The sequence below is a fragment of the Barbus barbus genome (assembly GCF_936440315.1).
Source record: "Barbus barbus genome assembly, chromosome: 18".
Lineage (NCBI taxonomy): Eukaryota > Metazoa > Chordata > Actinopteri > Cypriniformes > Cyprinidae > Barbus > Barbus barbus.
Genome location: NC_136746.1, coordinates 30,204,935 through 30,337,194, shown reverse-complemented (window position 1 = coordinate 30,337,194; position 132,260 = coordinate 30,204,935). Strand labels below are relative to the sequence as shown.

Here is a 132,260-nt window from a genome sequence, read left to right as displayed (position 1 = left end):
TCCACTCAACTGAAAGGTAACTACGGATTGAATTGAAACTATTATGAATTGTTTTGGGAAATATGGATGTGAATAGTAGGTTTTAATCCCCCATACCGGTATAAAAATACTACAGTATTCATGTCCTTGCTTCTGTATCAAATGCAGATATCATCTACATATAAACTACAGTGAACATCAGAACCAATGACTTTTACTATGCTGTTTATTTAATACTAAAAACCTGAGGCTGAACACTTTATATGTACTTTAAATGTGCTTCATGTGAGAGTCATATATGATCTTACCACAGTTTATCCAGTTTACAGTGAGGATCCTGTAGTACATCAGAAAGCAGCTTCACTGAATCTCTTAGTTTATTCCCAGACAGACTCAGTTCTCTCAGGTGTGAGGGGTTTGATCTCAGAGCTGAAGCCAGAGCAGCACAACCTTCATCTGTGACGCCACAAACATTCAACCTGTAGAGAACAATGACAGAATGTGAATTGTAGTTGACGTGTGTGTAGTTTGTTATTGACTCTGGTCTCAGAGCAGGAGAGGAGATATAATGACAAGCATTGCCATATACTGCTGCTGATAGAATGAGATTTATGCATGTTGATGCTCAATGCTGCTGTTTGAAACTGTCATGTGCTTCAGGACTGAACAGACACACAGAGCTGAATGTGAGATATTGTTTCATAGTGATATAAGGACGGATCTGTCTGGAGAAACAGTCACTTGCTCCTCTAATAAACACCTACAGGAGGACATCTGCTTCACAGGAGCCATGTGTTCCCCATTACATCTCATTTATTAACTCTTGTGATCAAACACTTGATCATTGTGTCATGTTTGGTCTCATCTGGCAGCTTAAAACTGAATAGAAATGTGTTGAACTCAATAGAGATTGCCTACATATGTACTGAGATCATGTTAATGAGTTTTTCTTCTGGCTCATCACCTGTTTACCTCCAGCCTTATTGTCTTTGGTGTTTATATTTCACTTTGATGAACTTTCTTTTCTTAAATAATATTTTTCTCAGTATATGAGACAGGGATGGGCAAGAGATGGGATCAGTCCTGGAGGATCACTGTCCTGCAGAGTTTAGCTCCAGCCTGATTAAACTCACCTGCCTGTAACTTTCTAGTGATCCTGGAGACACTGATTACTGTGTTCAGAAAGGCTGGATTAACACACAGGTGTACAGGACACTAGAGCAGAGGGGGACCCAGCCGAAACACTGCTCTCTCTGGGACACGATTTCAACCGAGGAGGGTCTTTAAATCGATCCGCGTCATAATCCAGCTCTGTGCTTCAGCTGTGTTTAATTGAGGTTGGAGCTAAACTCTGCAGGACTGTGGCCCTCCAGGACTGAGGTTATCCATCCCTGATATTAGAGGAACATGAAACTGCTGATAGAGCAGCAAATAAAACAAATAAATAAAAATAAATGCTGCTTGTGGTTTTACAGGTGTTGAGGGTCTTTCCTTTTATCAATGATAATGCTAAACGCTGAAGTGATTATAACTTTCATTCACTCATTGATCACTGTAGTACTGAGTTAAAACTAAACACATTCAGACTCTTGTCTGTTCAAATCTAAACCTCTGAGATATTCATCCTGCAGTAAGTCACAGAGACTCTGGATTACTATTTTACACGTTATCTGAAAGTTCATTATTTATCAAACTAGCATAAGCAAAGCATGTGATGTAATGGAAATGAATGAAATTAACGTTGTGCTGAAATTTAGCGTTTACTGAACATTGCTGATTTTATTCTTAATATTGACATTAAAGGATCAGGGATGCAAACACATCATGGGTGAAAAAGGTGACAAAGACACTCAATAAATAAATAAAATACTTATACATTATTTAAAGCTTTTATTATTTTTTAACTCTACAATTGTGCTGTAAAATTCACTTTAAAGATTCATTTTTCATTCATAGAGATGATATAAAAAAATGTGCCAAAAATCCTTGAGGAAAACAAAGACTTAAGATGACAATTACATAAATTGACCATTATATCCAGTAGATATAGGCAAAAATAAAGGGCTACTACTACTAGATGGCAGCAGAGGATCACTCATTAGCTCAGTTGCCATTTCCACTCCCTAGTTTTGATTTCTTGCTTTTGGATTTATTATAAAATGATTATTATAACAAATTTTTGTACTTTGCTTAAGTAGTATAGCAAGTACAATTAAATAATAATGCATTCAATATTTTGAAATATTTTTTTAATTTAAAATTTTAATTATTATTTAAACATTGCTTTGAAAAGGACACATAAAAAAAGAGTGTTTTAAGTGATCTTTAACTGCCCTTAATATATTCAGCAACACAGACTTGTTACTGCTGTAGTTATGTTACTCAGCATCAGGTTCTGTCCGTTGCTACAGTTATCACTGTCAATCATAGCAATGACTGGCGCAACAATTTAGTGGATTCACGCGTTTGTCACTCCTGAAACTGTATATGTGGATGTTCAGTCCTATATGTTCAGAAACTGAGCAAAGGGCTCCTCTTATAGCGCAACTGACTGAGCTTTATCACGCCAAAACTCAATGATATAATCAATGACTAACTACACAATCAATCTCTTATTTACACTGTGTGTATGCTTTTCTCTCTCTCTCTCGTTCTAATAAGTAGATCTGTGAGCGTGTAGAACTCTACTTGCAAAAACAAAAATGAGCTCAGAGCGGATTCTGACTAACCTACAGAAAACACCTCTGACTGGCCATTGCTTTCAACAGAGACGCCTGTGATTGGCTACAATACTCAACACTGCAAAAGCACGATGTAAATAAACATGTGGTTCTGTAATTCCAAACCAAAGCACGCACACAAAAACACACAGGAGCGGTTGAAATCGGTTGACTATAAGCGGGTATAGAATTTAGTCAAAACACTTTCTCAACCTATCTGCACAAATATCATAAGTGACCTATTTTGATCTGAAAAGGTGATTTTTTTACTGAAAGGTGAGCAGTTTGCATCTATGAAGGATGTTTTACTGAGGCAGGGCTATAGACTGCTGGTTGCATTTGCCACAATTTTTTGAGAATGTGAGTCAAAATTTGACGTGGTTGCATTTGTGCGAGTGTATGGTCTGCGCTGCTCCAAAGCGTCTGCTCCGTGCCTCAGAGCTGCAGCACATTGTAGCAGGACTCACGTGAAGAGAGGTGCTTTCAGTGCGAGCGCTTCAGGTGTAGAGACGGGTTTATACTCGCCGCGTCAGTACGAGCGCGAATGTGACAGTAATATTGAGGAAATTACGGCAGACGGAGGATTTGGTTTCCACACTAAAATAAAGTAAAAGACTAGGGGTATGACCAGACACTTATCCCATGAGACGAGACACGAGACAGGGTTCATGAGACTGAGACAAGACGAGATTTTTAGATTATTTATTTTTTTAAATCCTCAATAAAGAAATATTATAAATAGTCTTTTATTCAACTGAAAAACACAAAATGCAGATGTAGGTGCATTTTGAAATCAACTTGTACTTTATGAAATTAAACTTCTATTTTAATGAATCATGTGCAGTAATAAACAACATGTAAACTGGATATATTGAGAATCACATTTTTTTTTAAAATAAACTGCAGATCACGATTCTGAAAAAAATATTAGAAAACTTAACAAAATAACGTAATTTCCTAGTGGTTCTGACAAAATGTTCATTGCTTAAGTCTTTTAAAAAAATATACATTAATTTGAACAAAATAATATAAAAAAAAAAATCAATGAAGGAGTCAGTGTCTCAGTTCATAAAGACTTGTTTCACTATTGGAATCTCCTGAATGAATGATTCAATGTCAAATATATTTTTTAAACGTGTTCTCACCACCTCCTGGAGGAAGATAAGTGTACTTAAAAATACTTTCGTTTTGATCTTTACTGTAGACAATAAGTGTTTATATCCAAACTATAAACTTTTATCACAGTAGGCCTACTTCTGTTATTTAAATGTCTGTAACACAGAAATACTGATGTGTGGTTGAAAAGACTGTTTGTGTTGCTCTTTCTGGATCAGCAGCAGCATAACTGCAGATGTCTTTAAGACGCTTACGATGTGAAACAGGTGTTAGTGGAGTTGTTAGTGTGAGCAGCGTGTTTTGTCGCCACCCATACAGTGGGGCAAAAAAGTATTTAGTCAGCCACCAATTGTGCAAGTTCTCCCACTTAAAAAGATGAGAGAGGCCTGTAATTTTCATCATAGGTACACTTCAACTATGAGAGACAGAATGGGGGGAAAGAATCCAGGAAATCACATTGTAGGATTTTTAAAGAATTAATTGGTAAATTCCTCTGTAAAATAAGTATTTGGTCACCTAAAAACAAGCAAGATTTCTGGCTCTCACAGACCTGTAACAACTTCTTTAAGAGGCTCCTCTCTCCTCCACTCGTTACCTGTATTAATGGCACCTGTTTGAACTCGTTATCAGTATAAAAGACACCTGTTCACAACCTCAAACGGTCACACTGCAAACTCCACTATGGCCAAGACCAAAGAGCTGTCGAAGGACACCAGAAACAAAATTGTAGACCTGCGCCAGGCTGGGAAGACTGAATCTGCAATAGGCAAGCAGCTTGGTGTGAAGAAGTGATGTTTTATTAACAAATTTCGGGAGGAGCACGCGCAGATAATTAACACGGCCAATTCATCATCAGCAATTACACCACCTATCCAATCAGCACGAGAGAGAATCCCTATAAATAACCAAGCAGTCTTACCGTCATTATCTCTCGTCTTCCAACATTGGCACACCCAATCGCAGAACCATGTCAGAGACAGAACTTTTCGCATACAAAATTCCTTGGAAACCACGGATCCTCCTGCATCACCAGCAGCTGTCCACATCACATTCGAGCCCACGGCTGCAACACGGGGCCACCGGCTTTCCCGCGCAGCACCCGCGCATACACCCAGGCCTCGAGGCACGCCATCTTCTCCAGCATCCTCCTTCACGTCAGCCATTTCTTACGCCCCAGCCGCGGAAAATCGGACCGTGGCAGGACTTCGCCAGGTACTCACCAGCGCCAGCATCATCATTCCAAGTCGTTCTACAAAGCTGGATCTCCTCGCCCTCTACGCTTCTCTTCAGTCCGGGGAACCTTCAAACTCTTCACCTCCATCCAAAGCAGTGACTAAAACAAGCCAGGGCCGCGGCGTTCCCTATTCACGACCAGAACAATTCACCTCGGGGACGGGCCTCCGGCCACTAGGCCGCACCAGAAGGCCTTCAGCAAGTTTAGGCCGCACCTCGGATGCCGCTGCCACCAGCCCCCACCCTCCACCTCGAGCCACCGAGCTAGTAACCCATCCTGGCGAAGAGCTGGCCTTCGCCTCCACAAGCCGCCGCGTCAGAGCGAGCACACCTCCGCTAGCGGCGAGGAACCACCCAAAGCCCCAGCCCCACCCCACTCCCAATCCCGCAGACTAACTTCTTGGAAGGGAGAGCTGGTTATGTATTCTTAAAGGGCTGCGTTTCAGTCACTATTTCATATTTATCCCGTTGACTGACAACATAAACCGTAAAATGTATAAAGAAAACAGTTTTATTGAGAATTTGGCTGCATTAAAATACAGTACGAGCACAGAGAGACAAATGTAAAAGGCAATATGACGCGATGTCGTCATGAATATGCTAATTAGCACATGACGTCATCTGGCGACATTTAGCGACTTTTCAAACTGGCTTCAGCTACTTTCCATTGAAAGAAGTTGTCAACACTGAGCAGCCCCACCACACACGTATAGCGCGAGCATGCCTCCGCAATCGGCGCAAACCCCGGCGCCCGCCATTCCCCCTCTCTTCCCATCCCTTTCCTCTGCTCACTGAGATTACCCAAGCGCGAGCATGCCTTCGCTAACCACGGTGCAAGCCCCGGCGCCCGCCATTCCCCCTCTCTTCCCCTCCCTTTCCTCTGCTCACCGAGCTTACCCAAGCGCGAGCACGCAGCCGCTAACAGCGCAAGCCCCAGCGCCCACCATTCCCCCTCTCTTCCCCTCCCTTTCCTCTGCCCACCGAGCTTACCCAAGCGCGAGCATGCCTCCGCTAACCACGGTGCAAGCCCCGGCGCCCGCCATTCCCCCTCTCTTCCCCTCCCCTTCCTCTGCTCACCGAGCTTACCCAAGCGCGAGCACGCAGCCGCTAACAGCGCAAGCCCCAGCGCCCACCTTTCCCCCTCTCTTCCCCTCCCTTTCCTCCGATCCTCGAAGTTTCCCAAGCACAAGCATGCCTCCGCTAGCTGCCTTGGAGGCTAACTTTCCCCTTCCCTTCTCCCGAGGTCCATTCTCACTTTCTTCAGCCACACCCCTACCCATCCCGCCAATGTGCTCGCACTGGAACCAGCCCCGTAGCCAACTCCATCAGGACACAGATCTTGTCAGGTGCGGATATAGACTTTTTCCCTTCTTGTCACCAATTTCACCTCCGTCCGCTGATCGCCGAATTAACGAATCTTCCGTCACTTTAAAGAACACAGCTAACAACCCGTCACGTATCTTATCATTCACCAAATTCACGATCACTTTCAACTGCTACACAGAAGTTATTTGCAACGAATTTCCCCACAGAAGTCGCAAACTTGGCGACTATCTCGCGATAGTTGCCGAACTCGCATTATCATACGGAGGCTCCCACTTCTATGCGTACCATAAACTATTTGCAGCTAAATGCGCCATTCGAGTGGCCCAGTGGAATCAAGCCCCTTACTGGGGAGCCCTGGACACCGAACTCCATAACAGAATATTTTTAGGCTGCCGTAACATTACATGCGCGGTCTGCCGATCCATTTCCCACTCCACCACCTTATGCCCCATCATCAACCCATCCATTCCCCCCTGCCCAGAATCATCTCCGCCCACGCTCACGCCCGCTTGATTTGTCCAGTTAAAAAAAAAAAAAAAAAAATTTCACCCCACCATTTCTGATCTAGCGGTGCTGGATGATGAAACTATCTCTTACTTCATTAAGCAAGTAAAACAGACCAGTCAAAGAAGGCCACTTTATTTACATCTTCAACCTCCTTTCGCCCATATTACCATACCGAGCCCTCCTAGCTTTCCTCCACCTCAGGAAATCACAGGCCAAACTCCCATCCGACCCCCTGTTTACAGACGACTCCAACCGCCCCGTCACTCGCTTCTGGTTCCAAAAGCACCTTGAGTCAGTCCTGCTCCTATCTGGTACCCCAGCCGAAAACTTTTCCAGCCATTCGTTCCAAATAGGCGCAGCAACCACAGCGGCCCATAAAGGCCTTTCCCAGCAGCAGATTCAAGCGCTTGGTCACTGGTCAACAGAAGCTTTCAAAAGATATATTCGATCAGACCGCTCCCACATCAAGTAAGCTCACCAAACACTAATCGGCCAACCCCTTTAATGATATACATCCCTGGGAACCCGGACTTCAGACCCTCCATAGCCAACCCCTCTTAACATCACCTATATCCACCTTCAACGGCCCATCTCCACTTCATTCATTCCAACAGCATTCCAACTCCTCCACTGCCGCAGCAGTGACTGCTCCCGCAGGAGCCCAGCTGTATTTCTCCACTGCCGCTGCAGTGTCTGCTCCCGCAGGAGCCTTTTCTATATTCCTCCACTGCCACTGCAGTGACTGCTCCCGCAGGAGCCTTTTCTATATTCCTCCACTGCCACTGCAGTGACTGCTCCCGCAGGAGCCTTTTCTATATTTCTCCACTGCCGCAGCAGTGACCGCTCCCGCAGGAGCCTTTTCTATATTTCTCCACTGCCACAGCAGTAACTGCTCCCGCAGGAGCCCTATCTGTATTTTCACCACTGCCGCTGCAGTGACTGCTCCCGCAGGAGCCTTTTCTATATTTCTCCACTGCCGCAGCAGTGACTGCTCCCGCTGGAGCCCTGTCTGTATTTCCCTACTGCCGCTGCAGTGACTGCTCCCGCAGGAGCCTTTTCTATATTTCTCCACTGCCGCAGCAGTGACTGCTCCCGCAGGAGTCCTATCTGTATCTCCCCACTGCCGCTGCAGTGACTGTTTCCGCAGGAGCCTTTTCTATATTTCTCCACTGCCGCAGCAGTGACTGCTCCTGCAGGAGCCCTAACTCTATTTCCCCACTGCCGCAGCAGTGACTGCTCCCGCAGGAGCCCTATCTGTATTTCCCCACTGATGCTGCAGTGACCGCTCCCGCAGGAGCCCTATCTGTATTTCCCCACTGCCGCAGCAGTGACTGCTCCCGCAGGAGCCCTATCTGTATTTACCCACTGCCGCTGCAGTGACCGCTCCCGCAGGAGCCTTTTCTATATTTCTCCACTGCCGCAGCAGTGACAGCTCCCGCAGGAGCCTTTTCTATATTTCTCCACTGCCGCAGCACTGACTGCTCCCGCAGGAGCCCTATCTGTATTTCCCCACTGCCGCTGCAGTGACCACTCCCGCAGGAGCCTTTTCTATATTTCTCCACTGCCGCAGCAGTGAATGCTCCCGCAGGAGCCTTTTCTATATTCCTCCACTGCCGCAGCAGTGACTGCTCTCTACCTCCCTCTCATCTCTACTTCCAGATTCCATAGAAGTACCACTACCACAGCAGTATCCAGCATCCCTTCAGCCTAAGCCATGCAAGTTTTTTGGGGGGTTATCAAACCCCTCTTCGGCTGCTGTCCTGCAATAATAGCATTTTGGGGGAGCACTTTGGGTCTGGGCTAAATGCTGAGCTCGTACCCTCTCCCCGGTCGAGGGGAGTACCCCGGGCTCGGGAATGATTACCGAGCTCGGAGCCCTCCCCGCGGACAGCACGCCAAATACGCAAACTTTCTCCGTTATTATTATATGTAAGTGTGAACTCGTGAAATATCATTCTGAAGGTCTAAGCCTCAAGCATCAACGACAGATCGCTGTTTTTCGATGGAAAGCTTATAAGGAATGTATTTGCTACATTTATGTAAGCAGTACACATCAAAACATGCAGAATAAAAAAGCAGTATGTACCATTATCATTGTAAAAAAAACTGTAACTTGAATGCAATGTAAGTCGCTTTGGATAAAAGCGTCTGCTAAATGCATAAATATAAATGTAAATGTAATAACGAGCCACAAATGCATCCACTGCTGAAATCCCAGTTTAGTTAGAGAGGTAAGAGTCCACAGAACAACATCCCATAGAGCACTTTTAGTCCAGCGAAACAATAACGTTGTAATAAGGATGACTATTCCTTTGTTTACATTTAATTTCTTCGGGTGAGTTATTGTGCGCGTCTGTTATGGAATAAATTACGCTCAAAAACAGCGTCTTGGTGGTAAAAAAAACAACACGGTGTTGTAGCATACAGTTTTACAAACAGAATGAGACCGTCCACGGAAAAAAAGTCTCAGAAAAGCAGAATATAGTTTATTTGAATTTGGCGCTCTCTCCTGAGTGACGCACGCTGTGACGCAGCTGTCATTTGAGCGGGGCGTAACTTAGCGAAAAAAAATCTTTTTTTTTTCTTCAACATTTTTTATATGTGTGTGTGTATTGTGTGGGGAATGTGGCCGTATCTGCATGATTATCATCTGTATGGACGCATATCAGCGGGTTCATTACCGACTTTATGACGGCTATCATTGTGATTCAATGATCAGCTATTATTGATTATATGGCCCATCTGTTTGATTATCATCTGTATGGACGCACATCAGCGTGTGATTACTGACTATATGACCATGTCTGCCAATATCACTTCATGTCTGGCAATCAGAATATATAGTTCAGAATACATACTATATACAAAGCATTTTTTTTTCTATTTTGTTTCCTTTTTTATTACTCAAATAATTATTTTTGTATTTTTTAGTGCTCAAATAAATCACTTATATGATGTCTAAAATTCTGTCTATTATTTTATAATTGAAAAAACTATGCAGGAATATGTATAATGACTAAAATAGTTTGTATAATTCTGCAATACATTTGGTGGTTATTTTTCCTCAAACAGGGGGGGGGGGGAACACTATAAATAGTTTCAGAAAAATTATTGCAGGAATCAAATTTTTTTATGGTATTTTCTTCAAATTTGAAATATAAACTCCTGAGACATGTGGCTTTCAATCCATTACTTTTCTGGATTGCTCCAGGACTTATTTCATGTATTTGTATAATTGGGGAAGTCGTGGCCTAATGGTTAGAGAGTCGGACTCGTAATCCAAAGGTTGCGGGTTCGAGTCTCGGGCCGGCAGGGATTGTAGGTGGGGGGAGTGAATGTCCAGCGCTCTCTCCACTCTCAATACCACGACTGAGGTGCCCTTGAGCAAGGCACCGAACCCCCAACTGCTCCCCGGGCGCCGCAGCATAAATGGCTGCCCACTGCTCTGGGTGTGTGTTCACGGTGTGTGTGCACGTTGGATGGGTTAAATGCAGAGCACGAATTCCGAGTATGGGTCACCATACTTGGCAGTATGTCACTTCACTATATGAAATAAAAAAAAACATTCAGTGTCGAAAAATATTTTAAGGCACGTCAGTGTCTATAACTTTTTATCTTTTTGAGCGTTATCAACTCTGGATGATGGATAGTAAAGCCTAAGTGTCTTCTTTCCAAAGATACCTAATTTGTTTGTCTAGCACACTTTGTCAGGAACTGTTACCGTTTTAATTTAGGTAGGTTATTTTCACCTGTGAGGCCAAAAAGGGGGGGGGAGGCGAAGGTTAACAGGTTAAAAGCGCTATATAAATAAAGGTGACTTGACTTGACTCCGCACTGGGTTGAAGAATTCTCGTTCAACGAAGCCTCCATCTCCAAGAAGCGGCGTCCACATGCAGCACAGGAAGCAAGGTCTCCCAGCTCACTAGAGAAGCACACTTTTTGACTTATTGTCGCAGCTTCCACTAAGACGCTAGTATTAATAGGTAATGGGAGCGAGCAAATAATTGACGCGTAAAAAGTCCATGCAAAACCCAAGTAAAATGCAAAGTGTCGTTTTTTGTGCTCCAATGAATAAACATTTCTTCCAATTAGCTTCCTGTTGTGTCATTTTCTCTAGTTCACAGAGTACGAAAGTCCATACCTTGTAGACACAGCATTTGTTCAACTCAGTCCAAACACCTAATCCAATAATTTGGCATGATGAAGCACGATCCAAAACTGTGTGCTTCCCTTCTACCAAAACACACACCTGTTGTCTCATTAACCAAATACCCTGATATACTATTTCCAGTGCGCCACCCAATGCACAAACACATAATTGCATTAAAATGGCTCCTACACCGATTCTGTTTGTTATTGCATCAGGTTTAGGGAATATTTCAGGGGTTCAGATATCAAGAGATAAAGAGAATATAGTCAGAGCTACAGTATTACACATTATTTCTACTTAAACGCTTTCCTCTGTTGCCAGGTTAATCATTCTTCTTTAACCTTGTAAAATCTAAAGAGTTAGAAAAATCTATATTTTTTTAAATGAAAGAGTTAATTGAACCTTTAGGCAAAGTATTTTTTAAAAAAACTTAAGTTTGCATGTATGCTTTTGTTGCATGTCATATTTGATGCATCAGGCTTTTAAGGCTTATATAGTCTGAATATGGAGGAAAAAAAACAGCTCAATTTTATTCAGAGACTCAAACGGAGCAAAAATATGCCATTTCATGCAGCTGTTGATATTTGTATAATGAAATTCTGATGTTTGTAATGTAAATCAATTAGATCTTTCTAACAGTAGAGCAGATACTGACATAAAATGATCTAAACATCAGCGGTCGCTCTATATCTCCAGAAATATGTCTTAGTTTAATGAGATTGAAATGATCCAAACATATAATGCAATGCAATCCAATGCTGATTGAGAGATGAAGAAATAAACTCTCCTCAAAAGATCCTAATAATTAATTGTGTAATGAGAAAATCTGGGTTACATGCATCTGTAATCATGTCTGTTTCTGAAGTGGACAGTCACTGTTGGGAAATTAAATACACTATAATCTGCCAGTGTTTGTGTGAGGTTTGTATGGATATAATGACTCTTTAAAATCTCTATAATATTTGCCAACCCTTTTGAATCAGTTTGGCGATAAAAGGCTGTGATCTCATATCACACATCTTCAGTCTGAGATCTAGATTAGATCAGACGAGTCTTTCTGTCAACCTAAACCTTTTTCTGCTATCTGTATAAAACAATGAATTTGTCTTTTGGGAGTACAGCGAATTCATGACAATGTTTTACATTAAGCTACCCATAAACGTTACAGTGAAAAGTTTCTTAAAAATCATTTAGTAAAGGAATGCAATAAAGTAATTTTTAAAGTGTTTTAAAACATTTGCTGCATGGATAAAGAAATAAATAAAAACATCTGCTATAAACAGACAAAATTGCGATGAGAGAAAAAAAAATATCATCAACAAATCCTTTAACTTTTACGGAATTCAGAACAGAGCAAAATATAAATCAGAAAATATAAGCAGCTTTAAAATTATTAGTTATAAACAACAAACATCTAGAAAAACAAATGTATTTAAAGAAAAACATACATCTCTCATTCTGCATGAATACAAATGTTTGGGTTTCATAAACTTATCCATTCCAATTGAATTAAATCTAATTTAACATTTTAATTTTGTCAGTTAACAGTCAATGATTTGTCAACAAGTGTTGGGAGTCGCTCAGGGAAATGAACCCAAATGAACATCCCTAAAGTTTTTGTGTCCCATCACACAGTCTCTGTTGATTGTGTGACTGTGACGTCTCTGTAGTGGCTCCTTATTCACCATCAGCTGATCCTGAGGAAACTGCACTGACTGATACATACTGAGAGTCCTACAATAAAACACACAGACAGTCAGATATCAGTCTGAGACATTACTGCTGTCACATCACATCAGCAGATCCAGCTCAGAAAACACAGTATATTAATTTTACAGCCAGAGACATGAATGAACAACTGATCATAAATTCACGAGTTCACACTTATCTATATTTAGCTCAAGTTACGTAATGCGTATTTGGCTTGCTGTCCTGGGGAAGGGCTCTGAGCTCGGGCATGGCCCGAACCCAGAGTATCCCCCAAAAAGCAATGGGTGTAGGAGAGCCGCCAGACTGAGATCCCCCCCAAAATACGCACTAGAGATCTGGCAGGAGCTAGTTACGAGGAGTGGCCTGTATTGCAGGGTCAGGGGGGCCTACGAGCTCTGAGGGAGCGTTTTGGCATGCATGGTTAGGCCCCACCAGTCGCTGGTGTGAACTGCGTGGTTTAGGGCGACCGGTCGGGGAGGGCTCGAACCGAAGCTCAACGGTGTGCTCATCACGTTGGGATGGGTGAGCCATGCCCGCCGATGGAGGAGCAGCGTGGTTAAGGCCCTGACCAGGAGGACCCGAGTTGCCTGCAGTGGGATGGTTCTACAGGCTCTACTGGCCGTCAGCCCCTGCTAATCAGAGGACAGAGGGCGGTGTCTGGCCGGGAGGGCCCATGAAGCCTCCAACTAGAGCGCAATACTCCTTCGTCGGACGAGTGAGTCCTATCGGCTTGGCAGATAAAAAGAGTTTGGGACGCCTGGCAAGGACGCTCTCGCGACATCTGACGGGAGATCAAGACCCACGACATCGAATGGATGAGCCTCACTTGCAGCCTCACTTGCAAGCATAGGAGCTCACTGGGAGACCAGCGTCAGCGTCTGACATGAGATCAAGACTACGATGTCAGATGGATAGCCTCGCCGGCGAGTAGGGAGAAGAGAAAACCCGGAACTGGGAGGGCTCTCGCAGCATCCGATGGGAGATTGAGACTCACAGAGCATCGAACGGGTAAGCCTCGCCAGGCGGGGGAAAAGGTGTGAGGCTAGATGAGATAGTTGGATGGTGTTCGGCGGGCAGACGAGACCCTTAGCAGCTGAAGGCTAGGCCTCGCCGCCCGTCGGATGGAAAATTAGGGTGGCAAAGACTGATGCCGACGCTCTACGAGAGGCCAATACTCACTGAGTCGAACGGGTCAGTCTCGCCGACCGTAGGATGAAGCGGTAAGTTGTCTGGCTGTGAGGCTCTCGCCGATGCCCGACGGGAGCACTATACCCACTGTGTCGGACGGGTAAGCATCTCCAGCTTGCGACTTGAAAAGGTGAGGTTGTCTGGCCGGGAGGCTCTCGCCGGCGTCCGACGGGAGATCAAGACTCACGGTGTCGGACAGGTAAAGACGGAAAGGTAAAGTTTGGTCGGGACGCTTAGGTGTCATCCAACTGGTGGGCGTGCTCACCTGTTTGATGGGCCAGCAGCACTAACGTAGGAGGAAAAGGTGAGGTTGTCCGGCAGGGAGGCTCTCGCGACATCCGACGGGAGATCAAAAACTTGCGAGTCGGATGATTAAGCCTCGTCGGTGGTGGACTGAAAGCTAATTGTTTGACCGACCGGGTATGTGGCGTTCGAACGAGGGTTTGATATTGTGGCGTGAGTGGACGGAAAAGGAAAGTCTGTCTGGGTGGGAGGCTCTCGCCGACGCCCGACTGGAGTATAATACTCACTGTGTCAGACGGGCAAGCCTCGCTGAACATGGAACTTGAAAAGGTAAGGCTGTCTGGCCGGGATAGCTCTCACCGGCGTCCATCAGGAGATCTGGCTCACTGAGACGGACTAGTGAAGACAGAAAGGTAGAGTTTGTGTGGTCGGGAGACTTTGCCGACATCCGTCTGGAAACTGGCACTCGCAGCATGGATGGGTAAGTCTCGCCAGCCGTAGGATGGAAAAGGTAAGTTTGTCTGTTTGGGGGGCTGTCGGCGACATCAATTTTTTTTTGTGGGCTGATTTAATGTGGAACTGGTTCGTTCTGATATAGCTTTGGAAAGCTTCTGAAGACCATCTTTCTAGGGTTTGGATCTGCTGTTTGGTGAGGCCTTTTTGGGCTGCTGATGTTGCTGCCCCGATGCGAAAGGAGTGGCTTGAGAATTTTTTTGCCGAGATGCCTGACGAAAGCAGGACGGATCTGAGGTGTTTTTAGAACCATGAGCGACTGGCGGGTTTTTTGGCATCGTCTAAGAATAAAGATTCGAAGGGGGATTTAACCTGGGAAATTCTGAGTCGGAGGTACTCGAGGACAGCTTGGTAAGGTTGGATAGGAGAACAGAGATTGAAAATGTAAATGAAGTGACCTTTCTTAACTTGATCTGTTTTACTTTATTTAATAAAAAAAGAGATGGTTTCGCTATCGAGGATGGCTAGATCTGAGATGGTGGGGTTGATGGCCGGATCAAATTTAGAGGAGATGGTTAGCTCTGAGCATCTCAGAAACCCGAAATAGGCTAAGATGAACATGGCGGCGAGTGTGAGGGCGGTACTGGGGGGCTGGTAGTTTGTGCGGAGGGAATGGATACATTTGGTAAGTATGTCTAACGTGATGGGTAGTCTGGAATCGGGGCGTGTAGGCCAGGATCTTTGGATTCCTCTGATCAACATGGCGGTTTGGGAATTCCTGATTGCGGGCGAGGGAGCGCTGTGCTTAAGTTTATGGACAAATTGGATGCCGCTTAACTAACTTTTGATGGAACTTGAAGGCCTTTGATGCTATTGAGGAAAGAGATAAATGAGGTTACTGAAAGTAGAGAAAAATCAGGAAATGGCATGTTGTAAGAGAGATGAAACTACTTGAAACATCTGTTCAGAATATTAGTTCTGAATATGGAGGTACTTGGGTTGGGAATTGGTCCGCCTCTGGAGCCAGCATCCTGAATTTCTGCTAGTATCTGCCCTCGGATATTATGAGCCACTTGTGGGGGTTCAGAGACGATGGCGTTTGAAGGGACGGACATTGGTGTGGCTGTGAAGAGTGAGTATTGTGATTTCGCTTGGAGGAGAGTATTGTAGGGGGCTGGAGGCAGAGCTGAGTTTGGCAGCTCATGCAGCCAAGCGTTTGCCTGGGCTGCAAAACCTGAGCTGGAAGGAGTAGGCTGTGGGACTGAGTGAGGAGGCCACGGCGCCCCCGCACTTGCTTGGGCTGTGAGGCATGGGCCGGAATGGAGGGGCTGCGGAGCAGAGTGTGGCTGCCCGCGCGGCCATGCAAACATTTGTCCTGCGGGCCCTGAGCAGAAAGAGGCGGGTGACGGGGCTGTGTAAGCCGGCCATTGCAGCCAAGCGCTTGCTTGGGCTGAGGGCTCTGAGCAAAGAGGGGCATGCAGCGGGGCCGTGACTGGCGGCGGAGCCACTTGTGTTTAATTAGGCATCTGACGTGCAATTAAGTATCTGACGTGCTCCTCCCGAACTTTGTTAATAAAACATAATTTAATAACAGTACATGATCAACAACTATCACTTAGAGACTCTGTAAGAGATTAAAATATTCATATATTCGTAAATGAGTCGCATCACAGAATTAAACAGTTTACAGTAGAGACTAAATTGGAGTTGAATTATTATCTTATATTCTCCAATCACATACACAGGAGGTCTGTTACTCAATTTAGAAACTTGAAATAAACACTCACAATAGTGTAATGTCTCCAGTTTATAATGTGGATCATTCTTCAGATCAGAGAGTAACTTCCTACTAGAATCTCCTAGTTTATTACTCCACAGACTCAGTTCTCTCAGGTGTGAGGGGTTTGATCTCAGAGCTGAAGCCAGAGCAGCACAACCTTCATCTGTGATGCCACATTTCCTCAACCTGTAGAGAACAATGACAGAATGTGAATTGTAGTTGAAGTGTGTGTAGTTTGTTATTGTCTCTGGTCTCAGAGCAGGAGAGGAGATATAATGACAAGCATTGCCACATACTGCTGCTGATAGAATGAGATTTATGCATGTTGATGCTCAATGCTGCAGTTTGAAACTGTCATGTGCTTCAGGACTGAACAGACACACAGAGCTGAATGTGAGACATTGTTTCATAGTGATATAAGGACGGATCTGTCTGGAGAAACAGTCACTTGCTCCTCTAATAAACACCTACAGGAGGACATCTGCTTCACAGGAGCCACGTGTTCCCCATTACACCTCATTTATTAACTCTTGTGATCAAACACTTGATCATTGTGTCATGTTTGGTCTCATCTGGCAGCTTAAAACTGAAAAAAATGTGTTGAACTCAATAGAGATTCTCAAGGTCTTACAAAGTAGACCTCTTGCCTACATATGTACTGAGATCATGTTAATGAGTTTTTCTTCTGGCTCATCACCTGTTTACCTCCAGCTTTATTGTCTTTGGTGTTTATATTCCACTTTGATGAATTTTTGTTTCTTAAATAATATTTTTCACAGTATATAAGACAGGGATGGGCAAGAGATGGGATCAGTCCTGGAGGATCACTGTCCTGCAGAGTTTAGCTCCAGCCTGATTAAACTCACCTGCCTGTAACTTTCTAGTGATCCTGGAGACACTGATTACTGTGTTCAGAAAGGCTGGATTAACACACAGGTGTACAGGACACTAGAGCAGAGGGGGACCCAGCCGAAACACTGCTCTCTCTGGGACACGATTTCAACCGAGGAGGGTCTTTAAATCGATCCGCGTCATAATCCAGCTCTGTGCTTCAGCTGTGTTTAATTGAGGTTGGAGCTAAACTCTGCAGGACTGTGGCCCTCCAGGACTGAGGTTATCCATCCCTGATATTAGAGGAACATGAAACTGCTGATAGAGCAGCAAATAAAACAAATAAATAAAAATAAATGCTGCTTGTGGTTTTACAGGTGTTGAGGGTCTTTCCTTTTATCAATGATAATGCTAAACGCTGAAGTGATTATAACTTTCATTCACTCATTGATCACTGTAGTACTGAGTTATAACTAAACACATTCAGACTCTTGTCTGTTCAAATCTAAACCTCTGAGATATTCATCCTGCAGTAAGTCACAGAGACTCTGGATTACTATTTTACATGTTATCTGAAAGTTCATTATTTATCAAACTATCATAAGCAAAGCATGTGGAAATGAATGAAATTAACTTTCTGCTGAAATTTAGTGTTTACTGAACATTGCTGATTTTATTCTTAAAATTGACATCAAAGGATCAGGGATGCAAACACATCATGGGTGAAAAAGGTGACAAAGACACGCAACCCCCTAAAAAAAATTTCTTTTTAAATACTTTATTATTTTTTAACTCTACAATTGTGCTGTAAAATTCACTTTAAAGATTCATTTTTCATTCATGGAGATGACATGAAAAAATGTGCCAAAAATCCTGGAGGAAAACAAAGACTTAAGATGACAATTACATAAATTTACCATTATATCCAGGATCACTCATCAGCTCAGTTGCCATTTCCACTCCCTAGTTTTGATCTCTTGCTTTTGGATTTATTATAAAATGACTATTATAACAAATTTTAGTACTGTGCTTAAGTAGTATAGCAAGTACAATTAAATAATAATGCCTTCAATATTTTGAAATATTTTTTTAATTTAAAATTTTAATTATTATTTAAACATTGCCTTGAAAAGGACACATAAAAAAAGAGTGTTTTAAGTGATCTTTAACTGTCCTTAATATATTCAGCAACACAGACTTGTTACTGCTGTAGTTATGTTACTCAGCATCAGGTTCTGTCCGTTGCTACAGTTATCACTGTCAATCATAGCAATGACTGGCGCAACAATTTAGTGGATTCACGCGTTTGTCACTCCTGAAACTGTATATGTGGATGTTCAGTTCTATATGTTCAGAAACTGAGCAAAGGGATCCTCTTATAGCGCAACTGACTGAGCTTTATCATGCGAACTAACTACACAATCAATCTCTTATTTACACTGTGTGTATGCTTTTCTCTCTCTCTCGTTCTAATAAGTAGATCTGCGAGCGTGTAGAACTCTAATTGCCAAAACAAAAATGAGCCCATGCACGCACACAAAAACACACAGGAGCATTTGAAATCGGTTGACTATAAGCGGGTATAGAATTGAATTGGTACTGTAAAAATAAGACCCCCCCCCCATCAAAACAATTTCTGATCTGATCTGCACAAATCTCATAAGTGACCTATTTTGACCTCAAAAAGGTGATTTTTCACTGAAAGGTGAGCAGTTTGCATCTATGAAGGATGTTTTACTGAGGCAGGGCTGTAGACTGCTGGTCGCATTTGTGCGAGTGTATTTGTCTGCGCTGCTCCAAAGCGTCTGCTCCGTGCTGCAGAGCTGCAGCACATTGTAGCAGGACTCACGTGAAGAGAGGCGCTTTCAGTGCGAGCGCTTCAGGTGTAGAGACGGGTTTATACTCGCCGCGTCAGTACGAGCGCGAATGTGACAGTAATATTGAGGAAATGATGGCAGATGAAATACTTGATTTCCACACTAAAATAAATTAAAAGACCACTTCTTAAATCACAGAAGGTGAACATGTTGGTATTCTTGTGGAAAACAAACAAAACATGCAAGTCCTGTCAGCGACAGCCAGTTTAGTTTTACTTTTCTTTTTGCTTTTGTTTTAAAAAGCTTATCTTTGCTGTTTATCTCACGTTACGCTATGGAGGCTTTCTTTAATTTTTTTCAGCATGCATGTTGTAGCAAAAAAATTAAATAAAATTATGTGCTCCAAATTATGTACTCCTGCAGCAAACCGGGAAAGTTAGTCTCAAAAGAGCAACCAGTGGGAAAGAATGAGTCTAGAGCCCTGTGAGGACAAAGACATGTGTGACTATCAGAGAGATCTTACCACAGTTTCTCCAGTTTACAGTGAGGATCCTGTAGTACATCAGAAAGTAGCGTCACTGAATCTCCTAGTTTATTCCCAGACAGATACAGTTCTCTCAGGTGTGAGGGGTTTGATCTCAGAGCTGAAGCCAGAGCAGCACAACCTTCATCTGTGACGCCACAATCCCTCAACCTGTAGAGAACAATGACACAGGTCTAAAATGTCACAGAATACAATCATGATCATAAAACATCCAAAGTCTCTTTCAAACAGGATAAGTTATATTTCTTATATGCACTATTGATAGTTTTCACGTGACGTCACACCATCATAGGAACGCCCAGCTGCCGGGAAAAACAAAGCTTAGCTGCACTGACCATCAGCTATTTTTACGCAGATTACATCAAGTAATAATGTAGTAAAACGCAGATATTAAAAGGTGAGATTCAGTGGACACCTTATTGATGATGTATATTTTGTGCAGGCAAGAAGATGAAGCCAGAATATAAACGCAGTGTGCAAAGTTTCACATTAAATGTCTTCCCACAGAAAACCATTAGAAGGAAAACACTGAACCGTTAAGAGGATTGCCTTCATGTTCCCGGCCTCATCTGCTTGCCTGTGTTAACTGTGCATCATTAATGTGCTGATTACTGAATTTGATCTTTTAATATTACTGTTTTAAATATATTAAGGCACTTTTAAGTGTTTTTACAACATTTTGTCACACTGTTTATGATTGAAATATTGCCGCGGGTGCTTAATATGGATTGCAAATGGCCAAAACTTGCATTTTGTTCAGAAATACCTTTGTTTATTCTTTTGAGAGGTGATCGAAATATTTGCGGCTGGGAAACAGATGAAAAATTGACACACTTGTGCAGCAGTTATATTTTTCCCTCCAAGTCTTCGAGCCGGTCACGTGAATGAAAACGTCTCAGGTTACGTATGTAACCATGGTTCCCTGAAGGGAACGAGACGCTGCGTCGAAACGCATATGGGAACGCCTTCAGCGTGACCAGGCTCTGAATATGATGTGTAATCAGTCAAACGGGCGAGGCGTCACGGGCGGGGTGACGTCACGACCAGGAAGCATATAAGCACGTGCGGCGGAGCCGGCTTCAGCTTCAAGTCATGAAGCAAGCGCTGGCAGGGATGCCGGAAGTGTGGCAACGCGACGCAGCGTCTCGTTCCCTTCAGGGAACCATGGTTACATAAGTAACCTGAGACGTTCCCTTCCAGGAACTTCGAGCTGCGTCGAAACGCATATGGGAACGAGATACCAACGCCGCCAGACTGACAAGTCCCTGCCTGGTGTCAGGACGAAAGGACAGAGGAGCCGGGAGTGGCTCGGATGTCGAGGTCATAGAACCTAACGAAAGTCAGGGGCGTGGACCACCCAGCTGCGTTGCAGATGTCCTGCATGGAATACCTGCCCAGAAGGCCTTGGAGGCCGCCACACCTCGGGTTGAGTGCGCTCTGACTCCCACTGGCGGGGGGAGCTCAGAGGCCTCGTATGCCAAAGCCATGGCACCCACAATCCACCTACTAAGAGGAGGGCTTCGTAGCAGGAAGACCCCTCTTAGGCGGACCATAGCACACGGGCAGCTGGTCCGACTTTCTCCACAGGGAGGACCTGTGGATGTATGCGTCTAGTGCTCGCACTGGACACGTACGGTTGTGCTTCTCCTGGTCTGGCTCCCCGAAGGGAGGAGGACAGAAGGCCTGCAGTACGACCAGCTGTGGAATGACCGATGGGACCTTCGGAACATACCCCACGCGGGGGTAGAGGAATACTTTTGCCGAACCGGGCGCAAAGTGAATAGAGGCCGTAGTCAGGGCCTGAAGGTCACTCACCCTCCTCAGAGAGGTGATAGCCAATAAGAAAACGGTCTTGATAGTGAGGAGTCTCTCAGTTATCTCCTGAATGGGCTCGAAAGGTGCATTGCACAGAGCCTCCAGAACCACAGCCAGATCCCACGTAGGGACGAGATCGTACCGGAGGCCTCAGCCTCAGCGCACCGCGGAGGAAACGTGTAACCAGGGGGTGTCTACCCACTGACTGGCCACCGGTAAGGGCGTGGTATGACGAAATAGCTGCCACGTAGACCTTAACAGTGTAATGGGTTACCCCTGCGGAGAAACGGGCCTGCAGGAACTCCAATACTGCACCAACGGGGCAGTTGACTGGGTCGAGCTTTCGGTCCCCGCACCAAGAAGTGAAGAGCCTCCACTTCAAGGCGTACAGTTTCCTCGTAGAGGGAGCTCTGGATTGGAGGATGGTCTCGACAACCTCGGTTGACAGACCGGAAGCTATGAGCTGTGCCCCCTCAGGGGTCACACCAACAGCTTCCATCACTCCGGGCGAGGGTGCACCTCGGTGCCCCCGGCCTGTGAGAGGAGGTCCCTCCTGACAGGCACTTCCCACGGAGTGCCGTCGAGGAGAGATATCAGGTCCGAGAACCATACTCGGCCCGGCCAGAACGGTGCTACTAACAGTAGACTGACCTCGTCCCGGTGCACTCTCGCCAGAACTCCAGGGAGCAGAGCGATCGAGGGGAAGGCGTACAGACGGAGCCTCTGCCACGTCTGTACCATAGCGTCCAGTCCCGGAGGAGCTGGAGGAACCAGAGGGGACATTGCGCTGACTCTCGAGTGGCGAAGAGGTCCACCTGTGCCTGGCCAAAACCTTCCACATCTGCTTCACCCCTCAGGGTGAAGCATCCATACCCCGGGCCTCGGCCCCTGTCTCGACAGGACGCCTGCTCCCACATAAAGATCTGAACATAAAGAACCACAGACCTCCTTGGTGGTTGCTGTAAGAGACCACTGCCGTGCTGTCGGTGCGCACCAGCACGTGGTGATCTCTTAGGTCTGGGAGGAAGTGCTTGAGCGCACGGAACACAGCTAGGATCTCTAGCTGGTTGATATGCCACGTCAGGTGGCGACCACTCCACAGACCGCGGGCAGGGTGGCCACTCATGACCGCATCCCAACCGGTGAGGGAAGCGTCCGTCGCTAGCGAGATGCGGCGACAAGGAGCTCCCAGCACCGGGCCCCCAGGACAAGAACCAAGGATTCCTTCACATGTCTAAGGCACAGACAGCGGCGTGACACTTTGACAGCGCGGAGCGAGTCTCCCCTCAGGGAGACCCCCTTGGTCTTGAGCCACCACTGTAGGGGCCTCATGTACAGCAGGCCAGAAGGAATCATGCTGGACGCAGCTGCCATGAGCCCAAGCAGTCTCTGAAACTGCTTGACAGTGAATGGCTGGCCTTCTCACACTCTCTCGACTGCCGTGCATCGTGGTCGAATCCCACACTACACCTGGATAAGTGGTTCTCTGAGCTGGAGAAAGCACACTTTCCTTGGCGTTTAGTCTTAACCCCCCAAATCTTTCATGTGGGCGAGAACCGAATCCGAATCGATGCCGAATCGCCACCCACTCTAATTGAGCGAGGATCGACCAATCGTCGATATAATTGAGTATGCGGATGCCCTGCAGTCGCAACGGGACCAGTGCCGCATCCACACACTTGGTGAAAGTGCGGGGTGAGAGTGCTAGGCCGAGGGGAAGAACCCGATACTGATACGCTTTGCCCCCGAAAGCGAACCTCAGGAACTCCCTGTGAGAGGGAAGGATGGGTACATGGAAATAGACATCTTTGAGGTCTGTCGTGACAAATCAGTCCTCGGACCTGATTTGAGACACGATCTGCCTGACAGTGAGCATCTTGAACTTCAGCTTTCTGGCTGAGCGGTTCAGAAGACTCAAATCCAGTATGGGCCTCAGCCCCCCATCCTTCTCTGGAACAATGAAGTACAGGCTGTAGCAGCCGGCGTGGGCTTCGTGAGGAGGAACCAACTCGATGGCTTCCATCCTCAGCAAAGTATCGACTTCCTGTTCCAAGACCAGAGCCTGCTCCGGGCGGACCGTAGTCACACAGACCCCGTTGAACAGCGGAGGTGGCCCATCGAACTGGATGGAATAGCCAGCCTCTACCGTCCGCAGGACCCAAAGAGACACATTCGGCAGTCGCTGCCAGGCTGCCAAACGATCTACTAAGGGAATCAGTCCCTCGAGACTGACCTCTGGTGTTAGAGAAGCGGCCAGACCGCTGCCTCGCTGCGGCGCACCGGCAGGAGACGCGTAATCTGGCGGCCGAGGCGAGTTTCTCAGGCCCGCTGAAATCACAGGCGGAAAAACCTGAGAGTAATACTCGCTGAGACCTGCTGTGCCCTGGAACTGCAGGGTTGACAGACAAATCCCCGGAGGGCACCGAGGGGAGACGGTCACCGTGTGCCGCGGTGTAAGCCGCTCCACCCCAGTAGGGGTCGTCCTCTGTAGTCCTGGGGCTCACCCGTCAGGACCTCTGAACGAACCAGACCCTGCAAGGCAGGACCCAAAGAGACACATTCGGCAGCTCGCTGCCCAATGATCTTCTAAGGGAATCAGTCTCTCGAGACTGACCTCTGGGTTCAGAGAAGCGGCCAGACTCGATGCGGCGCACCGGAATGAGACGCGTAATCTGGCGGCTGAGGCGAGTTTCTCGGCTCCGCGCTGCCGGGCGGACAAACCTGAGAAATATACTCGCTGGGACCGGCTGTGCCCTGGAACAGCGGCAGGGTCAGCAGACAAGTCCCTGGAGGGCACCGAGGTGAAGTGGTCACCGAGTGCCGCGGTGCAAGCCACTCCACCCCAGTAGGGGTCGCCCTCCGCGGTCCTGGGGCTCACCCGTCAGGACCTTTTGCGCGAGGAGCTGGTATGCGGAGGAGGCTGCGCCCGCCCAGCAGCCACCTGAGTTTAGAGAGCGCGCATACCCTCTGCCCACCAAAGATGTTGTAAGCAGAGCAGGAGCCTTCAAAGGCGATGCCGTAGAGGGAGACAGATAGCTCGCAAGCGTCTGTTCAACCCGCGGCATCGCCGCATACCCGCGCTCATTCAGTTCCCGCGGGAACGAATGGCCGGGACGAAAAGATTTCACCCACGATCTCGACACCTCGGTGAGGAGATCGGGGAAAACGGAAGGCTCCTGTGTAGAAGTAGCTCTCTGGGGCGAGAGAGGCGGCGAAACCTCGTCAACGCTTGTCACATCAACCTCCTCGGAGGAAGAGAGACGAAGCGTTGAGCCCTCGTCTCGGGGGGAAGAGACCGCTTCCAAACCGAGAGATAGGGACATGCCCGTCTGACTCTCGCCAGCCAGATCAGCCTTTTTCTCTTTTTTTTTCTCTCCGCAAGCCCCGCGAGTGCAGCCGCCGCTCTGCCTTTTTTTTCTCTGATTTAAAGGCAGAAGCCGGACCGGCTTTATTCATTTTATGCTTGTGCAAACACTGCAGCTTACAAAGCTCATAGTTATATCATATTGGGGTGACAGAGGCGGCGAAACCTCGTGAACGCTTGTCACATCAACCTCCTCGGAGGAAGAGAGACGAAGCATTGAGCCCTCGTCTCGGGGGAAGAGACAGCTTCCACACCGAGAGACGGGGCGCCAGATCTGGCGGATACGGGAGGAGATAAGGACATGCCCGTCTCACACTCGCCAGCCAGATCAGCCTGCGAGCCCCACGAGTGCAGCCGCCGCTCTGTCTCGGCAGCAGCGGGACCGGCACCGCGTGGGGAGCTCGCGAAGGCTCCCTTCTCGAAGAGAGCCCTCCGGGTGCGGAGACCGATTCTGCGTGCTCCGCACCCAGGCAGACCACGCAAAAATCGTGTGTGTCCTCGCTCGTGATATAGCGAGGGCAAGGATGCACACACGACTCAAAACGTGGTCTGAAAGCTTCACCCCTGAGCTTGCCCTTGGCTTTGGCATGATACTGAATGCTTTCCACTTAAAACTAGGACAAACAACAGTAAATAAGACTGACACACACAGAGCGCTTCGCTGAATGACAAAAAGCTGAAGCCGGCTCCGCCGCACGTGCTTATATGCTTCCTGGTCGTGACGTCACCCCGCCCGTGACGCCTCGCCCTTGTTTGACTGATTACACATCATATTCAGAACCTGGTCACGCTGAAGGCGTTCCCATATGCGTTTCGACGCAGCTCGAAGTTCCTGGAAGGGAACTATCAATATCTGTATTTTATGCAAAATGTCTGTCTTATGCAGATCTGTCTTAATTGATGACATTATTTACTACATAGCATCTGTGAATCATATATGATCTTACCACAGTGTTTCCAGTTTACAGTGAGGATCCTGTAGTACATCAGAAAGCAGCTTCACTGAATCTCCTAGTTTATTCCTCGACAGATCCAGATCTCTCAGGTGTGAGGGGTTTGATCTCAGAGCTGGAGCCAGAGCAGCACAACCTTCATCTGTGACGACACAATTATACAACCTGTAGAGAACAATGACACACTCTTCACTCTCTCAGATCAGACCAGTTTAGTGTAGCAGAGGCCAGCGGGTAAGTGCTGTGCAGGTTAAACTCTCAAGTGGCGCTCTAACTGACTTTAGCCTCCTCGTTAGAGCGCCCGCCTCCCACGCTGGAGACTGTGGTTCAAATCCTGCTCGGAGCGGGTGGAGTAGGACCGCGACATTAGCTGTGAATCCATTATTAAAGAGAAAGTACAAACTTAAAGCACAAATCAGTATTTGATGGATCATTGGACTGAGGTCTAAAATGTCACAGAACACAATCATGATCATAAAACATTTAAGGAGTATTTTCTCCTTAAAACTGCAGTGTACCAAAGACAGTCTCAAAAATACGGTTTGAAAATGTTGCTGTTTCCGTGCAGTGTTAATTTCGTTGACTAAGACGACGACGAAAAATATTCGTCAACGAACCTTTTTTCTGTGACTAAGACGAGACGTTGACGAGCTAAAACTAATATCTGATGATAAAAACTATGACGAAATTTATGCGCGTCTTCGTTAACAAGACGAGGCGGGACTAGAATGTTATTTGAGGACTACCGGACATTCAAAATACATCCTATAGGCTAAGTTAACTGACTTGTCTTTCAGAATGTGCGTCTCTGTCATTGGATAAGGTGCGTTTGCATATCCAGTCTCAGTATGGCAGCCGCAGTGGACGGATAGGCTACCAAAACGCGAACTAGCGATCTGAAACAATGGCCTCAGCAACCGAAGGGTTAGGGAGTGGGTGACCAGACGTCCCGTTTTTCCCGGGAGTCACAATTCATTGTCGATTAACTTAAAGTCAGTGAAGGTGCGATAGGCGGAAACGCGCTGATAGAAGTGCTCTCTCTCGCGCCCGCTCCACTTCTTCAGTTCTCATACAGCGCGCGATCAGTTCTCAGTGCTCAAATACACACACAGCAGTCCAAATGTCTCTCATGTAGAGTATCTCACGGTAATACAGTCCGTTATGGTTTAAGTGCGCTTAAACAGGTGGGTGAAAACTGAATGTATGTCAGTAGGCCATTACATGCATACCTTCCATCTTAAATGGACAGCATTCCTAATTATCTGTCATAAATGTTAACCAACAAAAGATGTTAAATAAATGTATACTTAAGTAAACCTACTGTATCTGAAAAATTAGTTTAATTTATATTTCTACCAAAAAATTAAAATTTATTCCAGTTTTTCCAAATTCAATCCTTGATTCAAATTTCTCATAACTAAGCTTAATTGATTTGGTCTAAAGAGAGAAGAATTGATGACTGTTTTTGTTTAAATACTACATATAAAATAGCTACCAAAATAAATGTTGGCAACTGCAGTTTGACTAAAAATGCAATGACTTTTCGTCGACTAAAACTAGGCTAAAACTATGATAGACTCAAATGACTAAAATGTGACTAAGACTATTAAGTATTTTCGTCTCAAGATAAAGACTAAGACTTGCCAAAATTAACACTGTTTCCGTGAAACAAATCTTTGGTTTTAAATATTAGAAGATAAAAGATTTTAGATTTTAGATATTAATTAGTTGTGTACTCGGCTTTAAAAGTGTGCAAAATGTGTTATTTCAATAACTTAAAACTATTTAAATGACTTTGATTCAAGAATATGGAATAAATGGATGGGATTTGTAATGGCAAAATTGCCTGTTCATAATTCTAGAAACTCTCTCATAATGCAAACATATTCAAGTCCGTAAATATGTCTAGAATAACTTTTGCTGCTGAATTATCCACTAGGTTATAATATATTTGACATAGATTATAAACATACATATTTTATCATATTTATTTTTTATTTTATTTCTTTATAATGACTTAGTTCATTGTTCCCTCTGATTTTTTTTCTTGCTGAGCAAAACTTTTCTCTATTGGGCGGACATTTCTGGCACCTGAGCAAAAACATTCTTTATACCAGACCTGTACAGCGATCACGAAAAAGTGTGTAACTCTTAACTTTAATGTTATTTATATCTGATTTGACCCTTGATGTAACTAAATGATGTATATTTTAGGTTCCATGAGAAAACATTATTACAGTACAATACACTGCCATTCAAAAGTTTGGGATCAGTACATTTTTCTAAAGAAGTTTCTTAGGCTCATCAAGGCTGTATTTTTTTATAAAAATTTAATTTAAAATAAAAGTTATTTATTTTAATATACTTTGAAATACAATGTTACGGAATATGTGGTTGTAGATAAACTAAAGCGAACACGGAAGACGACGAGGCATCAACTCACTTTTTCCATTTATTAACGAGTAGACAGGACGATGAAACAAACCAAACAGAGTGCTTATAAAGGAACAGGACAAAGGAGTAAACGAGATAATTAATACAACACAGGTGATGAGAATGATTGATTAACTGATGACTGGAAACTAGAACAGGAAAAACCAAATAAGGGCAAAACAGAACTGAAAGGAAAACCAGAAAAACCCTAAACTCCTAACATATAATTTATTCCTATGAAGAAAAGCTGAATTTTCAGTGTCACATGATCCTTCAGAAATAATTCTAATATGCTGATTTATAATCAATATTGGAAAAAGTTGAAAAGTTAGAAAAAGTGCTGCTTAATATTTTTTTGGGACCTGTGATATTTTTCAGGATTCTTTGAGAAATAAAAAGTTAAAAAGAACAGTGTTTATTCAAAACAGAAATTTTGTGTTGCAATATACACTACTGGTCAAAAGGTTGGGGTCAGTAAATGTTTTCTTTCTTATTATTTTTTTACATTAAAACTTTTATTCAGCAAGGATGTGTTAAATGGATAAAAATTGATTGCAAAGACTTATATTATTATTGATATATTGATATATTGTTAGAAAATATTTATATTTTTAATTAATGCTGTTCTTTTTAACTTTTTATTAGCCTAATCAAAGAATCAAAGAAAAAAGGTTCTAAAAATATTAAGCAGCACAACAGTTTCAACACTGATAATAAATCAGAATATTAGAATGATTTCTGAAGGATAATGTGACACTGAAGACTGGAGTAATGAAGCTGAAAATTCAGCTTTGCTTTACAGGAACACACTATATTTTAAAATATATTAAAATAGAAAACCAATATTAGAAATTGCAATAACCTAAGAGTTCATAATATTACTGTTTTTGTTTTTCTTCTGTATTTTGATGCCTTGATGAGCATAAGTGACTCCATTAAAAACAAGGTCAATTATTTATAAGGTTTGTAATATAGAGCTAATATAATATAATGTAATATAATATAATATCAACACAATGAAGCATTTAAACAGATAGAAGATAATAGAAAACAAACTGAAGCATTTAAACTGAGATCTGTAAGTTAAATATAATAAAAGTGAATTCTTCAATAGCTATCTAAACATGGCTATGAAGTACAGTTTGCACAATACACCTGTGTGTGACTGTAAATGTCTCAAGAGTTTTGTTCCCGTTCTGTGCCCATCCTCCGCTATTTCCAGCACTTAATCAAGCCACTCTTCTTTAATACATGAGGAGCTTTTATTTCACATGTCACTGCGTTTGCTCTCGTGGTAATCTAACTCATTTCATCCGCAACCATTGAAGTATTGGGTTTGGCGCACATCATTCTCTTTCTATGAAACCTGTAAACCGCATTCACCGGTTCTAACTCTGTAGCAGCAGCAGCTCTATAGCGCTTTACCCGAGCATTGCAATTCTTTCCTTTTTACTACAATACAATCAAATGGCTTTCCCAACTAATTTTTTTGCGTGTGTGCAGCACGCTAGTTCATAGTGCAAGGAATGAAGTTGACAGAAATGCATACTAGGGATGGGCATTTTTGGCAATTTCTTATTTCAATCATCGATAGGTTTCAAAAATTATTAATGAGTACTCAGGGGCGGGGCATGGCCGTAATGGAGATAATGAAAATATCTGAAGACTATTATGAAAAGGAATGTTAAAAATAAAACTATGACATGAAAACATGTCTATCAAAACATGAACACATGATTAGAACACTGTTAGATTATGATTATGATGCAGTAATGTTATTAAAAAAAGAAGCATCGTGCTGTTGCATATATCTTTTGTGTTTTTGACCCGCCACCTACTGGACATTTAAGGTACTACTCGTGACATGTTTACTTTCACTTTCGTTTTCTCTCAGTGAAGATCATCTAAAACGCAATGTACTTTGAGTGGGTGATTTCTTCGTTTGAGCCTTGGATATATATGTCCACAAGTGCCATATTTCTGTTAAAACATACTGATGTCCATAAGGAGTTGTTTAATTGTTGAAATTGATACTGCATTTATTGTGGGAAAACAAATTGCTTTAATAATTAATGCTACATGCTAACGGTTTAAGGGAACGTTAGGTTTCTCTGTTTAACACAACATGCATATATTTATAGTATATACAAAGCTAAAGTAATGTTGTGAAGAAACTATGTACATTGTATTGTTTAACTGTATATGTCATAGATATAAATGTAATGCTTAAACATAATTTTCTTCTTTGTTTGTAGTTTTACAGTTGAAAATAACCAGTAAAGTCACCAAGGTCACAATACTGCTTTCTGGATTTTTCTTTGTTCGCTATCTGTTAACCCTTTGCTTAAGTGACGCATTGGTGAGAACAGAATAAGCATCTAAAAACGAATAGCTGCCTGAGGTGAAGCTGACTTTATGCCAATAAACTGAAACCCGTTCTATGACACTTCCTATGGTATTAATCAGATAACCTAGATACATAACATAAACGTAACATTACAACTTGTATCTACACAAAAGGATGCATATGTTTGAACTTTGCATATGTTATGCGCTATAGCGAGAGAGAGAGAGAGAGAGAGAGAGAGAGAGAGAGAGAGCGCTTTCAACAGCGCTGAAACACGAGTAAGGACAGGATTTACTATAGATTTCACATTTTATATAAAGTTCTCATTATAATGCTTATGTCATTCATGTTTTTGGCAGATGTGCGCTACATTTTCATCTACATTATCAAGTGATTCTTAAAATCGTCTGCGTGTTTTTGAAGCCATTACGAAAACAATTTTAATTTAAGTAAAATTGTTGAACAAATATGACGAAATAAAAATCACTGCTACATTATTATAGGATCAGTATATAAAAAGAAACATCTAAAATTTATATGACCGTCTCAAATAACTCAGTCAATTTCGGGCATTGCATTTGAGTATGAAAACACTGGTAATATGCAGCGCATTCAGCATGTAAATAAATGTCAATATCCCAACGCATCCTATATTAGATTAATCAGATATGTATGTAGCTAACCCAGACATCACTACGTGACTTCAAAGCCAAGCTTCTCTCTCTTCTCACATCTATACTTTGAACCGCATGCTGTTGCAAGATAAACAATCAGAGCTCAGGGTGCTGCCCAAAGTGATGCTAGAACCAATCAGAATTGTTTTTTTTCCTCCACGATCATCGTTTTCATGATCGATCATCGCTGTCACGGCCGAGTACTCGATCGCTGTTGCACATCCCTAATGCATACAGACAGTTTCTGTTTGTGAGAACTTGAAACCGTTCTGTTTTGACCAAGATTGTATTTTGTTTATCTTCAGTTGCATTTTTCCCTTGATGGTATTCATGTCCTTGCTTCTGTATCAAATGCAGATATCATCTACATATAAACTACAGTGAACATCAGAACTAATTCCACTTTTACTATGCTGTTTATTTAATACTAAAAACCTGAGGCTGAACACTTCATATTTACTTTAAATGTGCTTCATGTGAGAGTCATATATGATCTTACCTCAGTGTCTCCAGTTTACAGTGAGGATCCTGTAGTACATCAGAAAGCAGCTTCACTGAATCTCCTAGTTTATTCCCAGACAGACTCAGTCGTCTCAGGTGTGAGGGGTTTGATCTCAGAGCTGAAGCCAGAGCAGCACAACCTTCATCTGTGACGCCACAATCTCTCAACCTGTAGAGAACAATGACACACTCTTCACTCTCTCAGATCAGATCAGTTTAGCTGTGAATCCATTAGTAAAGAGAAAGTATAAACTTAAAGCTGCAGTAATTTTTTTTGGTTAAATATGATCCGAAATCAGTATTTGAGAAAATACAGTACATTACCAGCCAGTGTTCAAAACTATCTCCTTACTTTAGCCTGATTCACAACGGTTATCTTATAATAATGTTTTATAGGTGTAGGATATCAGAGACTGAATCAGACAATTTTAAGATGCATCAGGACACTGAAACCTGAGGAGCTGGAATGCAGAGAGGCCTTAAGGAACAGGACGTCATAAATCCAGTTTGAAGCAAGCAATCCCAACTAGCAAGCCTCTTTCACCAAACAACTTGCAACACTGAGACAAACGAACACTTATTGATAATCCCAATTCAAGAAGGAGACTGTCAAATTTGTTGCAAGTAATCAAGACTGATGTTCACATGTAAACCTGTGATAGGAAATCACTAGCTACAGACTCTCTTGGGCATGTCTCCACACATAGAAGACAGTCCAAACCAACATTCCTTTGTCTAAAGAACATGCCTTCGTTCTCCTTAGAACTGCACAAAGACTTTCTTCTCCATATGCACATAAAATCATCCTAAAAGGACATTTTTATGTTGTACCCACATATCATGTTTTAATCAAATAATATGTATGTCTTTTTAATCATTATTGAATAGCTGAGGGATTCCAATTCATGTTTAGTATCTATGAGTTTGAAAATTAATGCTTTAAATGTTTCTTCCAATCAATTCTTTGTCAAATGCATCATAGTCTTGTTATAAAAATCAATGTTGAAAAGGTATACTTTGCACGAGCCTGTAAAGTTCAGACCTCTGAATGAACAGATTTATTAGAGGGGTGGAGAAACAAAGCAATACCCCAAGCAAGGACAGTATCTAATTGGTCAAGACATCCAGATGGGATGTGTCCAGAAGCGAGTTTAAAACTGTTGTCCCTCCTTCTTTCTTTCTCTTTTGTTCTCTCTTAGCTCTCGTACTCTCGTCCCTCTCACCGCGTGCTGCTCTTTGAGCGTGCTCTGGCCCACGTGCCATAATGAGAAGGAAAGCAACATAGTCTCGTTACATCCTTTTATTTTTATTCTTTTACTTTAGTTTATTTTCTTTCCGTGGAGTTTCGTGTTCTAATGTAAGTTTGCTACAAAGTCCAGCTCCGACCCGCTTCAAACTTCAACCAGAAAGAACTCTGCATCCTCAGCCAACGCCCAAAAGACGTCACTTCAAAGACTACTGAACTTCCAGCCAATCAGACACTTCGGGAAACCCCCGTCAGCAACGACGACACAAAGGAAACCCCCTAACAAGGCAAAGCAGGCAAGCTACACCTCCAAATTCTAACTGAATCAGGTGCAGTTAATATAAATCTTAGCCTCATTGAGAAACTCAAAACGAGGGTTAAATAAGTGATTGATGGTTGTTCAGGTCTATGCAATTGAACATATTGCTGTAAACTTGGGATTTCACATTTCCATTCTCTTAAACTCATCCTTTCCTCACTCTCTGTCACGGAAGTAATCTGGAGGAAGCAAGGATGCAAGCAAACATGGATTTAATAAGGTCAGATGACAACACACAGAACCAAAGTCTCTCGGGTGGGCAGGCGACGCAGGGACAAGATGGACAGCGTGCTGATGATGAGTGGTGATGGTGAACCCAGTGCCGGTGAACCTCCAGAAGACGAAAACCACGAAGACTCCAGACAGACGAGGACCAGGAACACTGAAGCAGACGACACACGAAGCACGATACGGAGGACATCAAACAACGATCTGACAAAGACAGGAGAGTGCGGTGAGACTTTATAGGTGAGTGGATTGGCAGCAGCTGGTGCGGGTAATGAGATCAGCTGGCGCGCTGATGAGCACTGAGCGGCGACGCCCACTCACACAAGCACACACACACACACACACACACACACACAGAGAACAACAATGCACGAGACATGAAGAAACCAGTGAATTCATGAACCGTGACAGTACCCTCCCTCCTAGGAACGCCTCCTGGCGTTCCCAGACTCCCTTACCTGTCGATTGTAATCATCAATAAGGGAGTGATCCAGAATGTCTCTAGCAGGTACCCAACTTCTCTCCTCCGGACCGTAACCTTCCCAGTCCACCAAGTACTGGAATCCGCGTCCCCTCCGCCTAGAGTCCAGAATACGATTGACCGAATAAGCGGGTTCCCCTTCTACGAGTCGCGGCGGTGGGGGAACCGGGGCTGGCGGATTTATGCGTGCATAAAACACAGGTTTAATTTTGGACACATGGAAAACGGGATGAATCCTCCTGTACACTGGAGGGAGTTTGAGGCGGACTGTCACCGGACTAATGATCTTGGTGACAGCGAACGGGCCAATGAATTTAGGAGCAAGTTTATTAGACACGGAGCGGAGCGGAATGTTCTTAGTAGAAAGCCACACTTTGGAACCGACGACGTATACGGGAGGTCTAGACCGGTGGCGATCGGCCTTGGCCTTGGTGCGCGCTCCCACCTGGAGTAGAGTCTCGCGGGCTCTAGTCCAAGTGCGATGACACCTCTGGACAAAGGCGTGGGCGGAGGGAACCGCGACTTCGGATTCCAGACTAGGAAAAATTGGTGGCTGGTAACCTATACTACATTCAAACGGAGACAGGCCCGTAGATGACACTGGTAACGAATTGTGGGCGTACTCCACCATTGACAGTTGTTGGCTCCATGAGGAAGGATTCTTGGAGACCAGACATCGCAACGTTCTCTCCAAATCCTGGTTGGCTCTCTCAGTTTGACCATTGCTCTGGGGATGAAACCCTGAGGACAGACTAACAGTAGCACCCAGCAACTTACAAAACTCTCGCCAAAATTTGGACACAAATTGGGGACCTCTGTCGGAAACCACGTCCGTCGGGAGGCCATGTAACCGAAAGACGTGGTCAACGACTGTTACCGCTGTCTCCTTGGCTGAGGGTAATTTGGGCAAGGGAATAAAGTGGGCCGCCTTCGAGAATCGGTCCACCACGGTTAAAACTACCGTGTTACCCTGAGAGGGTGGGAGGGCGGTGACAAAATCTAGAGCGATATGGGACCAGGGTCTCGAAGGGACCGGCAGTGGTTGAAGGAGCCCATCTGGGGGTCTATTGGAAGTCTTACCAGTGGCACAAACTGAGCAAGCCAAAACAAAACTGTGAACATCACGAGCCATAAGTGGCCACCAAAATCGTTGCTTGACTAAAGATGTAGTGCGACTGACTCCTGGATGACAAGCCACATTGGAACAATGACCCCACTGAATAACGTTGGACCGTAATCCCTCTGGCACAAATAACCGGTTCGGTGGGCAGCCGACCGGAGGCGTTACCCCTTGTAAGGCTGTTTTGACCTTCGATTCGACCTCCCATGTGAGTGTGGAGACAATTAGTGTCTCTGGAAAAATGCACTCGGGAGTAGACGGGCGATCGGAACGGTCAAAAATACGTGATAAGGAATCGGGTTTGATGTTCTTGGAACCCGGGCGGTACGAGAGAGTGAAATCAAAACGTCCGAAAAAAAGTGCCCACCGAGCCTGCCTGGAGTTCAATCTTTTGGCAGTTCTAATGTATTCCAAGTTCTTATGATCGGTCCATACGATAAAAGGTACCCCCGGCCCTTCTAACCAGTGACGCCATTCCTCCAATGCTAACTTGACTGCCAACAACTCTCGGTTACCAATGTCATAATTACTCTCGGCAGGGGACAAACGATGGGACAAAAACGCGCATGGATGCATTCTGTCATCCGCCGGAGAGCGCTGGGATAGCACTGCACCTACCCCCACCTCTGACGCATCGACCTCCACCACGAACTGACGTGATGGATCAGGGGTGACTAAGATGGGGGCTGAAACAAAGCGGCCCTTCAGTTTGGCAAACGCAGCCTCAGCTGCGTCTGACCACCTGAACGTAGTCCTGGGGGAGGTCAAGGCGGTCAGAGGCGCGGCTAGTTGGCTGAAATTGCGAATAAAACGCCGGTAGAAGTTGGCGAAGCCCAGAAACCTCTGTAGGGCCTTACGGGAATCTGGACTTGGCCACTCCACCACAGCCTTAACCTTGTCAGGATCCATGCGCACTCCCTCGGACGACACAATGTACCCTAGAAAAGGAACAGACTGTGCATGAAAAGCGCATTTCTCCGCCTTGACAAAAAGCCCATTCTCTAGCAGCCTCTGAAGCACTCGCCGGACGTGCTGCACATGTTCCTGGAGAGATGAAGAAAAAATCAATATGTCATCCAGGTAAACATATATGAACTGATCTACCATATCTCGCAGCACGTCATTGACGAGTGCCTGGAAGACCGCTGGGGAGTTGGACAGCCCGAAGGGCATGACCAAGTATTCAAAGTGCCCCCTAGGGGTGTTAAAAGCAGTCTTCCACTCATCCCCCTTCCTAATGCGGACCAAATGATAAGCATTACGTAAATCCAATTTTGTGAAAATAGACGCTCCCTGCAATCTCTCGAAGGCTGAAGACATTAACGGCAAAGGATAAGTATTCTTTACCGTGATGTTGTTCAGTCTCCGGTAATCAATACAAGGTCGCAGGGACCCGTCCTTCTTCCCCACAAAAAAGAACCCCGCCCCCGCTGGAGAAGAGGAGGGACGGATGAACCCCGCTGCTAGAGAATCAGAAATATATTTCTCCATAGCCTCTCTCTCTGGAACAGAAAGTGAATATAACTTGCCCTTAGGCGGAGACGTACCTGGCAGTAACTCTATAGCACAGTCATAGGGACGATGCGGAGGGAGAGAAGCAGCCCGAGACTTACTGAACACCTCCTTCAGGTCGTGATACTCCGTGGGCACGTTTGACCAATCCACTGCCTCCTCCTGAAACGTAGAAACATAAACAGACGGACAAGCAGACATAAGACAAGACTCATAACATTTACTGCTCCACTCCGATACTGATCTCTGCTGCCAATCGATCCTGGGGTTGTGTTTGGTGAACCAAGGGTGACCTAAAACAATGGGTGCCAGGGGGGAGTCCAGAATGTAGAATGAGATGGTTTCGGAGTGGTTGCCAGATACAATGAGTGTGACGGGTCCAGTGGTGAAGGAAATGATGGGAAGGGCTTGGCCATTGAGAGCGTGAACAGCGATGGTCTGAGTGAGGGGTAGAAGGGGAGCTTGAATCTTGAGTGCAAACGTGTGGTCCATAAAATTACCCTCGGCCCCAGAGTCCAGTAGTGCTTGACAGTCGTGAGTGTGGACTGACCATCGTAGTCTTACCGGGAGGAGTGTAGATGTTGATGAGGTCTTCTCCGCAGAGATCCCACCCGACAGTAGCCTCAACCTTACTGCCGGGCTTGCCCCTTTAGCCGGGCAGTTGTAAGCAAAATGTCCTGCCGCGCTACAGTAAAGGCATAGGCCCTGGGACCTCCGCCTCTCCCTCTCCTCCCGGGAAAGCCGAGCTCGCCCGACCTGCATGGGTTCGTGATCGTGGACGGGACTGACCACGTCCCTGCCGCTGGCCCATAACTCCTGAGTGGTAGCATGAACTCGAGTGGATTCCGGACGGCCTCCCACTCTGGAGAGACGGGCATCCACCCGAATGGCCAGCTCGATCAGGCCATTGAGGGTGGGCGGCAGATCCAGTGTGTAAATCTCCCGCTGGACGCGGTCAGCCAGCCCATGCAGGAACATATCCCACTGCGCCTCCTCGTTCCACTGACACTCTGCCGCCAAAGTCCGGAACTCGATGGAGTAGTCGGCCACCGACCTCTCCTCCTGTCTGAGGTCCGCCAGGACCCGGGCCGCCTCTCTTCCCGCGACCGCACGGTCGAAGACTCTCCTCATCTCGGCGGAGAGTGTCTGGAACGAGGCACAGCATGGATCCTGGTTCTCCCACACCGCCGTTCCCCATAGCGCCGCTCTCCCCGTCAGTAAGGTGAGCACGAATGCCACCTTGCTCCGTTCGCTGCCAAAGGTTCTGGGTTGCAGGGAAAAATGCATCGAACAACGAGTCAAAAATGCTCTGCAAAAACTTGGCTCACCCTTGTATAGTTCGGGAGTGGGTAGGCGGGGCTCTGACAGGGAGACGTTCTCAGGTGGTACGAGGGGAGTAGGCGGTGTGAGTGACGCAGTGGGAACTCGCAGATGTTGTAATTGCTGGGTGAGCTCGGACACCTGCGTCACCAGAGCTTGAATAGCCCGACCCGATTCGGTCATGTTCCTCTCCTGTGTGTCCATCCGCGACACGCTGCAACGGATGAACTCCTCCAGAAGGGAAGAGGACCCGCTTGCTGCTTCCATCTGTGGTCAGATCGTTCTGTCACGGAAGTAATCTGGAGGAAGCAAGGATGCAAGCAAACATGGATTTAATAAGGTCAGATGACAACACACAGAACCAAAGTCTCTCGGGTGGGCAGGCGACGCAGGGACAAGATGGACAGCGTGCTGATGATGAGTGGTGATGGTGAACCCAGTGCCGGTGAACCTCCAGAAGACGAAAACCACGAAGACTCCAGACAGACGAGGACCAGGAACACTGAAGCAGACGACACACGAAGCACGATACGGAGGACATCAAACAACGATCTGACAAAGACAGGAGAGTGCGGTGAGACTTTATAGGTGAGTGGATTGGCAGCAGCTGGTGCGGGTAATGAGATCAGCTGGCGCGCTGATGAGCACTGAGCGGCGACGCCCACTCACACAAGCACACACACACACACAGAGAACAACAATGCACGAGACATGAAGAAACCAGTGAATTCATGAACCGTGACACTCTCTCTCTTTCTGCAACGTGTGAATGTGTGAATGCTTGTGTTCATATGTTAGATTAGTTTATGTCTTAGGTTTATATAAATAAAATCTGATTTATATTGAAAAGAGAAGTATCTTGTGTTTTCTGCTCACAAGTTAATGTCTTAATCTGCCGATCTTGTTACAATGCTGTTTAATAGTGTTTTCACTATATTTGGATTTTAATATCCAGTACAGAGTTTGTTATACGGTTCGTTCAGTGAATCGCCGTAACACTGATTCTGTTCAAATCCCTATAAAATCATAAATGATTCCCTTTGAGCTAAATTAAACTATTGCTTTAAATTACATATTAATATTATAAAATGTATAATTCCTACATAGGTGTAAGAGATAGGTTGTTTTTTTTGCGGTACGCTCAACGGATGAACATATAGAGACTGAAATGCTAGGGGAAAGGCTGCGGACCTTCTCACCATTATGAACAGCACTGTGACTGCAGTGGAGTCATTCATTTCCTGATGCACCACCATCTCTCAGGACCTGAAGTGGGATATTCACATAGACTCCATTGTCAGGCTCAGCAGAGGTTGTACTTTCTTCGCCAGCTGAGGAAGTTCAACCTGACACAGGAGCTGCTGAAACAGTTCTACTCTGCCATAATTGAATCCATCCTCTGCACCTCAATAACTATCTGGTTCAGCTCAGCTACCAAATCTGACCTCAGAAGACTACGGAGGGTAGTCCGGATAGCTGAGCGAATCATTGGTACAACCCTCCCCACTCTCCAAGAACTGTACTTATCCAGAGTGAGCAAAAGGGCTGGTAAAATCACTCTGGACCTCTCACACCCAGCACACTCCCTCTTTGAACTGTTACCGTCTGGTCGACGTTACAGAGCTCTGAGCACCAGAACGACCAGACACAGAAACAGTTTCGTCCCTCAGGCAATCCATCTCATGAACACTCAACAATAAATGTGGAACACATAACTATAATACATCCATATATTACTATATTACTATAATAATATCCATTCACCACATTCACTAATTTTATTTTCTAATTTCTAATTTGCACATACTTGACCTGTACATACATAGTTGTCTATATTATATATTGTGTTTTTGCTGCTTTGTACATTGCCTATTTGGATATTTGTATATTATTATTTTATTATCTGTGTCCTGTCCTGTTGCTGTCTTTCTGTTGCACTGTGGAGCTTCTGTCCCTACAAAAAATTCCTTGTGTGTGTAAACATACTTGGCCAATAAAGCTCATTCTGATTCTGATAACCATTAGGCAGTTTATTCCCACTATTAAATACCTGTCAGACACTTTATTTACATATTTTGAATGTTGAATTTTTGTTTAAAATAAACATCTCTGAGCTTGTACTCGGGTTGGAGTCAAAAGCTTCGTTCACTGTCTTTACTCTCCACTTACAGTATGAGACTGATTTCTTTTGTCATTTTGTCTGATGGTCTATATGCTCTACGTGTAAACAAGTAATCAATTTAATGTTTTTACTATTGGAAAAAAAGGGCTAAAATGAACACAGAGGTCCACACATGCACAAGAAACAAAGTTGGTCACACAATTTTTTTTTTACTTTCTGTACATCTTGACTGACAGATGCCTCGTCCAATCAGTGATAAGTATTCAATTTGCAAACAATACCTACTTTTTCTGTTTTGTCTGGCTTGTCATTGTGTTTTCTGACTTGCTTTGTGTTTAGATTTGCTATTGTTTTTAACATTTGTTGTTTTGTTTTTGGATTTGTAATTTTGTTTTCAAAATTGTAATTTATTCTGCACTTCACATACAATATACTTTACAGTGTGTCATATATGATCTTACCACAGTGTCTCCAGTTTACAGTGAGGATCCTGTATTACATCAGAAAGCAGCTTCACTGAATCTCCTAGTTTATTCTCAGTCAGATCCAGTAATCTCAGGTGTGAGGGGTTTGATCTCAGAGATGAAGCCAGAGCAGCACAACCTTCATCTGTGACGTCACAATAACTCAACCTGTAGAGAACAATGACATGCTCTTCACTCTCTCAGAACAGATCAGTTTAGCTGTGAAAAAATACAAACTTAAAGCACAAATCAGTGTTTGATGGATCATTGCACTGAGGTCTAAAATGTCACAGAACACAAAACATGATCATAAAACATTCAAAGTCTCCTTCAAGAAAGATAAGTGTTTCTTTGCTGCACTATGTCTTTATGCTAAATCTGTTTTATTAATGACAATATTCAGTATATACACTCACCTAAAGGATTATTAGGAACACCTGTTCAATTTCTCATTAATGCAATTATCTAATCAACCAATCACATGGCAGTTGCTTCAATGCATTTAGGGGTGTGGTCCTGGTCAAGACAATCTCCTGAACTCCAAACTGAATGTCAGAATGGGAAAGAAAGGTGATTTAAGCAATTTTGAGCGTGGCATGGTTGTTGTGTCAGACGGGCCGGTCTGAGTATTTCACAATCTGCTCAGTTACTGGGATTTTCACGCACAACCATTTCTAGGGTTTACAAAGAATGGTGTGAAAAGGGAAAAACATCCAGTATGCGGCAGTCCTGTGGGCGAAAATGCCTTGTTGATGCGAGAGGTCAGAGGAGAATGGGCCGACTGAGTCAAGCTGATAGAAGAGCAACTTTGACTGAAATAACCACTCGTTACAACCGAGGTATGCAGCAAAGAATTTGTGAAGCCACAACACGCACAACCTTGAGGCGGATGGGCTACAACAGCAGAAGACCCCACCGGGTACCACTCATCTCCACTACAAATAGGAAAACGAGGCTACAATTTGCACGAGCTCACCAAAATTGGACGGTTGAAGACTGGAAAAATGTTGCCTGGTCTGATGAGTCTCGATTTCTGTTGAGACATTCAGATGGTAGAGTCAGAATTTGGCGTAAACAGAATGAGAACATGGATCCATCATGCCTTGTTACCACTGTGCAGGCTGGTGGTGGTGGTGTAATGGTGTGGGGGATGTTTTCTTGGCACACTTTAGGCCCCTTAGTGCCAATTGGGCATCGTTGAAATGCCACGGCCTACCTGAGCATTGTTTCTGACCATGTCCATCCCTTTATGACCACCATGTACCCATGCTCTGATGGCTACTTCCAGCAGGATAATGCACCATGTCACAAAGCTCGAATCATTTCAAATTGGTTTCTTGAACATGACAATGAGTTCACTGTACTAAAATGGCCCCCACAGTCACCAGATCTCAACCCAATAGAGCATCTTTGGGATGTGGTGGAACGGGAGCTTCGTGCCCTGGACGTGCATCCCACAAATCTCCATCAACTGCAAGATGCTATCCTATCAATATGGGCCAACATTTCTAAAGAATGCTTTCAGCACCTTGTTGAATCAATGCCATGTAGAATTAAGGCAGTTCTGAAGGCGAAAGGGGGTCAAACACAGTATTAGTATGGTGTTCCTAATAATCCTTTAGGTGAGTGTATATCTGTACTAATATGTATGGGGGAATGATTGAGTGTGTGTTTGTGTGTGTGTGTGTTTACAGGTTTCTCATCCATCACTAAGGATAGTAAAATCTGAGATCACCTGCGCTGTGAGATATTATTTGTATATTGCAGTCCATTACCAAATATTATGTAATAGCATTCATTTTATTATCCATTTTTCAATCTGTTCATCCTCTGCAGGTTTGTGGGGGCTGCAGTCTATCCCAGCGTCTCGGGTCACAAACACACACACAAACCTTCATATCTGCGGTTAAGTTATAGTGTTATACCTACCTTTTCCATTTTGTCTGGCTTGTCATCAGGGGCGTCATGCACTTATTATTTTTGAGGGGGCACAGGTGGGATGGGGGTTGACACAGCAGTAGGCTTATGCTTTACTTAATTTCTCCTTTTTTAGGCTATTCGAAATATTCCCAGTAATTAAACTGCAAGTAAATGCATTTTGCATCTTTATATATCATGTTAGTTCATCTATAACGGCCAAATTAGCCTAATGTTCTATTAGGGTCATTCTATGGAAATATCCATTTTTCTGTCCCTAGCCTTTACAGAAATATTACACTTGAAAAACACTTTAGGGTTATGATTTAAAATGAAACAATATGTTATTTGAACAATTACACCTTCTTGAGCCATCAATATGGCAATGTTTGTTTTTTAATTAATTATATAGAATTGCAAGCATCACAAAACTGCTCGTCCCCACAGCCATGTACAGAGAAAAAGTGCTTTATTTTGAGGTCAAAAACAGGTTTTTCTACCATTTAAAATACAATAATGTATTCATAACTATCAAATATATGATGTAAATGACATAAAAAAACTAAACGGTGAATAAATATTATAAAATAATGAAAGTAGTGGTCCCCTGGAGTTGTGTCACTGGTGTTACCGTTGAACAAAAATAGTTTATTTTTAAATAAAAATCACACTGATGACATCACTTGACTTCCTTCTTCCTATTTCCTGAAGATCTATGAAGAAAGGCCCATGATAAGCCCACGGTCTCTTTTCAGTTATCAGAAATGTTCTTATTTATCTCTTGATTTCATATAAAGCTTTTGGTTGAACTTTGCTTTTAGGTGAAAGTTGCTTTATTGCTAGGGAATTGTAAAAAAAGTAGAATACAAATGGATTAAACTATTTAATTTAGTGAGTATACAATGATTGACAACATGCGGTTTGATACCTTGCAAAAGCCATTTTGTAAAATGCATTTTTGATGAAAATTGTGTGTTACTGTTTTGTTTTATTGAAAGGATCCCCATTAGCTACAGCCGTGCTGCAGCTATTCTTCCTGGGGTCCTAAAAAAAAATATATATACATAAACAAAAAACAAAAACAAAAAAAAATATAGAAAAAAAATAAAATATAGAAAAAAAAATAAAATAAAAAAAAAATAAATGAAAAAGTTAAAAATACAATAAGTAAAGCAAAATAAAAGTATTTTACAATACATACACACATATGCATACACCTACGTACACACATGTATATACACATATCAACGTACATATGTACCCTCATACGGGCATGAAAATACACACATACGAAAACGTATTCATACACACGCATATAAATATACCCACACATGTGCATGTACACACATGTTCACACACATATATATAAATATAAACAGTCAGATGTATTATTTTGCTAAATGCTGTTTTACATATAATTTAAATTTATTGACATTATTTGTAAGTATGATATGCTTTGGCAGTTTATTCCATTCCTTCATACCTCTAAACATAACAGTGTTCTTTACGGCATTTGTTCTTGCTATGGGTAAGGTAAAGTTGCCATTAGTTGCATGTCTGGTACTGTACTGATGATTGTCTACACTGAAAAAAAGATGCTTGAACAAAACAAAAGGCAATTTTGAAATGGAAATGTTTCTTATGAAAATTAATAGTGAATACAACAGTCTATCTTTGACCAGCAACCAGTTAAGATCTTTGTGCATTAGTATAATATTTCTCCTATAGCTGCACCTAAGTGCTACACGAGCAGCTCTATTCTGTATAAGTTGTAATTTATTCATATATTCACCAGTGGCGTTTGACCAAACTGCTGGGCAATAGTCTAGGTATGTCAATATTAGTACTTTCATCGCATAATTCATAATATTTGAAGTTAAAAAATGTGCATGTCTTCTCATAATAGATATACCTCTTCCCATTTTTGCAATAATATTATCAATATATTTTTTCCATGATAATCTAGAGTCTACTATTACACCCAGCAGTTTGGTCTCGTGCACTTGTTTAATGGTTGCGTTATTAATTTTAATATTAATTACAGGATTTTGATTAATGTTATAATTAGAACCTAAAATCATACAGTTAGTTTTTACTGCGTTTAGTGCCAATTTATTTAATTTGATCCAATCTACTACATCTTGTAATTCTATATTTAAAACAGTTTCTAGTTCCATTTGTGTACTTGCTGATATATATATAGTTGAATCGTCAGCATACATGACAATATTAGCCTTATGTAAAATGTACGGTAAATCATTAGTAAAAATATTAAATAATAATGGACCCAGACAACTGCCTTGGGGTACTCCACATGTGACATTTCTGATACCTGAAAAACTGCCATTAAAAAACACTGTCTGTGTTCTATTTGACAGATAACTATACATCCATGTGATTGCTGACTGCTCAAAACCATAACAAGATAATTTTGTTAATAACAGTTCGTGATCTATGATGTCAAAGGCAGCAGTAAAATTTAAAAATACAGCACCTACAATATTTCTATTTTCAATCCCTCTAAGCCAATCATCAGACATGTGAGTCAGTGCAGTGGCAGTGGAGTGACTTTTTCTGTATGCATGCTGAAAATCTGTTAATAAATCATTTGTATAAAAATAATTGTTAATTTGATCATATACTATAGATTCCATTATTTTAGATAATACAGGTAATATACTTATCGGGCGACTGTTGGGACCAGAGAAAGGCAGTTTTTTATCTTTGGGTAGAAGAACTATTTTAGCCTGCTTCCATGCATATGGGCAGGTACAGCAGATAAAACTGAGGTTGATAATGTGGGTTAGAACAGGGGCAATAGAGTCAGCAGCTAGTTTAAGAAGCCTGCTGTCAAGACCGTCAACACCCGGTGGCTTGTTTTTACAGGATTTTAAAAGATTCTTTACTTGATCTATATTTACACTTTCTAATTTAAACCTTGAATTTTTATTTTTCATCAGTTCATTTCTTATTAATAGATGAGATATATCATTACTTAGATTAGACATATTTTCTCTTAGTTTATCTAATTTACTTATAAAATAATCATTAAAATAATTTGCAATATCTATTGACTTAGTTATAAATTTATCCCCTGTTTCCAGAAAAGATGGAATTATTTTATTTTTCTTACCAGTCAGTTGATTTAAAACATTCCATAACTTCCTACTATCATTACCTATGTTTTTAACATGATTGTCAAAATAGATTTTCTTCTTCTTTTTGTTAAATTTAGTAACAGAGTTTCTCATTTTACGATATAGGTCCCAATCACATTTATTTCCTGTAGTAACTGCTATTCTTTTCATTTGATCTCTTATTTTCATAGAAGTTTTCAGTTCATCATCCAACCAAGGTGTGATGTTGTTCCTGACAGTAAACTTCTTTAAAGGCGCATGTTTCTCAATCAATGGCAAGAATAAATTGTTAAATTTAAAGAGAGCAATTTCTGGATTACTAGCTGCCAACACATCAGACCAACATATAGCTTGAACATCTTCAATAAACTTATCATTTTTAAACAATTTATAAGATCTTTTAAATAAGACTACGGTTCCAGATCCACTCAGCTTGGTTATTAACACAGAAATGATCAGATTATGATCACTGCTACCAGTAGGAATAGACAGTACCTTTTTACACAGTTCAGGGCGGTTTGTGAAAATATGATCTATACAGGTAGATGTTCTGGAGCCGTCGCTCTTAAAACATGTTCTTGTAGGCTTATTTATAAGTTGAGTAAGTCCACATGCATTTGCAGTAGTTAACAATTTCTTTTTCAAGTGGCAGTCTTTAGAGAACCAGTCAATGTTTAAGTCACCCATAAAATATATGTCCTGACTTACATTAGTATTTATATCCAGCATTTTACAGATAGTGTCAAGATATTCACAGTTGGCACTTGGTGACCGGTAACAGCAGCACAAAAGTATCGACTTTCGATGAGGTAGATGCACTTGCAACCATAATATTTCGATGTTAAAACTCATTAAATCAGTTCTTATTTTTACTGGCAAGTGATTTTGAATATAAAAAGCTACTCCACCACCAAAACCATTTCTGTCATTTCTATATATGTTGTAACCTTCAATAAATAGTTCTGTGTCATCAAAGGAAGAGTCCAGGTGAGTCTCAGAGATAGCAAGAATGTGTATTTTATACTCATTTAGCAGTTCAGCAACTTCATTGATTTTATTCCTGAGACTGTTTATATTAATATGTGCTAGTCGTAAGCCTTTTCTTGGTAATGAGTACATGAGTTTTATGTGCTGTCATACCTTCAAAGTTGCGCAGAGATTACTTAGGAGTGCTAGTGCGGGAATGGATGATGAGTTTGTCGTATCTGAGATAGGCAATGTCTCCTTTGTCACGTGCTTCTTTCAGCTTTGGCATCAATTCCTTTCTTTTTAACCGCACAGCATCAGTGTAATCATCATTAATAAAAATTTTTGTGCTCTTGAGATTCTTTGTTCTTTGCATAACCGCAACTTTGTCCTTGAAGTTCAGAAATTTGACAACAATAGATCTTGGTCTATTTCTAGCAGCTTCAGGTTTTCCTATTCGGTGTGCACGCTCTATCTCCATGTCTCTCTGTAGTTGTAGTTTTTGCCTGAAAATGTCCTTCACTTTTTCTTCAGAGTCTGCCCAGGATTCACCAGTGGATTCAGGAACTCCATCAATCACAATATTATTTCTCCTTGATTGACCTTCGAGATATTCTTGTTTGTCAATCATAACTTGCAGACTCTCACACAGTTTCACTATATCAGTTTCTATAATTTTTCCATGCTCAGACTGTTTAGCTTGAGTGACTTTAAGTTCATCTACGTCCTTCTGTGTATATTGTAAACTTACTTTTAGCTCTTGTAATTCTTTGGAAACATTATCCATTCTGGCATTCACTGAGTCCATAATAATTTTAACAAAGTCCTTGAACATTTCCTGTTGTTGCTGTAGCAGAGCCATGAACATATCTTTCTGCTGTTGTAGCAGTTCATTTACCTGAATGATGGTTGCATATTCCTCCTCTGTGTTCCTCAACTTTGGAGGAGCCATGTTCTGCTAGCCCTGGAAGCTGGAAAGCCTGGAGCTGGCCTGATGGTGGTGGCTGAAAGCCTAGAGCCGGCCTGGTAGTGTAGGCTAGAAGCCTGGAGCCGGCCTGATGGTGGTGGCTGGAAGCCTGGAGCCGGCCTGGTAGTGTAGGCTGGAAGCCTGGAGCCGGCCTGGTGGTGGTGGCTAGAAAACTGGAGCTGGCCTGGTGGTGGTGGCTGGAAGCCTGAAACCGGCCTGGTGGTGTAGGCTAGAAGCCTGGAGCCAGCCTGTTAGCGGTGGCTGGAAGCCTGGAGCCGGCCTGGTAGTGTAGGCTGGAAGCTTGGAGCCGGCCTGGTGGTGGTGGCTGGAAGCCTGGAGCCGGCCTGATGGTGGTGGCTGGAAGCCTGGAGCCGGCCTGGTAGTGTAGGCTGGAAGCCTGGAGCCGGCCTGGTGGTGGTGGCTAGAAAACTGGAGCTGGCCTGGTGGTGGTGGCTGGAAGCCTGAAACCGGCCTGGTGGTGTAGGCTAGAAGCCTGGAGCCAGCCTGTTAGCGGTGGCTGGAAGCCTGGAGCCGGCCTGGTGATAATGGCTGGAAGGCTGGAGCTGGTAGAGGAAGATGGCTCCACTACCACAAGCAGGCCCAACTCAATCCACCAAATATCACCCTTCAGTTTCTCAATCCACTGCCACAAACCATCCAAATGACTACACATCAATCACAAAATGAATGATAAAGGAGGATTTAGAACTAAATCAAATCCAAAAAAGTGGTAAAAAGTAGTTGAACTCCTTCTCCTTGAGTTAGCATTTAGAGAGAGAGCTGTCACTGGTGTCACCTTCCTTATGGGTAAATAAACGCGCAAAAGATAAAAACAAAAAACTGTCATTTGTGTATTCATGAAGTCAAAAGGTAATCTAATAATGTGGTCTAAGTTTAAATGTTAGAAAAATAAATATATTTTAAGACATCTTGCCATACCAAAAGTGGACATTTCTGTAGAATGAATATTCTGTATGACTCATAAAATCTGACTTTTTACTTCAGTACCACATAAAATATTTTATGACTGACTTTGTATTTAACATGAATTTAATAAAACGTTGTAAGTTACTAATTATATCACTTTCATTGTACCGAACACAGCAAAGGAAACACTAAAAACATCAAAAACTCCCATTATAATCACTGAAGCTGTATCTGTGAATCACTGCACTGTGAAATGAATGTCTTACTTAAATCGTACGCACTTCTGCACTTTGTTGTTTCTGATAAGAGAATTGGCGAAACACGGCGTGTCAGCGATGACTAATCTGAACGCCTCTGATTGGTCATTGCATTCATAAGCTCAACAGAATCATGTGTGATTGGTTATAATGCAGCGCTGTAAAAACGCGTCTGTCTCTGGCTCAGCGCCAGCCAGTGAATGCAGATTCATTGCAGCTGGTGATTTGACGCACTGAACGATCTAATCACGCCAGTGTGACTGTATCAAATACAAAAATATGATTCGGCTATTTTTTCGTCTTTTGGAAGCTGCATTCAAAATCCACTTGGCTCAAAAATCTGAGGGGGCACGTGCCCCCCTTAATTTGAATGGGCATGACGCCTCTGCTTCTCATTGTGTTTTCTGACTTGTTTTGGGTTTAGATTTGGCATTGTGTTTAATTTTTGGATTTTTTATTTTGTTTTCAAAATTTAAATGTATTTTGCACTTCACATACAGTATACTTTACAGTGTGTCATATATGATCTTACCACAGTTTCTCCAGTTTACAGTGAGGATCCTGTAGTACATCAGAAAGCAGCTTCACTGAATCTCCTAGTTTATTCCTCGACAGATCCAGTTCTCTCAGGTGTGAGGGGTTTGATCTCAGAGCTGAAGCCAGAGCAGCACAACCTTCATCTGTGACGCTCCAATAACTCAACCTGTAGAGAACAATGACACACTCTTCACTCTCTCAGATCAGATCAGTTTAGCTGTGAATCCATTATTAAAGAGAAAGTACAAACTTAAAGCACAAATCAGTGTTTGATGGATCATTGGACTGAGGTCTAAAATGTCACAGAACACAATCATGATGATAAAACATTTAACATACAGTATATTAAGACCCTTGGTGAAAATCTTTTAACATTTGTAATATTGTGTACAGGTCTATCTGGTGTTTTAAATATGCTTAAGAACAAACCATGAGACAAATTCATCAATCAACACCATTGCTGAGTATTTTCTCCTTAAAACTGCAGAGTACCAAAGACAGCCTCAAAAATACGATTTGAAACTGTTGCTGTTTCCATGAAACCAATCTTTGGTTTTAGATTTATTAATTAGTTATGTCCTCGGCTTTAAAAGTGTGCAAAATGTGTTTTTTCGATAACTTTTAAAACTATTTAAATGACTTTGATTCAAGAATAAGGAATAAATGGATGGGATTTGTAATGGCAAAATTGCCTGTTCATAATTCTAGAAACTCTCTCATAATGCAAACATATTCAAGTCCGTAAATATGTCTAGAATAACTTTTGCTGCTGAATTATCCACTAGGTTATAATATATTTGTCATAGATTATAAACCTACATATTTTATCATATTTATGTTTTATTTTATTTCTTTATAATGACTTCGTCTGTATCAATATTCCCTCTCATTTTTTTCTTGCTGAGCAAAACTTTTCTCTATTGGGCGGACATTTCAGCCACCTGAGCAAAAACATTCTTTATACCAGACCTGTACAGCGCTCACAAAAAAGTGTGTAACTCTTAGCTTTAATGTGCTATTTATATCTGATTTGACTCTTGATGCAACTAAATGATGTATATTTTAGGTTCCATGAGAAAACATTATTACAGTACAATACACTGCTATTCAAAAGTTTGGGATCAGTACATTTTTAAAAGAAGTTTCTTAGGCTCATCAAGGCTGTGTTTTTTGATAAAAATTTAATTTAAAATAAACGTTTTTTTATTTTAATATACTTTAAAATGTAATTTATTCCTGTGAAGAAAAGCTGAATTTTCAGTGTCACACGATCCTTCAGAAATCAATTTAATATAATGATTTATAATCAATGTTGGAAAAAGTTGTGCTGCTTAATATTTTTTTGGGACCTGTGATAATTTTCAGGATTCTTTGAGAAATAAAAAGTAAAAAAGAACAGTGTTTATTCAAAATAGAAATGTTATGTGGCAATATACACTACTGGGGTCAGTAAATGTTTTCTTATTTTTTTTTTTTACATTAAGACTTTTATTCAGCAAGGATGTGTTAAATGGATAAAAAGTGATACTAAAGACTTATATTGTTAGAAAATATTTATATTTTTAATTAATGCTGTTCTTTTTTACTTTTTATTAGCCTAATCAAAGAATCAAAGAAAAAAGGTTCCAAAATATTAAGCAGCACAACAGTTTCAACACTGATAATAAATCAGAATATTAGAATGATTTCTGAAGGATAATGTGACACTGAAGACTGGAGTAATGAAGCTGAAAATTCAGCTTTGGTTTACAGGAATACACTATATTTTAAAATATATTAAAATAGAAAACCAATATTAGAAATTGCAATAGCCTAAGAGTTCACAATATTACTGTTTTTTCCTGTATTTTGATCCCTTGATGAGCATAAGTGACTCCATTAAAAACAAGGTCAATTATTTATTAGGTTTATAATATAGAGCTAATGTAATATAATATATCAACACAATAAAGCATTTAAACAGATAGAAGAGAACAGAAAACAAACTGAAGCATTTAAACTGAGATCTGTAAGTTAAATATAATAAAAACAAATGTGAATTCTTCTATAGCTATCTAAACATGGCTATGAAGTACAGTTTGCACAATACACCTGTGTGTGACTGTAAATGTCTCAAGAGTTTTGTTCCCGTTCTGTGCCCAATCCTCCACTATTTCCAGCACTTAATCAAGCCACTCTTCTTTAATACATGAGGAGCTGTTATTTCACATGTCACTGCGTTTGCTCTCGTGTTGAGCTAACTCATTTCATCCGCAACCATTGAAGTATTGGGTTTGGCGCACATCATTCTCTTTCTATGAAACCTGTAAACCACATTCACCGGTTCTTCAAGTTCAAGTCAAGTTCAAGTTCAAGTCAGCTTTATTGTCAATTCTTCCACATGTACAGTACATACATACAGAGAATTGAAATTGCATTACTCTCAGACCCTTGGTGCATACAGTTAACATTAAACACGTTCAGATACAGATAATACAGTTTAAACATATGTACAACTATACAAATATACAAATGAGGATATTGTAGAAAAAAATAAAATAAATAAGAATTAGATCGATAAGTGGCATAAGGCGCATGGCAGATAGAGTGCAAAACCAGTTAAATAGAAACAACACTGTGTAGATATATTTGTAGTGCAAAAGAGCTTATCAGTCTGAGGACATTGTAGAAAATAATAAAAAAAAGAGAGATCGATAGATAAAGTGCATAAGGCACATGGCAGAATAGATGGAGTGCAAACCAGTTGAATGTACAACAAAACTGTGCAGATTTGTTTTGTTTTGTTATGAGTGTAGTGCAAGAAGAGCTTATCAGTCTGTTAAAGTGACTAGTTCGGATAGCTTTTTGTCAGACTATCCAAAGAGGTAATTTGCAGTCAATGTTGGATGGGTAGTGATCAGCCAATGCTGCACAAGTGACAGGTGCCGATCACAGTTTGTTGGTCGGTGGGGGGGGGGGGGGGGGGGGGGGGGGTGTCACAGAGTCAGAGTTCCTAGTGTGTTGCTGTGTTAAATGGGGGTGAAAGAGGGGAGGGGGGGCAAGGACGGGAGGGAGTTCAGCTTCCTGACAGCCTGATGTATGAAGCTGTCCTTCAGTCTGCTGGTCCTCGCCTGGAGACTCCGCAGTCTCCTCCCTGATGGCAGCAGACTGAAGAAGCTGTGTGTCGGGTGGGTGGGATCGCCTGCAATGCGGAGGGCTTTGCGGGTGAGACGGGTGCTGTAGATGTCCTGGAGGGAGGGGAGAGAGACACCAATGATCTTCTCAGCTGCTCTCACTATTCATTGAAGTGACTTGCGGCAGGATGCGTTGCAAGCGCCATACCACACAGTGATGCAGCTGGTTAGGATGCTCTCGATGGTGCCTCTGTAGAAGGTGCACATGATGGGGGTCGGTGCTCTGGCTCTTTTGAGTTTGCGGAGGAAGTAGAGACGCTGCTGTGCTTTCTTGGCCAGTGCTACAGTGTTGTTAGTCCAGGAGAGGTCCTCTGTGATGTGCACACCCAGGAACTTGGTGCTGCTCACTCTCTCCACAGTCGCACCGTTGATGGTCAGAGGGGCATGCTGAGTGTGTACTCTCCTGAAGTCAACAACAATCTCCTTCGTCTTCTTCACATTCAGAGAAAGATTGTTGTCACTGCACCACCCGGCCAGGCGGCTCACCTCGCTCCTGTAGTTTGTCTCATCTCTGTTGCTGATGAGACCCACCACAGTCGTGTCATCCGCAAACTTAATGAAGATGTTGGAGTTGTGTGATGGTGTGCAGTCGTGGGTCAGCAGAGTGAAGAGGAGGGGGCTCAGCACACATCCTTGGGGGGCCCCAGTGTTCAGTGTGATGGTGCTGGATGTGTTAATGCCGACCCGTACTGCTTGAGGTCTCCCGGTCAGGAAGTCCAACAGCCAGTTGCACAGAGAGGTGTTGAGCCCCAGCTGGGCCAGTTTGTGAGTGAGCTGTTGAGGGATGATTGTGTTGAATGCTGAACTGAAGTCTATGAACAGCATCCTGACATATGAGTCTTTTTTCTCCAGATGTGTGAGGGCTGGGTGGAGGGCAGTGGTGATGGCATCATCGGTCGAGCGGTTGGACCTATATGCAAACTGGAAGGGGTCCAGGGAGGGGGGGAGGACAGACTTGATGTGGTGCAAGACTAGCCGTTCAAAGCACTTCATGAGGATGGGAGTGAGTGCTATTGGACGGTAGTCATTGAAGCAGGATGGAGATGACTTCTTAGGGACTGGAATGATGGTGGTAGCTTTGAAGCATGTGGGGACAACAGCCTGGTTTAGTGAGATGTTGAAGATGTCTGTGAAGACCTCAGTGAGTTCCACTGCACAGTCTCTCAGTACACGCCCAGGAATGTTGTCAGGACCCGGAGCTTTGCGTGCATTGATCCTGCTGAGGGATCTCCTCACACTGTCCGGGGACAGCGTCATCACCTGGTCGCCGGGAGGAGGTGGAGTCTTCTGTGCAGTGGTGCTGTTTTGTGCCTCAAAGCGAGCAAAGAAGGCATTCAGCTCGTTCAGCAGGGGGATGGTGTTGTCACAGGTCTGTGGTGGGGGCTTGTAATCCGTAATGGTCTGTATCCCCTGCCACAGGCTCCGCGTGTCTCTGCTGTCGCTGAAACGATGGGCTATCCTCCTGGAGTACTGTCTCTTGGCCTCTTTGATGCCGCGGGATAGGTTGGCCCTAGCTGTCTTCAGGCCCTCCTCATCTCCAGCTCTAAACGCAGCGTTCCGAGCCTTCAGAAGTCTGTAGACCTCCCCTGTCATCCACGGCTTCTGGTTAGCCCGGACAGTGATGGACTTTGTGACCGTTACATCATCAATGCACTTGGAGATGTAGGCAGTAACAGTCTCTGAGTACTCTTGGAGGTCAGTAGTATTGTTGTATGTGGCAGCCTGTTTAAACATATTCCAGTCAGTGGTGTCAAAGCAGTCTTGAAGTGCCTCTGACGACCCTTCCGGCCACACTTGAATCTGTTTGTGAACTGGTTTGGTGACTTTAACGAGCGGTCTGTATGCAGGCATTAGCATGACAGTGATGTGGTCTGAGGCTCCGAGGTGGGGGAGGGGGAGGGCCTTGTAGGCTCCTCTCTGGGTGGTGTAAACAAAGTCCAGAGTGTTTTTTCCCCTTGTTGGAAAGTCTATGTGTTGGTGAATTTTAGGGAACACACTCTTTAAGTCCGCGTGATTGAAATCCCCAGCCAAGATAAGAAAGGCATCTGGGTGGGCTGTCTGCTGCTCACTGGTGTGCTGGTACAGTTCATTTAGCGCCTCACTCCTTATGTTGTTGTTGGAGCTGGGAGGGATGTATACAGCAACGAGCAGTATGGCTGTATATTCCCTCGGTAGATAGAACGGCCGGCACTAATAATCATAAACTCCACCAGGGGTGAGCAGTGTTTGCAGACCACAACAGCGTCGCGACACCACGCATCGTTGATGTAAACACAAAGCCCGCCGCCGCGGATCTTACCTCCCTCGACGAGAGCTCTGTCAGCTCGATAGCATGTTAGCTGGTCGAGCTGTATGGCGCAGTCCGGTACGCTGTTGTTAAGCCATGTTTCCGTAAACACAAAAACACAACAGTCTCTTACAGTCCTCTGAGTGGAACGGAGTAGTCGGATGTAGTCCAGTTTATTGTCCAAAGAGCGTACGTTCGCCAGTACGATGGTGGGGATAGCTGGCTTGTGTGGGTTGGCCGCTAGCCTAGCTCGGATACCTCCGCGCTTACCCCTCTTCTGCTTCCTCTCACGCCGCTTGTAGCGCCTCCGCTGTGGGCGAGATGCAGTAGTGGGGGTCGGTGATGAGAAGGCCTTCGGAGCAGACCGAGGTCCCGCAGCTCTTCAGCGTGCGCGGAGTTTAACTCTAAAAATGTGGTTCTGCCGACATCGAGCAGAAACTCACGACTGTATGCGCGCTTAAAGACAGGTAGACGAGACGAAGATGTGCAAAAACATTGCGACTTACAAGACAAAAAACACGAAAACACCGGTTTGTCGGGACAGAGAGAAGCTGCTGCGACTGCGCGCGCCGCCATCTTAGGTCATATATGTTCTAACTCTGTAGCAGCAGCAGCTCTATAGCGCTTTACCCGAGCATTGCAATTCTTTCCTTTTTACTACAATACAATCAAATGGCTTTCCCAACTCATTTTTGCGTGTGCGTGGCACATTATTCCTCTGCGGCCGCGCGCAGCTTAGAGGGAACATTGGTCTGTATTTATTTGATTGTGAAAGAGTGATTATCAGTTCCACACAGATATCTAAAAATTATACACTGAATTTAAAAAAAAAACTGCACTGGTATGGGATCGGGATCTGTATCGGTCAATACTGAACCCCAGGTGTCAGAATCAGTATTGGAGGCAAAAAAAGACCGATTGGAGCGTCACTAGTTCATAGTGCAAGGAATGAAGTTGACAGAAATGCATACTAGGGATGGGCATTTTTGGCAATTTCTTATTTCAATCATCGATAGGTTTCAAAAACGATTAATCGAGTACTCGGGGGGCGGGGCATGGCCGTAATGGAGATAATGAAAATATCTGAAGACTATTATGAAAAGGAATGTTAAAAATAAAAATGACATGAAAACATGTCTATCAAAACATGAACACATGATTAGAACACTGTTAGATTATGATTATGATGCAGCAATGTTATTAAAAAAGAAGCATCTAAAAACGAATAGCTGCCTGAGGTGAAGCTGACTTTATGCCAATAAACTGAAACCCGTTCTATGACACTTCCTATGGTATTAATCAGATAACCTACATACTGTACATTACAATCAGTTGGATTTTTCACTTGATGGTATTCGTGTACTTGCTTCTGTATCAAATGCAGATATCATCTACATATAAACTACAGTCAACATCAGAACCAATGACTTTTACTATGCTGTTTATTTAATACTAAAAACCTGAGGCTGAACACTTCATATTTACTTTTAATGTGCTACATGTGAGAGTCATATATGATTATTACCTCAGTGTCTCCAGTTTACAGTGAGGATCCTGTAGTACATCAGAAAGCAGCTTCACTGAATCTCCTAGATTATTCCCAGACAGATCCAGATCTCTCAGGTGTGAGGGGTTTGATCTCAGAGCTGAAGCCAGAGCAGCACAACCTTCATCTGTGACGCCACAATCACTCAACCTGTAGAGAACAATGACACACTCTTCACTCTCTCAGATCAGATCAGTTTAGCTGTGAATCCATTATTAAAGAGAAAGTACAAACTTAAAGCACAAATCAGTGTTTGATGGATCATTGGACTGAGGTCTAAAATATCACAGAACACAATCATAATCATAAAACATCCAAAGTCTCATTCAAGAAAGAAGTTTTTATGCTAAATCTGTTTTATTAATGACACTATTCACTATATATATCTGTACTAATATGTATGGAGGAATGATTGTGTGTGTGTGTGTGTGTGTGTGTTTACAAGTTTCTCATCCGTAGTTTCTGCAGTCCGTAACTTTTTTTGGTAAAAAATAATCCAAAATCAAAATTTGAGAAAATACATAACCAGCCAGTGTTCAAAACTATCTGATGATAGGATCCATTGACGGGATTGGTTATTTAATTTTGTGACGTAGCAAAAAAAGGGCTGTATCAAGAGTGGAGTAAGTCCCACAGACTTACACTATTTGTGGCTGCATATATGCAAATTAATTATCTGCCAGCAGGAGGTGCTATTGGAGCGGGAGAGAGCGAGGTTTCCCGGTAACTCGGTACACAAAACAGAGCTCTTCTCACAAACACTGCTTTATGGAAGCCCGTTTCCACCAATGAATAAACAATAAAACAAGGTAATTGCGACTTTTTATCTCGCAATTCTGAGATATAAACTCGCAATTCTGACTTTATAACTCGCAATTCTGAGAAATAAACTCGCAATTCTGACTTTATAACTCGCAATTCTGAGAAATAAACTCGCAATTCTGAGATATAAACTCGCAATTCTGAGAAATAAACTCGCAATTCTGAGAAATAAACTTGCAATTTTTACTTTTTAACTCGCAATTCTGAGATATAAACTCGCAATTCTGACTTTATAACTCGCAATTCTGAGAAATAAACTCGCAATTCTGACTTTATAACTCGCAATTCTGAGAAATAAACTCGCAATTCTGAGAAATAAACTTGCAATTTTTACTTTTTAACTCGCAATTCTGAGATATAAACTCGCAATTCTGACTTTATAACTCGCAATTCTGAGAAATAAACTCGCAATTCTGAGAAATAAACTTGCAATTCTGAGAAATAAACTTGCAATTCTGAGATATAAACTCGCAATTCTGACTTTATAACTCGCAATTCTGAGAAATAAACTCGCAATTCTGAGAAATAAACTCGCAATTCTAACTTTTTAACTCGCAATTCTGAGAAATAAACTCGTAATTCTGACTTTTTAACTCGCAATTCTGAGAAATAAACTTGCAATTCTGAGATATAAATTCGCAATTCTGAGAAATAAACTTGCAATTCTGAGAAATAAACTTGCAATTCTGAGATATAAACTCGCAATTCTGAGAAATAAACTCGCAATTCTGTAGATCGTTTTATGCCCAAACATACACACTACACACTGACTACAATTCAAAAAGTATAAAAGCATAATAGGACCCTTTAACCCTCTGAGCCCGACAAACGCGAATACACGTTTTGGGGCAGATTTTCCTGATAAGGCAGAAATTAGCTTGAATTACTCTGCCATTTTTGATCGTTCAGATAAGAGCAATACACCATTCAAATCTGTAAGGGGTCTACTTTTATTTGTATACACTCATAATAACAACTAAACTTTGTGCTTTTGAAGAATAAAGAAAACAAACAGGGTGCGCTCTCTGTCTTCTCCGTCTCCGCGATCTGTTTTCAGAAATGCGTCACTAAAATGAACTGTAACTCAGCGAACACTCAACACAGAAACATGAGAGTTATCTCTATTGTTACGTCTCTGGACGTAAAGTTATTCTTTGTATGTATTTTATTTTGTATTTATTCGGTGTGATGTATTTCTGTGGTGTTGCATGCTATATTGTGTGCCGTTTCGCTCTCCCTTTCTCTTTCTGGCAGGGCTTGATTGGGACCAGCTACAAGAGATTATGTTGTGAGCGGGAGCGTTTAAATGCTGGGAAGCGGAGCATTGTTGGAGAGCCTCTGTAGTGCGCGCGTCGTGAAGCTCTGCCGCTGGTGTATCGCCGTTTCGTCTTCTGTCTCCTGCCCCAGACAACGTTGGGTTGTGTAATGTGTTAAACAACGGTGTTGTTGACTTGACATTCAAATCTAGTGAGTAGTTTACGGAGTTGTGCCGGGGAAACTGCGTTTCCTGCACGGCAAGGAACTAGCTATAGATATTCGTTCTCTGTATTATTTATTCGTTTTCTGCGAACAATTATGTTATTTCTGAAGCCGTAGGTTGGGGATTGCCTTTTATTTTTGAACAAACTTCGTTTTCTCCTGTTTTGTCTAGCTAGGGAGTTAGGGAAGACTTCTGTATTTATTTTAGTAATTTTCTTTGTTAGGTAATTTATGTCTAAACTCCTAGTTAGTAGCTACTTTGGTTTGTTATTTTGGCCTGGATCCCCTTCCGAAGAGATGCGCTTCCTGATTTAAGAGAATAAACTTGTCAAACTTGTAATAAAACCTGTGTGGTCATTGTGAGCTGGGACAGGAGAGGAGAAGTGTCGTTGTTTTACCTATTATTTTTTATTATTATTACTCTTGTCACCGGCCTTACCAACCCTAGACTGGTAAGCCCGTGACAATTGGGGGCTCGTCCGCACGTTATATTCATTCCTTAACCATTTTTTGCTTGGCTGTTTTTGAATTTTCGGTAGGGGAGGAAAATCATATGGTAATATGGAATTCGATTTAATTAAGTTTACTCTCTCGCCCACATTGGAAGAATTCGATAGGTGTAGAAAAAAAGATTTAATTTTAATAGCGGAATTTTACAACTTTACGGTCCCGAAAGAGCAAAAGAAGCAAGTTATTAAGGACCAGTTGTATGGTAATTTAGTGGAGGCAGGCGTTTTACCTGGAGGTGTTGAAACGAGAGGTCCCGAGTCAGAGACTGACGGAGAGGCCGCGTCTGACGATGCAGATTCAGTAAGCGAAAAAAAGGTTCTTGGGGTAGCAGACCCGATGGTAACCGTTCGTTTAAAGGAATTAGATCTCGCCTTAAAGAAACAGGAGCACGAAACCCAGCTACTCCGATTGAGAGAGATGGAGATAAAGGCCGATCGGGATATAAGACTGCGGAAACTAGACCTGGAATCTCAAATGCTGAGTAGTAAACCAGTTCCACTTCCGCGCACCAGACCTCCTTCTAGTAGTTCTGAGGTTGGGCCACCTGACTTCGAGGTAGGTAAGTATATTAAACTTGTACCTCCCTTCCGTGAAACCGAAGTAGACTCGTACTTTGTGGCTTTTGAACGAGTCGCGGCGAAATTAAAATGGCCCAGAGATATGTGGGCATTGCTATTGCAGTTGATCCTGGCCACTTGATTTCAAATTGTAAAGCTTGGCAGCAGAAAGCAGGTGGTAAGCCTAAAGGGGTAGCAGTTACCTCACTTACCTCTGTTCCTGAACAGTCGAGTTCGCGATCAAATTCCTCGACCTTCAAGTCATTTCTGCAAACGTGTACAGTATCGCTCCCAGATGGTTTTTCTGATTCTAAACCTATTATAATGCTAAGGGATACAGGGTCCGCTCAGTCAATCATACTGGAAAGCACTCTGCCGTTCTCATCAAAATCGTACACTGGTAATAATGTGCTCATTCGTGGTATCGAAATGGGCTGTACTTCAGTGCCACTGCACACTATATATCTAAAATCTGACCTTATTTCTGGTCCTGTGAGTATCGGTGTGCATTCACAGTTACCTGTGGAGGGCGTAGATATGATCCTAGGTAATGATTTGGCTGGAACCAAAGTCTTCCCTTATCCGATCGTATCTGCGGAGCCTGATGTTAGCGGCCAAGACGATGCGCTGTCACAGTTTTCTTCTCTTTTTCCGTCGTGTGCTGTGACACGCGCACAGAAAACATTTGCTGATGTACTTGATCTTTCTAGCTCGTTCTTAGGTTCATCGCAGGAGAGCTCTGAATGTAAATTGCTTATACAGCCGCAACTGTCCCAAGGTGATGAGTATTTGAAAGAAAATGATGTTCCCTTAAAAGTGAGTAGAGAACAGTTAATTGCTGCACAAAAATCTGATGTATCTTTGAGCAAATGTGTCAGTGCTGCTGCAGACAGAACGAAAATTTCAGATGCGCCGGTAGGTTATTGTTGGGACGATGGTGTGTTAATGCGATGGTGGAAGCCGTCCGATTCGGAACGTGAGCGAGCTTATCAGATCGTTCTCCCTGACGGTTATCGAGCTCAAATAATGAAACTGGCCCACGAGCATATTTGCTCCGGACATCTTGGTGTTACAAAAACTTATGACCGTATCGCTAGGCGTTTCTTTTGGCCGAGTATGAAATCTTCGGTGTCTGCATTTATTCGATCTTGCCGCATCTGCCAACTTGCGGGTAAGCCCAATCAGGTGATCCCTCAAGCCCGTGACACTATAGAAAGCTTGAAGTGTCTTCTTTCAAATGACGTAAGTCATATCGAAAACAAATATTTTGTGAGGAAGTAATCCGTATGAAACCAACACGATGTTCAGTCTGTCCCGTCTAACTCATTATTTTTAATGGGATCCCGCCCCCTCGCGTTCACATGTAAATAACCACGTGACCAGCGCGCGCTTGGAGCATAAACAGAGTCAGGAGTGAAGAGATCATCACGGCTATACTGTTCATTTCTGGAAGAAGACCAATGAGTAAAGGCTGGATTTCCCTCAAAATAAGAGCAAGAGTTCATCAAGTAGAGAAGATCGATCTGATGAGTAGGTAATGCTTCTTTTCTGCATTAGTTAACGTGTTATTGTGACATACACTTGAACACATTACTAGTTGGGTTATTCCCAAACTAAAACACGATGAATGCTACGCATCTAAGAATGTTTAGACCATGTTTATTATTAATACTCTGTTCACAAATATATTTTAATAACGTGCTAAATGATAACAATTAGTTCTCAGATATAAAAATATATTTTTTATAGTGCAAAGTTCATCTTTTTATAGTACAAAGCATGCGTGAGTCAATGACTGCAGAATCATATCTTCTATACTATAAAATCATACATGATGTTCAGGATGGCTATATGACTACAAAATCATAGTTGGGTTTTCCCCAAACTATAATTCCTGACTAAAATGTTTGAAATCTAGTAAAACATTTTGAATATGATGGGCAATTCATTGTATTTAAATTTCTTACGGCGTGAGTATGTTTTCATGCTCTATATAAAACAATAAAAGTAATATGAGAGTACATTGTAACATGATGAATGCTATCATGAGTCTATGTTTAGAACATGTTTATGATTAATAGCCTACTCTGTTCAAAAATATATTTTAATAGCGTGCTAAACAATAATAATTAGTTTCTCAAATGTTTTTTTTTTTTTACGATAATAAAGTATGAATGAGTCTATGACTACAAAACATATATATATATATAGAAATATATATATATATATTGTGACATGTGTCCCGGGCACCTATCAGCGTCGCCCTGGCAACGAAGGAGATGCACCTGCTCCCAATCACGGCGGGCTGATCGAACCCAGCTGAAGAGGATCAGGAGAGGGCTACAAAAGCCGCAACACAACAGATGCGGGGGAGCTACGACTCCAGGAAGAAGCCGACTAATGTTGTGTCTTTCATTCCCACAGAAAGCAGCTGATCGACCAGCCCGCCACACCAGCACAGGACATGGAGCACCCTGCACTCAGCCGGCCGGCAACCTTGATCACCGAACACTGGGGACGGACATCAAACACGTTGGCACTTCCACCCACTACTTTTGTCACAATAAATACACCATCCGGGGTCTTTATTGCACTGCAAACTGTCGTGTGATTCTTCAGCCCATTACTATATGATTATATATATACACACACAGGATATATATATATACAGCAGGATTCATCTGTGGTGCAGGTGTCTGATTCAAGAAAATACAAACAACCAAAAAAAAGAAAAAACATTGGTGAGCATGTTTATATCAGGAGCATATATATATATATATATATATATATATATATATATATATATGCTCCTGATATAAACAATCAGACACCTGCACCACAGATGAATCCTGCTGAGTTTCAGTCTCTTCAAACTGTTTTCCTCTGAGAGCGCTGAACCAACAGAAGTTTCTACACGCATATACTATACTCATAGTCATGCAATGCTGATGTTGTTGACATTAATAATTTGAGAACAAATTATAACAATGATAATACTTTGCACAGTTAGATGTGATATGAGCTAACTGATCTTTAGATTTAATCACCATTGGTAGCGCGATTTATTGTAATGCTTTTTTCCTCAGTTGGTCAGAACAAACGGGGCTGACTTGTTACTTGTTCAGATGGCAATATACAGTGAAAATTCTGATTTGGGTCATATATTCCAAGACATAGGCTAGAATCTGAGATAAAAGTTATGGACTGCAGCTTTAAAGCACAAATAAATATGTTTGATGGATCACTGGACTCCCTGAACGGATGGCCAGTCCATCACAGGACTCACAAACACACACAAACATTCACACCTGCAGTTCATTTATAGTGTTCAATTCACCTGCTGCATGTTTATAGATTGTGGGGGAAACTGGAGCACTCAGAGGAAACCCACACAGACACGAGGAGAACATGAGAGAAAGGCCTCAAAGCGGGGACCTTTTTGCTGTAAAAACAGCGCTAGACACTCCATGCAATAATATATTCACTGTATACGATTATAATAATTAAATTAAATACCTGTCAGACACTTTATTTACATATTTTGAATGTTTAATTTTTGTTTAATAAACATCTCTGAGCTTGTACTTGGGTTGGAGTCAAAAGCTTCGTTCACTGTCTTTACTCTCCACTTACAGAATGAGACTGGTTTCTTTCGTCATTTTGTCTGATGGTCTATATGCACTACGTGTAAACAAGTAATCAATTTAAAAGGTTTTTACTATTGCAAAAAAGGGTTAAAATGAACACAGAAGTCCACAAATGTACACGAAACAAAGTTGGTCACACATTTTTTTTACTTTCTGTACGTCTTCATTGACAGATGTCTCGTTCAATCAGTGATAATTGGATATTCAATTTGCAAACAATACCTACTTTTTCCGTTTTGTCTGACTTGCTTTGTGTTTAGATTTGCTATTGTTTAAAAAAATTTCATTTTTTGGAATTGTAATTTTGTTTTCAAATTGTAATTTATTTTGCACTTCACATACAGTGTGTCATATATGATCTTACCACAGTTTCTCCAGTTTACAGTGAGGATCCTGTAGTACATCAGAAAGCAGCGTCACTGAATCTCCTAGTTTATTCACAGACAGATCCAGTTCTCTCAGGTGTGAGGGGTTTGATCTCAGAGCTGAAGCCAGAGCAGCACAACCTTCATCTGTAATGCCACAATCACTCAACCTGTAGAGAGATGAAAATCATACATGTGAAACACTATCAAACAACTTGTTGCAATGAACGACAACTTGCAATAGACTATATTTAAGTGTTTATGCGCGTGTATATATTTGTCAAATTATCCAAGTTTTATGGGCAAATTTACACACAGAAACAGAAACACAAGCACACATACATGTTAAGACTGGATTAAATCAACATTGATCTATTAATTGTGTAAAATCGTAACTGAATGTAACTATTGTAATAGAGCAAAAATAATTATTATTATAATAAATATTAATTACTGTAAATAAGCTTCTATCTTGTTTAACATTAAAATTATAAAAAATAATATCCTGTCATACCATATGCCATTCTTTAAAATGCAATAACAAACAATTATAATAATTAACTACCTTATATGTTTCAATTGTTGTCTTCAAAAGTGTGTGTTCAAGTATGCTGCTGTTTTGCTCCATTAACTGATTCATCAGATTTTAGGAGTTTTGAGCTGCTTCTCCACTTGTTTTGTATTTTATGCCAGATGAGAAATGTTTAAATTTTAACATTTTTTACTGGAAAACCTGAATTAAACCTGAATTATTTACAGTATATGCAACTTCTCTGACTTTGTTTGCCTGAAGAAATCTTTTACAGTGTCTCTGTATTGAAAACACATCAAAATGCAGACCACTAAAATAATAGCTACAGCACTGAAGATTTATGAGCTTTTGACTCTGATTTTCTTAATGTTTTAACAGTGAAGTGATTGTTTTCATTGATACTTACTGAACTGATCTGGATTCTTTAATCACAGGCAGCAGCTTTTGAAGAACTTTCATATTTTCAGGATTATTCTTTCCTTTAACAAATTTATCAAGACGAAACTCATTCAGTTCCTCTTCTGATGTCAACAACACAAAAACTACAGCTGACCACTGAGATGAAGAGAGTCCGGCTTCACTTAAATTTCCAGATTTCAGATACTGTTGTATTTCCTCCACTAGTGAACGATCACCCAGTTCATTCAGACAGTGGAACAGATTGATGGATTTCTCTGGAGAGCCAATGGTCCTAATCTTCATCTTGATGTACTCAACTGTTTTCTTATCGCTATCAGAGCTGCTTCTTTTCAGCTTCATTATTCGTTGTAGGAGAATCTGATGAGACTCCACTGACAAACCCAGAAGAAACCGCAGGAAAAGATCCAGATGTCCATTTTTACTCTGTAGAGCCTCATCCACAGCTCTCTGATGCAGGACAGATAAAGAAACATGTTCTGATGAACTGAGTTGAAACCAGTCCTTCACTTTAGACTGTAATCTCTGTTTGTTGATTGGCTCAAACACATTTCTGTTGTGGTTTGTCCAGGAGAGGTGCACATATAGAGCTGCTAGATGTTCCTGAATGCTCAGATGAACAAAGCAGAAGACTTTCCCCTGATACAAGCCAAACTCCTCTCTGAAGATCTGAGTGCACAATCCTGAGTACACTGATGCTTCTTTCACATCAATGCCACACTCTCTCAGGTCTTCCTCGTTGAAGATCAGGTTTCCTTTCACAAGCTGCTGGAAAGCCACTTTACCCAGTTTGAGGATCATGTCTTCATCTGTCAGCTTCATCTCATAGTCCTTCTCACGTTTGATGTTGGTCTGAAGGATCAGGAAGTGTGTGTACATTTGAGTGAGAGTCTTGGGAATCTCTCCACTCTCTGCTCGACTCAACATCTTCTCCAGAACAGCGGCTGAGATCCAGCAGAACACTGGGATGTGGCACATGATGTAGAGGCTCCTTGATGACTTCAGGTGTGAGATGATTGTATTGGCCAGACTCTGATCACTGATTCTCTTCCTGAAGTATTCCTGCTTCTGTGGCTCATTGAAGCCTCGTACCTCTGTCACTCGATGGACACACTCAGAGGGGACGAGATCAGCTGCTGCTGGTCTGGAGGTGATCCAGATGAGAGCAGAGGGAAGCAGATTCCCCTCAATCAGGTTCATCAGCAGCACATCCACTGAGGCTGATTCAGATATATTACACAGTTTCACTTTACTCTTAAAGTCCAGAGACAGACGACACTCATCCAGACCATCAAAGATGAACAACACTTTATATTCATCACTGGATAGTTCCATTTCTTTAGTTTCAGGGAAAAACACATGAAGAAGATCTGAAAGACTGAGTGTTTTGTCCTTCATCAGATTGATTTCTCTGAAAGGAAGTGGAAATATGAGCTGGACGTCCTGATTCTCTTTCCCTTCAGCCCAGTCCAGGATGAACTTCTGCACAGAGACTGTTTTTCCAATGCCAGCGACTCCCTTTGTCAGCACAGTTCTGATGGCTTTGTCTTGTCCAGGTAAAGGTGTAAAGATGTGATTGCATTTGATGGCTGTGTCCTCTGTTGCTGCTCTCCTGGATTGTGTCTCAATCTGTCTCACCTCATGTTCATTACTGATCTCTCCACTCTCACTCTCTGTGATGTAGAGCTCTGTGTAGATCTCATTCAGGAGTGTTGGGTTTCCCTGCGTCGCTGTTCCCTCATACAGACGCTCAAACTTCTTCAGCAGATTTGATCTGAACCTGTTGAGGACTTCATGGCTGGAAAATTAATATACCACATTATTACATGAGCTACAGAGGTAAATGTACAGAGCAAATTTTATTTTTTGTTTTCTGTGTTATGAGACACTGAACATATCATAGGGTTTATGAAATGTGTCAGTTATTAATGATGTATTTGAGTAATGTGTGATGATGCACTGCATTAATAAATCCCACAGTTTACCTTACACCAGGATACGTGTCTTGTGGTTGATTCATAGGCTGGTCATATTTCTTACAGACAGGTTTTGTTACTGATCTGTGTTGCAGGATTGACCTTGAATCAAGAATCAAACACTCATTGGTAACATTTTTACAATTACCTTAATAACAGTTATTAAAAATGCTCCTGCTCAAGGTCACAACTATAAGAATTAAATACCATTTAAATAAATGGAAATAAAGAATAATAATCTATTCTCTGCTCTGTGATTGTTGTTATTACATTTACTGCATTTCCTAGCCAGACTTCTGCTCATATTTATTTATTAGTGCTGTATAATTATAACAGTTTAATTTAGTATATCTTACTATAATCATATATTTTACAAAACGATGTAATACTTGAGGTTATACCTTGTGTCATCACTCTTAAAATGAACTGGACGATCCATAGAAGCATCACTCCTCATAGACACACAGCTGGGCTCTGCTTCTGATCTCTTCTGATCAACTGAACTATAACAGAGAGTGTGAGAGCAAATGATAAAATATCAGATTAAATAATGAAATAATCACATGATAAAACACCATAACAAATATTTCAATTCTGTCTGTTAATGAAATATTGTACCTGAAATGTTGTGGATGATCTATAGACTCGTCACTCCTCATAGACACACAGCTGGGCTCTGCTTCTGATCTCTTCTGATCAACTGAACTATAACAAACAATCCTTTCAATTACTGCATTCATATTAACTTGATTAAAAAAAAATGATATTTTCAACTTTACTCTGTTGATACAGAAACTACTAAAGTTCTTTCACAGACTCTCTGCCATAACTAATATGAATACCATATTAACATGAATATAAAACCAAAACACACACAGCTCTGGCTCTGATCTCTTCTGCTGAACAGATTTAATGATGATATTCATTTTAATAAAGGACCTTTAAAAATAAAACATTAAAATCACTTTATAAGGAGGCTGTATCGTCTTATTGTTTTAAGTAATTAAGCATGTTGTTAAGCATTAGCTTATGTTTATGTTGAAAGGTTATGAATTTAATTTGTATATTTTTCATAATCTCTCTGTAAATGTTTGTATCTCAGGGAATAATATTAAAGGCGCCTTTAGCCCCGTTGTATCCTATCGTTTAATAAATAATATCCATATTAAAACTTGTTACAGAGGAAGCTACACGACTGCTTTAGACTTTGTAGCCCGTTTCAGAAAATCAGTTCAATACTTCAAACTCTTAAATTATCATTTGTATTATTTGTGTTCTTATAAATGAATTTTCTGATGTCTGTATGTTTTTTGGGGTTAATATAGTAAGTGTGTAAAGTACCTGCATCCTGGAGAAAGCTCTTGATCTCGGGGTGTTTGTGTGTGATTCATGATGAAGAGAGAGATCTCCAACAAATGATGAAATCAACCACAGACAACACGAAACAACAACTAATCCACTTCATCTGCTGAAAAACAAACATATCAAAGAACACAAGTCCTTCAGGAGAAAATGAAAGCGGAAGTACTCTGCCAGTGACGTCACATGCATTCTTTTTCTTCGACGTTTAATGCAAACCATCTTTTTTTTGCTAAATCCGCCACCTACTGGGAGAGAGAGAGAGAAACAACTACCTTTCTATATCCTCTAATATAACTTTGTTGCTTTCAAAAAAATTAAAAGAGCTTCATAACTTTTGAACAGAAATGAAGTCAATCTTTAACTCAATTCTTTCCCTTTCAAACGCCATACAATTCTGGGACTCCACAAAAAAGTGTGTTTGTAACGTTTGTTTTTGGTTAGCCAGTAAAAGTTTTCTTTATGGAAATATAAGTTTTTAGGTTTGCAGAACATTCCCAGATCACTAAAGCTGCAAATTCATCTCCTTGTTGGGTCATTCCACGAAATATGTGCCTTCTGCGTCCCTAAGAAATAATCAAACATAAAATTAATATAACAACAAATACATTTGTGAATTAAAAACATAATACTATGTATTCTTTCATCAATATTACATTGAATTAATATTACATCAAATTACATTCTTTCATCAATATTACATCAATCATCACATTTAATTAAATATTATTTTAAATAATTTAAACAGCATTTATGCTGATAAGCATAAGGCTTTTGGCCTGTCCTTCACTATGCTTTTTCTTTTTCAGCAGGACTTTTAATTTGCAAAATGAAGGTAAAATTACAACAACAAAAAATCACATTTGCATATTGTTCTAAGTACAGACTCAATGTTAAGCAATGTTTTTGGCATAAGTATAATTTTTTTCTGTAAAATATAAACAGTTTTATCGGTGTCCCCTGATTTACCCTCATCAAAAAAAAAACCTTGTAAAATAACGGTCCATTCAAGTGCCATCACTTCTAGGAGGTTACACCAGAGCGACTGCAGGAGACACAGCTGTTCCACGATTGGCCAAATTCACCACATGATAACGATCACGTGCGTTTCTAACATCTTCAATTCCAATACTGCTCACGAATCTGTGTTTTTAGAACAGTAAAAGCTTTTTTACTGTAGTCGCAATGTTATATTGAGTCACATTTAATAAAAAAACATTGAAAAAAGCAAATATACCCCCACTTTATTGGTATTTAAATAGTATATGTTTATGTTGAACTTTATTCTTGAACAGATGGCGCTGTATTAAGCAGTATATAAAAAGTGTTTCTGTTGCTCATGAAAACGTTTCTGAAACATCTGTGCATTTGACAAATATTGCATGTTATTCTGTGATAGAGTATGCAAACACCGCGAGAGCATCACTACCGGGAGCAGAAAGAGGCTGACTGCAAGCGGCTTACTCTCGCCGATAGGTCTGCATGAAGTCAAACACACCTATCACCTCTCAACCAGGATTCCAACACTTAAAACACAAGCATGTTTCTCTCTCTCTTCTCTCTTCTATTTTTGATGATTTATGAGGTTTGACTGAGGGGGGGACATCATGCATGTCAATACTGTTACTATTATTAAAGTGCCCCTATTATGGGTTATGAAAGGTTCTTAATTTGGTTTTGGGAGTCCCCAACAAAAGGTTGACATGCATGCAAGGTCAAAAAACACTTTCATTGTCTTATAATATGCATTTGTTTTTTCCTTTTTTGCTCAACGACTCCCAAACGATTCGCTCAACGATTCATTTTTCCAAACCCCTCCTTTGCGTGGCGCTAATCTGCGGTGATTGGTCCGATGACCCAGTCTGTTGTGATTGGTCGACTCCTTGCAGCGCATGTCAATAACAGAACAACATCACCATTACTGAGCCCACCGCTCGGTGGTAAACACACAAGCAGCCATGGTATATATGCATTATCCCAATACAGAAACATATTGATAAAGCACTGCAGTTTGTACACCAATGTATTGCTCTACTCTTTATCAGAACTCCAAGTAATAACAACAACAAACATTCACTATAATACTATAAAACACTATAATAATGTTACATCGTGTCTACACTGGACGCGATCGGCGCAGTGCGACAAAATACTGTAGAACTCATAATCAGTGAAGCTGTCTACACTGGATGCTGCGCGGCACCACAAATCCCCGACAGAAAACTGCTGCTGCGCTATATTTATGATGTGTTGACACAAATTTCAAATGATTTTCAAGGGTTGCTTTATCGCGTCCGGTGTAGACAGACTTTAGTTGTTGCGGCGCGGTGTAGACACGGTGTTACTCACCTATCGAGAAGAAACAAAGCAACCTCGGCGTCTGATCGCAGGTCTTCCCGCTCCTTGAATTCTCTCCAGCGCTGGAAAGCTGATCCGATATTTACACGGGTTCTTGCCTTATCATAAGCCTTCTTTTGTTCCGCAAATCTTTCTGTCATCGCTCGGCTCGACTAATGTCCGTCATGTGCACTGAGCGCTCTCTCCTCCGCATCATGAGTAGACACACCCCTTACTGCTGATTGGCTACAAGTTTGTTTTGGTACTCGACCCGACTCAGTTTTCTAAAGCATTTTTGAAAAAATACATACCCCACCTTTAAGTTTTTTGAGGAAAACATTCCAGTATTTTTCTCCATATAGTGGACTTCAGTGGTCCTCAATGGATCGAAGGTGAAAAATATAGTTTCAATGCAGCTTCAAAGGGTTCTAAACGATCCCAGCCGAGGATTTTTTATTTTTGTAGGATGACTAAAGTTGGAGGAGAAATGAGTTGGGAGTTTTTCGACAAACCCTAAGTGTACTCTAACAGATTTCCCCTCACAGTACAGAGCACAGCGTCTTCTCCACAGGAATCTGCTACGGTGTTTGAGGGAGGGGAGGTTCAAGTTTCCCCAGGTCTGCAAACACAACAAGTGGGTGGGCATAAATATGCTAATGTTTCATGTTGAAATCAACTTGAACATCAACTTGAAACAGCTTAAGGTTCGTTTTAAAAATGACTTGTTTTCATGACTCAGATTCGAATAACTTTATCCCAGGGGTGTAGCCATCATTTCAGAAATGAGGGGGACATATATACAGGGCTTGACATGAACGTTTTTGCTCACCGGCCACTGTGGCTAGTGACTTTCCAAATTTATTAATCACTCAGCATTTTTACTGACCATAATTGTCTTGTTGGGAAATCACGGTTTATATGTCTTAATACTGCATGCATGCATCATCTTTCATATCAAATTCTTACATTTTATTAATAATTTCACTTAATATAATAAGATAATATAGGGCTGTTACCAATCATATGAAATCAGTAGGCTATCTACAAAATTGAAAACTTCCTTCGTTCCTTCTTCTCCTGTTTCTTGACCTTCTTATCCTGGAGACGTTGAAGTCCCTGTGCTAAAAAATCATTAAAATCAATTTCTATCTTATCTGACTGTTTTTTACTGCTCCCTGCTGGGGATTGATCAGGAGATTGCGTATCGGTTATGGCAGAAAATGCTTCAAATCACATCATATAACCCCTTTAATAAAATTCAGACTGCATGTTATTGCATTGACAGCAGATATCAAAAAGGCTTTCTTGCAGATTTCTCTTGCTGAGAAGGACCGAGATTCAGTGTGTTTCCTCTGGCTCTCTGCACCTCCTCATGAAGACACAGGAGAGAAGCTGCGTGTGTTACGGATGACGAGGGAGGTGTTTGGAGTCTCTCCAGCCCATTTCTGCTCACAGCTACTGAGAGAAAACATCTGAAGGAATATGAAGCCCAACTTCCTGAGGTAATAAAGATAAAGGAATCACTTTATGTGGATGACTTCATCTGAATAACTGCTTCTCCATAACTGCTAATGCCAAACAGATTACGTCCACAGATGTCATGGACCTTTGCAAATGGACGACAAACTGTCCAGAGTTGAAGAAGAAATGGAAGATAACGATGAATGACCTTGCACCAGAGACAGAGAAACCAGGATCAGAGACAGTTTGTGTCAAACAGAGTGGATGAAATACAGTTCTTAACCAAACCTGTAATGTGGTCCCACTGTAAAGGCAAAGCCAATCCAGCACATCTCCTCACAAGAGCTCAGACTGTAGCTAACCTGAAAGAGAGCAAACTGTGGTGGAAAGGACCTTCATTTTTGACTACACTGAATCTGTCGGAGAAGTGATGAAGATTAAAGTGATGAAGATATGAGTAATATCTTCATCACTTTAAAACAAGTAAAACAGAGTAAAACAGGTTCAGCAGATCACTGTGCAACTCAGCAGCAGCAGCGACCAAAGTGAGATGGAACCTGTGCTAGATTTACTGAAGTATAGTATACTGAAGAAGGTATTGTGGGTCACTGCTTGGATTAAGAGGTTTGTACACAATGCAAGTTCAAGCTCCAAGAGACGAGGTGAGTTTACTGCTGAAGATTTGTTTGAGGATGAGAAGTACTGGACCAAAGTGACACAAGGTTACAGCTTTAGCCATGAGATTAGTTTGCTAAAGGATGGTAAAACTCTTAACTCGGATAAAAAAATCAGAGATTTGAAAAACTTTTTCTTGAAGCTGATGAATTCCTGTGTGTTGGAGGCAGACTGCAACAGTTGGACTTCAGTTACAGAGAAAACATCCATGGATTCTACCTAGCAAAGGCAGATATTGTGAGCTGCTGGTTCAGTACAACCATGAAGTTTACCATGCATTCTGGTCTGAGACACTCTTGTACAAATCAGAAGTAGACCTTGGATTTTGCGAGGCAGACAACTTCTAAATAATATTCTGTTGAAATATACTGTGTGTAGAAGGTTTGAAGCAAAGCCCACACAGCAGGACATGGCTTCATTTCCATGAGACAGAATATCAGAGACCCCTCCATTGAACTGACTGGCATAGACTTTGCAGTTCCACTCTAAGTGAAGAATGATTGTGTGCTATGCGAGGCTTATGTTGCTCTGTTCACATGTGCAGTCACTAGAGCAGTGCATTGGGAGCTGGTTTGAAATCAGTCAACAAATTGTTTCCAGAAGAGGGCTGTGCAAGGTCATTTATTCAGACAAACGAGGAAAACAAGACCTCAGCGAGCCACAACCTGCAAATCTCCTGCAAATCTCCGTCACTGCCAACAAAACCATTCCCAGCAGACTCTAATCACATCACTGAGTAAAGAGGAGATGACAAGGAGGTGGAGATACAGAAACGAGCTCATGACCAATCTGTGAAATCACTGGAGAAAAGACCATCTGCTAGACCTGAAAGCTGCTCAAACCCACTGAGATGAAAACAGGTGACATTGTTCTCACAGGAGATTTCAACATGCCAAGACAAACCGGAAAATTAGGAAAAATTAAACAGCCGTTTCCAGGCAGAGATGGCAAAGTTAGATCCTGTACTGTTCGCACATCCACAGGGACTGTGTTAAGACGACCTGTTCAGTTGCTATATGCATTAGAGCAGGGGGTTTCAAATCTGTCCTGGAGATGTCTCCCTCATCTAACACACCTGATTCTACTCATCAGCTCATTAGTAGAGACTGCAAGAACTGGTAACACTTTACAATAAGATTCATTAGTTCACATTAGTTAACTACATTAGTTAACATGAACTAAGAATGAACAATACTGCTACAGCATTTATTAATCTTAGTTAATTTCAGCATTTTGCGTTATTAAAATCATGAGTTGTGCTTGTTAACATTAGTTAATGCACTGTGAACTAACATGAGCAAACAATGAACAACCATTTTTATTAACTAACATTAACAAAGATTAATAAATAGTGTAATAAATGTATTGTTCATATTAGTTAATACATTAACTAATGTTAACAAATGACACCTTATTGTAAAGTGTTACCCAAGAACTACATTGGGTGTGTCTGATTAGGGAGACATACAAAATGTGCTGGACAGGGGGTCCTCCAGGACAGGTTTGAAACCACTGCATTATAAATTTAAGATGATGAACAGCTGTTCTTTGGGGAGGATGTTATGACTTCGAGTGATATTAGTCATAAATGTTCAATATAGGGTTTAATTCATTGTTTGTCAATAATAACCACATAAAGTTTATATAGTCATGTATTGGGCTGTTCAGCTTTGTAAGAGATGGGTTGTTTTTTGTGTTACGCTCAACGGATGAACATTTAGAGACTGAAATGCTAGGGGCAAGGCTGCAACTGGTGCAAAACAACATATACAATCTCCTGGGAAAGCACGAGAGAGAGGTTACATTGACCTTCAAGATAAGGTTGGAAACTGTTGTCGTTTGATCATCCAGGTGCAGAATTCTGGCACAATACACACTTATTGCGAAACCTCAGAAATATTGCTGAGTAATGGTTCCTCTTTTTGTAATTGAAACACGGGGCACCCAACTGGGAGAGGGATCGAGTCTGGCCAACTTGCTTTCTCTCTCACTTGGAGGGTTGTTCTTAACCCGCACCTAATTTTGAAGTATAAAACATGGGGTTTCTTTCAGAAACAGTGGAAGCTCAGCCGTGGGATAAGTGCACGTCGCCCGGCATTTCTCGGACAGGTGTTGGTCTTCCATTGTGACTGAAACGGTCTCCCCAGTCTTTTGAAGAGTGAAGATGATGGCACAGTTCTGAGGTTGTATATTGGTTATAATATTTTGCTTGGGGTTTTAGGTTTAGTGTATGCTCAAGTTAGTGTATTATTCATTCACGAATATTATCTTTTATCCATTTACTCATGATCATTCATATATTATGCACTGGCTTATGATTATCCTTGTGTTTATTTTTGATTATCACTATTCGTTTATGCATTTACCTATGATCATTATCATTATTATTGATATCAGCTGTGTGTATCAACAATAAACAGTTGTAATTGCTTTATTAGTATGGTGTACGGACCTTTTATTGGCACCTTCTCTCGCCGAATTAACACCTCACTGGTCTCACATTAGTTTTGAAAACCAAAACAGAAACCATACTAAAACAAGCTTTAAGAATATGTTGCCTATAAGGCTTTGCAGACTTTTGCAGACGTGCTGGAAGGATGGGTATGTGTGTGTGGAGAAGTGAACTCATCCCTGGATAATCCTGAAAACTTCAGTAAAGCAGTTCTTTTGTTTTTAATTCAGGTTGTCACTGGTCATTATTGTTTGCAAAGCAAAGATATGACAGCGAGTCAGCATTGTCAACGTCATCTTTGCAACATTGACTCAGAAAACACTAGTTTATTAATAAATAATTAAAATATCTCCTTACTAGAAGCCTTAAACAGACTAGATGCCCGGCACATGTCTTAGCTATGATGTGAAAATTGTCCTGAAGCCTGGCTCTAGGGTCTGAAATAAGTCGAGACCCGTCGGGCTGAAATGCAGGGCTCTAGATTTAATTCTTTACATTTGTACATTTGACTTGTACTTCTGTTGTTAATTATTCTTTAACTTTAGTCCTGAAAATTCAAGTTCAGTTACAGAATACAGTTGTCACTCCCGTAACTAACTGTACGGTGTGTGAACGTAATCATATTAAGGACTCGAATACAGTACTGACAACCATATTCTGCTACAGTGAAAAAGTTGGTAAAAACATCTAGTGAAGAATTGCAATACAGTAATTTTTTAAGTTTTTTCACCTCAAGCTATTTTTAAATCATCTGCTGCATCGATTAAAAAATACATAAAAAAATTCTACAAACATATCAATCTCAATTGCATTGAAAGAGAAAAAAAAATCCTTTAAATTGTAAGGTATTTAGAACAGAGCAAAATAAACATCAGAAAATATAAGCAGCTATAAAATTATTAGTTAGAAACGACATATAAACATCTAGAAAAAAAAAATGTATATAAAGAGAAACATACCTACATCTCTCATTCTGTATTTCTACATTCTACATCACTCCCCACATTTTTGGTCATACAGATAAGAATAAGACATTAATACAAACTGTAAAGGGTTCACTTTTAATGGGTCACATAAATTTATCCATTCCAATTTAATTTAAATCTAATTTAATATTTTAATTTTGTCGGTTAACGGTCAATGATTGGTTAACGAGTGTTGGGAGTCGGTCAGGAACATGAACCGAAATGAACATCTCTAAAGTTTTTGTCCCCATCACGCAGTCTCTGTTGATTGTGTGACTGTGACGTCTCTGTAGCGGCTCCTTATTCACCATCAGCTGATCCTGAGGAAACTGCACTGACCGATAAATACTGAGAGTCCTACAATAAAACACACAGACAGTCAGATATGAGTCTGAGACATTAATGCTGTCACATCACATCAGCAGATCCAGCTCAGAAAACACACAGTATATTCATATTACAGCCAGAGATATGAATGAACAACTGATCAGAGATTAATAACAGTACATGATCAACAACTACTATCACTTAGAGACTCTGTAAGAGATTAAAATATTCATATATTCATAAATCAGTCACATCACAGAATTAAACACACTTTAAAGAGACTAAAGTGGAGCTGAATTTTTATCTTATATTCTCCAGTGACACACACAGGAGGTCTGTTACTCCATTTAGAAACTTTAAACAAACACTCACAACAGTATAATGTCTCCAGTTTATAATGTGGATCCTTCTTCAGATCAGAGAGTAACTTCATACTAGAATCTCCTAGTTTATTCCCAGACAGATCCAGTTCTCTCAGGTGTGAGGGGTTTGATCTCAGAGCTGAAGCCAGAGCAGCACAACCTTCATCTGTGACGCCACAATCCCACAACCTGTAGAGAACAATGACAGAATGTGAATTGTAGTTGAAGTGTGTGTAGTTTGTTATTGACTCTGGTCTCAGAGCAGGAGAGGAGATACAATGACAAGCATTGCCACATACTGCTGCTGATAGAATGAGATTTATGCATGTTGATGCTCAATGCTGCTGTTTGAAACTGTCATGTGCTTCAGGACTGAACAGACACACAGACCTGAATGTGAGATATTGTTTCATAGTGATATAAGGACGGATCTGTCTGGAGAAACAGTCACTTGCTGCTCTAATAAACACCTACAGGAGGACATCTGCTTCACAGGAGCCATGTGTTCCCCATTACATCTCATTTATTAACTCTTGTGATCAAACACTTGATCATTCGGTCATGTTTGGTCTCATCTGGCAGCTTAAAACTGAATAGAAATGTGTAGAACTCAACAGAGATTCTCAAGGTCTTACAAAGTAGACCTCTTGCCTACACATGCACTGATATCATGTTAATGAGCTTTTCTTCTGGCTCATCACCTGTTTACCTCCAGCTTTATTGTCTTTATGATTTTTGGTGTTTATATTCCACTTTGATGAACTTTCTTTTCTTAAATAATATTTTTCTCAGTATATGAGACAGGGATGGGCAAGAGATGGGATCAGTCCTGGAGGATCACTGTCCTGCAGAGTTTAGCTCCAGCCCTGATTAAACTCACCTGCCTGTAACTTTCTAGTGATCCTGGAGACACTGATTACTGTGTTCAGAAAGGCTGGATTAACACACAGGTGTACAGGACACTAGAGCAGAGGGGGACCCAGCCGAAACACCACTCTCCCTGGGACACGATTTCAACCGAGGAGGGTCTTTAAATCGATCTGCGTCATAATCCGGCTCTGTGCTTTAGCTGTGTTTAATTGAGGTTGGAGCTAAACTCTGCAGGACTGTGGCCCTCCAGGACTGAGGTTATCCATCCCTGATATTAGAGGAACATGAAACTGCCGATAGAGCAGCAAATAAAACAAATAAATTAATAAAAAATGCTGCTTGTGGTTTTACAGGCATTGATGGTCTTTCCTTTTATTAATGATAATGCTAAACGCTGAAGTTCTTATAACTTTCATTCACTCATTGATCACTGTAGTACTGAGTTAAAACTAAACACATTCAGACTCTTGTCTGTTCAAATCTAAACCTCTGAGATATTCATCCTGCAGTAAGTCACAGAGACTCTGGGTTACTATTTTACATGTTATCTGAAAGTTCTGATCTGCACAAATCTCATAAGTGACCTATTTTGATCTCAAAAAGGTGAGTATTTCTATAAGCAGGTATATAATAGAATTGGTACTGTAAAAAACATTTAGTCGGTAGGCTATATAATATAGCATGTGGTGTATGCCATGCCTCATCTTATTCATTTTTGTTAATAAACGTTATGTAAGCTATAGTTTGTCATTATAGCCTACTGTTTTATTGTTGTTGTGCTTTTTAATTAAGAATAACAATGAATCAATCTTTTGTTTTAGTCTTAAAAAGTGAAAGGTATATAGATATAAGCAAAACAGACAATTATCTTTTCTTGTAAAACGTGACAAGATCACGAATTTGAAATCATCCAAATCCAACTTATAGCACAGCAAAAGAGTAATTCCCGTTAACAACATTTAAATCACAAATAATAGACTATTGATGAAAAAGAACGGGTTGAATGTTGAACACTCATTACCATATAACAACTATGATAACTATGACAACTATGATTCTGTTACGGTACGCCCCACGAAGGGAAGCAAAACAGGACGAGGCAGGTATATCAAAACAAATAGCTTTACTCAAGGCGATAGCAATAGTGTAACACATACAATAGCAGACAATCAGACTGGGGAGAACACAAGCTTTAAATGCAGGTCATCATTAAGGGAGAACAGAAACAGGTGAGGAGCTAATTAACTAATCGGGGAAACTGGGTCAATGGAAAACATGGCAAAAACAGAACAGACTCGTGACAGTTCGCCCCCTCCCGGAACGGTGCGTCCTAGCACCGAAAAATGCAGATCAACAGAGGAGGGAGGGTGGGCTTTCAGGAGGCGGGCATGGAGTAGGAGGGATCCGGGCAATAGGGAGCAGGAAAAAACAAAAACAGTCCAAAAAATTAGTCCAAGGGGGAGTGGAGGGTGGGAGGAGCCAAAGAGGAGCCCGGAGCAGGGGAAGCCAGATGGCAGTCCAGAGGCCAGCCAGGATGGCGGCCCACGGCGGAGTCGATGGCGGGAGGAGCCATGGTGGGGATGGGACCACCGACACCATGGGACCGACTGCCAGAGATGACGCCGGTGGAGAAGGAGCCCAGGATGAAGTAGAGCAGCCGCAGAGCCAGGGTGACACAGATGGGCCGGAGGGCCATGGCGGAGCCGGCGGCTCAGGCGAGAGAGGCGGAGGCGGGGATCCCGAGTGACGCGGTGGAGCCGGAGTGACAGAGGACAACGGTGGAGCCAGAGGGAGGGAGGAACCAGACGGAGCCAGAGGAATGGAGGGACGAAGCGGAGCTGGAGGAGTGGAATTCCATGGAGTAGGCAGGGGGACGACTGACCAAGGCGGAGCCGGAGGGACGAGGGAGCCCGGCGGAGCTGGTGGAGTGAGGGGCCACGGTGGAGATGAGGGAGCCACGAGCCAAGGTGGAGCCGATGGATCGGAGGGCCGAGGTGGAGTCCGGGTCTCGCAGGCTGGAGGCGGGGACTGAGGATCCTCCAGCCCCGAGGTGGCAGATTGCAGGGAGACCCGAAGCTCAACCGATCCACCGGGCATGGCGTGCTGAGGGTGAGCAGAGGGGTCTTCCTGATGTGGCTGAGGAGGGACTGATGGGCTGGCTGACTGGTACAGAGGAGGCGGGAGAGGGAGGCTGGGAGGGAACACGGGAGGATTCGAGCTGGACGGAACCAGCGGAGACACAGGAGATTCCAGGCTGGACGGAACCAGCGGAGGCACAGGAGATTCAGGGCTGGACGGAACCAGCGGAGACACATGAGATACAGGGCTAGGTAATGCCTCCCCAAACCAGTCAATCAGATCTTCTTCGAATAGGCCCAACAGTTCCTCAAAATAGCTTCCAGAAGCCAGCGGTTGCTCACCCTCAGTGGTGGATGTGTGGGCTGGGGATTTATCCATTCCCTCGATCTCCACTAAGACTCCCACGACGCACGATGTTGCCGGCTCACACACCTGGTCAGTCGCGTCGAGTTCGGTCTCTGGGACGATGAGTGGCTCTGTCACTCTCCGTGGTGACGGCTCTATCCGCGCGGCCGGCTCGGGCTCTGCGACTGCGGTGGGCTCTGGCGAAACCTCCGTGCAGCGAGATGGTGAGGGCTGGCTGGGCTCTGGATCGGGAGTGGGACTGGAGCTGTCCTCAGCAGGGTCACCGAAGATAAACAGATCATTATTCTCCAGCACCCACTCCACGCAAGTGGCGAAATTCTCCTTGGGACCGTTCGCTGGCAGGCGTGCCTTACACTGCTCGCTCAGGTTGGCAATGTAGAAAACACAGAGCGAGCGGTCTTCGAAGTGGGTAAGGCACGCCAGGTTGATGAAGTCCTTGGTGTGTTCCACCAGCGAACGGTTCTTCTGCTCCAGGCACAGGAGTAGCATGGCAGGATCCATTCCGGGAGAGAGGGAGAGAAAAAAAAAGTGCAAAAGAATAACGCCGCAAAAAAACTGTTTCGGTCTGCTATTCTGTTACGGTACGCCCCACGAAGGGAAGCAAAACAGGACGAGGCAGGTATATCAAAACAAATAGCTTTACTCAAGGTGATAGCAATAGTGTAACACATACAATAGCAGACAATCAGACTGGGGAGAACACAAGCTTTAAATGCAGGTCATCATTAAGGGAGAACAGAAACAGGTGAGGAGCTAATTAACTAATCGGGGAAACTGGGTCAATGGAAACCATGGCAAAAACAGAACAGACTCGTGACAGATTCATCAGCATGCATGTTGTAGCAAAAAATAAATAAAATTATGTACTCCAAATAATGTGCTCGAGAAAGTTAGTCGCAAAAGAGCGACCTGTGGGAAGAATGAGTCTAGAGGCCTGTGAGGACAAAGACATGTGTGACTATTAGAGAGATCTTACCACAGTTTCTCCAGTTTACAGTGAGGATCCTGTAGTACATCAGAAAGCAGCTTCACTGAATCTCCTAGTTTATTCCCAGTCAGATCCAGTTCTCTCAGGTGTGAGGGGTTTGATCTCAGAGCTGAAGCCAGAGCAGCACAACCTTCATCTGTGACGCCACAATATCTCAACCTGTAGAGAACAATGACACACTCTTCACTCTCTCAGATCAGATCAGTTTAGCTGTGAATCAATTATTAAAGATAAAGTAAATGGATGGGATTTGTAATGGCAAAATTGCCTGTTCATAATTCTAGAAACTCTCTCATAATGCAAACATATTCAAGTCCGTAAATATGCCTAGAATAACTTCTGCTGCTGAATTATCCACTAGGTTATAATATATTTGACATAGATTATAAATATATATATTGTATAATATTTATTTTATTTCTTTATAATGACTTCTGTATCAATCAGTCTGTATCAATGTTCCCTCTATTTTTTTTCTTGCTGAGCAAAACTTTTCTCTATTGGGCGGACATTTCAGCCACCTGAGCAAAAACATTCTTTATACCAGACCTGTTCAGCGATCACAAAAAAGTGTGTAACTCTTAAATTTAATGTGCTATTTATATTTGATTTGACCCTTGATGTAACTAAATGATGTATATTTTAGGTTACATGAGAAAACATTATTACAGTACAATACACTGCCATTCAAAAGTTTGGGATCAGTACATTTTTTAAAGAAGTTTCTTAGGCTCATCATGGCTGTATTTTTTTTTTATAAATATTTAATAAAAAAAAAAAAAAAAAAAAAAAAAATATATATATATATATATATATATATATATATATATATATATATATATATATATATATATATATATATATATATATATATATATATATATATATATATATTTTAATATACTTTGAAATATAATTTATTCCTGTCAAGAAAAGATGAATTTTCAGTGTCACATGATCCTTCAGAAATCATTCTAATATGATGATTTATAATCAATGTTGGAAAAAGTTCTGCTGCTTAACATTTTTTTGGGACCTGTGATATTTTTCAGGATTCTTTGTGAACGGGACTAATAGATCGGTAGGGGTACTGATGCTAATCCACCACGGGACTCGTGTAAGAAGTGCAACAGGAGACAGGGCACTGTTCAACTCTTTATCTGAAATATTTAACTGTTTACAGCAGATGTCACAACATTGACGCAATTGGATTGGATGTTGCACAATTTATGGTCACAAAGTGTTAAATGTGGTCTTTCTGAAATATACAGAATAATGTAAACATCAGTTTGCATCTGCTAAATGTAAATTACAGACATTTAAATAACAACCTGCTACTGATACGTTATACATGAATCAACATGACGAGGAGAGGATTAACAGTAGCGAGCATACCATTTGAATCACTGTATCTTAAATATAACAACATTAGAAACAATGTAAGGTTCGATTACACAAGATGAATATTTAAACACAACAATGAAATAAACATCAGTGGCTTATAATCAGGAATGATAAAATAAACTTACATTCATTCACGCACAATAAAACCTGAAGAAATTACTGGTGAAAGTGAAAGTAAGCGGAATAGCGGAAACTAACGTCAACTAGCGGCACACATTCATAATAAAAGTCCTTCCCTATAATGATACATAGGGAATTTAGAACAGCCGCCCCCAGATTAGCATAGCTAATATGTCTAAAAGTAATTTCCCTAGTTGTTGGGGTCAGTGTCCCCTCCATCCGGAAGTGCAGGAAGTCTGACAAGTTTGGCCACAGGTCGTAGGTATAGGCGATCACTGACCTGTACTTGACCTGACCTGATGTGTCCGTCAGCGCTGGGGATCAGTTTGACAACCCGACCAACTGGCCATTGGGCTCTGGGAAGCTGCGGGTCGATTATCATGACCACCGTGTTTTCATCTAGATCTTGAGTTACCCGCTGCCACTTCTGGCGAGTCTGAAGATCTGGGAGGTAATGTCGTGTGAAGTAAGACCAGAAGTGATCGACGATAGTCTGGGAATGACGCCAGCGACGCTTGGACAAGGGCTCAGGGGTGTATATCACTTGGGGAAGTGAGGCGTCTCGCCGTCCCATGAGAAGCGTATTGGGGGTAACCGGATCTAAGTCTGCCACGTCAGATGAAACATATCCTAAGGGCTTGCTGTTCAGGATACCCTCTATTTCGATCAGTACAGTCTGCAGGACGTCCTCAGGCACAGACTGGCGCCCGATGACTACTCGCAGTGCAGACTTTACTGATCGGATCTCCCTTTCCCATGCGCTTCCGAAGTGGATTGTGGCGGGATGATTCCTCTTAAAGCTGATCTGGTAGTTAGCAAGCTGCTCCTGCAGGCTGGGCTCCATCTCCGTGAAAGCTTCTCTCAGTTCGATCTTGGCTCCCTGAAAGTTATTCCCCTGATCTGAGAGGATCTTGGACGGGGTTCCTCTACGTGCTATGAAGTGCCTTAATGCCAGTAAGAATGCATCGGTGTCGATGCTGTTGAGCAAGTCGAGGTGAATGCATCTGGTCGTCAGGCACTTGAAGATGACACCCCATCGCTTCTCCTGGCGATGGCCAATCTTAACCACGAAAGGCCTGAAGCAATTGACTCTGGTGGAGAAGAAGAGGGGTTGATATAATCGCAAATGAGCTGAGGGTAAGTCAGCCATAATATGTAGAGTCGGCTTAGCTCTTCACTTCTGGTACGCTACACACTCTCTCTGATGTCGTTTGATGGCTTGTCCCTTAGAAACCAGAAATGGCGACGTAGCTCTGCGAAGACCCTATCAGGTCCTGGATGGAGTAGACGTTCGTCAAAGTGCTTTATGATGAGTCTAGGCACCTGATGGTGGGAATCTAGAACCACTGGATGCATCTTAGCTTCGCTGAAGCTATCCAATCGCCGTAGCCTACCTCCCACACGAATTAGATTAACCTCGGGGTCGAACTCAGGTGCAAGCGTGTTCAGACGGCTGGCTGCGGGCACCTGATTCCCTGACTTTAAATCCTTGAACTCCTCTGGGAAGGAATCATTCTGACATTGGCTCAAGATGAGCGCTTCTGCATGCTTGTAATCTAAGGATTCTTTATTCGTATATGGAGAGACCGGTAGGTCTCGTCGACCAAGACACTCCAAGAAGCGTACTGAGATGCATCAAGCATGTCTGGATTTCGATGATCTGTAACTAATCCACAGAAGACAGCTTTCCTTGTCTCTGAGGTATCCTCTCGGGCCTCTACAATGGGCTTGGCTGGCCATCGGTCTGGTGGTTCGCGGAGGAATCCTGGGCCTTGAATCCACATGTCAGAGTTCACCAGCTCCATGAGCGTCCTCCCTCTGGTAATGTCGTCCGCCGGGTTATTCAAGGAATCAACATACCGCCAAGAGTGGAGCTCGGTCAACTCTTGTATTTCCGCCACCCTCGTCCCGATGAACACAGACTGGATCTAGGTGAGCACTGTAGTTGAGTCAGCCCATAACGTCACTGTCTCTATGGCAATGGTCAGTTCCTGTCTGGGGAACTGTGCAAGCTGGGCGCTGGTCAGTGTTGCACACAGATCGAGGCGTGGCATCGACAGCTGCCGCTTGGGGGTCACCCAAGAGCGAGCCATAACGAAGGCAGTGTGGATCTTACTGTGCTGTTCGGCGTGGAGATAAGCCACTGATCCATAAGGCTCGGGAGGTGAAGGGAATGGAGAATCCTAAGGGGTCATATTGCGTTGCTAAGGCCTTATAGATATACCTCATGGTCGGGTGATGCTCTGCTAGTGCACGATGCCTGTAGCCTAGGCTGTCTTCTAGGCAGTGCCACATTAAGCCAAGAGCCAGCTCCAGCGGGTCTGAATGGTTTTGCTTTAACCACAGTTCAATATTCTCTGAACGAGCCTTAGGTGGTAGGTGCTGGACAACAGAGGGGACATTCGTGGCCCAGTGCCTGATCTCGAAGCCCCCAGAAGCTAAGAGAGGCCTTATCATGTCGATTAGTTGCTTGGCTTCCTCAACAGTGGGAAGGCTCTGTAGGCAGTTGTCCACGTAGACGCTTCGCTCTATAGATTGCAACACATCCTCATTCCGGACCTGCTGGCAGTGAACGTGCATCTGCAGCACAAAGGTAGCGCAGCAGGGGCTGAAGGTCATACCGAAAGGCAAGATTTGCCATTCGTAGGCATCCGGTGGGTCCTTGTGTTCCATATTGCTCCAAATGAACCTCAGAAGTGGTCTGTCCACGGGTAGGAGTCTCACTTGGTGGAGCATGCCACGTATATCCCCACTAATGGCGACTGCGTACTGCTGGAACTGGAGGAGGACTCCAAGAAGTGAAGCACCGAGGTTAGGACCTGGAAGCAACTGCTGGTTAAAAGAGACACCTTGGTATACAAAGGAACAATTGAAAACCAGCCTGTATTTGCCGTTATGCTGTACGAGGTGGTGTGGTATGAACCACGACTCCTTGTCTACCTGCTGGCCTTCTGGTGGTACCCTGACAACATACCCTGAGTCAAGGAGCTTCTGTATTTCAGCTTCGCACACCTTAGCCCTCTAGGGGTCGCTACTCAGGCATTTCTCAGTATTCCTGAGGCAGGACAGAACGGATTCCATAGTCCCCTTCAGCGGTGGAGCGTCTGGAGCACAAAGGAGTGGAGTAGCATAGAGCCAGACTCTGTCAAATTCTACTCATCGCGTCCTGGTCTCCAACATGTCTGTAGCCATCTGATCCTGTTTAGACAGAGTTATCATTTTCTCGCTGCGAGATGGAAGGACATCGAGCTGCCAGAATTGCTCGACGTGTTGATAAATGGGGTCTCGTAGTGGTGTAAGAGAAGTGAACAAACACTGTGAGGAAGATACCTGATGTGGGAGCAATCCATCTGGTCCCTGGAGGACCCAACAGAGCTGCGTGCGTACAGTGACTGGTCCGCCCGCTGGTCCCAATCTGATGGGCTCCTTAGGGGGTAATCAGAGTCAGAGAATCGGACCCGATTAAAATTAGGGGTTGGACCCTATCGAAAGATGGAATGGGGTTCCCTCTGAGATGGTGATAACATCGCTGAAGCCTCTTTACAGGGTATGTTTGCTCGGTTAATGTGAGGAGAGGAGTGGTGAAAACACCCGTATGGCTATGCTTCTCCTCTGGCCTCGACTGCGGGGAAAGCAGCAGGTCAATTGTCTGCCCCTTCAACTCTGTGATGTCATGTCGGATGGTGCGAAGGGCCATAATCTCCTCCCTTCCCTGAATTCTTAGCTGCTGGACTGCTGCAGGAAGGATGATACTCCGCTGAGCTCCATCGTCCAGGATAGTGTAGGTTGAAACAGACCTCTTGCCTCTCCACAGCAGCACTGGAACTACTTTCAGGTACACACGACCTGTTAAACTAGGAGATGTAAGATATGCTCACTCGTGAGATGTTGTCAGCAGCACACTGTTAGGACCATCATGGGAAATGTGGCAGGACTCCGAGATGTATGTTACCACAGTCCTTGCAGGGCTTCCTCAACGTACATTCCTCCCATTTATGAGTTGTGTGCCCACATTTCCAGCATCTTTGCCATCCTTTATCCACTTTAGAGTCTGATCAGGTGAGCACTCAGTAATTTTGTTACACTGTGACAGATAATGCTCCTGACTCTTACAGAACAGACACAAACGTTTCAGTCTCCTAGCTGATGACTGAGCATGAGCAGCATCGGTACGGACAGACTGCCCTGTGCTAGCTTCTGTGGGCTGATCACTGCCATGATAGACTGCAGTGGATCGAGTCTGGGGCTTAGGAACAGTTTGGCGATCCTTACGTGAGACCTGTACTCGCTCGGTCTGGTAGCGCTGCACCATCTTGGTCCATAAAAGCTGTGCTTCCGTCTTGACCTATAACCAGTCAGCAAGGTCATGCAGGATATATGGGTTGAGGCTGTCAGTGTGCAATCGGCCTCGCAACTGTAAGTGCTCTATAAAGTGGTCTCGGTATTGTTTGGGCAATTTACTGAGTAGTCCGTCGACATGCCCCGTACAGGAGAGCTCTCGCCCCTGTGGACCCTCGAGTGACATCAGCATACCAACTAGCAAGTCAACATTGAGTGCAAAACTCTGAAAGGCCATCGCATCCCCAACTCTGATATCAGGTGAGTTCAGCAGGGCTGCGATCTCGCTTTGTGCCAGTTGATGAGGCTGGCCATACTGTCGTTGCAACGCTATCATCGCTGTCGTATAGGGCGCAGGATGATGCCGACGTGCTTGGGCAATCAACCTAGCTTCCTCCAGAACCAACTGCTCCATCAGTACTCTGTACTTATATTGCTCGGTGAGCTCTGTGTGAGGATTGAGAAGATTATCCAAGGCCATCTTCAGGTCTGTGAACTCCCTCTCGCCGTCATTCACGAGTAGGGCTGGGTATCGTTCAAAAATGTTCGATACCGGTACCGATACCTTGAGTTCGATACCGGTTCCTGAACGATACTTTTTTCGATACCAGTTTTATGAAATCAGTTTTAATAAGATTACATTATCTCAAAAAACTATTTTTTAATGTTGATATTTATACAGACTCAAAACCTCATCTCCTGAGCCACTGCACAAAGAACAAAATATATCCAACACAATAAATAAATAATTTTAATAAAGTTCAAATTGTTTTCAGTTTACACATCTGTTAGGTTAGGTTTACATTAGTGCGTGTTCATTTTAAAACACATCATCATTTCTAGGTTTAAAGACTTCAAGAAATGTAAAATCTTCATCCACTTTCATAAGTGGGTGTTTTATTTTCTTTCACCATATGTTTTATTGTTATTATATTCTGGTGTAGTATGTCTAATTATTTGAATGCATAAAAACAACTTAGTTTATTTAAATTTATTCTTAAAATAGCCTAATGAAAGGTTTTATTTTTCCTCAGAAATTCTGTGTTCTGTATCTGGTTTTCAAATGAAGACATAAAACATTCATTTAATTTCTTTAAATTATTGAAAATTAAAGTGTATTTATTTTGGCAAACAAAGGGGGTTTACTATTAAAATAAAAAAAATGGAATAATTGTTGTGTGATAACTTCTAAAAAAAAAAAATAATAAAGTTTTAATAATTTTAATAGTGGCCTAGTAGTAGCAGTATGTACTGTCCGCTGAACAATATTAATATATTTCTGCCGCAGTGTCTTCCAGGTGAAAACGAACTTTTATTTTGACGTTATTTATTTACAGTTCTGTGTGTATATGATATGACGCAAGTTTTACTCGAATCAAACGGTAAAATGCTCATTAATTGACTCTCACAGCAGTTCTGGAGATGTTGTTCATGTGTTTATGTCATCATTTAGTGAGACGGCAGACGCTGAAATCACCGCGAGCGTCACGCGAGCTTCAGTCTGTGTAGTAAACAAACGGCGCGATATAGAGAGCAGACTGCTCCGTGCGCTTTCGAATCGCTCTCGCGGAGGTCAAACACTGATCTATCAGCGCCGCGCCGTTTCTAGTCAAACACACCTAGTGCAGAAGGATTATTGGCTCACTGACGGTGATGAGATTAACCCCTTAGGTATCGAAATTTGGTACCGAACGACAAGACGTTTTTCGATACTCGGTGGTATCGAGGCAATTCGGTCGGTGCCTAAAAAGTATCGAACTCGATACCCAGCCCTATTCACGAGCTTAGGCAAGGCTGGAATAGGAACTGGTTGTAGCGGGGGTGTAACAGGCATAGGCTGGTAAACCGGAAGAGGAGGTGGTGGCTGGTGAACCACTAAAGGGCGATACCAGGGCTGCACAGGAGTGTGAACGGGAGGCTGAGTAGGATGACACAGAGCTGCCTGCTGTGGTGTTACATGTGGAACAGATAAGGGGGAAATACCAAGGTATGGCAAAGTAGTACAATGTGCGGTGGGGGGGGGGGGGGTAGCTCGTGTCATGTGCCATAAAGCTGACTGCTGAGAAACATCAATGTGGGTCGTCTGAGCTAGAAATGACTGGCCTAAATGCGGAAGCATGACAGATGAGACTGCAGTAGCCTTCAGTCTGACCACAGGTGGTGAAATAGCTCTAGCTTGTACATCCACCTGGAACGTGGGCGATGCAGCAACACTGCTGAATGAATCACACTCGGATGGGAGGACCTACTGAATGTCTAGGAAGACTGGCAGATCTCTCAAATTCCAACTGATGACTCATAGCGGAACATTCTCCATACTGCACCAGTGATAGATCACCCATGGGAAGTTGCTCCACAGTTGAGACTGGCTTGGCCTGTCCACTGAGGTTCATCTGAGCTGCTGGAGAATTCATCCTTGGTAGGTGGTACGAACTGTCGTGAGGCACGGGGTCTGGTATGAGAGACTTCGGCAAGGCTACATTATAAGCTTGCAGGCCTGTGGAAAGCTGGTGTGCTCTCATCTGTATGCAAACAGCGTACATCGTTAGGGGAATGAAGCTGGCTCTGTTGCTCCATATCACCGCAGTGAATTTAGCATCCGGCTCGAAGGACCAAGTGTTCTCGCTCTGTGTGTGTGTGTGGGCGTGTCGGTGCTTGCGGCTGACGGGCTGATCAGCGTCAGCTGTTGCCAATCAGCGCTGCTACTTAAGACCTGCTCATTCTGCCCTAGGTTGTCAGATCGTTTGGTGTTCCTGCTTTGGTGTTCCTGCTGAGATCCTGGCGGCGTTCTAGTTCCCTGTTTTCAGTTCTTCGTCTTCTGATCTCTGTGGCGTTCACGTGAAATCCTGCACGTTCCGGGAGACTCTCAGCGGCTGCCCATTTGTGTCCCTGCGCTACCAAGAGTGACTGCCTACCTGCACTGGCTCCTCGTGACTCTTGTGTTTTTGTGCTGCTTGGACCTTCCATAATAAATTGTTATTTTTTCACATTCGCTACTGAATCCTCCTTTTGTTATCATGACAGAACGATCTGACCATCAGATGGATTCAGCGAATGAACCGGAGCTGCGGGACTTTTTGGCTAGTAACAACGCACGCCTGGACCGTCAAGAGGAACAGATGTTAGCCACTGGTCGAGCTGTGCAAGCCTTGGTAGCGCAGGTGTCCGAGCTCACTACCCAGTTCCATCATCTAAGATCGCCCACTGCACCACCTCCACCGCCAGTTCCCTCCACTTCAACGGGCAGCAACCAACACCACGAGCCACGTCTACCTACACCCGAAGCCTATGGTGGTGAGCCTAATCTGTGTAGAGCATTTTTAACTAAGTGCTCACTCTTTTTTTCTCTGCAGCCCTTGACTTTTTCCACTGAAGAGGCTAAAGTAGCCTTAGTGTTGACACTATTGTTGGGACGTGCTGCTCTGTGGGGAACAGCGGTGTGGGAGAACAAACACCCTTGCTGCACTTTGTTCCACACACTATCGGAGGAGATGAGAAGTGTCTTTGATCGCGCGGTGGTGGGCCGCGAGGCTGCGCGCATGCTAGCTGATCTACGACAAGGAGACAGATTCAGACTATTTTTGTTTCAGACTATTCCATTGACTTCCAGACTTTGGCTGCTGAGTGTAAGTGGAACGAGGAGGCGCAGTGGGACATGTTCCTGCATGGGTTGGCTGACCGGATTCAGAAGGAGATTTTTACCGTGGAATTACCCACTAAACTTGATGGACTCATCGAACTAGCCCTTCGGGTTGATGCACATCTTCAACGACGTGATCAGCGAGGACGTCACCAGTGGACATCCGAGATTCCTGAGTATTCCACACCCAACTCCTGTAATACGGTCGGTCTCCCATTCGATGGGGAACCCATGCAGGTGGGGAGAGCTCGGCTTTCCCGGGAGGAGAGGGACCATCGGAGGGTAAAGGGACTTTGCCTGTATTGCTGTGCTGCGGGTCATTTCTTGGCTAACTGTCCGGTAAAAGGCCAAGCCCGATAGTAGAGCCGAGGTTACTGTCGGGTGGATTGTCCCTGGAGAAACCCTCGTCCATGACTCTCCTTCCGGTAAGACTGCAGTGGGCAGCCTCCTCATCGTCCCTATGACTGTGCTATAGATTTAGTTACAAGTAAGTCTCCGCCTAAGGGCAGGTTATACTCGCTTTCTGCTCCAGAAAGGGAGGCCATGGAGAAATATATTTCTGATTCTCTAGCAGTCGGGATCATTTGTCCTTCCTCTTCTCCCGCTGGGGCAGGATTTTTTTTTGTGGGGAAGAAGGATGGCTCTCTGCGACCCTGCATTGATTACTGAGGGCTGAACAACATCACGGTAAAGAATACTTATCCTTTGCCGTTGATGTCTTCAGCCTTCGAGCGGTTGCAGGGAGCAACGACGTTCAGGTGGTCTGGGGCAGATGAAGCTGCATTTACCAACCTCAAGAGCCGCTTTGTTTCAGCTCCCATTCTCATAGCCCCTGATCCTACACGTCAGTTTGTGGTGGAGGTCGACACGTCAGAGGTGGGGGTAGGTGCGGTTCTTTCCCAGTGTTCCTCCTCGGACGATAGGATGCACCCTTGCTCCTTTTTTTTCTCATCGTTTGTCATCCTCTGAACGCAATTATGACATTGGTAACAGAGAGCTGCTGGCAGTCAAGTTAGCCTTGGAGGAGTGGCGTCATTGGTTAGAGGGTTCAGGGGTACCCTTTATTGTTTGGACTGATCACAAGAACCTTGAGTATATCAGATCCGCCAAACGTCTTAACTCCAGGCAGGCTTGGTGGGCACTGTTTTTCGGACGTTTTGATTTTTCCCTTTCCTATCGCCCGGGTTCCAAGAACATCAAACCCGATGCGTTATCTCGTATTTTTGATTCTTCCGAGCACCCGTTCACTCCCAAGTTTATTATACCTGAGAGACTCATGGTCTCTACACTCACATGGGAGGTCGAATCGAAGGTTCGCACAACCTTAGAAGGGGTAACGCCTCCGCCCGGGTGCCCACCGGGTCGGTTATTTGTGCCGGAGAGATTACGGTCCGACATTATTCGATGGGGTCACTGTTCTAATGTGGCTTGTCATCCAGGAGTTATTCGTACCAGTTTTCTTGTCAAACAGCGATTCTGGTGGCGTTCCATGGCTCGTGACATCCGAGATTTTGTGTTGGCCTGCTCAGTTTGTGCTCGTGGTAAGACTTCCAATCGACCCCCGGAAGGGTTACTTCAACCGCTGTCTGTCCCTTTGAGACCCTGGTCCCACATCGCGCTCGATTTTGTCACTGCCCTCCCGCCCTCCCAAGGCAATACGGTTGTTTTGACCGTAGTGGACCGGTTCTCGAAGGCAGCTCATTTCATTCCCTTGCCCAAATTACCCTCTGCCAAGGAGACAGCGGTTACTGTCGTTGATCATGTCTTTCGCATTCATGGCCTCCCGATGGACGCGGTCTCCGACAGGGGACCCCAATTTGTTTCCAAATTTTGGAAGGAGTTTTGTCGTTTACTGGGGGCGAGTGTCAGTCTGTCCTCTGGTTTTCACCCTCAGAGCAATGGCCAAACGGAACGGTCCAACCAGGACCTTGAGAGAGTGTTACGATGTTTGGTCACTCAGAATCCCGCCTCCTGGAGCCAGCACCTCTCATGGGTTGAGTACGCTCATAACTCGTTACCAGTGTCATCCACGGGCCTCTCGCCTTTTGAGTGTAGCTTAGGTTACCAGCCACCCATTTTTCCTAGTCTGGAATCCGAAGTTGCGGTCCCCTCTGCCCACGCCTTCATCCAGAAGTGCCGTCTCACTTGGAGAAGAGCCCGTGAGACTCTCCTCCGAGTGGGAGCCCGCACTAAGGCTCAGGCCGATCGCCACCGGTCGAAGCTCCCATCTACGTCGTTGGTCAAAAGGTGTGGCTTTCTTCCAAGAATATTCCTCTCCGCTCCGTCTGTAATAAACTAGCCCCCAAATTCATTGGCCCATTTACTGTCACTAAGATTCTTAGCCCAGTGGCAGTCCGCCTCAAACTTCCTCCGGCGTACAGGAGAATTCATTCCGTTTTTCATGTGTCTAAATTGAAACCCGTTTTTCATTCTCACATTAATCCGCCTGCTCCGGTCCTAGCTGTGGTAATATCAAAACACTATGCATCGCTGGTGGAGTTTATGTTTGTGAAGTGTCGACCGTTCTATCTGCCGCGGGAGTACACGGCCATTGTAATTGTCGCGGTTTACATTTCCCCGTGTACAAACGCTAAGGACGCGCTTCGTGAACTGTATAGCGCCATCAGTGAACAACAAACAAATAACCCTGACGGCTTTTTCATCATAGCCAGTGACTTCAACCACGCAAACTTAAAGACAGTTTTGCCAAAGTTCTACCAACATGTGAACTTTGCAACAAGGGGAAACAACACACTGGACTTTGTTTACACAAGAGTAAAGAACGCTTACAAGGCTGTACCCCACCCCCACCTCGGGTACTTGGACCACATCTCTGTTATGCTAATCCCATCATACAGACAACTTCTCAAACTTGCCAAACAGGTTCAAAAACTCATCACAATTTGGCCAGGTGATGCTACCTCAACACTACAGGACTGCTTTCAGTGCACAGACTGGAACATGTTTAAAGAGCCTGCCACCTACAACAACCACACAGACCTGCAGGAGTAAACTGAAACTGTGACTGCTTACATCAAAAAGTGCACTGATGATGTGACAGTCACCAAGACCATCACCAAACGCGCAAACCAGAAGCCATGGATGACAGCAGAGGTTCGTGGGCTGCTAAAGACCAGAGATGAAGCATTCAGATCAGGAGATAAAGCAGCCCTCAAAACAGCAAGGGCCAATCTGTCCTGTGGCATCAAAAATGCAAAACGGTCATATGCTCAAAAAATCAGCAATCACTTAACAGACAGCAGAGACACACGGAGCCTGTGGCAAGCCATTCAGACCATCACTGAATACAAGCCCGCGCCACAGGCCTGTGATGAGGACACATCCCTCCCCGATGCACTCAACCACTTTTATTCACGGTTTGAAATGCAGAATGACACAACTGCACAAAAGCTACCCACACCTCCCAACGACCAGGCGCTCTGTCTGTCTCCAGCCGATGTAAGGAAGACCCTATCTAGGATTAACCCACGCAAGGCTGCGGGTCCTGACAACATACCTGGCCGTGTTCTGAGAGACTGTGCTGCACAGCTGACAGATGTCCTGTATATCTTCAGAAGCCAGGCAGTCGTCCCCACATGTCTCAAATCCACAACAATCATACCGGTACCAAAGAAATCACCTGTGTCCTGTCTAAATGACTACAGCACTGACTCCAATCACAATCCCACAACAGCTCATAAATAAACTAAACCTGCTGGGCCTTAACAATTCCCTTTGTAATTGGATCCTGGACTTTCTAACCGGAAGACCTCAGTCAGTCCGTGTCGGCCACAACACCTCGAGCACTACCACACTGAGCACAGGTGCCCCACAAGGCTTTGTGCTCAGCCCTCTGCTCTTCACAGTGCTGACCCCCGACTGCACTGCCAAGTTCAGCTTCAACCACATCATCAAGTTTGCTGATGACACAACAGTGGTAGGTCTCATCAGAAACAACGATGAAACGCACTACAGAGAGGAAGTGGCACAGCTGGCTGAATGGTGTGGCACTAACAATCTGTCCCTCAATGTGGAGAAGACAAAGGAGGTTGTGATGGACTTCAGGAGAAACTCCGTTGACCACCCCCCACTGACCATCGACAGCTCGACTGTGGAGAGAGTCAGCAGCACTAAATTCCTGGGGGTACACATCACAGAGGATCTCTACTGGATATCCAACACCATGTCACTCTCCAAAAAGGCACAACAGCGCTTACACTTTCTCCGCCGGCTGAAAAGAGCAAGTCTCCCTCCACCCATCCTCACCACATTCTACAGGGGCACCATTGAGAGTGTGCTGACCAGCTGCATCACTGTCTGGTATGGGAACTGCAGTGCTGCTGACCGCAAGACCCTCCAGCGGACAGTGATCACAGCTGCAAAGATCATCTGTGCCCCTCTCCCCTCCATCTTGGACATTTTCCTTACACGATGCTCCAGCAAAACCAACAACATCGTGAAGGACTCCATCCATCCCTCCCACAGTCTCTTCCAGCTCCTACCATCAGGAAGACGGTACCGGAGCATCAGAGCCTGCTCCACCAGACTGCTCAACAGCTTTTTCCCCCAGGCTGTGAGAGCCCTGAACTCAAATCACCCCGCCCCCCTCTGAAACCCCATGCAAACCCCTACCTCCTGAAACAAGACTCTAAACCCACTTGCTGATTTCACTGATGCCCTTTCTGGTGAAGAATATGTGAGTGTGTCGTACCTGAAACCTGTACTGCATCTTTTCAGTGAGGAGCTCTTGAAACCTGTAGCTGATGACTCAGAGCTCACCAAGACTATCAAGGCTTCTGTCATCAGCTATCTGAATGAGAAATATGACAATGCTGCCACTGATGACCTTCTGAGCATAGCATGCCTTGTTGATCCTCGTTTTAAGACACGCTACATCAAAGATGACAAGGTTGAGGCTGTAAAATCCAGAGCCGTGGCTCAGATGCTGGATGAATGTCAAAGCACATCACAAGCTACTCCTGCATTCCCATCCACTGCACTGGGAGGAGGCAAAGGTGATGGTGCTGATGCTACACCAGCCACATTGCAGAAGACGACACTGGGCAGCTTTTTCAAGAAGTCCTACACTAAGTCTGCTGCAACATCTGATCTCACAGAACAGCAGGCTATTGAAGCTGAACTAAACAGCTACCTGCAAGCTCCTGATGCAGACAGCGAGACCAACCCCCTGGCATGGTGGAAGATCAATTCAGCAACATATCCCAGAGTGAGCATCCTGGCAAAACGTTACCTGTGTATTCCTGCCACTAGCTCACCCTCAGAGCGTGCTTTTAGCACAGGTGGTAATATTGTGTCCTGCAACAGGGCAGCTTTAAAGCCAGACACAGTGGACAGACTAGTCTTTTTGGCAAAAAAACCTGTAAAAGTTTTACAAATTGTGTGTACTTGCTAGAAGTTGAATATTTTTGTTTACGTTTTGCAAATTTAATCTACCTCTTAGGGCCAGACACTGTTGACTGTTTATTCTTCCTGGCAAAAAAAAAAAAAACCTTGAAAGTTTTACAAATTGTGTGCACTACTTGCTAGAAGTTGTATATTTTTGCTTACATTTTGCACATTTAATGTACCTCTTAATGCCAGACACTGTTGACAGACCAATCTTCCTGGCAAAAAAAATAAAATAATGTGAAAGTTTTACAAATTGTGTGCACTAGCTAGAAGTTGTATATTTTTATGTTTACGTTTTGCACATTTAATCTACCTCTTAAAGCCGCACTGTGGACAGATTAATCTTTCTGGAAAAAACAAACAAACTGTAATTGTGTTACAAACGATGTTTACAATAGTTTTATGTTTACATTTTGGACAGTTACTCTCATTTACCAAAAGATTTTGTGCCAAAAGATTACAAAATGGTGGCGCGCACAGTGCGCCACCATTGCAATGGCTTCTCTCTCTCCCGACAGAACGGTGTTTTCGTGTTTTTTGTCTTGTAATTCGCAATGTTTTTGTACATCTTCGTCTTGTCCACCTGTCTTTAAGCGCGCATACAGTCGTGAGTTTCTGCTCGATGTCGGCAGAATCACATTTTAAGAGTTAAACTCAGCACACGCCGAAGAGCTGCGGGACCTCGGACTGCTCCGAAAGCCTACTCCATCACCGACCCCCACTACTGCACCTCGCCCACAGCGGAGGCGCTACAAGCGGCGTGAGAGGAAGCAGAAGAGGGGTAAGCGCAGAGGTATCCGAGCTAGGCTAGCGGCCAACCCACACAAGCCAGCTATCCCCACCATCGTACTGGCGAACGTACGCTCTTTGGACAATAAACTGGACTACATCCGACTGCTTCGCTCTACTCAGAGGACCGTAAGAGACTGTTGTGTTTTTGTGTTTACGGAAACATGGCTTAACAACAGCGTACCGGACTGCGCCATACAGCTCGACCAGCTAACATGCTATCGAGCTGACAGAGCTCTCGTCGAGGGAGGTAAGATCCGCGGCGGCGGGCTTTGTGTTTACATCAATGATGCATGGTGCCACGACGCTGTTGTGGTCTGCAAACACTGCTCACCCTTGGTGGAGTTTATGATTATTAAGTGCCGGCCGTTCTATCTACCGAGGGAATATACAGCCATACTGCTCTTTGCTGTATACATCCCTCCCAGCTCCAACAACAACAACAGGAGTGAGGCACTAAATGATCTGTACCAGCACACCAGTGAGCAGCAGACAGCCCATCCAGATGCTTTTCTCATCTTGGCTGGGGATTTCAACCACGCAGACTTAAAGAGTGTGTTCCCAAAAATACATCAACACATAGACTTTCCAACAAGGGGAAAAAATACTTTGGACTTTATTTACACCACCCAGAGAGGAGCCTACAAGGCCCTCCCCCTCCCCCACCTCGGAGCCTCAGACCACATCACTGTCATGCTAATGCCTGCATACAGACCGCTCGTTAAAGTCATCAAACCAATACACAAACAGATTTAAGTGTGGCCAGAAGGGTCGTCAGAGGCACTTCAAGACTGTTTTGACACCACTGACTGGAATATGTTTAAACAGGCTGCAACACACAACAACACTACAGACCTCCAAGAGTACTCGGAGACTGTCACTGCCTACATCACCAAGTGCATTGATGATGTAACGGTCACAAAATCCATCATTGTCCGGGCCAACCAGAAGCCGTGGATGACAGGGGAGGTCTACAGACTTCTGAAGACTCGGAACGCTGCCTTTAGAGCTGGAGATGAGGAGGGCCAGAAGACAGCTAGGGCCAACCTTTCCCGCGGCATCAGAGAGGCCAAGAGACAGTACTCCAGGAGGATAGCCCATCGCTTCAGCGACAGCAGAGACACTCGGAGCCTGTGGCAGGGGATACAGACCATCACGGACTACAAGCCCCCACCACAGACCTGTGACAGCACCATCCACCTGCTGAACGAGCTGAATACCTTCTTTGCTCGCTTTGAGGCACAAAACAGCACCACTGCACAGAAGACTCCACCTCCTCCCGGCGACCAGGTGATGACGCTGTCCCTGGACAGTGTGAGGAGATCCCTCAGCAGGATCAACGCACGCAAAGCTCCGGGTCCTGACAACATTCCTGGGCGTGTACTGAGAGACTGTGCAGTGGAACTCACTGATGTCTTCACAGACATCTTCAACATCTCGCTAAATCAGGCCGTTGTCCCCACATGCTTCAAAGCTACCACCATCATTCCAGTCCCGAAGAAGTCATCTCCATCCTGTTTCAATGACTACCGTCCAATAGCACTCACTCCTATTCTCATGAAGTGCTTCGAACGGCTAGTCATGCACCACATCAAGTCTGTCCTCCCTGGACCCCTTCCAGTTTGCATATAGGTCCAACCGCTCGACCGATGATGCCATCGCCACTGCCCTCCACCCAGCCCTCACACATCTGGACAAAAAAGACTCATATGTCAGGATGCTGTTCATAGACTTCAGTTCAGCATTCAACACAATCATCCCTCAACAGCTCACTCACAAACTGGTCCAGCTGGGGCTCAACACCTCTCTGTGCAACTGGCTGTTGGACTTCCTGACCGGGAGACCTCAAGCAGTACGGGTTGGCAGTCACACATCCAGCACCATCACACTGAACACTGGGGCCCCCCAAGGATGTGTGCTGAGCCCCCTCCTCTTCACTCTGCTGACCCACGACTGCACACCGTCACACAACTCTAACCTGTTCATTAAGTTTGTGGATGACACAACTGTGGTGGGTCTCATTAGCAACAGAGATGAGACAAACTACAGGAGCGAGGTGAGCCGCCTGGCCAGGTGGTGCAGTGACAACAATCTCTCTCTGAATATGGAGATGACGAAGGAGATTGTTGTTGACTTCAGGAGAGTACACACTCAGCATGCCCCTCTGACCATCAACGGTGCAACTGTGGAGAGAGTGAGCAGCACCAAGTTCCTGGTTGTGCACATCACAGAGGACCTCTCCTGGACTAAAAACACTGTAGCACTGGCCAAGAAAGCACAGCAGCGTCTCTACTTCCTCCGCAAACTGAGAAGAGCCAGAGCCCCTGCCCCCATCATGTGTACCTTCTACAGAGGCACCATCGAGAGCATCCTAACCAGCTGCATCACTGTGTGGTATGGTGCTTTCAACGCATCCTGCCGCAAGTCACTTCAGCGCATAGTGAGAGCAGCTGAGAAGATCGTTGGTGTCTCTCTCCCCTCCCTCCAGGACATTTACAGCACCCGTCTCACCCGCAAAGCCCTCCGCATTGCAGGTGATCCCTCCCACCCGACACAGCTTCTTCAGGCTGCCATCAGGGAGGAGACTGCGGAGTATCCAGGCGAGGACCAGCAGACTGAAGGACAGCTTCATACATCAGGCTGTCAGGAAGCTGAACTCCCTCCCGTCCTTGCCCCCCCTCCCCTCTTTTACCCCATGCAACACTGAACCCTGACACTATGAGCCCCCCCCCCCCCCCCCCCCACCAACTTAAAAACTGTGACCAGCACCTGTCACTTGTGCAACTGATCACTACCTCATCCAGCATTGACTGCAAACTACCTTTTCTTCTTGCACTACACATATATCTGCACAGTTTTGTTTTATTTAGCTGATTTGCACTCTATCTATTCTGCCATGTGCCTTATGCCACTTTATCTCTAACTAAAACGACTTCCTGAGAGCGTCATCAAGTCAGCACGAAGCCAACCAACCACTGAAGAGTACCCTCGTGACACGAACTCCAAAGCCGCCAATCCGCGCACGGTCCATCTCGAACTGGGAAGGAACTGAATTCAACTGAAGGCAAACGTAAGGCAAAATCTCCTAAATCTGCTGAAACTGGTTGTATTTATCTTTTAAGAGTAAAGATACAAGAGTTCCCTCTGCGTGTGATTTCCCTCAGGTTGAAAACGAGCATTAGAACCTAAGACTCTCTTCAGATCAGAACAATCCATTGCAACGAATGTGTGTTTACGTCTTTTGTTTTGTGTTGCTTAGCTTAGTATTGTGTTAGAGTAGTGAAATAAACTTTGATTCTATTAAGAAATCTCATGTCTGTTGCTGTGTTTTGTCAAATCTTAATTACTTGCCAAAAGATCGCGTTACCTACGCTCATGAGCTTGATAACTAAAGTTAACTATTTGGTTTGTTTTATCGTTGGCCGCGAATGAGATAAACACAATGGTTAAAAGATAAACGTGCTGATTTTAATACTTGCTGGATAAGTCGTTAATAGGGTATCATTAACCAGGTATAAGTTGGACATACTGATTAATCTCAATTAAATCATATAAATATTGAATCTTAAGAGTGATTCCCTAAAAGCTAAAATTAGAATAATGATTCTGATTAATTACTACATAGTATTCTCCATTGCAAATCACCCGAACGCTTATTCAATGGTGGTTTATAAAGCACCCTCCAAATTGGCTTTATTTCCTCTCCCAACCCAAGCTTATCCCTCGACACTGTATCAACCTTCTCATTCAAAGCAGCTTTATTTAAAATTTTAATAAAACATTGTTTTTCCACTAACAGTCTCCAAATCCAAATTATGCAGTTCACCAATGTTCAACAGAGTACCAGAAACATCCTTCAAGTCTGGAGTAATCCCACGTATTGGAAAAGGATCTCTTTCGTCAGGGACTAGAAGGCCTGTCCTGTATTCTGATAACAAATCAAGTTCCTCTTGAGCAAGCTTTTGCTTCCACAAGTCCACACTTGTCTTAGTATGGCAAACTGATCTCAGCACCAGCAAGGCCGCCACTGCTGTTATATTGTTCAGTTCAGGTCCAGCTACGTTGACCAGGTTCCTCAGTTTAAAAGTTTTATTAATGGACAACATTTGTGTAAGGCCTGGTACATCATCTGTTATATCCATGTTATATCCAACCTTCCTCAACCTATTGGCCCTTTTAAGAGCGGTTCCTCCAGTAGCCAAAAAAGAGAGTTTGTTATTGCAGGTCTATCAAGATGAAAGTATCCCCAGATTTTAAAAAGTCCCCTGTAAAAAGAAGGCTAACCATTCAAGCGCAGTTTCTTAGGGTCCACAAGAAAAAGAGCTCTGCCCAGTCCAAGTCTATCCACCTTTTGTAGAATCATTTTGGCCATGTTTCACCAAACTAAATCTGTAGAGCTCGTTAAAAATCTTTGTACAAACTGTATTCGAAAAGTTGCCATCCTACTTGCAAGATGCACCAAGCCTTGACCTCCTTCCTCTTTAGGCAGGAAGAGCACACTCAGAGGAACCCAATGCAGTCTGTCCCAAAAAAAATTCACAAGATTTACTTGTAACCGGGGGCAGCAACCCAACAGGTGGGTCCACACATGCCAACTTATGCCAAAGTGCAGATGCAACCAGATTGTTGGCTATGAGCACTCTTCCTCTGAAAGATAGTTGTGAGTGAATCCACTTCCATTTAGCAAGTCTACCCTCCATTTTTTCCACTAGACCATCCCAGTTTTTCTTTTGTGAAGTCTCATCAAGTAAACTCCCAAGTATTTAATTCCACCCCTTTTCCAAGGCATCCCACCAGGTAGACTTGGAAGACCTTGTTCCCATTTCCCAACAGCCACTGCATCACTTTTTTCCCAGTTTACCTTAGCAGCTGATATCACTCCAAATTCTTTAACAACAGATTCTACGATACTAATCTAATCAGTTCAATGGCCAACGAATATAACATTCCAGACAAGGCACAGCTTTGTCTAATCCCCCTACACACATTGAAAGGGGTGCTTAAAGCACCATTTATCTTTAATAGACTCTCAATGTCCCGGTATAACACTTTAATCATAGAGACAAATTTTGTGCCAAAAACAAAGGCCTCAAAAGCCTTCAAAAGATAGTTATGCTCCACTCTGTCAAAAGCTTTTTCTTGGTTAACAGAAACAAGACCTAAATCCAAACCTAAAAAATCAGAACCTCAAAGACATCTCGTATCAAACAGATATTATCCATTATTGACCTGCCAGGCACACAATAAGTCTGGTCAACATGAATGATCTGCTCCATCACCTTCCTCAACCTATTGGCCAGAGTCTTAGAAAAAAAATTGAGATCTGAGCATAACAAACTTACAGGCCGCCAATTCTTAATTTCCTGTAAATCACCTTTTGGCAAAATTCATTGGCAATAGAGTGATCACAGCTCTTCTACAGCTCAAAGGCAAAACATCTTCATCCAAGCTCTCATTTAGAACAGCTAGCAGGTCTTCACCAAGGGCCTGAGCTTGTGTGGGTTATTATCCACCATTATCCATTATCCACAGTTGACCTATCAGTTGCTTTAACTCTTACATTATCAGGTTCAGAGTCAGAAACGTCAACCCGCTCAGGGCATGAGCGTCTAATGTGGCCTTCCTGCCCGCACTCAAAACACTTCAAAGGTTCAGAGGTAGCAAAGACCACATAATCAAAGCCATCAATTCTGAACCTGAAAGTCACATTCAGGTCCTCAGCATCATTTCTCAAAATCATGTAAACTTGCCGACTAAAACAGATAACATGATTAAGTAAGGGGGATTTACAGTTCAGTGAAATCTTGTTCATTTGTGACACTATTTTACCATGTCTTGACAATTCTGTAGTGAGCAGCTCATCCTTAATAAAAGGGGAAACATTTGACAGTAAGATTTTTCTTGCCGGCTGAACTAGGGGCATTACTGGCGTGAATGTATCCTGTATAACGATTCCGCTTTGCACGACATTATTTACTTTCTCTACGCTATTTAAGAATATAACAAACACGCTGTTCATACGAGACGCCAACAAGATACTGTCGTATCCAGCCACTTTTCAAACCACTAAACTGCATTCCTCCACTGAGCATCTCATAACAGGCGAGATTTTAATACTGTGCCTACGAGAAAGCTGCTCAAAACTCAGCCTCTCTGGAACCACCATTGACGACCAGCGAGCACTGGTGGACGGCGTTCCTAAACTTAGCGTTTACTTTAGGTGAGTCTATTGCTCAGGGCTTAAAACAACTAGTATGAAAAACTAAATACAAAGCCAAACTCACCGCAAATAGAGACACTAGAGAAGGGAAAACTCACTCACTCAGCAGCGCTGTCGCACGCCAACTCACACGCCAACTCCGCCCACTCACTCCCAGCATACACACAGACAGAGAGAGAGAGAGAGAGAGAGAGAGAGCGTTTTCAACAGCGCGCTGAAACACGGGCAAGGACGGGATTTACTATAGATTTCACATTTTATATAAAGTTTTTAATATAATGCTTATGTCATTAATGTTTCTGGCAGATTTGTGCTATATTTTCATCTACATTATCAAGTGTTTCTTAAAATCGCCTGCGTGTTTTTGAAGCCATTCCGAAAACAATTTTAATTAAAGTATGCAGACTGTTGAACAAATATGACAAATGTCAATATCCCAACGCATGCTATATTAGATTAATCAAGGGGGTTGATGGCGCAGTGGATAAGACACATGCCTTTGGTGTGAGAGACCCGGGTTCGAATCCACTGTGAGACACCAATGTGTCCCTGAGCAAGACACTTAACCCCCTAGTTGCTCCAGAGGCGTGTGACCTCTGACATATATAGCATTTTATCGCTTTGGATAAAAGCGTCAGCTAAATGAATAAAAATGTAAAAATGTAATCAGATATGTATGTAGCTAACCCAGACATCACTACGTGACTTCAAAGCCAAGCTTCACTCTCTTCTCACATCTATACTTTGAACCGCATGCTGTTGCAAGATAAACAATCAGAGCTCAGGGTACCACCAAAAGTGATGCTGTAACCAATCAGAATTATTTATTTTCCACGATCATCGTTTTCATGATCGATCATCGCTGTCACGGCCGAGTACTCGATCGCTGTTGCACATCCCTAATGCATACAGACAGTTTCTGTTTGTGAGAACTTGAAACCGTTCTGTTTTGACCAAGATTGTATTTTGTTTATCTTCAGTTGGATTTTTCACTTGATGGTATTCATTTACTTGTTTCTGTATCAAATGCAGATATCATCTACATATAAACTACAGTGAACATCAGAACCAATGACTTTTACTATGCTGTTTATTTAATACTAAAAACCTGAGGCTGAACACTTCATATTTACTTTAAATGTGCTTCATGTGAGAGTCATATATGATCTTACCTCAGTGTCTCCAGTTTACAGTGAGGATCCTGTAGTACATCAGAAAGCAGCTTCACTGAATCTCCTAGTTTATTCCCAGACAGATGCAGGTCTTTCAGGTGTGAGGGGTTTGATCTCAGAGCTGAAGCCAGAGCAGCACAACCTTCATCTGTGACGCCACAATATCTCAACCTGTAGAGAACAATGACACACTCTTCACTCTCTCAGATCAGACCAGTTTAGCTGTGAATACATTATTAAAGAGAAAGTACAAACTTAAAGCACAAATCAGTATTTGATGGATCATTGGACTGAGGTCTAAAATGTCACAGAACACAATCATGATGATAAAACATCCAAAGTCTCATTCAAGAAAGAGAAATCTTTCTTTACTGCACTATGTCTAGGTTTTTATGCTAAATCTGTTTTATTAATGACAATATTCACTATACATATATATATATATATATATATATATATACATATATATATATATATATAGCTGTACTAATATGTATGGAGGTTTGATTGTGTGTGTGTGTGTGTGTGTGTGTGTACAGGTTTCTCATCCATCACTAAGGATAGTAAAATCTGAGATCATCTGCGCTGTGAGATATTATTTGTATACTGCAGTCCATTACTAAATATTATGTAATTACATCCATCCATTTTTCAATCTGCTTTATTCTCTGCAGGTTTGTGGGAGCTGGAGTCTATCTCAGCATCTCGGGTCACAAACACACACACAAACATTCACACCTGCGGTTAATTTATAGTGTTATACCTACCTTTTCCATTTTGTTTGGCTTGTCATTGTGTTTTCTGACTTGTTTTGGGTTTAGATTTGGCAATGTGTTTAATTTTTTTTTTTTTTTTGGATTTGTAATTTTGTTTTCAAAATTGTAATTTATTTTGCACTTCACATACAGTATACTTTACAGTGAGTCATATGATTTTACTTCAGTTTCTCCAGTTTACAGTGAGGATCCTGTAGTACATTAGAAAGCAGCTTCACTGAATCTCCTAGTTTATTCTCAGACAGATGCAGGTCTCTCAGGTGTGAGGGGTTTGATCTCAGAGCTGAAGCCAGAGCAGCACAACCTTCATCTGTGACGCCACAATCTCTCAACCTGTAGAGAACAATGACACACTCTTCACTCTCTCAGATCAGATCAGTTTAGCTGTGAATCCATTATTAAAGAGAAAGTACAAACTTAAAGCTGCAGTCTGTAACTTTTTTTTTGCTTAAAAATGATCCGAAATCAATATTTGAGAAAGTACATAACCAGCCAGTGTTCAAAACTATCTGCTTACTTCAGCCCGATTCACAACAGTCAGTTTATGATAATGTTTTATAATTTGAGTGGTACGGTTAGGTTTCCACGGGAAATTCGAGCATGGCACTACGTCATTACGTCACGTCTTTAAACATGAAGAAGTTGTCCCGGCTAGTAGGCTTAGTATTACATGTGAGGATCCTGTTTATAGCCTTTTCTCACAGCAGCTGGAATAATTAAATGTTTCATTTTGATGGCGGATTGTAATCCAGAAAGGATTATGTGTTTATGAAACACATGTGAATGAAATTAAATTATATTCCAGTTTTAAATGTGCTTCTGATTGCAGATAGCCAACGTGGGATTACTCAAGTTTTTATATTTTAAATAGAACCCGTTTAAAGGAAGATTCATTTGCTTTTTGGATTAAAATAATTTCTTAATATGAAATTTGAATGGTATGACAATTAGATATTAGACTGTACAAAAACTGAAATCTACACGCATATACTATACTCATAGTCATGCAATGCTGATGTTGTTAACATTAATAATTTGAGAACAAAATATAACAATGATAATACTTTGCAGAGTTAGATGTGATATGAGCTAACTGATCTTTAGATTTAATCACCATTGGTAGCGCGATTTATTGTAATGCTTTTTTCCTCAGTTGGTCAGAACAAATGGGGCTGACTTGTTACTTGTTCAGATGGCAATATACGGTGAAAATTCTGATTTGGGTCATATATTCCAAGACATAGGCTAGAATCTGTGATTGTGAAGTACAGTAAATATCCACACCGGTGCGGTGACTGACAGCCACACATTCACCTCAAAACATTAGATTAATCCGTGTTGGAGCCGTGCCGGATCACAACCCCACGCACGGAAGATAATTCCGCAAGAAACTGCATTTCCAGGTTTTCAAACATAGAGGGCGACAAAGAGGTAAAGATTATGGACTGCAGCTTTAAAGCACAAATAAATATGTTTGATGGATCATTGGACTCCCTGAAGGGATGGCCAGTCCATCACAAGACTCACAAACACACACAAACATTCACACCTGCAGTTAATTTATAGTGTTCAATTCACCTGCTGCATGTTTATAGATTGTGGGGGAAACTGGAGCACTGACCCACACAGACACGAGGAGAGCATGAGAGAAAGGCCTCAAAGCGGGGACCTTTTTGCTGTAAAAACAGCTCTACCCACAGAGCCACCCCATGTAATAACATATTCACGGCATATGATTATATTTATAGTAATCATAAATTAATGCAGCCTTACTGGGACCCTACTTGTGGCTCTCACTAAAGTCCACTCCTACACCTGCTCCTAACACTAACCATGTTTAACCTGTGAAGCTCCATGAAGAGAGCCACGGTTTGAGAATGAGCTGCACATGACTGATCTCCAGCCGGCCGGATCAATCAGAAAAACTATTAAATAACCATTAGGAGCTTAATTCCCACTATTAAATACCTGTCAGACACTTTATTTACATATTTTGAATGTTTAATTTTTGTTTAATAAACATCTCTGAGCTTGTAATCGGGTTGGAGTCAAAAGCTTCGTTCACTGTCTTTACTCTCCACTTACAGAATGAGACTGATTTCTTTTGTCATTTTGTCTGATGGTCTATATGCACTACGTGTAAACAAGTAATCAATTTAAAAGGTTTTTACTATTGCAAAAAAGGGTTAAAATGAACACAGAAGTCCACACATGTACAAGAAACAAAGTTGGTCACACAACTTTTTTTTTTTTACTCTCTGTACATCTTGATTGACAGATGTCTCATCCAATCAGTGATAAGTATTCAATTTGCAAACAATACCAACTTTTTCCGTTTTATCTGGCTTGTCATTGTGTTTTCTGACTTGCTATTGTGTTTAAAATGTGTTGTTTAGTTTTTGGATTTGTAATTTTGTGTTCAAAATTGTAATTTATTTTGCATTTCACATACAGTATACTTTACAGTGTGTCATATATGATCTTACTCTAGATTCTCCAGTTTACAGCGAGGATCCTGTAGTACATCAGAAAGCAGCTTCACTGAATCTCCTAGTTTATTCCCAGACAGACTCAGGTCTCTCAGGTGTGAGGGGTTTGATCTCAGAGCTGAAGCCAGAGCAGCACAACCTTCATCTGTGACGCCACAATCTCTCAACCTGTAGAGAACAATGACAGAATGTGAATTGTAGTTGAAGTGTGTGTAGTTTGTTATTGACTCTGGTCTCAGAGCAGGAGAGGAGATATAATGGCAAGCATTGCCACATACTGCTGCTGATAGAATGAGATTTATGCATGTTGATGCTCAATGCTGCAGTTTGAAACTGTCATGTGCTTCAGGACTGAACAGACACACAGAGCTGAATGTGAGATATTGTTTCATAGTGATATAAGGACGGATCTGTCTGGAGAAACAGTCACTTGCTCCTCTAATAAACACCTACAGGAGGACATCTGCTTCACAGGAGCCACGTGTTCCCCATTACATCTCATTATTAACTCTTGTGATCAAACACCTGATCATTGTGTCATGTTTGCTCTCATCTGGCAGCTTAAAACTGAATAGAAATGTGTTGAACTCAATAGAGATTCTCAAGGTATATCAAACAGCTATCAAAAAAGCAATCAAACAACTTGCTGCAATGAACAACAACTTGCAATTCCAATTTAATTAAATGAATTAATACTATGAGAAAAGAAAACCTGCACATGCATTGTCACATTATCCAAGTTTCATGGGTAAATTTAAAAGCATGTTAAGACTGGATTTAATCTACATTTATCTATTAATAGAATAAAATTGTAATTATATGTAATTGTATTGTAATTGAATAAAAAGTAACTTAATGTAATTCAACTTCTAACTGGTTTAACATGTTTAAGAATAATCCACATGCTGGACTGTGAACTGGCAGATAGTTCATGTGTTCATAAGTTTGAGTCCAGCTCGTCATTCCAGATGCCCTTCTGTAAAATGTCAAAACTAACAAAATATATAAATAACAAAGAATTATAATAATTAACTACCTTATATGTTTCAATTGTTTCTTCAAAAGTGTGTGTTCAAGTATGCTGCTGTTTTGCTCCATTAACTGATTCATCAGATTTTAGGAGTTTTGAGCTGCTTCTCCACTTTTATGCCAGATGAGAAATATTTAAATTTCTATTATTCTATTATTTTAATATTTTTAACTGGAACACCTGAATTATTTATATGCAACTTCTCTGACTTTGTTTGCCTGAAGAAATCTTTTACAGTGTCTCTGTACTGAAAACACATCAAAATGCAGACCACTAAAATAATAGCCACAGCACTGAAGATTTATGAGTGTCACAAACTCAGCCTCTGTGGCTCCCTCCGATCACCACCAGAGGGAACCCTCACCTGAGTATTAACTCTGTCATTCGGACTTCATTTCCCATCACACCCCGAACCTGAGACTGATTACCTGCACAGGTGTTCCCCGTTGACTGGTCTATTTAATCTGCTCAACCATTGCTCTCATTGCGAAGTCTTGTTCTTGCCATGCAGACATTTCTGAGTGTTTATCCCATGTTTGATTTCCTGTTGCCGACCTGGACTGTTTACCCGTTTATGAAAGAACTCTGCCTGCCTAATCTGACTCTACCTGCCTTGTTGATCTGTTTTGTTATCTGTCTGCCGCCTGCCCAGACCTCCAGAAACTCTGTTTATGATTCTGCTCTGCCTACATGGTACCTGACGCCTGTGATTGACTTATGCTTGTATGACCATTCTTGTGTGATAATAAAGCTGCGCATGGATCTTAAAGACACTGCCTCCTCGTTACAATGAGCTTTTGACTCTGATTGTCTTAATGTTTTAACAGTGAAGTGATTGTTTTCATTGATACTTACTGAACTGATCTGGATTCTTTAATCACAGGCAGCAGCTTTTGAAGAACTTTCATATTTTCAGTCTTATTCTTTCCTTTAACAAATTTATCAAGACGAAACTCATTCAGTTTCTCTTCTGATGTCAACAACACAAAAACTACAGCTGACCACTGAGATGAAGAGAGATTGGCTTGACTTAAATTTCCAGATTTCAGATACTGTTGTATTTGCTCCACTAGTGAATAATCACCCAGTTCATTCAGACAGTGGAACAGATTGATGGATTTCTCTGGAGAGCCAATGGTCCTAATCTTCATCTTGATGTGCTCAACTGTTTTCTCATTGCTGTCAGAGCTGCTTCTTTTCAGCTTCCTTATTCGTTGTAGGAGAATCTGATGAGACTCCACTGACAAACCCAGAAGAAACCGCAGGAAAAGATCCAGATGTCCATTTTTACTCCGTAGAGCCTCATTGACAGCTCTCAGATGCAGCCTAAATAATACAACATATGGTAACAAGACCTTCACTTTAGATTGTAATCTCTGTTTGGTGATTGGCTCAAACATATTTCTGTTGTGGTTTGTCCAGGAGAGGTGCACATATAGAGCTGCTAGATGTTCCTGAATGCTCAGATGAACAAAGCAGAAGACTTTCCCCTGATACAAGCCCAACTCCTCTCTGAAGATCTGAGTGCACAATCCTGAGTACACTGATGCTTCTCTCACATCAATGCCACACTCTCTCAAGTCTTCCTCATAGAAGATCAGGTTTCCTTTCACAAGCTGCTGGAAAGCCACTTTACCCAGTTTGAGGATCATGTCTTCATCTGTCAGCTTCATCTCATAGTCCTTCTCACGTTTGATGTTGGTCTGAAGGATCAGGAAGTGTGTGTACATTTGAGTGAGAGTCTTGGGAATCTCTCCACTCTCTGCTGGACTCAACATCTTCTCCAGAACAGCGGCTGAGATCCAGCAGAACACTGGGATGTGGCACATGATGTAGAGGCTCCTTGATGACTTCAGGTGTGAGATGATTGTATTGGCCAGACTCTGATCACTGATTCTCTTCCTGAAGTATTCCTGCTTCTGTGGCTCATTGAAGCCTCGTACCTCTGTCACTCGATGGACACACTCAGAGGGGACGAGATCAGCTGCTGCTGGTCTGGAGGTGATCCAGATGAGAGCAGAGGGAAGCAGATTCCCCTCAATCAGGTTCATCAGCAGCACGTCCACTGAGGCTGATTCAGATATATTACACAGTTTCACTTTACTCTTAAAGTCCAGAGACAGACGACACTCATCCAGACCATCAAAGATGAACAACACTTTATATTCATCACTGGATATTTCCATTTCTTTAGTTTCAGGGAAAAACACATGAAGAAGATCTGAAAGACTGAGTGTTTTGTCCTTCATCAGATTGATTTCTCTGAAAGGAAGTGGAAATATGAGCTGGACGTCCTGATTCTCTTTCCCTTCAGCCCAGTCCAGGATGAACTTCTGCACAGAGACTGTTTTTCCAATGCCAGCGACTCCCTTTGTCAGCACAGTTCTGATGGCTTTGTCTTGTCCAGGTAAAGGTGTAAAGATGTGATTGCATTTGATGGCTGTGTCCTCTGTTGCTGCTCTCCTGGATTGTGTCTCAATCTGTCTCACCTCATGCTCATTACTGATCTCTCCACTCTCACTCTCTGTGATGTAGAGCTCTGTGTAGATCTCATTCAGGAGTGTTGGGTTTCCCTGCGTCGCTGTTCCCTCATACAGACGCTCAAACTTCTTCAGCAGATTTGATCTGAACCTGTTGAGGACTTCATGGCTGGAAAATTAAAATACTACATTATTACATGAGCTACAGAGGTAAATGTACAGAGTAAAACGTCTTTTTTGTTTTCTGTTATGAGACACTGAACATATCATAGGGTTTATGAAATGTGTCAGTTATTAATGATGTATTTGAGTAATGTGTGATGATGCACTGCATTAATAAATCCCACAGTTTACCTTACACCAGGATACGTGTCTTGTGGTTGATTCATAGGCTGGTCATATTTCTTACAGACAGGTTTTGTTACTGATCTGTGTTGCAGGATTGACCTTGAATCAAGAATCAAACACTCTGACATTGGTGACATTTTTCTCATTACCTTAATAACAATTGTGACTTTATTAAAAACGCACCTACTCAAGGTCACAACTGTAAAAAATAAATACATTTGAAATTAATGTAAATAAAGAGTTCTACTCTGTGCTCTATATCTGATTGTTGTCATTACATTTGTTGCATTTCCTAGCCAGACTTCTGCTCATATTTATTTGTTATAGTGCTATACAATTATGTGACTGTAACTTACAATATCTTACTATAATCATATCTTTTACAAAACAATGTACTATTTTAGGTTAAACCTTGTGTCATCACTCTTAAAACCAATTGGATGAGGCATAGAAGCATCACTCCTCATAGACACACAGCTGGGCTCTGCTTCTGATTTTTTCTGATGAACTGAACTATAACAGAGAGTGTGTGAGCAAATGATAAAATATCAGATGAAATAATCACATGATAAAACACCATAACAATGATAAATGAAATATTGTACCTGAAATGTTGTGTATGATCTATAGACTCGTCACTCCTCATAAACACACAGCTGGGCTCTGCTTCTGATCTCTTCTGATCAACTGAACTATAACAAACAATCCCCTTGAATTACTGTTTTAATATTAACTTAATAAAAGGGACCTTTTTTATGCTTACAATTTGCTGAACAGATTTAATGACGACATTAATTTAAAAAAAAGACCTTTAAAAATAAAACATTAAAAAATGATTTTATAAGGTGGCTATTATGGTCTTATTGCTTTAAATAATATATATATAATTTTTAACTTGGAAAAAAAAACTAAGAAAAAAAATGTTGAACAGGTGTTTGTTGTGAATATTTAGATCTGGTGACTGTTCATTCATTCTTTGTTTCATTCACAGGCAGCATTTAATATAGTAAGTGTGTAAAGTACCTGCATCCTGGAGAAAGCTCTTGATCTCGGGGTGTTTGTGTGTGATTCATGATGAAGAGTGAGATCTCCAACAAATGATGAAATCAACCACAGACAACACGAAACAACAACTAATCCACTTCATCTGCTGAAAAACAAACATATCAAAGAGCACACGTCCTTCAGGAGAAAATGAAAGCGGAAGTTACCTGCAGAGACTCACCTGCGCTTCCTCGTATATCAAAGCAGATATTTCAATGTTTCCACTATATTACCTTCAATAATCGATCAGTATTTTTGAAAGCAATATAGATCAGCAAACATTAAATAATAGCGAAAGTATGCGATCAAAGTTTATAGTCCGGATATAGACTCTCGCGATCAAAATGAGTAACTGACCTTTGAACTAATGTTCCTCTTCAAATATACGTAGATTGTATATGTTACATAATTCCAGTGCGTGGCGACCAGAGACTGATAAAATATATTTGATGTCTGAATCATTCAAGAGATTTGATCAAAAACTCTGGACGAAGTCTTTCATCTCATTTATAACATTTTAGACATTTATACATAGACTCATTTATAATATTAAATAAAACATTTGTGTCAGAAAACTCAAGTAAATTATATTTTATCATATTATTTCGTTTGGTTGTCTGATGTTTTGTTTTCAGAATCGTGATCTATATTCTAAAAATCAATAATCCAGAGTGATAGCTTAAAGAAATACATAAGCTGATATATCTGGCATCTAACTAATACTATTAGTACTGTTTCTAATATTAAAATTCAGTTCTACAATCCAGACTAAGAACAACAGCCTATTACTGCAACTTACTGAAGATACTAATTAGCATATTACTAATGTGATTTGTGCTGTCCTGTGCTTCATTAGAACTATAAAATAATAATGACAATTATCATATTATTCTAAACATAACACAAATCACATTAAATTAATATAACTAATGATATTTTGAGGCATTATTTTAACTAAATATAATATATACATTGATTAAACTATACATTTAAAAAGGTGCAAATCAATTCATGTTGAACATTTTAATAACTGTTTTTAAATCATAAAATAAATAAAAATGTAGCATATGCATTTTTTCCCTTCAGTTCAGTATCCATCCCTGGAAAAATTATTGCAATCTTATTCTCAAATTTCCCTCCAACTGCATATATTTACAATATGATGTTATAAATATTAAACTAAAGCTCAGAACATCACTCTTGATTTATCAGTTTTTAAATTTGTCAATACATTTTCTAACAGCAATCTGAATTGAGTCAATTACAGCGAGCTCTTTTGTTCCCAGCTGGCTGTACATTGGTTTGCAGTTGTTCATCTAATGGGCTCTTTGGGGATGAAGTCTCAGTGTGAAGCGTGTTTTGTTAATTCAGTAATTCAGTGTTTGACAGGCCTCTGTTCAGCAGCTGAGAAATCAGCATCACTCCTGGAGAAGAGACTCAGAAACACTCTCTCATGTCAAACACTGAGTGGACAGAGATACAAGCAGTCAAACCGCTTCTGTTTGTTATTGCATCAGGTTTAGGGAATATTTCAGGGGTTCAGATATCAAGAGATAAAGATAATAAAGTCAGAGCTACAGTATTACACATTATTTCTACTTAAACTCTAAACTCTGTTGCCAGGTTCAGCATTCTTCTTTAACCCTGTAAAGTCTCATATGATAATAATCAGAAAAAAACATCTGAAATGAAAGTTTACTGAACTTTTAGACAAAGTATTAAAAAAGAAGAAAAAAAAACTTTGCATGTGTTTTTGTTGAGTTTAATAGGTGATGCATTAGACTGTTATGTCTATAGTTTTGATCTTGTGAGAATCAGAGTATATGATCGCTCACTGATATCAGAAACACCGCTCCGCGTCCAAAGCATTTCAGTCTGTTTGAAACATCACACTTCTGTTCATAACGTAGCCTATAATAAAAACATAAAAATAGATCAAATAACAGGAGAGTTTCAAAGTGGCTTATTGGAACACTAGAGAGCAAACTTTTTCACATAACAAGCTAATAACATGGTTGTCAGCAATAAAAGGTATAATTGCTGCTTTTTGCGGTGCAAATTTAGTTTGTGATGAAAATAACAGTTATTTTTCCTACAGATCGCTGCATTTCTTACAGATTTCTGCTCATTCGAAATCGGACGCAAGTAGCACTGTAAGATTACATTTGTTTGAATGCATTATTGAGAGAGCGATTGCGTGCGAATAAGTGTTGTAGTAGCTACCTGTTTAAATCATGCTTTCAGCTGAAAATATTCAGTATCTAGAAGCAACAAACAAATTCCTTGAGAACTATAACTTCCCGCTTATGTCCATAGCAGTCATAGACTTCACATTCTTTCTGATTTGAGTGATCCTTCTATATACAAGATATTGACAGATTCGACTTTTCCGGATCAATAACTCGCGAGCAAATCGCTTTCAATACACAAATGACGCCTCTTTTCTTTTTTAGTGATGTAGAAAACCAGCTAAAAGCGAGGTTTCCTCAAAACAAGGTTTCCTCCTCTCTGTATAAAATACATTGATATAAATGCGCTGGCGTCTGAGAGACAAGTCCTAAGGGACCGTCTGCAAAGTGCCAAACGCTCCTGGTACTAATGGCCTGCAAGGTGTATGTTGTGATCCATTCTTTTCTTTTTTTTGTCCTTTTCTAAATATCAGTGGTCACTTTTGAAGATCATTCCTCCGCTGAAGAACAGTGAAAGTAAAGCTTCTGGAAAAAAACGTTCCTTGAAAGATCCTGATGATCAGATTTGAGATGCATTGATTTTTCAAAAAAATGTCTGATGTAAAACTGAGCTGCTTCAGTCCAGTAAGTGTTCATCTGGAAATATGACTAATATCATAATTTTTTTCTTTTGTTTGCAGCAAAAAGGCAATACAGGCAATAATAATTAATTGCAGAAGGAGAAAATATGGGTTAAATTAATCTGTAATCAAGTCTGTTTCTGAAGTGGACAGTCACTGTTGGGAAATGAAATATTCTATAATCTAACATTGTTTGTGTCACAGTTATGATCTGTTTTTGTTTAGTTATGTTTAGTTCTAGATAAATCCTTCAATCTTACTATTGGAGCTGCCCGTATCAAATTATTATTTAACAGGAAGCAAACTATGCAAAAGCGGCAGTCCTTCCGGTGCACTTAGTGTCCGAATTCACTCACTCGTTTTCATTCACTCCTTCAAGTGAACTATATGAGTGGACTAATGTAGGGAATAGTGAATGAGGGTATAGGGGGCGATTTCGGATACAGCTTTTGTCTACCGTCCTAGTTTATCCCCATGGTTATTAGTTAATTAATTGAAGTTAATTAATTGAAGATTAAACGGGGGGAAAAAATGATTACTCAACCATCAATTAGGTGTCGATATGCACTAAGCATGTAAACGACCATTGAACAAAAGAAGAAAGAAACAGCATGGTGTGGTTTTTCTTAGCGTCCGTTTCCATAGTGATTCGTCGCTCTGTTGAGAATGTCTTAACCAGAAACATACTCGGAGTTGAATGAACTTACTCCCGGACGCGTTTCTGGAACCACATACCTCGAGTAAGCAAGGTTTGGGGTTAATCAATCCAAAGTTCAGGGTTTAGCTGAAGGTAAATTAACCAAGCTTTCTGGAATACACCCCGGGTCTGGTCTGAGGTGTTTTGTGCTGGTTTGACCTGCAGTGCTTTGATGGCGTTCTGATAGCAGGTGAGCCGCTGCTGTTTGTCTTTGGCACAGAGAGCTGCTCGCCGCCACATCTGAGCGCAGACCATCTCTCCCTCGTTACTGACCCGCTGCATGTCCAGCAGAACCGACTCACCCAGCCGGGCCTTGAGCAGAACACGCTGCTTCAGCAGAACCCTGGAGCAAACACGGAGAACACAACACAGAATCAGATGGCTTTATGACTGCATGATGACTTTTGAGTGGCTGATAACTCATTTAATGCAACTGAGAATTACACTAGCATGCAAAATAAATAAATAAAATTCTGTTTCAAACAATATTAATTGCAAAAAAAATCATTTCAAAATGTTAATTTAATCTAAATGGCAAAAAATCATGTTTCAAACAATCGAAAAATGTTTTGAAAAATACTAATTAGCCCATTTTGCATTGTAACATTAATTTCAGAAAAATTAAGCACATTTTGCTCCAAATTCTCATTAGTGTACAAGAATACAAAATGCAAAGACATTTTTTTAAGTATAGATTACAATACTGTTTTTGCATGGCAATTTGTAACATTTATTACATTTACATTAAATACATCACAATCAAGCATATTTCACCCAAAAGTACTTCAATTTCAAAATCAAGAATTATATTAGAAAGTATATTAGAATTATATTAGAAACATTATTAATAATATAATAATGATGTTTGCGTCCAGAAATGACCGTTCACAATTTTGTATTGAAGTAGTTTTGGGGAAATGTGCTTATTTGTCATGGAAATAATGTCAGAATGCTAATTATTCATTCATATTTATAAAAAATATTACTTTTTGTATTTCTTTTCTTTGGTTTGTGGGGTGAAATGTGACCCACACACTTCTTTGTGAAACACTTATTGCTGATCACAAAATAGAAACACGCAGTACACACGTACGACCAGCAGCTGTCACTAAAACATCTACTAAAGAATTATTTGTAACCAAAAGTTCTTCCATTAATTCATGCAACTCAACATTTCAAGCCTTTTGAAATCTATTTGTCCCACTATGTGAGTTCATCTTTAATCTAGACTATATAAAACCACGCATTAGCAAACATAAATAAGTTCCCTCACATGTGAATGCCACAGTTTCCTTTTAAACAAGATTTCCCTATTCAAGACAATGTCTGAAACTCTATATAGCTAGCACTTCTCATGTAAACATGTCTTATGATGAATCACGTGCTGTGTTACTCATTGCATTTGAATAAATGTGAATACAAGTGTGCTGTAATGATGCAGTTCTGCAGAGATCCACCAGATGGCGCCATTCACTGATAAACACATTCAAGCCATTATATGATTTATCTATGATAGTTTATATACACACACTCTAGATCTAGAACAAATGAAATGCAGATTTCAGCACGGCTCTGTTCTGCTTCATTTCTATCACCTCCGGCTCTAGTTTGTCCTGTATTCAGTGACCCATGAAGCTCTGCAGATGATAAAGTGCAGCTGTATGTCAGCGGTGTGTGTTAAAGGAAGGACTCACAGTCTGTGTTTGGTGTGTGGGGTCTCTCTGACAGACTCATCCAGCAGCTGCAGGCCTCTCCTCCAGTCTCCAGCGTCCGCATGAATCTGAAGCAGAGCGCTGACCACAGCCGTCCACACCTTCAGGTCATCATCAGCAACGCCAGCATCTAGAAAACACACCAGAACCAAGCATCACATCACTAAACTCTCACAGACAGATATATTCATAAAATACAATGCCATAAAACCTTCTGTGAGCAAAACAATCAGCAACTCCATCCCTGCAGGATTATTTACACATCATTTCTTTTCAGGAAAGCAGATTCTTCCAGTAAAACAGACATAGTATGCATTTTATTCACTTTCCAGCTTTTCAAAAAATGGCTAAAATATATTTTAAATATATGCTTAATATCTGTTGTAAACAGTGAAGCTCAATGAAATACATTTTCGAAATTAAAATATATTTACTTTTTATTTAACACAACAAAATATACTTCAAAATGTATTTCAGGGGAAGAATATGCATTTCCAATCTTACAGCAGCCTACATTTAGACTAAATGCACGTGGATGGAATAGCCCACCAGAGATCAAAAACAGAGTTATAATGATTTAATCTTTATATATATATATATATATATATATATATATATATATATATAAGCATATTTTAGAAAATATATTTTTACCATTTTGCATATTTTGTAAAAATGCTAGATAGATAGATAGATAGATAGATAGATAGATAGATAGATAGATAGATAGATAGATAGATAGATAGATAGATAGATAGATAGATAGATAGAAATAGTATATAGGGATAGTAGTAGCTTTTTATTTAATTTTTTCATTGATATGTTTATTATTGAAATGTTGTTGTTATATGCATGTGTCAATTTTATTTAATTTCTTTATTTTCTTAAACATGTGGGTAGATAGTATTTATAGAGTTTTAGTTACTTTTTTTTTTAGTAACTTTTTAGTTTTAGTTACTTTTTCTTATTTGTAAGTCGCTTTGGACAAAAGCGTCTGCTAAATGACAAAAGTAAAGTAAGTAAGTAAAAGTATATACTCTTAAGGTGTAACCAATGATTAAAAAAAATAAAAAAACTTTCAACTAATAAAAACATAATTTCTAACAGAATTAAATGGATAGCTCACTTTAAAAAATTATTCTGTCATAATTTACTCCCCCTCATGTCATTTCAACCCATAAGACTTTGGTTTATTTTGAAATCTGACAGGTTTCTGTCTCTCCACTGAAAGTCTGGGCAACCAAATCTATAAAGACCCAATAAGTTCATAAAGGTGTTGTAAAAATGAATATGAATTGAGCGGTTTAATTCAAGTCTTGTGAAAAAATATGTGGACTTTCAACGGAGGGACAGAAACCTCACAGATTTCATTAAAAGTATCTTGTGTTTTGGAGATGAGTGAGTAATGAGAGCGTCTGCAGCGCAGCTTTAATCCAGCAGGTGGCTGCAGAGCTCCATCGTCAGCATTGGTGGTTCAGTGGTAGAATTCTCGCCTGCCACGCGGGAGGCCCGGGTTCGATTCCCGGCCAATGCAGATACACATTTTCAGTTTTTACGTGTTAAAAATTTAAATCCTAATAAACCACAAAAGGAGCAGTTTCTGGTCACCCAGTATGTTTCTCCATACTATGGAAGTCAATGGGGACCAGCAAAGGTTTGTTTATCCACGTTCTTCAAAATATCTACTTTTGTGTTCAGCAGAAGAAAGAAACTCATACAGGTTTGGAACAACATGAGGGTGAGAAAATAATGAGAGGATTTTCATTTTGGGTGAACTATCCTTTTAAAGCTTCTGGAACTCATTACTACACTGCAACAAATCATTTTCATCCTCGGCATTTTAGTCGTCTTCCCAGTAAAAATATCTAAATATCCTTAAATCAAGAAAGCAAAATGTGACATAAGATATTAAGTCTTGCTTTTTTGGGAAATGTATCAAAATCAAGAGAGTTTCTGCTTAAGACAAAATATCTGCTAATGGGATCGGAAAAATAATCCTGTCTTCCCACTGACTTTCATTTCATTTTGATCAGGTTTAAAAAAAAAAACAACAATATTTTGAGTCATTTTGCTTCCCAATTAAATCCATCTTGATTTAAGGATGTTTAGAAAGTTGTACTGGAAACAAGACAAAATTACTACATTACAAAATCATTTTTTGCAGTGTAAAATGTTATGGTTAAATATAATATACTAGCAATGCATGCATAGCTACAGTATATGATCATAAACTGTAAATCATAAATATTACTAAAATATTACAATAATATATATATATATATATATATATATATATATATATATATATAAAAAATAGCTATATAATTATTATAATTATAAAATATTACAATAATATTACAATTATTATATATATATATATATATATATATATATATAGAATAGAATAGCGATATAATTATAGAATAATTAAAGGTATAGAATATTTTTATAATATAGTAATATAATAAAATAATTATATAATAAAAATTAAATTAAATCAATCCTGATGATTGAGGAATTTGATGATCTGAGGAATTATTCATGTTTGGAGCACAAATGTTAAATGAATGTTCACTAATAAAGTTATACATAATACATACAATTATTTTTAATTATAAAATAATGAAAATAATTATTGAATTATAGAATAATAATGTAACATAATATATAGAATTAGAGTTTGAATGATATATCGGTTTGGCCGATTAATCGGCACTGATAGTTGACTCACATCTGACCTTTGAGGATCACATCAAAAATCTGTGTAAGACCTCTTTTTTCCACCCGAGGAACATCGCCAAACTTTGCCCTTTGCTCACTTTTGGAGATGCAGAAAAGCTTGTCCATGCCTTTGTCTCCTCGAGGCTGGACTATTGTAATGTGCTCCTCATCGGGATCCCTGGCAAAAACCTCCAGAACCTGCAGTACATTCAGAACAGTGCTGCTAGGATCCTGATGAGAGTGCGCAAATATGATCATCTGAGGACACCACAGTCGGTGGATTTTAAAACCCACCTTTTTAGCAGAGCTTTTGCTTGATTTTTTTTTTTTTTTTTTTTTTTTAAATTGTAGCACTTCGGGATTTTGTTGTAATATAAAGTGCGTTACAAATAAAATGTATTATAATTATTATTATATTTATATTACACATACTGTTCTAAAACAATTAATTTACATTGATTTACAGATCATTGTACTGACTACTGAACACTTCATAGTCTTTTTTCATTTTTAACATCTTTTGAATTTACAATTATGTTTAATGTATTGATACTAATACATGGTAATAATGCACTGGTATATATTTGCTCAGGTCAGTAAATAATTCAATGTTTTGTTACAAAAAGTCACCTGATGCAAAACAATATCCACCCAACCTCAATCTAAAGACTTCATTTTACTATTCTGTATTATTTCACTATTTAATTATACTATTGTAACATATTACTATTTAAGATGTATTTTAATATTCTGCTCTACACCTTAATGTGCTTTTATACACCACAACAATCACTTGCATACCGATGACAATTTGCACTTGCATCATAATATGTATTTAAATGCGCCGCATCATAATATGTATTTAAATGCGCCGCTGCAGCTTGTGTTTAGTTGCTAACTGAATCACACTGACTCTGTACGCTCTGCACAATGATAATAAAGCTGAATCTAATTTAATCTGATCTCGTTTGGACGGCCGGCATGTATTAAAGCAGCATGTGTAATAGTTTGAATGTGTTGGTGATGCACAGGCCGTCTGCTGAGATTTGTTTGTCTGGCTGAGAGTCAAGCTTATTGTTTCATGCAGCTTATAATTTGAGAAAGTCATTTAATGCATGCTGAGATGTGGAATAGAGTGGCTCTCTGTGATTATCTTGTCTGTTCAGGTCCACATCAGGAGCTCAGTATTACACGCTCAACATTCAATACACCCAATCAGATTGAGAGATGATTGTATGTAATACAGAGCCAAAGATGCATCTTACATTTGTATGTGAGTAAAATGAGTCTGTGTTATCATTTTTGTTTAGTTTAACTTAATATAAATGTGATAAAATACACTAAAACTAAACAAAAATAAACAAAAACTAAAACATACACATTTAAAAATAAATAAATATATAAATAAAAATAAAAATGACAAAAACCCAACAAAATTACTAAAACTAACTAAAATTACAGTGAAAACAGAAAATATAAAAATAAAATATATTTTAAAATATTTACGGTGGTCACGTGACCCATACACGCGATGGTTGAGAGATACTGAAGCTCCGTCCAAACCCCCTTCCTTTTGCAATTTAACTAGTTTATTAATACTTGACAGTCAGTATCTTTTACTTGCAATAGTGTCAGCTCAATGCAAGGGAACAGAAAACAGGACTTTTCGCCTTCCACAACCCCTTCAGGGAAGAAAAAGATGAAGCTAGCGAGTACCGAAGCTAATGTGACCGACGCCATTGCGGAGGCGCTTTCAAAACAGCAAATCTCGCTTGAAACAACGGTTCAGAAAGCTATAAGAGTGGCCATGGAGGATGTTAAATCATCTCTGATAGAGCTCCGCCAAGAAGTACAATCTCAAACGAACACGGTACGAGATTTGATATCAAAGGTTGACAAGGTCCAGGGTGAGACGCGACAGATGAAGAAAGATTTAAACATGTGTACAACAGAGCAGCAAAACCTCACCTCGAAAATTGCGGAACTAGAGGACAGGTCTCGCCGTAATAATGTGCGTCTGGTGGGGCTCCAGCAGGGCCGAGAAGGAGATGACCCAATAGGTTTCCTTCAAAAGATGCTCCCCACCTGGATACCAGCGCTCAAGAAGAAGGGTCCGATTGAGGTCGACCGAGCTCATAGAATTTACGGCTCTGGTAAATCCCGCACTTTAATCTTTCGCGTGTTACGGTACCAGGACCGGCAAGCGATCCTTCAGGGAGCCAGGGAAGTGATGAAAACCGAACCGATTCGTGATCAGGATCACCTGTTGCGTTTCTACGCCGACTACAGCGGGTTCACCTCCCGTAGACGACAGGCTTTCGGAAGTATTCAAAAGGAGTTGCATGCACTGGGAATTCCAAACTTCCTCATTTACCCTGCCATTCTTCGTGTCAGTTCTGGTGGAAATCAACACTCCTTCGAATCAGTTAAAAAAGCGGAAGAATTCTTAGAGGAAGCCCGTAATAGCCATGCATCGGGTGCCAGACGTAAACTGGCCTTTCATGGACCACCGCCGCCTCCTATGGATGATTAAAGAGTCCACGATCGGGTTAGGAGTAAGCGCCTCTGTCGTAACGTAAAGTTTAAATAATGTAACGTTTTGTTTCAGAGGGTTTGAGTCCTGAGATTTTAGTTAGTTTATTTTTAATTTGGTGAAGCACTTGCACTCTATTCATTTATTTTATACATATATTTTTGACTGTCATTACTGTTTACATTATGCATGTTGTTATTTCTCATATTTCATGTTCAATGGAAGAGGGGGGTTGACGTTGACTTTCTGAGGAACGAAGGTGGATGTTGCCACGGGCCCTTATAATGTTGGGGGATTTTGCGGTCTCGGATAGGGGGTATTTGTTCATGTTATTTCTATGTATCTGTTGCATTATTTTGGTTTTGTCACAGGTCAGGCAGATACATTTTGGTTGTGCAAAACTTCTTAATATTCACATCATTTTTCTAATAGGTTATGGATAAGCTCAAAGTTATATCGCTTAATATCAGAGGACTTAATAGCCCAAACAAAAGAGCCAAACTTTTGATCTACTTGCGCAGGAAAGCGGTTGATATCGCCTTAATTCAGGAAACCCATCTAAAGAAAGCAGATGTTCAGAGGTTACAGAACAAATTTTACAGAGTGGCAGCTTTCTCTACTGACAATACTAAAACTAAAGGTACTATTGTTTTGATCTCTCGTAGATGTAACCTCAAGATTGATAGTGAGAGCCAAGATCAATCTGGTAGACTTGCCTATGTGTGCACAAATATTAGGGGGAAGAAAATAGCATTTGTATCAATCTATGCCCCCACAATATTTGAGGCTACCTTTTTTCCGCAAATTACTAACCATTTGATTTCGTTGATAGATTATTCTCTGATTATAGGGGGGGACATGAATGCGGTGATAGATCTAGTATTGGATAGATCTTCCTCCTGCAATCAAGTCCAGATTAATTCTTCCGCTGCACTTAATAATTTTGTAAAAGCGCTGAATTTGGTCGATGTTTGGAGATCTGGGAACCCCTTGAGTAGAGATTATACATTTTTCTCGACACGTCATCTCTCATATTCAAGAATAGACTACCTACTGTGCTCCAAGGAACTTTTGATTTCTTTTGATCAGACGATGATACTTCCAGCTATTCTTGCAGATCATAATCCTATAATGGCAGATTTCAATTGTAATTTCTTTGCTGAAAGATCCCAACGGTGGCGTTTTAACACCTCTCTTTTACAGAATAACCAGTTCGATGTAGACTTCAAGGCTGGTCTGTCGGAATTTCTTTCGTTTAATATTGGATCGGTTGAAGACCCTATATTTGTGTGGGAAGCCACGAAAGGTTTTATCAAAGATTTTTCTATAGCCTTTGCTACTAATTTAAAAAAGATGCAAAATCAGAGAATTGACTATTTAGAAAAAGAATGTAAATCACTTGAATGTTCGTTAAAATCTTCATTTTCCAATTCTGTATTTAAGATGCTTCAAACCCTTAAGGCGGAACTGAATGATCTTCTGAGAAGGAAAGCAGAATTTGTACTTCATAGAACTAGACAGAACTATTACTTTAATGGTGCTAGACCTAGCAAACTTTTAGCCCTCAGATTGAAACAAAGTCAAGCGAAAGCTTGTATTGATATAATCAATCACCCATCCAAAGGACTGGTTAGGAATAGCAAAGAAATAAACTCTGCATTTTCTGACTTCTTTTCTAAACTCTATATATCTGAGCTTAATTCCTCTAGTTCAAGTTGTAGTACTTTCTTGCAGTCTCTTACCTTACCTCGTCTTAGTCACGAAGAAGCAGAACAGTTAGGACAGCCGGTTACCTTGGAGGAACTTAAAGAGGCGTTACAAGGTGCTAACAAACGCAAGGCGCCAGGTCTAGACGGGATCCCTGTAGAGTTATTCCTTAAATATTTTGATTTACTCGGTCCTGTCTTCCTGACGGCCATTCATGCGGCAATAGAAGCTGGGGCCTTTCACCCACAGTTGAACACAGCACTTATATCGTTGATACCCAAAAAAGGGAAAGATCACTCAAACTGTGCAAATTACAGACCCATTAGCTTGTTAAATACAGATATTAAAATGTATGCTAGAATTTTGGCCTTGCGATTACAACGTTATATAAACAAATTGGTTCATCCAGATCAGACCGGCTTCATGCCAGGTAGATTGGCGGCAGATAACATCCGGAGATTACTGCATGTCATACATGAATCCCGAGCTTGTCCCACTCCAGCTGCAGTTCTCTCCTTGGACGCGGAGAAGGCGTTTGACAGACTGGAGTGGGATTACCTCTGGTCTATCTTGGAGGCTTTTGGCATTGGAACAAATTTTGTGAATATGATAAAGGTATTATATAAAAACCCAACGGCTTCTGTTATAACCAATGGGGTGCATTCTTTACCTTTTAATTTAAAACGTGGCACCAGACAAGGGTGCCCGTTATCCCCCATGCTATTTGCACTGTCGCTCGAGCCACTAGCCCAGCTGATACGACAAGAAAACATTTGTTCAATTTCAGTTAAGTCTTACAAACATCATATCTCTCTCTATGCGGATGACATTTTACTGTTTATTTCGGACCTACAAGCTTCATTTCCCCGGATACTGAAGGTATTTGGAAAGTTCAGTATGCTTTCCGGGTATAAAATCAATTGGGATAAATCCTCTTTGCTTCCACTTAATTGCATGGCTAAAAAAGTTAGACTACCATGTAATGTTCCCATACAAACTTCCATTATTTACTTAGGCATTGTAGTTCAACTATCCCTGCAGGCTATTCCAGATGCCAACTATCCCCAAACTCTATCTAGGGTGGAGCAAGATCTCCAAAAATGGACCTCGATGCCTTTATCACTACATGCCAGAATAGCGAGTGTTAAAATGGATGTTTTGCCACGAATCAATTTTCTCAGTTCTATGATCCCGTTACCTGCTCCTAAAAAGTTTTGGCACAAACTTAATTCTATGATTCGTAAATTCATCTGGAATGGGAAACAACCTAGATTGAAATTTGAAACTCTGCAGCGTACAAAAGATAAGGGGGGATTAGCTCTTCCGAACTTTGAATTATATCATAGGGCTTTTCAAATAAAATGCATCAATGTTTGGCTTAACCCGCTCTCTAGGGTTCCTTGGAGAGAAATTGAAATGAGGTTAGCAGATAAATATAGGTTACAAGATATACTGTTCTCTGGGCTAAACAACAAACAATGTATGGATGCTTTTGGTCCAATTATTGCCAATACAATAGTCAATTTTAAACTGATGGAAAAATGCACTCAACTTACACATAAGTGGCACACCCATACACCTATTTGGTATAATAATGATATTCGTTCTGGTGGTGCACCATTTTTCTCAAGAGATTGGATGCAGAAAGGCATTTATACATTAAGAGATATTTCAAGTTCTAATTGCATGTTAAGTTTTCAAGAACTGTGTGAGCGGTATGGAACTGAACCCTCATCTCTGTTCTTATATTTGCGCCTAAGGTCAGCCATGAAGGCCTACGGGGTTCCCTGGGGGGAAAGTCTTCCCAGGCATCCAATCATTGCTTGGTTTGATCTGTCCACTTCTAGCCATTTCACCTCATGGATATACAGAAAGGCCTTGGAGGCTACAACAACACGCTTAGTTATACAGCGTACTTGGGAAAGAGACTGTCAACAAGAGGACGGTGTTACGGACTGGGAAAGAGTATGGCAGAACATTTTTACTTCATCTAAAAACCCCAATCACCAAATGATTCATTATAATTTATGTCACAGAACTTATTGGACTCCACTCAAAAGACATCGTATCGACTCCTCTTTTAGTCCCTTCTGTGATAAATGTCCTGACCAACAACTCGGATCCTTTTTTCATATGATGTGGGAATGTCAAAAAGTAAAAAACTTTTGGAGTGAGGTGTGTAATATCTTATCAAAAATGATTGACTATCCTATACCGGTGAACCCCTCTATATTATTATTGAGTGATGACTCTGTTGAATCTCTCTAAGCTACAAAGAACTGTTTGGCTGGCCGGCTTAACATCTGCAAAAAAACTGTTAGCGCAACACTGGCTTCCGCCACATAGCCTGGATATGTGCAAGTGGTTGATACAACTTCGGGACATTATAATGCTTGAATTATCCACAGCTCGAGTGAATTTGGCACAAATGTCTACATTAAAGATCTGGACTATAGCTGCTGAGAAGATCTCCAAGTATATTGCACAAAACAATGATCAGGACTCAGAATGAATGCTTAATGCTGTATTTTTATTTTTATTTTTTTTATTTTTTCCATTCCTAACTGCTGGAATTTGTGTTTTATGATTCCTGTGGCTTTGGTTTTATGTTTACTGTCTATTCTTTAGGTACCCATTTTAAAGAGACCGCAAGGGAAGGGAGGGATGGGTGGGGTGGGGGGAAAGTTGAATTGATACGTGATATCATGCTGTTAAGTTGTTATTCAGGTTGGTAAATTGTTGTTAATAAAAAAAAAAAAAAAAAAAAAAAAAAAAAAAAATATTTACAAAAAAAAAAAAGTAAAAAGTCGTGACGTATTGTCAAGTATGGTGACCCATACTCGAAATTGGTGCTCTGCGTTTAACCCATCCAAGTGCACACACACAGCAGTGAGTAGTGAACAAATGCACACACACACACACACACACACCGTGAACACACACCCGGAGCAGTGGGCAGCCATGCTGCGGCGCCCGGGGAGCAGTTGGGGGTTCGGTGCCTTGCTCAAAGGCACCTCAGTCGTGGTATTGAGGGTGGAGAGAGCGCTGGACATTCCCTCCCCCCACCTACAATTCCTGCCGGCCGGGGGCTCGAACTTGCAACCTTTCGATTACGAGTCCGACTCTCTAACCATTAGGCCACGACTTCCCACAAAAGCATTATATCTATGATGAAATTCACCTGTACAGGTTCCAGTGGGCGTCGTCTTTAGGTGGGCATGTCCGTTTATCATCAGGTGCTACAGCAGAGCCGTTTAGCTCCACCCCCTCAGGGCGGAGTTTAAGGACGGTTACCTAGACAACACAATACTGTGCATTATGGGATGCCAGTTTTGATGAGAATTTGTTTTTACTTTAGAAATTGAGTGTTATGTACCTAGAAGTCTCTATAAGTCTTTAACAACAAATGCATACAGGCACATGTATGAAATAATAGTCAGAAAAATATATTTTCTATATAATATAAATATTATATTATATAGAAATTCTGCTGCTTGTAATGTAAATCAGTGAGATGTTTCTAACAGTAGAGCAGATACTGACATGAAATGATCTAAATATCAGCGGTTGCTCTACATCTCTAATAATATGTTTTAGTAAGATGAGATTGAAATGATCCAAACATATAATGCAGTGCAATGCAATGCTGTTTGAGAGATGAAGAAATAAACGCTCCTCAGAAGATGTGAGATGTTTTGGAGGCTTGTGAAGATCATTCTTCCGCTGAGGAACACTGAAAATAAAGCCTCTGGAAACAAACGCTCCTCAATAGATCCTGATGATCAGATTTGAGACGCACTGATTTATCTAGAAAATGATTGATGGAGAATCAAGTAAAGCTGAGCTGCTTCAGTCCAGTAAGAGTTCATTTGGAAATATGACTGCAGTTATTCTGACGCTTATTTGATAAAATCAGTCAAGATTTGACACTGAAGCAGCAGCTGAACAATTACACTAAGAGAGCTTTTACTGGATAAAACACTCTAAACTATCAATCAGACGACAGAAGACATGAGGAGATTGAGTGTGAAACAGCTTTAACAGCAAAGTTTGATCATTTAGAGCTTTAGAGATGCAAGCATCCAATATGATAGAGTATCTTTACAGGGTTAATGAACTAAGATTCAGTGTCGTCTGATTCAGACGGGGCTGATGGGATTGAACGGCTCATACAGTAACACATGATGACTGAAGATCAAAGCCTCTCAGGTCCATGAGGGAAGCCTTTCTCTTCCCAGGATGACGTGTGCATCAAATTAAAGGACGTCTTTTGAAAAATCAACTCTCCAAAAAGAGAGGAAACATGATCACTGAGAACAAAGCAATGTGCTATGAAAGAGAAGCTGCTCCGACAGGCTCTGCTTTTGTCAAGGTCATCGCTTCTCAAAGCATTGTGCCAAAATCTCTCTCCGCAGTTCAAAGCTAACGCGTCTCTGAAGACATCATTACACAGATGATCCTGGAGGTCTAATGCAGTCATTAAAGAAACATCTCTTTATTGAGCGGGACATCTTCATTTTCCTCATTTTTCTAAAAATGTTTAAAGGAGTATTTCACTCAAAAAGAGGATTCTTTCATTATTTACCGACTCCAAACCTGCTTGCTGTTGTTTTTGTCTGTGGAGAATTTGCACACAGCTCAGTTTCATGTGACACTTATACAAACACTATTTAAAAGATACTTAATTTGTGTTGCACAGAAGAAAGTAAGTCAGTAAATGAGGGCAAGTAAATGATGAAAATATGTTGGAAAGATAAATATATTTCCTATATTCAGTGTTTTAGTGTTTTTTTTATGTCCCTTCATTGCATATTATATTATATCAGTTATTATATTATTTATCCTACACTGTAAAAAAATATATTTTTTCAACGTTGTAAATATAAGACTACAAGGGCATATTTTAGAAGAAAACAGTATTTCTACTTTAAAATTCAAATTTCAAGTTTAATTTAATGAGTTACTTGGCACTTCCTCTATAATTATTTGAAAAATTTACTAGCCACTTTTTTTGGGGGGTGAAAATTTCCATAAATGCTGAATCTGAGAAATCCTAAACCAATATTTTTTCAGTATACTTAGGTGTAGAGGTTTGCCTGAACTAACATTAACTAACAGTCTCAAGACAATTCTCTTCAAGCTGTTGCACTGCCATGACAGTCATTCAGCTCAAAACTCACTTTCTAATATAATATAATATAATATAATATATGTACAGTATATTGTACAATTTACACAGGATTTTTCCTCTGAACTATTGAAGTGCAAACACGATTCTAAAGGTTTCTTTGCTTATGTCAATCACAGAGTTGATTGCACACACAAATACTAACCCATAACCCTAGCCTTAACCTCAGTATAGCGCTGGTTGCACATCCTGACAGACAGCGGTATTGTTTGTTACAATGCTATCATTGGTGATTTTTCTCTGAACTAGTTTGGGGTAAAAATCATGCATAATTGACACTATGTTGTTCTGAGGGAGAGTCTGATCAGAAGGAATGTGTTTGTACCTCAGCGCTGATGAAATGGACCTCGGCTAGCAGACGCAGCAGATCTCTCTGTGTGCTCGGGTCAGTCTGGTTCCTCTGCTCTGGACTCGCTCTGTTCTTGGGTTCACCTGCTATCAGACAGGATTCGATCAGCAGAACTCATCTCACAAACCTTCACGATGGATATACGGCTGTCACACGAGCCTGTAGTCTCACAAACCAGCTAAATGAGCCATATTTCCACATCAGCAGTACACGTGGAGTACGCCGGGGAGTTCTGCGGGCTCGCCGCGGTGATGGGGCTGCACGACGCGGCCATCCTCCACCTGTTCCGGCTCGGGGCTTGTTACAACTACCCCATGGACCTCCCAGACATTACTGGATTGACCTGGAGAGAAGGGATATAAGTGGGAGACTTCCGGGCCCGAGCCAGAACCAGCCCATCATCGTCCGCGGCTTCCCCGAGCCCCCCGCGAATCCGTGTTTCAAGGGCGCCCTCCTGTGCCTGCTCCTCGCAGGTGCTTTCCTGCGTCTCCGCTGGGACCGTCCAGCTCTCCTGCGTCTCCACTGGGACCGTCCAGCTCTCCTGCGTCTCCGATGGTGCCGTCCAACTCTCCTGCGTCTCTGCTGGTGCCGTCCAACTCTCCTGCGTCTCCACTGGTCCCGTCAAGCTCAGCTACTCAAGAGCGCCCTCAAGTGTCTGCGCTTCAAGAGCGCCCCAAAATTTCTGAGCTTCAAGAGCGCCCCCAAGTGTCTGCGCTTCAAGAGCGCACCCAAGTGTCTGCGCTTCAAGAGCGCCCTCCCGTGCCGGCTCCTCGCACGTGCCCTCCAGTGCCGGCTCCTCGCACGTGCCCTCCCGTGCCGGCTCCTCGTACGTGTCCTCCAGTGCCGGCTCCTCGCACGTGCCCTCCCGTGCCGGCTCCTCGTACGTGCCCTCCCGTGCCGGCTCCTCGTACGTGTCCTCCAGTGCCAGCTCCTCGCACGTGCCCTCCAGTGCCGGCTCCTCGCACGTGCCCGCACAGCAAGAGAGCCCGAACAGAGTCCGCGCTGCAAGAGCGCCCCACAGAGTCCACACTGCAAGAGCGCCCCACAGAGTCCGCACTGCAAGAGCACCCCACAGAGTCCGCACTGCAAGAGCGCCCCACAGAGTCCGCACTGCAATGGCTCCCGGGGGGGACTTCCCCAAGAAAATGGTGTGTGTGGGGGGGGGGGGGGGTAATAGGGTCACGGCCTGTGTGGCCACAGAACCCCTCGGGCGGGCCGAAAAAGTAAGGCCGTGTAGCCTCCCGAGTGCCCTGACCCGCCATGGCCTCCCAAGTCCCCGGATCCGCCATGGCTCTGGGAACGGGCCCCCGCTCTGGAGGCCGGTAGCCCTGCCCCCTGATCCCTGGAGGCCTCCAGCGCGCCCCCCCCCCCATTAGATGGTATGGCGTCTTAACACGCCTTCCGGAGGGGGGCGTTATGTCAGTCCTGTGTCTTGTTTTACCCTCCTCTCATGTCTCTATTTTGCCTTCCTGTTACTGTCATTATTAGTTAATTAATCCCGAGCCCCGTTTGATTAGTCCACACCTGTTCCTTGTTGATTTCCCCATGTTTATAAGCCCTGTGTTTCCCAGCCCCTGTGTCCGGTCTGAACGTAATTTATGTTCGTCTCTCCCCCAAGCTCCTCGTGTCTTGTGAGTGGATTTCAATAAAGTGTTATCTTTTGAATCTCCACGTCTCCTCGCTCCTTGTGCCCCGAGAGGGAACTGACAACAGTCAGCAATCAGCATGTTTTGTCACTTAAATACTTTATTACTGCATTTACGTTTATCAACTAACTTTGGCTTCTAATTTGATATTTATGAAAACTTGAGAAACACCCAGTGTTATTTTTGTATCATTGAGATACTATTACAGTTTTTATTACTAGTTTGGATTTTTTTATTTCTATATTTTCCATTTTCTTTTTTAATTTTAGTTAGAACTGTTGTTGTTGGGTTTTTTGTTTTGTTATTTTAATAGTCTTAGTTTTTTAATATGTCTGTATAGCTTTTAATAAAACAAATCTGTTTTATTTTATTTTTTGCCTTTCCAACTAGCTGAAATAAAATAAGTTTAAATGTAATTTTATTTCAGTTAACATTTTTTTTATTTTTTTTCAAGTACTAAACATGTTTTTAGTTTTAGTTAACAATAATACAACAATAAAACAATAATTTATAGTGCTTGAAAGAAAGATATAATATAAAAAATATAAACATTAGATGAAAAACATAAACTTAAAAAATACAAATGTTGCCATGTCAACTAAATGAAATAAACTACCTAAAGTACTAAAATAACTAAAAACAAAAGTTAATTACAGCTATATAGAAATATTATTTAAAAATAATTATAATAAATTACAAATAAATTACAGCAAATATCAAAACTACTAAAACTTCAACTATAATAAAAATAACTGATAAAACAAAAAAATAAAAGCCAATGAAATCACAATATTAACAAATACTGTAATAGTATATAAATAATATTTAAATAACATTGGTATACTGCAAAAAACAAAATACAAAAATAAATCCCTATTTTGTC

The 132,260-nt window shown here is 42.0% G+C and overlaps 2 protein-coding genes across 5 annotated transcripts; both read right to left on the bottom strand.

Moving 5' to 3' along the window:
- Window positions 1-11,537: 11,537 nt before the first annotated feature.
- LOC306884617 (NACHT, LRR and PYD domains-containing protein 12-like) lies at window positions 11,538-68,052 on the bottom strand. Of its 4 annotated transcripts, XM_079440629.1 has the most exons (14): window positions 67,857-68,052; window positions 67,134-67,220; window positions 66,917-67,018; window positions 66,525-66,617; window positions 64,529-66,337; window positions 63,590-63,760; window positions 56,190-56,360; window positions 49,200-49,370; window positions 40,494-40,664; window positions 31,683-31,853; window positions 25,724-25,894; window positions 19,577-19,747; window positions 16,413-16,591; window positions 11,538-12,765 (listed from the first exon to the last, which is right to left on the bottom strand). In XM_079440629.1, coding segments are annotated over exons 1-14 (3,519 nt in total). In that variant the 5' UTR covers window positions 67,907-68,052; the 3' UTR covers window positions 11,538-12,763. The 4 variants fall into 4 exon arrangements, with proteins under 4 accessions (XP_079296755.1, XP_079296756.1, XP_079296758.1 ...); XM_079440630.1 differs by lacking the exon at window positions 67,134-67,220; XM_079440632.1 differs by lacking the exon at window positions 63,590-63,760 and having other exon boundaries at window positions 67,857-68,005.
- A 7,957-nt stretch (window positions 68,053-76,009) lies between these two features.
- LOC306884226 (NACHT, LRR and PYD domains-containing protein 3-like) lies at window positions 76,010-121,478 on the bottom strand (the record flags this gene model as incomplete). The annotated part of the gene is made up of 12 exons (XM_079439945.1): window positions 76,010-76,121; window positions 76,464-76,642; window positions 80,745-80,915; window positions 103,849-104,019; window positions 104,787-104,957; window positions 107,111-107,281; window positions 108,999-110,792; window positions 110,978-111,070; window positions 115,625-115,864; window positions 117,216-117,363; window positions 119,972-120,185; window positions 121,461-121,478. Coding segments are annotated over 12 exons (3,372 nt in total). The 3' UTR covers window positions 76,010-76,119.
- Window positions 121,479-132,260: the final 10,782 nt, after the last annotated feature.

Excerpts from the sequence above, each read along its gene's own strand:
- LOC306884617 (XM_079440629.1), bottom strand. The coding sequence starts at position 67,906 with ATGAATCACACACAAACACCCCGAGATCAAGAGCTTTCTCCAGGATGC. Across the intron at positions 49,371-56,189 it reads TGTAAACTGGAGACACTGAG|GTTGAGTTATTGGAGCGTCA; the intron begins GTAATAATCATA and ends TGTTCTCTACAG. Across the intron at positions 16,592-19,576 it reads TGTAAACTGGAGAAACTGTG|GTTGAGGAAATGTGGCATCA; the intron begins GTAAGATCTCTC and ends TGTTCTCTACAG.